At 38.4% G+C, this 144,179-nt stretch overlaps 1 protein-coding gene and 1 non-coding gene across 2 annotated transcripts; one reads left to right on the plus strand and one right to left on the minus strand.

The window, feature by feature from the left end:
- Window positions 1–37,004: 37,004 nt before the first annotated feature.
- MBNL3 (muscleblind like splicing regulator 3) lies at window positions 37,005–102,699 on the minus strand. Its single transcript, XM_068962799.1, has 9 exons — window positions 102,523–102,699; window positions 65,314–65,478; window positions 48,806–49,000; window positions 47,301–47,537; window positions 43,948–44,128; window positions 42,465–42,500; window positions 39,826–39,920; window positions 38,863–38,936; window positions 37,005–37,092 (listed from the first exon to the last, which is right to left on the minus strand). The coding sequence occupies exons 1-8, from the start codon at window positions 102,697–102,699 to the stop codon at window positions 38,880–38,882; spliced, it is 1,143 nt and encodes a 380-aa protein (XP_068818900.1). The 3' UTR covers window positions 37,005–37,092; window positions 38,863–38,879.
- On the plus strand, window positions 92,828–92,930 carry LOC138072130 (U6 spliceosomal RNA). The gene has a single exon (XR_011144277.1). It is a non-coding gene; the product is annotated as a U6 spliceosomal RNA (small nuclear RNA).
- Window positions 102,700–144,179: the final 41,480 nt, after the last annotated feature.

Below are 144,179 nucleotides of genomic sequence, written 5' to 3' on the forward strand. Positions count from 1 at the left end.
AGTTGCAAATTAAAAAAAAATCAGCTTATATGATATTATCCTATGATTACTCCATGAACAAAAGACATGTGTCAATTTAAATATGGGATAAAATGTGGAGAAACAGTTTAGTGGGCTGAGGTTGGAATCAGAAGATGGGAATAGTGATGACTTGAATATTCTATATTACGAATGATTTTAACTAACATGGGCTTATTGTATGCCCATATTTACCATGCTCTGCTGTGTTGTGCTCAGTCACTTCAGTCATGTCCAACTCTTTGCGACCCATGAGCTATAGCCCACCAGGCTCCTCTGTCCATGGGACTCTCCAAGCAAGAGTACTTGAGTATATTGCCATTCTCCTCTCTAAGAGATATTCCTGATCCAGGAATTGAACCCTCATCTCTTATGTGTCCTGCATTGGTAGGTAGGTTCTTTTCCACTAGCACCACCTGGAAAACCCCATATTTACTATATGCCTTCACTCATAGCTCAGTTGGTAAAGAATCCACCTGCAATGCAGGAGATCCCAGTTCGATTCCTGGGTTGGGAAGATCCGCTGGAGAAGGAATAGGCTACCCACTCCAGTATTCTTGGGCTTCCCTGGTGGCTCAGATGGTAAAGAATCTGCCTGCAATGTGGGAGACTTGGGTTTGATCCCTAGGTTAGGAAGAGCCCCTGGAGAAGGGAAAGGGTACCCACTCCAGTATTCTGGCCTGGAGAATTCCATGAACTGTATAGTCCATGGGGTCACAAAGAATCGGACATGACTGAGTGACTTTCACTTCATTTCACTTTATCATAAGAACAGAGGCAATGTTCTTAGCACTTTTGTACATTACCACATTTAATTTTCATAAATAACCCATGAAGTCAGTATTATCATGTTCCCTACTTTGCAGGGGAAGACACCGAAATTCGGAAAAGATCAGTATCTTATCCAGAATTACAAAATTAAAATGTGTTTGAGTAATATTGAAAGCCGAGATCTATCTGATTTCAGAGACATGCTTTGCACCAAAATGATACACTGAATTTCTATGTATTTGTATCTTTAAAACAATGAACAGTTATTATTTTTGTAAGTAGAAAAATAACACATGTAAGGGTCAAGGTCTATAGTGAACATAATACCTCTTAGATTCAGCCCAACAGTACTTTGTTTTAGGAACTATCCCTCCCTAATTACCTTATGTAAGTTGTTTTCACAAATGATACATTTCTCTCATGGACACAGAGATGGGTATGATACTCAGAGTAGGCCGATCTTCACACTGAATTCCCATAGACATAGCAATTTGTACAGAGAACAGCTCATGAGCCAAGTGGAGCCTGGCTTGACATTTTCTATGAGTATTTTGGGGGAGAAAAACCCTCTCTACCTTTTAAATTTTGAGTTATAAAAGTAACTGCCACAAAACATCTTTCATACCAAATGGAGAGAGCCCAGCAAAGAAATAATCAGCATATAGAGAGGCACAGGGCTAGGAAATGAAAGGGGTCCCAGACTTCATTGTTGAGCAACGAGATCTAACTCTGCCAGATCTCCGCTTGGACATGTGAGCCTATACACCTTTTTGTTGCTTAAGCTGTTTTAACATTGATTTCTGTTGCCTGTATCTGAAAGATTCCTGACTAAAGCAATGTTGGAAACAAAACCGATATCTAGAAAGTGACGGACCTATAATATGAAATTTGCTGCATTGACATGGAAAGTTGGACAACAGATCCCTTCATCGCTGACTGGAAAGACGATAATCTTTAGCATGAATTTGCATGCCATCAAGTTAAACTGGTTTTATTGATTCTTGTAGATAAGTTCATGTACCTATTTGTCTGAAGTTTGGAAACGATGAAGATGCTGAGGTAGTTGCTACTTTTTGTAGCTTTTTTAAGTGTCTGCATAGATAGACGTTTTAGTCCATGCTGGCCCATATGTAAGTGGAAAGGAAAGAGCACAAAATTTTCTTTAATGAAGCCATATCTTCCTACTGCCAAAAATGTTAGATGGCTGAGAGTCATTGTGTATGTTTAAGTATTTCCCATGTTAGACAAAAAAAAAGTAGGAAGTCTGGAAATATTGATAAATCAGACTGGGACCAGGTGAGCCTTAAAATTGAGGGTCACTTGATTCATTAGCTCTATCCCCAAAATACTTACATACATTCCCTTCCTGAAACAAGTTAGTAATTATCGTCCTTTGGAATACAGCCTAGGAACAAGGAATAAATTATCCCTGTCTCTACTCCAGCTCATTTATCAGAGATGGAGACTGTTTCAAAGAAATCCTCAAGTGGGAGTTGGTCTGGATTTAAGGACCATGATTTAGTACTATCTCTTGCTTTGGTTACTAGCCAGTTGATTCAAACTGTACATTCTCCAGCAGCTGTCTAAATACATATGTACTATATTATTAGGTATATTCATATTTAGTTATACATATAAGCACTGTTGAGTTGAGCTTTTTACTATTATACAATTTTCTTATCTTGCATAATACTTCCCTCCTTAAACTATAGTTGGCTTGATGCTAATATAGTCACACTTCTTTTGATTAGTGTTTGTATAGTGCATCTTTTTCCTTAGTTTTACTTTCAATCTATTTCTATCTTTACATTTAGTGTGTTTCGTGGGACTTCCTTGGTGGTCCAAGACTCTGTACTTCCACTGCAGGGGGCATGAGTTTGATCCCTGATTGGGAAAGTAAGATCCCACATGCCACATGGTGTAGCCTAAAAGAAAAAAGTGCTTTTTGTAAATAGGTATAGTTGAGGGCTCGATTTTCTAAAATCCAAGTCTGATAATTTAGCTATTTGCATTGGAGTGTTTTGTCTATATTTAGTGTAATTGCTGATAAGCATGCATGTGTGCTAAGTTGCTTTAGTAATGTCTGACTCTTTGCAACCATACAGACTGTAGCCCACAAGACTCTTCTGTCCATGGAATTCTCCAGGCAAGAATACTTGAGTGGGTTACCATGCTGTCCTTCAGGGAATCTTCCTGATCCAGGGATCGAATCTGCATCTCTTATGTCTCCTGTACTGGCAGGTAGATTCAGTTGATCTTAAGTCTACCACCTTGCGATTTGCTTTCTTTATGTCTCATCTATTTTAATTTCTTTATTCTTCCTTTTTCTACCTTCTTTATTTTAAAGAAGTATTTTTTATTATTCTATATTTTATCTCCTTTATTAGCCCTTTTATTATGCTTTTCTGTATCATTCTTTTAGAAGTCACCCTAAAAAATTTTAAAAATCCATCTGTAACTTGTTACAGTCTGTCTTAAATTAGTATTTCTACCACATTCAGAACAATACCATAACCTTATAGCAGCTTAGCTCTATCTACCCCTCCAATCTTTTAAATTAACACACTGTATTTTGCATTTAACCCTACAAAATATTATCGTTGTTGTTTTAAATAGTCTTTTATAATTGCCAAAATATTTACACTTTCCATTCCTGTTCATTCTTTCTTAGACTTCCATGCTTGTATCTGGAAAAATTTCCTTTCAGTTTACAAGAACTTCCTTTAGTATTTTTTTTCTACTTTAAGGTGGCTGTTAAAAAATCTTTCAGCCTTTCTTGGTCTGAGAATGTCTCTTTTTCAATGACCTTTGAAATATATTTTTATTAGGTATAGAATTCTAAGTTGGTCATATTTTTGTCTTTGCTTTATTCTTTCTGGCACTTTAAAGACGTTGTTTCATTGTCCTCTGCTTTCCATAGTTGCTGTTGATAAGGCAACTATTTCCTTGTATTGTTCTCCTAGGGAAACATGTTTCTTTTCCCTCTAGGCACTTCAAAGATTTTCACTTGAACTTTGGTTTGAGTAGCTTGACTGTAATATACTTAAGCGTGGAGTTTTTTTCTCTGACAAATGCTACAAGATGAACCTTGAGAACACTATGCTAAATGAAATGAGCCAGTCACAATAAGACAAATATTTTATGATTTTACTCATATAAAGTATAAAGAGTAGTCAAAGTCATAGAGAAATTTGCATGGTGGTTGTCAGGGGCTGAAGGGAGGTCCAAGTGGAGAATTTAAAAAAAAAATTTATTGAAATATGGTTGATTTACAATGTAGTGTTAATTTCTGCTATACAGCAAAGTGATTTAGTTATATATATATTATTTTAAAATATTCTTTTTCAGTATGGTTTATCTTAGAATACTGAATATATTATAGTTCTCTGTGCTATTCAGTAGGACCTTGTTGTTTGTCTATGCTATATATAATAACTTATATCTGTTAACCTTAACTTTCCATTTCATCACTCCCCCAACCCTCTCCTCCTCAGCAACCACAAGTCTATTTTCTATGTCTGTGATTCTGTTTCTGTTTCATAGATAAGTTCATTTGTGTCATAGATTCCACATGTAAGTGATATCATATGGTATTTTTATTTCTTTTTCTGAATTACTGTACTTAATATGATAATCTTTAGGTTCATCCATGATGCTGCAAATGGCATTATTTTATTCTTTTTATGGCTGAGTAGTATTCCATTGTAGATATGTGCCACTTCTTTTTCCATTCATCTGTTGATGGACATTTAGGTTGTTTCCATGTCTTGGCTATTGTGAATAGTGGTGCTGTGGACATAGGAGTGCATGTATCTTTTTGAATTGGAGTGTTGTCTGAATATATACCCAGGAGTGGGGTTGCTGGATCATATGGTAATTCTATTTTTAGATTTCTGAGGAACCTTCATACTGTTTTCCATAGTGACTATACATTCCCACCAACAATGTAGGAGGATTCCCTTTTCTCCACATCCTTTCCATCATTTGCTATTTGTAGAGTTTTTAATGATGGTCATTCTAACCAGGGTGAGGTGGTACCTCATTGTAGTTTTGATGAATTGTTTTATTAATTGAAGTGTAATTGATTTACAATATTGTGTTAGTTTCAGTTGTACCAATGGGGAACGTGGGAAGGAATGAATTTGGAATTTGAGATAAACAGATACACACTACCATATATAAAATAGACAACAAAGATTTACTACATAGCACAGGGAAGTATAATCAATATCATCTAATAACTTATAATGGGAGAGAATTATTTTTTAAAGCAAATTGTTTTTATTTTTTTTAACTTTTTATTTTGTATTGGAATATAGTTGGTTAACAATATTGTAATACTTTCAGATATACAGCAAAGTGATTCAGTTATATATATACATGCATGCTTCTATTCTTTTTCAAATTCTTTTCCCATTTAGATTGTTCCATAGTATTCAGCAGAGTTCCTTTCCCTGTGTTATACAGTAGGTCCTTGTTGGTTATCCACTTTAAAGATAGTAGTATGTCCATGTCAGTCCCAAACTCCCTAACTAGAGAACTGCTTTTTAATGAGTACAGAGTTTCAGTTTTGTAAGATGAAAAAGTTCTAGAGATTATTTGCACAACAGTGTGAATATACTTAACACTACTGAATTGTACACTTAACAGTGGTTAAGATGGTAAATTTTATTTATGTTATGTGGGGGCAGAAAAGGGGTGTGAGCTCTGCTACAACTCCACTGATTGAGTTAATAGGAGTTGAGATTTCCCAAAGGAAAATCAGGATTTTGTTACTTAAAGAAGCAAAATAAGATGTTGGACACTTATAAATAGAAGTTGTTTATTTATAGTATCTTGGCAAAGCACAGTCCTAGATTTGAGTAACAAGCTCTTTGGGAATAGAAGATTCGTGGAGCAATTTTCTTCTTCATGTCTTCCTTCCCACCCTGGTCTATCGAAGAGGAATTCTGACCCCTTCATAAATATTAAATAGAGATTATGTTCTCTTTTCCTACCTCTCACTCACTGTTTCTGTCCAAGAGAAATGAGTCATGTGTTTCGTGAAACTAGGAAAAAAGATTATGTGTAGCTCAGACCTGCCTTCCCCCACTATGTGGCCATGTGGTAAATGCACTGAGTCTAGGCTTCTTTGTCTTGGTAGCTAGTCAGCCCAGTTTGATTTGGGGAGGGGCAAAGTGACAGGTATTAGAATCCCACTTGTGGCCACAGATCCAGGCCACATTTTCCAATCAAGCCTTAGCAGTAGGAAAGCTGGTATTTTGGTATCTGACTCCATATCTATTTTTCAAATGTTTCTAAATGCACATGGTCAAAGGGATATGACCGCTTGAATTGGTGTGCAGTGATAGGAAGTATACCAAGTTGGAAATTAGGTGACCTAGGTCTCCAAACGAGCAGGTAGATCACATCTCTTCTCTAGGATTTAGCTTTCTCATTTATGAAACAAGTAAGGGAGCTTTGGAGAGCTCTAAGGGTATCTCCAAATCTATCATGCCATGGCTATCATCGGGCTATAAAATGAGTCCTAAAGGGAATATATGATTCACATTTTTAAAGAGAAGGATGTGAAGAGTTGGGGAGAATCTAACAGGGATGAAAGCATCACAAGAAGAGTTAGTGTGGTAAGGATGAAGAATACAAAGAGACAGGGGTGATTATCCAGCCCAGGTGTTTGCAAATTGATTCACCTTGATAGCCATTAAAGTTTATGCACATGAAAGGATATAGATGATTTAGATATAATCACATTTAGGAGGAGTTTCACTGATGCATGTCTTGAAAAATCTTCTACTCATCTGATGAGCTTTATGATCTGATCTTAATAAAGATGCTAAGCAGGAAGTTGAAAAAATCACTACATATACTTTTTTAAAAATATAAATTTATTTATTTTAATTGGAGGCTAATTACTTTACAATATTGTATTGGTTTTGCCATACATTGACATGAATCCGCCACGGGTGTACATGTGTTCCCCATCCTGAACCCCCCTCCCACCTCCCTCCCCATCCCATCCCTCTGGGTCATCCCAGTACACCAGCCCCAAGCATCCTGTATCATGCATCAAACCTGGACTGGCAATTCATTTCACATATGATAATATATATGTTTCAATGCCATTCTCCCAAATCATCCCATCCTTGCCCTCTCCCACAGAGTCCAAAAGACTATTCTATACATCTGTGTTTCTTTTGCTGTCTCTCATACAGGGTTATTGTTACCATCTTTCTAAATTCCATATATATGCATTAGTATATTGTATTGGTGTTTTTCTTTCTGGCTTACTTCACTCTGCATAATAGGCTCCAGTTTCATCTGCCTCATTAGAACTGATTCAAATGTATTATTTTTAATGGCTGAGTAATACTCCATTGTGTATATGTACCATGGTTTTCTTATCCATTCATCTGCTGATGGACATCTAGGTTGCTTCCATGTCCTGGCTATTATAAATAGTGCTGCGATGAACATTGGAGTACACGTGTCTCTTTCAATTCTGGTTTCCTTGGTGTGTATGCCTAGCAGTGGGATTGCTGGGTCATATGACAGTTTTATTTCCAGTTTTTTAAGGAATCTCCACACTGTTCTCCATAGTGGCTGTACTAGTTTGCATTCCCACCAACAGTGTAAGAGGGTTCCCTTCTCTCCACACCCTCTCCAGCATTTATTGCTTGTAGACTTTTGGATAGCAGCCATTCTGACTGGCGTGAAATGGTACCTCATTGTGGTTTTGATTTGCATTTCTCTGATAATGAGTGATGTTGAACATCTTTTCATGTGTTTGTTAGCCATCTGTATGTCTTCTTGGGAGAAATGTCTGTTTAGTGCTTTGGCCCATTTTTTGATTGGGTCGTTTATTTTCCTGAATTTGAGCTTCAGGAGTTGCTTGTATAGTTTTGAGATTAATTCTTTGTCAGTTGCTTCATTTGCTATTATTTTATCCCATTTGGAAGGCTGTCTTTTCACCTTGCTTATAGTTTCCTTTGTCATACAGAAGTTTTTAATTTTAATTCAATCTCATTTGTTTATTTTTGCTTTTATTTCCATTATTCTGGGAGGTGGGTCATAGAGGATCCTGCTGTGATTTATGTTGGAGAGTGTTTTGCCTATGTTCTCCTCTAGGAGTTTTATAGTTTCTGGTCTTATGTTTAGATCTTGAATCCATTTTGAGTTTATTTTTGTGTATGTTGTTAGAAAGTGTTCTAGTTTCATTCTTTTACAGGTGGTTGACCAGTTTTCCCAGCACCACTTGTTAAAGAGATTGTGTTTTCTCCATTGTATATTCTTCCCTCCTTTTTGTCAAAGATAAGGTGTCCATAGGCGCATGGATTTATCTCTGGGCTTTCTATTTTATTCCATTGATCTGTATTTCTGTCTTTGTGCCAGTACCATACTGTCTTGATGACTGTGGCTTTGTAGTAGAGCCTGAAGTCAGGCAGGTTGATTCCTCCAGTTCCATTCTTCTTTCTCAAGATTGCTTTGGCTATTAGAGGTTTTTTGTATTTCCATACAAATTGTGAAATTATTTGTTCTAGCTCTGTGAAAAATACTGTTGGTAGCTTGATAAGGATTGCATTGAATCTATAGATTGCTTTGGGTAGTATACTCATTGTCACTATACTGATTTTTCCAATCCATGAACACGGTATATTTCTCCATCTATTAGTGTCCTCTTTGATTTCTTTCACCAGTGTTTTATAGTTTTCTATATATAGGTCTTTTGTTTCTTTAGGTAGATATATTCCTAAGTATTTTACTCTTTTCATTGCAATAGTAATGGGATTGTTTCCTTAATTTCTCTTTCTATATGAATGCAAGGGATTTCTGTGTGTTGATTTTATATCCTGCAACTTTACTATATTCATTGATTAGCTTTAGTAATTTTCTGGTGGAGTCTTGAGGGTTTTCTATGTAGAGGATCATGCCATCTTCAAACAGTGAGAGTTTTACTTCTTTTCCAATTTGGATTCCTCTTATTTCTTTTTCTACTCTGATTTCTATGGCTAAAACTTCCAAAACTATGTTGAATATTAGTGGTGAGAGTGGGCACCCTTGTCTTGTTCTTGACTTTAGGGGAAATGTTTTCAGTGTTTCACTATTGAGGATAATGTTTGCTGTGGGTTTGTCATATATAACTTTTATTATGTTGAGGTATGTTCCTTCTATTCCTGCTTTCTGGAGGGTTTTTATCATAAATGGATGTTGGATTTTGTTAAAGGTTTTCTCTGCATCTATTGAGATAATTATATGGTTTTTATTTTTTAATTTGTTAATATGGTGTATTACATTGATTGATTTGCAGATATTGAAGAATCCTTGCATCCCTAGGATAAAGCCCACTTGGTCATGATGTATGATCTTTTTAATGTGTTGTTGGATTCTTATTGCTAGAATTTTGTTAAGGATTTTTGCATTTATGTTCATCAGTGATATTGGCCTGTAGTTTTCTTTTTTGTGTGTGGCATCTTTGTCAGTTTTTGGTATTAGGGTGATGGTGGCCTCATAGAATGAGTTTGAAAGTTTACCTTCCTCTGCAATTTTCTGGAAGAGTTTGAGTAGGATAGCTGTTAGCTCTTCGCTTAATTTTTGGTAGAATTCAGCTGTGAAGCCGTCTGGTCCTGGGCTTTTGTTTGCTGGAAGAGTTCTAATTACAGTTTCAATTTCTGTGCTCATGATGGATCTGTTAAGATTTTCTATTTCTTCCTGGTTCAGTTTTTGAAAGTTGTATTTTTCTAAGAGTTTGTCCATTTCTTCCAAGTTGCCCATTTTATTGGCATATAGTTGCTGATAGTAGTCTCTTATGATCCTTTGTATTTCTGTGTTGTCTGTGATCTCTCCATTTTCATTTCTAATTTTGTTGATTTGATTTTTCTCCCTTTATTTCTTGATGAGTCTGGCTAATAGTTTGTTCATTTTATTTATCCTTTCAAAGAACCAGCTTTTGGCTTTGTTGATTTTTGCTATGTTCTCTTTTGTTTCTTTTGCATTTATTTCTGCCCTAATTTTTAAGATTTCTTTCCTTCTACTAACCCTGGGGTTCTTCAGTTCTTCCTTTTCTAGTTGCTTTAGGTGTAGAGTTAGGTTATTTATTTGACTTTTTTCTTGTTTCTTGAGGTATGCCTGTATTGCTATGAATCTTCCCCTTAGCATTGCTTTTACAGTGTCCCACAGGTTTGGGGTTGTGTTTTCATTTTCATTCGTTTCTATGCATATTTTGATTTCTTTTTTGATTTCTTCTGTGATTTGTTGGTTATTCAGTAGTGTATTATTCAGCCTCCATATGTTGGAATTTTTAATAGTTTTTCTCCTGTAATTGAGATCTAATCTTACTGCATTGTGGTCAGAAAAGATGCTTGGAATGATTTCAATTTTTTTGAATTTACCAAGGCTAGATTTATGGCCCAGGATGTGGTCTATTCTGGAGAAGGTTCTGTGTGCGCTTGAGAAAAAGGTTAAATTCATTGTTTTGGGCTGAAATGTCCTATGGATATCAATTAGGTCTAACTGGTCTATTGTATCATTTAAAGTTTGTGTTTCCTTGTTAATTTTCTGTTTAGTTGATCTATCCATAGGTGTGAGTGGGATATTAAAGTCTCCCACTATTATTGTGTTATTGTTAATTTCCCCTTTCATACTTGTTAGCATTTGTCTTACATATTGCAGTGCTCCTATGTTGGGTGCATATATATTTATAATTGTTATATCTTCTTCTTGGACTGATCCTTTGATCTTTATGTAGTGTCCTTCTTTGTCTCTTTTCACAGCCTTTGTTTTAAAGTCTATTTTATCTGATGTGAGTATTGCTGCTCCTGCTTTCTTCTGGTCTCTATTTGCATGGAATATCTTTTTCCAGCCCTTCACTTTCAGCCTGTATGTGTCCCTTGTTTCGAGGTGGATCTTTTGTAGACAACATGTATAAGGGTCTTGTTTTCATATCCATTCAGCCAGTCTTTGTCTTTTGGTTGGGGCTTTCAACCCATTTACATTTAAGGTAATTATTGATAAGTATGATCCCATTGCCATTTACTTTATTGTTTCGGGTTTGAGTTTATACACCCTTTCTGTGTTTCCTATCCTGAGAAGATCCTTTAGCATTTGTTGGACAGCTGGTTTGGTGGTCCTGAATTCTCTTAGCTTTTGCTTGTCTGTAAAGCTTTTGATTTATCCTTCATATTTTAATGAGAATGCTGCATACAGTAATCTGGGCTGTAGGTTATTTTCTTTCATCACTTTAAGTATGTCCTGCCAGTCCCTCCTGGCCTGGAGAGTTTCTATTGAAAGATCAGCTGTTATCGTTATGGGAATCCCCTTGTGTGTTATTTGTTGTTTTTCCCTTGCTGCTGTTAATATTTGTTCTTTGTGTTTGATCTTTATTAATTTGATTAATATGTGTCTTAGGGTGTTTTGCCTTGGGTTTATCCTGTTTAGGACTCTCTGGGTTTCTTGGACTTGGATGACTATTTCCTTCCCCATTTTAGGGAAGTTTTCAACTATTATCTCCTCAAGTATTTTCTCATGGTCTTTCTTTTTGTCTTCTTCTTGTGGGACTCCTATGATTCGAATGTTGAGGTGTTTAACATTGCCCCAGAGGTCTCTGAGGTTGTCCTCATTTCTTTTAATTAGTTTTTCTTTTTTCCTCTCTGTTTCATTTATTTCTACCATTCTATATTCTACCTCACTTATTGTATCTTCTGCCTCTGTTATTCTACCTTTGGTTCCCTCCAGAGTGTTTTTTATCTCATTTATTGCATTATTCATTATATATTGACTCTTTTTTATTTCTTCTAGGTCCTTGTTAAACCTTTCTTGCATCTTCTCAATCCTTGTCTCCAGACTATTATCTGTAACTCCATTTTGTTTTCAAGATTTTGGATCATTTTCACAAGCATTATTCTGAATTCTTTATCAGGTAGATTCCCTATCTCTTCCTCTTTTGTTTGGTTTGGTGGGCATTTATTCTGTTCCTTTACCTGCTGAGTATTTCTCTGCCTTTTCATCTTGTTTATATTGCTGTGTTTGGGGTGGCCTTTCCGTATTCTGGCAGTTTGTGGAGTTCTCTTTATTGTGGAGTTTCCTTGCTGTGGGTGTGGTTGGACGGGTGGCTTTTCAAGGTTTCCTGGTTAGGGAAGTTTGTATCTGTGTTCTGGTGGGTGGAGCTGGATTTCTTGTCTCTGGAGTGCAATGAAGTGTCCAGTAATGAGTTATGAGATGTCAGTGGGTTTAGTGTGACTTTGGGCAGCCTGTATATTGAAGCTCAGGGCTATGTTCCTATGTTGCTGGAGAATTTGCATGGTTTCTTGCTCTGGAGCTTGTTGGCCCTTGAGTGGTGCTTGGTTTCAATGTAGGTATAGAGGCGTTTGATGAGCTCCTATCAATTAATGTTCCCTGGATTCAGGAGTTCTCTGGTATTCTCAGGATTTGGAATTAAGCTTCCTGCCTCTGGTTTTCAGTCTTATTCTTACAGTAGCCTCAAGACTTCTCCATCTATACAGCACTGATGATAAAACTTCTAAGTTAAAGATGAAAAGTTTCTCCACAGTGAGGGACACCCAGAGAGATTCACAGAGGTACATGGAGAAGAGAAGAGGGAGGAAGGAGATAGAGGTGAACAGGAGGAGAAGAGGGGGAATCAAAAGAGGCGAGAGCAAGCTAGCCAGTAATGACTTCCTTATGTGCTCTCCGCAGTCTGGACTGCTGAGAGATGTTCATGGAGTTATACAGAGAAGAGAAGAGGGAGGAAGGAGACAGAGGTAGCCAGGAGGACAAAGGGGGGAATCAAAAGGAGAGAGACAGATCCAGCCAGTAATCAGTTCCCTAAGTGGTTTCCACAGTCCAGAACACATAAAGAGATTCACAGAGTTGGGTAGAGAAGAGAAGGCGGGAGGAGATAGAGGAAACCTGGTGGAGAAATAGGAGAGTCCAAAGGGAGAGAGAGCAGTCAAGCCAGTAATCTCACTCCCAAGTAAAAATGGGTACTGAAGACTGGGTTCTTAAAGATACAAAATTGATAACAAATACCACAAAGTTAGTTAGTTAAGTCACTCAGTCATGTCGACTCTTTGTGACCCCGTGGACTGTAGCACACCAGGCTCCTCCATCCATGGGATTCTCCAGGCAAGAATGCTGGAGTGGGTTGCCATTTCCTTCTCCAGGGGATCTTCCCAACACAGTGATTGAACCCAGGTCTCCTGCATTAGAGGCAGATGCTTTAACCTCTGAGCCACTAGGGAAGCAAATACCAAAAAGCAAAGATTAAAAATCTAGAGTAGAGGTTGGGTTCTCAAAAATACAATATTAAAGAAAAAAACAAAGTCACAAAAATTATAAAATATATATATGTAAAGTTTGCTTTAAAAAATAGGGTCTTTTTTTGCAAAGTAATAGTAGGTTATAAAAATGAAAATTAAGAGCATAATAGGGAGAAATATCAATAACCTCAGATATGCAGATGACACCATCCTTATGGCAGAAAGTGAAGAGGAACTAAAAAGCCTCTTGATGAAAGTGAAAGAGGAGAGTGAAAAAGTTGGCTTAAAGCTTAACATTCAGAAACTAAGATTATGGCATAGGGTCCCATCACTTCATGGGAAATAGATGGGGAAACAGTGGAAACAGTGGCTGACTTAATTTGGGGGGGCTCCAAAATCACTGCAGCCATGAAATTAAAAGATGCTTACTCCTTGGAAGGAAACCTAGATAGCATATTCAAAAGCAGAGACATTACTTTGCCAACAAAGGTCCATCTAGTCAAGGCTATGGTTTTTCCAGTAGTCATGTATGGATGTGAGAGTTGGAATGTGAAGTAGGCTGAATGCCGAAGAATTGATGCTTTTGAATTGTGGTGTTGGAGAAGACTCTTGAGAGTCCCTTGGCCTGCAAGGAGATCAACCAGTCCATTCTAAAGGAGATCAATCCTGGGTTTTCTTTGGAAGGGCTGATGCTAAAGCTGAAACTCCAATACTTTGGCCACCTCATGCGAAGAGTTGACTCATTGGAAAAGACTGTGATGCTGGGAGGGATTGAGGGCAGGAGGAGAAGGGGACGACAGAGGATGAGATGGCTGGATGGCACCACTGACTCGATGGACATGAGTTTGAGTAAACTCTGGGAGTTGGTGATGGACAGGGAGGCCTGGTGTGTGGCAGTTCGTGGGGTTGCAAAGAGTCGGACATGACTGAGCAACTGAAGTGAACTGCGAGGACTTAAAAATGAAAAAATTATCTTTTAAATTAAAAAAAATGATAATAGTAAAAATATCTAGGACTTTCTCTGGTGTTGTTGTGGACAGTGTGGGGTCAGTTCATTTTCAGATAATTCCTTGATCCAGCTTATAGTTCTCAATATCTATAGGCCCCTTCCTATGTAGTCAGTGCTAACTACAGAGTTTTAATCTATTTCACCTGTCACTTCCAAGGCAGTTCCCTCTGTTTGTTTTAGCTTCTTCCATTTGCTGGTCTCTTCAGTGTCTAATTTCCACCCTGACACAAGGGGGCGATGGTGGACACTTTTTTAGGTTCATTGTTCAGTCGTGCTTTGGAGAGGGAGGAACGCTGGAAACAAATAACACTGGCGTGTGCTCACGGTGTCTTGGCCACACTGGGTTTGCCCCCACTCACGGCGTGTGTGCTTTCCCTGTCTACACTGCTTAGGCTCTAGGTTGCCCTGCCGGGAACTGTCCGAGGCCGGCCCTGGGTTGTATGCACTTCTCAGGTCTAAGCCACTCAGGTTCAGGTACTTGGGTACTCCACAAAGGCACAGACTTGGTTGGGCCTGCCTGCATTTTGTGCCCTTCCCAGGTCTGAGCAGTTCAGGTGACCAGGTGCTTGGCGAGCGCAGTCTCTGCGACTTATCACCTCCCCCATCCCTGCTGCTCGGTTTTCTGAGTGTACAACTGGCGCACCCTCTCAGGTGTGCCGTTTGTCTCTTCTGGGGAGCTGATCTCTGGCTGTGACCCTCCCGGTGGATGTCGACCATCCAGAACCCCAAGAAGTCTTGTTTAGCCATGAAGCCTGCTTTCAGTTTGGCAGAGGGTGCCTCTCTGGGGCCACAATTGCCCTCTTCCGGCTCTGGCTGCCCTCGCCTGCCTGTCTCCAGTGGGGGATTGGGCCAGTCCGCAGCCAACTAGCTCTGCTCAGTCCTTTGTTCTGTGAGCGGGCCTGGTGGTGTCTTGCTGCTGCTGCTGAGTCGCTTCAGTCGTGTCCGACTCTGTGCGACCCCAGAGACGGCAGCCCACCAGGCTCCCCTGTCCCCAAGATTCTCCAGGCAAGAACACTGGAGTGGGTTGCCATTTCCTTCTCCAGTGCATGAAAGTGAAAAGTGAAAGTGAAGTCGCTCAGTCGTGTCCGACTTAGCGACCCCATGGACTGCAGCCCACCAGGCTCCTCCGTCCATGGGATTTTCCAGGCAAGAGTACTGGAGTGGGCTGCCATTGTGTCTTAGGTTAGGGCTTTTCCTGGGATAGCTATCCCACAGTCTGGTTTGCTATCTCAAGTTAGTTCCCTCAGATCGCCCTCAGGGCATTCAGGCCTCCCTGCCCAGCCCCCGCTTGCTAGTGGCGGATGTGGGCGTTTGCACTGCTTCTCCACTGGGAGTTACCGTTGGGCACATAATCTGTGGGTTTTAATTATTTATTTGTTTTTCCTCCCAGTTATGTTGCCCTCTGAGGTTTCAAGGCTCACCACAGACTCACCAGTAAGAGTGTTTCCTGGTATTTGGAAACTTCTCTCTTTTTTAAGACTCCCTTCCCAGGACAAATCTCCGTACCTACCTCTTTTGTCTCTCTTTGTCATTTATATTTTTTCCTACCTCCTTTTGAAGACAATGGGCTGCTTTTCTGGGTGTCTGATGACCTCTGCCAGCATTGAAGTTGTTTTGTGTAATTCCTATCTTAAAGAACACAAAGGGATAGAATCATGGGTTAACCACTTGTGATTACTTTTTTTGCCTGGATTCTTTGTCTAATAAACATAGCATGTTTTTTCCTTAGGCTCAGTTTCATGAGGTTAACATCCACTATATCTGGCTTCTCTGATCTTGTCCTGTCTTTGATTCTGATTCTAGATCTAACATGTTATTGTTATCATTGGGAAATGATAAGAAAGAATACTAAAATATAGTATATATAGTTATATATAATATAATATATATCATATATTAATAATATTCAGTTTAGTTGCTCAGTCGTGTCGACTCTGCGACCCCATGGACTGCAGCACGCCAGGCTTCCCTGTCCATCACCAACTCCTGGAGCTTACTCAAACTCATGTCCATTGAGTCAGTGATGCCATCCAACCATCTCATCCACTGTTGATAATAGAAATTTTAAGAATATAAATGTAATATATTAAAATATGTATATAATATGACCACAGCTGCTTTTTCTTGCTTACTCAAGTCCTGCATATAATAGCTCTGAGGAGCCCATTTGGGTAGATTATACTCATGCCCCAGAAAAGCTATGAAATGTGTTGACCATATCTTGTCCTATCTTCTTATCTTCAGGCAAAAGCTCTGGCTTCCTAATCTAGAATTCCTCTGGCTGGTACCAGGATATATTCAGAGACATCTTTTATATTCATCTTTAGTATTTTGGGGGCTTCCCTGATAGCTCAGTTGGTAAAGAATCCACCTGCAATGCAAGAGACCCTGGTTCAATTCCTGGGTTGGGAAAATCCCCTGGAGAAGGGATAGGCTACCCACTCCAGTATTCTTGAGCTTCCCTTGTGGCTCAGCTGGTAAAGAATCCGCCTGCAATGTGGGAGATCTGGGTTCAATCCCTGGGTTGGAAGATATCCTGGAGAAGGGAAAGGCTACCCACTCCAGTATTCTAGCCTGGAGAATTCCATGGACTGTATAGTCCATGGGGTTATAAAGAGTTGGACACAACTGAGTGACTTTCACTTCACGTAGTATTTTCATTATTGATTTATTAGTTATCAAGAACTCTTATATGAGGCCATAGTCATCATTTGACTGAAGAAGTGTGGTAAGGAGTCACTTGTTCACCACCAGAAAATACTATTAAGTTGGGAGTTCAAAGATCTTGGACTTAATGTTGGGTGCACTGATCATTGGGATACATGAATTTGGATTGACTCTCTGTATAGAAGCCATGAGTACATTTTCATTTATATGTGGAATAGTGGCATTATATTAGTTGAAAATGTTTTGTGAATGATGTGGGCTATGAAGTTCATTGGAGAAGGCAATGGCAACCCACTCCAGTACTCTTGCCTGGAAAATCCCATGGACGGAGGAGCCTGGTAGGCTGCAGTCCATGGGGTCGCTAAGACTGGAACACTGAGCGACTTCACTTTCACTTTTCACTTTAATGCATTGGAGAAGAAAATGGCAACCCACTCTAGTATTCTTGCCTGGAGAATCCCAGGGGCAGAGGAACCTAGTGGGCTGCCATCTATGGGGTCTCACAGAGTTAGACATGACTGAAGCGACTTAGCAGCAGCAGCAGCATGAAGTTCATATGTTATTTTTGTCTGTTCAATATGTATTCCCAATTATTCTGGTTTTCCTTTAAAGAAACAGCTCTCTCTCTCTCTCAGTCCATAGATTTGTGCAGAGATGTCCCATTTCCTGGTTCAAAGAGGTGAATCAGGCCAGTGAACCAGCCTTTGGAATTACAGTGGAACTATTGGGAACAACATACTCTCTTCTTCTAGATTGATAATTTAGTGAGGTGCAAATGTGGACCTTCCAGCGATAAACACAGTGCTTGAGTGCCAGCAAATAGCTGTGCCTGAAAGGAAACCATGCATGGACCTTTCAACAATTTGACCTAATAAATGCCCTTCTTCCTTAAACCAGTTTATTTTTAATTCTGTCACTTATAACCAGAAGAATTCTGACAAATAGATACCCATATCCTATAATGCCCCCCACTGCCCACATTATACTTATGCTAAGAATAGTTTATTGACAGTAGCTTTGGTTTTTTTCTCAGATCTATTGATATTTTTCCCTTCTACATTTATTTCTCCTTATCTGATCTGCTTTTAAGCTACATGTGAGAAGCCAATTCCCACCCTGTTTGTTGATGCAGCTTGTTTTTAAGCATTGCCTTGTGCAAAGAACTATTCTGGATAGTCCTAAAGGGAGAAGGAATAGAGGTGAAGGCTTGGAGTTGGAAAACACAGGAGAAGGCTAAATGGGAGAGAAGTCTGGGAAACTCCATGGGAGACCGAAAAGACTAAATAGAAGGAAGGGCATTCAATTAGAAAGCAATTTCTATTTTGTTGCCCACCCTGTACCCTTTCAGTGCTCCAGGGAATATGGCAGAACCCCAGAAGGAAATGACTGGGTGGTACAATGAAGGAGATATAAGACATGTCTCCTGCATTGGCAGGCAGATTCTTTACCACTGAGCCACCCAGGAAGCCATATATAGATACATACTTACAGACAGACATTCATACACACATGGTTTTATACATATATATGTATGTATACGTATATCACCATGTATATATATATTGGAGTGGGTAGCCATTTCCTTCTCCAGGGGAACTTCCCAACCCAGGGATTGAACCCAGGTCTCCTGCATTGCAGGCAGATTCTTTATCGCCGTCTAAGCCACCAGGGAAGTGCATATACACACACATACACACACACACATTCTACTCTCTATTTTTATGATTGCCTAATCTAGGTACCTCATATAAGTAGAATTAGAGTCTTTGACCTTTTGTGACTGCCTTATTTTACAATGGCAACCCATTCCAGTACTCATACCTGGAAAATTCTATGGATGGAGAAGCCTGATGAGCTACAGTCCATGGGGTCACAAAGAGTTGGACACAACTGAGAGACTTCACTTTCACTTATTTTACTTATAATGGCCTCAAAATTCATCCATGTTGTAGCATGTGTCAGTATTTCTTTCCCTCCTAAGGTTGAGTTATATTTTATTGTGTGGATATACCACATTTTGTTTATCCATTCATCCACAGTAACACTATTTTACTTTTTCTCTCTATGTACTTGCCTATTCTAAGGCTGAAGAATTGATGCTTTTGAACTGTGGTGTTGGAGAAGACTCTTGAGAGTCCCTTGGACTGCAAGGAGATCCAACCAGCCTATCCTAAAGGAAATCAGTCCTGAATATTCATTGGAAGGACTGATGTTGAAGCTGAAACTCCAATCCTTTGGCCACCTGATGCAAAGAGCTGACTCATTTGAAAAGACCCTGATGCTGGGAAAGATTGAAGGTGGAAAGAGAAGGGGACAATAGAGGATGAGATGGTTAGATGGCATCACTGACTCAATGGACATGAGTTTGAGTAAACTCGGGAGTTGGTGATGGACAGGGAGGCCTGGTGTGCTGCAGTCCATGGGGTCGCAAAGAGTCGGACACAACTGAGTAAATGAACTGAACTGAAGACCTGATACAAGAGGGATCATCCAATATTTGCCTTTTGTGTCTGGCGTATTTCACTTAGCATAATGTCCTCAAGCTTCATTCATGTTGTAGCATGTGTCAGAATTTTGTTCCTTTTAATGGTGGGGTATATTCCATTGCACATGTGTATCATATCTTATTTATCCATTCATTTGTTGATGAATAATTGGATTGTTTTTGCCTTATAGCTATTGTGAATAATGCTGCTAGGAATACTGGTGTACAAGTATCTGAATCCATGTTTTCAATTCTTTGGGGTATATACCAGGTGTGGAATTGCTGATTCATACAGTAATTCTATGTTTAAATTTTTGAGAAACTGCCAAACTGTTTTCCAAAAAGGCTATACCATTTTACATGGCTACCAGCAATGCAGAAGGGTTCCAATTTCTCTACATCCTTAACAACACTAGTTATTTTCCATTTTTAAAATTATATCCATCTTAGTGAATGTGAAGTGGCATCTCATTGTAGTTTTGATTTGCATTTCCCTAAGATGATGGCATCTGGTCCCATCACTTCATGGCAAATAGATGGGGAAACAGTAGAAACAGTGGCTGACTTTATTTTGGGGGCTCCAAAATCACTGCAGATGGTGACTGCAGCCATGAAATTAAAAGACGCTTACTCCTTGGAAGGAAAGTTATGAGCAACCTAGACAGCATATTAAAAAGCAGAGACATTACTTTGTCAACAAAGGTCCGTCTAGTCAAGGCTATGGTTTTTCCAGTAGTCATGTATGGATGTGAGAGTTGGACTATAAAGAAAGCTGAGTGGGAAGAATTGATGCTTTTGAACTGTGGTGTTGGAGAAGACTCTTGAGAGTCCCTTGGACTGCAAGGAGATCCAACCAGTCCATCCTAAAGGAAATCAGTCCTGGGTGTTCATTGGAAGGATTAATGTTGAAGCTGAAACTCCAATATTTTGGCCACCTGATGCAAAGAGTTGACTCATTGGAAAAGACCCTGATGTTGGGAAAAATTGAGGGCAGGAGGAGAAGGGGATGACAGAGGATGAGATGGCTGGATGGCATCACTGACTCAATGGACATGAGTTTGGGTAAACTCCAGGAGTTGGTGATGGACAGGGAGGCCTGGTGTGCTGCGATTCATGAGGTTGCAAAGAGTCGGACACGATTGAGCAGAACTAAGATGATGTTGAGCATCTGTTCATGTGTTTATTGGCCATTTCTTTAACTTCTTTGGAGAAATACCTGTTCAAGTCCTTCCTTTGTCCATTTTTAAATTATTTGTCTTTTTGTTGTTGAGCTGTTTGATTCTTCTTTTAAAATCACTATGTTAAATGCTGGAAATATAGTAATGGGTAAGACACAGACCCTGTCCTCAAGAAACTCACAAATTAGTGGGAGAAGCAGACAATATTCTAATGCAGTGTGGTGAACCCAGTGATAATTATATGCTCAAGATATTATTAGAGATTCAAAGAGGGGTACACTAGTGGAGGTGGGACACAGACATGGAAGTTTTCCTGAGTGATATGGTACTTAGAATCTCAAAGGATGCTAGATAGACAAAAAAGCGAAAGGGGTTCATATTCCAGGAAGAAAGGAGATGATGAGCAGTGGTTTGCAGACATGGAACAGCAGGGCACGTGTTGGAAACTCCAAGCATTTCCCTGCTGATGGAATGGGAAGTCCACTGAAGGCAGGGACAAGAGATGAAGCTGGAGAGCTAGACAGGGATTGGATCATACCAGATGTTATAAGCTGTTACAAGATGTGTTTATGATTTATCCTGAGAGCTCTGGGGAGTCATTCAAGAATTTTAAGCAGAGGAGTTACATAGTGAAACTTGTGTGTTAGATCAAATCTTCCCAACCTTTTTTCATATTATATCATGGTATACATAGCATGATGAGTTTTGTATAGCATTCTGAGGTAGGTATACTTGCAGCTGCATGCTGCTGGAGATGACAGGCCCAGGCTTTAGCTTCCCCAGGTCCAACACAGCTGTCTCGAGAACTAAGAGACAGCTGGGAAAGTGTTTTAGATAGATCATGGTGACAGTCATGTGAAGAATAGGTAGGAGGAAAACAGCACCAGAGGCGAAGTGTCAACCAGGTATAGCAGGGATAGAGAATATAACTAGGAGATAGAACTGATGGGACTTGATAGATTAAAGATAGAGGATGGGGGGGAGGAGTCAAAAGTGATTCCCAGGTTTCCTGCTTGGACCACTGGATGGAGAAGCAGCATATTTAAGAGAGAAGATTATGATTTAGGGCTGGATATAAAGATTTGATTTACTTTGATTTACCTTGATGGGCTGGATATGCCCAATAGATGGTCATTATGTTCTTACTGGCTCTGTTATGGAGAAATGAACTGCATAGACCAAGAATCCAGTTCAGTGTGGAAATTCTTATGGGAATGACTCTACCAGAGATCCACCTGTTGAAAAGCTTCCCAATCCACAGCCTCAAAAAAGGCAACCTTTTCTATATACCATGTGACTTCAAACTTTGTCCACAGCTGAATGTTATAGGGATAAACATTTGACCCACTATTGAAATGATCTTTCATGAGAATCAGGCACTGGGGCCCCATGACTTTGTTTCATGGGGAACCAAACTTAAAGGTCAGATAGATCCATCATTCTCAAATTACATCCCCAGATTATCGGAATCATTTGAGAACTTGTGAGAAATGTAAAATCTCATACCTCTCCCCCTGGCTACTGAATCAGAGCCTGTTGAATGGGTCTCAGTAATATATGTTTTACATACTTTCTTTCCAGTACAGGCTATAGCGACTCTAAGGATAAGGCTGCCATTCTGGGAGTAACCCTGATCAAGCACCCAAGTGCTGATAAGTAAGCAGAGAAGGCTGGCTTGGAGAGAGAAGCAGGAGGCTGAAGAGAGACAGGCAGTCAGGCAAAGAAACAAAGAGAGGAGAAACAAGCTACCTGATAGCTTCCCAGTTCCATGAGTCCTAGTTGTTATTCCTGCAGTTAGAGTTTGTGAAATCTCCCTGCATCATTGCACAAATCCCTTTTATTTGAATGAGGTTTTATTCTTTACAGTAAAATGCCTGATTTCTTAGTTTTCTATTTTTTCCAAAAATCTATTGTGCATTTACTCTATGGCTACTGTACAAGACATTATAAAGGATAACAAGATCAACTAGACCTACCTAGTTACTGCCCTTGAGAGGCTCCATTTAATGTAGGAGGAATGTTAGAAGCCCTGTAGGGGAACTGGCTCCTGAACTTTGAGATTATCTGATAAAAACTAAATACAGATCTTCCATCATTTACAATGGAATTACATCCCCATAAACCCACTGGAAGTTGAAAATGCATTTGAAACATCAAACCCACAGAACATTGAAACTTAGCCTCAGTTCAGTTCATTCACTCAGTCGTGTCCAACTCTTTGCAACCCCATGGACTGCAGCACGCCAGGCTTCCCTATCACCAACTCCCAGAGCTCACTGAAACTCATGTCCATTGAGTTGGTGATGCCATCTAACCATCTCATCCTTTGTCATCCCCTTCTCTTCCCACCTTCAATATTTTCCAGCATCAGGGTCTTTTCAAAGGAGTCAGTTCTTTGCATCAGGTGGCCAAAGTATTGAAGCTTCAGCTTCAGCATCAGTCCTTCCAATGAACACCCAGGACTGATCTCCTTTAGGATGGACTGGTTGGATCTCCTTGCTGTCCAAGGGACTCACATGAATCTTTTCCAACACCACAGTTCAAAAGCATCAATTCTCTGGCGCTCAGCTTTCTTTATAGTCCAACTCTCACACCCATACATGACTACTGGAAAAACCATAGCTTTGACTAGATGGACCTTTGTTGGCAAACTCATGTCTCTGCTTTTTAATATGCTGTCTAGGTTGGTAAACAAAACAAAACAAAAAACTAGTGGAGGTGATGGAATTCCAGCTGAGCTATTTCAAATCCTAGAATATGATGCTGTGAAAGTGCTGCAATCAATATGCCAGCAAATTTGGAAAACTCAGCAGTGGCCACTGGACTGAAAAAGGTGTTTTCATTCCAATCCCAAAGAAAGGCAATGCCAAAGAATGCTCAAACTACTGCACAGTTGCACGCATCTCACACGCTAGTGGACTTCCCTGGTGGGACACCCAGGTTTGATCCCTGGGTCGGGAAGATCTCCTGGAGAAGGAAATGGCTACCCACTCCAGTATTCTTGCCTTGAAAATCCCATGGACAGAGGAGCCTGCTGGGCTACAGTCCATGGGGTCGCAAAGAGTCAGACACGACTAAACGACTTCACTTTCACTTTCTTTCACATGCTAGTAAAGTAATGCTTAAAATTCTCCAAGCCAGGCTTCGATAGTACGTGAACCATGAACTTCCAGATGTTCAGCTTGATTTAGAAAAGGCAGAGGAACCAAAGATCAAATTGCCAACATCCATTGGATCATCAAAAAAGCAAGAGAGTTCCAGAAAAACATCTACTTCAGCTCTATTGACTATGCTGAAGCTTTTGCCTGTGTGGATCACAACAAACTGTGGAAAATTCTTAAAGAGATGGGAATACCAGACCACCTGACCTACCTCTTGAGAAATCTGTATGTAGGTAAAGAAGCAACCATTAGAACTGGACATGGAACAATGGACTGGTTCCAAATAGGGAAAGGAGTACGTCAAGGCTGTATATTGTCTCCCTGCTTATTTAACTTATATGCAGAGTACATCATGAGAAACACTGGGCTGGATGAAACACAAGCTGGAATCAAGATTGCAAGGAGAAATATCAGTAACCTCAGATACGCAGATGACACCATCCTTATGGCAGAAAGTGAAGAAGAACTAAAGAGCCTCTTGATGAAAGTGAAAGAGGAGAGTGAAAAAGTTGGCTTAAAGCTCAACATTCAGAAAACTAAAAAAAAAAAAAAAAACTAAGATCATGGCATCTGGTCCCATCACTTCATGCAAATAGATGGGGAAACAGTGGAAACAGTTACAGACTTTATTTTTGGGGGCTCCAAAATCACTTCAGATGGTGACTGCAGCCATGTAATTAAAAGGTGCTTGCTCCTTGGAAGAAAAGTTATGACCAACCTAGAGAACATATTAAAAAGCAGAGACATTACTTTGTCAGCAAAGGTCCATCTAGTCAGAGCTATGTTTTTTCCAGTAGTCATGTATGGATGTGAGAGTTGGACTATAAAGAAAGCTGAGCACCGGAGAATTGATGCTTTTGAACTGTGGTGTTGGAGAAGACTCTTGAGAGTCCCTTGGACTGCAAGGAGATCCAACCAGTCCACCCTAAAGGAGATCAGTCCTGGGTGTTCATTGGAAGGACTGATGCTAAAACTGAAGCTTCAATACTTTGGCCACCTCATGTGAAGGACTGACTCATTGGAAAAGACCCTGCTGCTGGGAAAGATTGAAGGTGGGAGGAGAAGGGGACGACAGAGGATGAGATGGTTGGATGGCATCACCAACTCAATGGACATGAGTTTGAGTAAATTCAGGAGTTAGTGATGGACAGGGAGGCCTGGCATGCTGCAGTCTGTAGGGTTGCAAAGAGTCAGACATGACTGAGCGACTGGACTGAACTGAACTGAAAGGAACTGAGATTGGTAAATGTGTTGAGAATGCTTATATTTGCCAGCAGTTGGGCCCATTTATCTAACACAAAACTTATTTTACAATAAAGTGTGAACCGTCTCATGTAATTTCTTGAATCCTGTTCTAAAGCTGAAAAACAGAATGGTTGTGTTTTGGATGTTTACTCTCCTGATCACCCAGCTGACTGGCATTGCAAAATCGAAAAATTGTAGGTCAGGGACCATTTGTAGTAGCCGCATCTCAATATCTAGCAAGGCCAAAGAAGACCTCAAGGAAGAGGTGATAGTTAATATATACCTTGAATAATGAGTGCAAAGAAGGGGAGAAAGAAGAGGGGAAGGTGTTCCAAATAGAAAAATAGCACAAAGACATGGGAACCGATGGGGTGCCTATGTGAAAGTGAGTGGTGTAAGGCAAATGCAGATTAAAAATGAGACCCTTAATTCTCCTGGTTGAGAATAAGGGAAGAGACTTTCTCCCCACTTCTCCCATGTGTTTCCAAATTTCATTCCCTGTCCCTTTCAAATGAATGTAAATCTTTTAAATGGCTAAAGAAGCCTCTCAAAGGTCTCACAGCTCTGGAATATTACTTGGAGGACCTGGGAACTCTCTCTTTGAAATGCAAATATCAAGGAAAGTATAGATCCATCTCTCAGTTGCTGTAGGAGTTTAGGAGTCTAACTTCTCTGAGCACCTTGCTCCAATTTGCAAAACTATCTCCTGTGATAAAGATATGTTGTTTGTTTCTCCAACTGACAGTCAACATAGGTGGTCTCCCCAGTAGATGAGAAAGCTAGGACGGAGTCTGAATGACCACAAGTGCTCTTAATTGAGGACTAGTTATGGTGTATCCTGAAAAGACGTATGGAATGGGTTCTATCTGTTTGACCACAAAGGAGGGGCAAGATTCCTTTCTGTCTCTGCAGTCGCATAGTGGGTTGCCTCTGATGCTCATTCCATTCTCCTTTAATGTTTACTCAATAATAAACATGTTTTCCTTCACGACTATTTTTGTGGAGAGGATTTGGGGGTTGGAAGTTCTCATTTTTTTCGACTTCCCCACCAAGGGTCTGGGGATTCCCTGGTGGCTCAGCCTGTAAGTCTGCCTGCAATCTGGGAGACCTGGGTTTGATCCCTGGGTTGGGAGGATCCCCTGGAGAAGGAAATGGCAACTCACTCCAGTATTCTTGCCTGGAACATCCTACGGATGGAGGAGCCTGGTGGGTTCCATGGGGTCGCAAAGAGTGGACACAACCAAGCGACTTCATTTTCACTTTTCACCAGGGGTTTGGCTTGTTTGGAGTGTACAGGTTACAGAAGGTGGGTGAGACAGGAAGTGAGAGGGTGAGCCTAAGGCCAGAGCACAAGCGGGCTATGTGAGCAGATCAGTGTTATTCTACAGGCAGGAAGGAGCTATGGAAGAATTAATCCGGGAAATGAAGTAATGTTCTACCTCAGAAAAATGACTCTGGCAGTTGTGTCGGTGGTGGGTTGGAGGGAGAAGCATCTAGTGACAGCACCCCATGTGGACACAACCTTAGTGTCCATCACTCAGAGATTATTGTTGGACTGACCTTTCCCTAAGTCCCCTAACAATATCTGCATTCCAGGATATGGAGAGTAGTGGACAATAGTGAATGTAGCTGCATGTCTGATGCTCCTTGGCTGTTTTTCCTCTATGGTTTTGGAGCTCCTCTGGCCCCACAGCCTCCACCCAGTGGCTCTTGAGGTCCCTAGTATCTTCAGATTCTAGACTATCTCTGGTGATTTCCGTCAGGAGAAGGTCTTGCTTATATTGCAGGGATCTTTACCATTGGCTGGTGGTCAGTTTATGATAAACACTTGCTTGATATTCAGGGAGGTCCTGTAAACCAGCCAAACTGAGGTGTGCCGGTTAGCTCAGATGCCTCATTTATTGGCAACCCTACTGGGAAGCCCCTGATGGTGACCATTGATTCCTTGGATTCATGTGAGTTCAGGCCTTCCTATTAAAACCACCCATTAAATGGATTTCTTTCACCTGGGACTTTGTAAACAGAAATTGAGAAGAGTCAAAACACTGTGAATGAACTACATATACATTTATTAAATAGTTAACAAAGGCACAACAATGACCACTTACTATGTATATATAATTAATACACATATGATTCTCCCTTAACTACCAGTTTCCCCAAAGAATTATTCACCTCTTCAGGTCACAAAGGCAAAAGGCACAGTCTCAATCCCCACCCTCTTCTTGATTCTCCATGGGTTGACCATCATTTCCTGTAGCCATAATGTCTCTAGAAGCATGGTGAATGCAGAGATACCTCAGGTTCCTTCTGCATTCTCAGCTCCAGCTCATGAACAGGCTATCTGCTTTAACAGGTGCTGTTACTACTGCTTACTGCTATGCATCCAGTTATCCTATGATTTTTCACCAAATTTTCTCTTTGCACTCAGACATACAGGTTGGGCAGTGTGCTAAATCACTTATAGGGTGAAACCTCCCTCTCTCTCATCAGGAAAATCTTTGCTTTTTCTTGCGTCTGTTTTGCCCAGGTGTCCTGCCTGCCTCTGCACTGCACTGTTAACACGGAAAACAGAAAAATGCTAGGCTGACCAGAACTTCCTTCTTATACAGGTTTCAGCTTGCACTTTGGAATGGTGCATCTATTTGAGAGGACAGAAATCAAGTCTCCTCTCACAAACCTCACCCTTCTGTCAGGGTGAATATCCTTTCTATCAGTGGAGCTGTTGGCTTTTGATCCCCAGACTCCTATTGTCCTCCTGTTGAAGGAGAATCCAGACACTGAGAGAAAAATCTGGGAGGGCTCAGTTAAACAGACACTTCTAGTACAGGAAAGCGTCAAGTAAAAAGGCCAAGTATGGGCATCCATCTGTTGGAGATTAACAAGTACAGGCATGAGGCTACTTCAGAAATGTCATCACTTGTAAGGCCCATCACTCTTATGCTCTTTACTACCAAAGTGGACCATGAGGGTGGATTCAGGTCTGTGGAATTCGGGGATATTCAGTATCAAGTCAGTATTTTAGACTCATGATTATATCAGAACTTTCCTGACCATGAGAAAATTACAGGAGTCTGCCTTTTTTGGCCTTCTTGAGGTAGTGAATGGCTGTACCGCCCATCCATAGGAATCTGGTTGCTGGTTAAACGTTGTGGTTCAAGTGCCCAGAGTTTCGCTCCAGTAAAGCATTTTTCCCTCATCCGTGCATGTGGCCTGATACTTGACCACCAGAGTCATGCCTTTTAAAATATAAACACTCCCAGGAGGGGCCGCACATTAAGCACGGCTGCTAACACCTTAGTTGATTTGTCTCTTAGATCTCAGTGATGAGTGGCTCTCCATAGCCTGAGATAACTAATAGCAAAGTTCTAATTGGAAAAAACCCAGTATCTATCTGGGGAAGCAGGCCTGATAAGTTGCTATCTTGGGGCTTCTGGAAGGCCAGGGGATGAGAAAAGGAGGGACTTAAAAGGATGTTGTGGAAATGGTTGGCAAATGCCAAGGTAAACTCGGTTAACACCTGGTTTTGTCCCTGGGTCAACTTCCCTCTGCCTGGTAGAAACTCCATTTTGATGACTGTCGAGAATGCCTGCCCTGAATTCCTGCTGTTATCATTCAGCAGCTTCAAAGAGAGAGACATTAGCTGAATTACTTAGAGGCCAAAGACCTCTTGTAAATGTCTATATACTGAACCGGTTTTAGTGTGGAATTATCAGAGTCACAGAAACATATCAAACACATCAAAGGGCTCAAAGTCAGCTTATCAAGAAATGCCACAGTGGGAACCACACTGAGAAATAGTCTAGCAGGGCACAAGGGGCCAGGAGCTAGTAGCCCTGTATGACTCAACTGATACTGGGCAAGAATGCAACCTCCTTTCTGGCCCTTTTCATTGCCCTAGATATGTGAATAATACTTTGTTGTTCAGTTGCTTAGTTGTGTCCAACTCTTTGTGACCCCATGGACTACAGCATACCAGGCTTCCCTGTTCTCCACTATCTCCTGGAGTTTGCTAAAATTCATGTCCATTGACTCAGTGATGCTATCTAACCATCTCATCCTCTGCCACCCCCTTCTCCTTTTGCCTTCAATCCTTCCCAGCATCAGGGGCTTTTTCACTCTGTCACAACCTCTTATCCAAAGTCTCTTCACCTCAGTTTTCTATAAGCCAACTACTGGACAGTGGAGAAGTCCCTGATTAGTGTTTTGAGTATTTAGAAATCTGACTAAATAAAGTGTTACCAAGTTACATTTTGCTTTCCTTAAAGAACAAAATTGATTATCCTTTCATTTGTGTGCCATTGGTTGGAGAAAACCAATTTGAAGTGAGAGAAAACATTTAAAAGGAAAGTCATGCATCCTGCTATTGTGAAACCAGTGATGCCCATCTTGAAAAGAATAAAATGAATGACACTGGTTTCATATGTTACACTCAAGATAAGGATAGAAATCAATAACAGGAAAATACAAACTCCTAATAATAATGTATCTTAGACTATGCCTCAGAATTTCTGAAGCACAATAGAAACCAGTGAGCATTATCTCACAATGTTTAGCATTCTTTTGCTAAAATATAAGTGTGTCTTTCTTGTGGTAGTGACCTCAATATTATAAGAATAATATATCTAATACACTGGATGTATTAGCTATATAATTCAAAATACTGAAGGTATATATTTAGAATTAAGTTTATTCTATGTATGAAATATAGCATTAAACCAAATCAAATTTTACATTAGAATTACTAAATATTAAGATTAATATACTAGAAGACAAATAGCTTTTTAAGTGAACTCCTAATGTGCAAATATGGATTCATAAAAAAAGACAAAACCAAGAAATTTACACATTTTATTAAAAGAACAAAAAATAAACAACATGGAAATAGCATACTAAAATGAATTGCATAATGCACACTTCTAAACACAACAAGCAGTATAGCACTATAACTTGGAAAACAAAAACAAAAAAAATCAAAGCTTCTGACCTACTGATAGCAGTTGAGGAAATGAGCTATTGCATTTTGGAGGCAAAATATTATGGGAACAGTTTATGAAATATTATATCATTTAAATCTATAATTGTTGCATAAGGTTAATAATTTTCACATTGTATTTAAATCAGCATTTTTCTGTCCAAAATATGTGCTTCCATTTTCTACATTATACCGGACTGTTGTTATATGAATGCATAGTTAGCATCTTATAAAAGAATATATTTAGGAGCATCTTTAAAAAGTCTTATTTAAATTATTGCAATTTTGGTGCATGTAACGAATGGTTCATTTTCTAATAATGCAACTACAGTAATAAAAGGAAATTGATTTTGACAAGGGCAACCCTCAAATCCAATGATATAATAGTCATAATAATTCTCTCAACTGCTAGACATGAAAGACACAGCAACAAAATAATTTGGTTTCCATCATTAACAAATAGCATCTGTATACAGAAATAAAGCTTTGCAATCATGCAGTTCTATGACAGATAAATGCTTAGGTTGTGTGGGGGAAAAGAGGACTGCTTAAAGTTGGGTTACTTTTATAGAGGTTTTTTCTTAAAAAAAAATTAAGAGTAATACGATGTAGCTTGATTTATTTCACAGTGATACATTTCCTAAGTATGCTATAATTGAGGATGGTTAAAGAGAAAATGCCTCTGGGATAATCCTGCTTTGGGGTATTGACGGTTAGTTCTCTTCCAGGGAAGAAGTGTAGGGGGTGGAAACTGAATTAATGAAACTAAATCCTTTTCTGGGTTTAATAGAGGTCCTTTCATCCTAATTTTACTTACTTAAAAGACAGCACTGTGTTTAAGCTCCAAAAAGTGTGACCCAGTGGCTGTCAGTACGTACAACATGTCGTCAGTGAACTGATTATCTTTTGTGATGCTTCTAGGTTCATTCTTACTATTTTGTAGTTGATTCTGCCTAACTTAAAATCTTACTATATTTCTATTGACCTTATGAAAATATATTCATGTGGCTTATATTTTCACAAGGAAATATTAACACAAGAACATGGGTTAAGCTGGGAAAATACATTGGTGGTAAGGTTAAAACTGGAGTTTCTAACTATAAAATGAATGAATGCTTACATTTTACATCAATGGAAACGCTGATCAGATGGTCAGGCTGTTAGCTGTAAGTGATCATGGATTGAAGGGGGAAAAAAAACAAATTTCTGACCAACTGGCCCTGAGCTATTAGACAACTGTAAGGCTTGGATTGCTTTCTGGCTTTGGCTTATTTTCATGTCTCTGTAAGTGAGAACTATCAAAATCAGTAACAATACTAACACCAACTCCATCAACCCCAAGATGGGCTCCTTTTCCAGGGCAAGGGCAAGAGGTCTCAAGATGGGAAGGACTCAAAGTCCATATGGTGATCTATCCTTAAACCTTTCTAACCTTGACCTTTTTCTAAGCCTCATTGCCTGGAGGCAACAAAAAGATAAATGGTGATTTGTAGGTGACGTGGGAGCTGAAAGAGATGGTCTGACAGACATTCTTTTCTAGCTCCAATGTATTACTATGTAAGATTTTGGCTGGTTCTCTTCTGTTTGGTTAAAAGAGGAGGAGGCTGAAGTGGCACAGTGAAGCACTGTCTAATGTGCTAAAGGTAAGTCAGAAAATAGCTTCCACTGAACAAGTATAAAGTAAATATAAAATTGTGTCAGGAACATTTTTTTCCCTTTGTTGGAGGGGATCAAATGCCCTGTGCTGGCCATACTTAACTGTTAAATTATATCTTTCAATAGTTGCCAATTTGGTTTTGGCTTCTGGATCTTGAAGGGGAAATAGTGGCAAGGGTTAACAATTTGATTGTCACTTAAATATCTATTCATTGATGTAACCGATATATCTCAATTGATCATTTTCTGTGAAAGATGAAATCTAATTGGATCAGAATGGGAATATCCATCTTGCAGCTTACAAGGTATTTCACTGCTTGTAACCACTGAAGAAAGGAGACCTTAGCACCAGAAACCTGCCTGGGGTTGTGTGTGGGGGTTTGAGGATTAATTCACAAAACAATCTTTGCTAGCGATCTTACTAAAAGTTGAAGTACCTGAACTTTTGTTTAGTGCCATTGGCTGAAGCTGACCTGTTACCTGGCACCAGTCTTGTCTTATGGTGAGTCGTAGCAAACTAAAAGCCTCCACAACAGGAAAGCAACATCATGCTTTAGTTAAGTCTTGTAGGAAAAAAAAAAACACCTTCTTCTCAAAGTCTTAGAAATAACTCTCTCTTACTAACTTTTCCACTATTATCACAGACTTCTTATATTTAAAAAACAAAACAAAACAAAACTCCAAGGGTCACTTTCATGAACTATGTACATAAGTGCAAAAAAGGTGTGTCTCACACGTTCGCACCCTAACTGAGACCATTAGTTAACTGCAGCATATGTCTCTTCAACACTGTTATGGGGTCATTCCACAGTATCTGTATGAATGAGTTCACCAATGTGAATGAATGTAATCTGTGCTTTTGTCATTCTTTAACCCTCCTCTGGATAGATTTGAGTAAGAAAATTTTTGTAGCTACAGCTATGCCACTTGAGTAATTTTGAATAAGGTTATAAATAGAGATCAGGACGTATTGTGAATACAATTGTGTCTAAATACTGTGGAATAACCCTATCCACACAACAAATTCTATCAGTTCTAAAGCCTGATTCTAGAATCCACATGTTGTAAACTTTTTGCTCAAAAAAGTCACAGAAGGACGCAAATTCAGTTTTCACAGGGAACTTTGGGATTAAAAAGAAAAATCAACCCTATCTATATCTGCACTTTGAGTTGTATCTGCTACATGCTACACTGTCCAAAAAACCACAGTTTTACAAGTAAAATTTTCACACACGCAAAAATGTCTAAAGGTAGCCATGTTGTAGGTTTGTTGCTGAAGCAACAACTAAATATAATTAGTTAAGAATTATTATTTGTATATAAAGTTAACTTTGTTCTGAAATTGTGAACTGTAAGAAATAGTCATGAACGAGACTCTACACCTTGCTTCAGTGTCAGTTGAAGATCTATCTAGGCGGGTTGAATACACATAGTAAAATCTTAAAATTTTCTCTAACTCTCCTTCAAAATTAAATTTGTGAACTACTTAAAGATATGAAAAAGGAACAAAATAAAAACCTTAAAAACAAGAAAAAGGAAAACATGGCACCAATTAGTGAGTTGGTGCTCAGAACCTTATTTGTAATTATATTTACAGTTGGATTAGGTGCTATCAGTTAAACTTGCAAAAAAAAAAAGTTGTGATACTCTGTTAGCTAGTGTTTATTCTATTGCCTTTGCCAGGCACTGATAAAATAAAAAGTGAGGCCACCATCTTCCTAAATCTATTCAACAGAATTGGGAAATCATATTTCTATTTAAACGTGTGAAATGTAGAACAGATTCAAAGAAAGAAGATTCTAGTTTCTATTCATTCTGTGCATCACAGCCTACCCTACAGACAGAAAGAACCTGAAAACCTGTGGCTGCGTTTCATCTAAGAGCGTCCTCATCAACTCTCTAAAGGAGTAGCGGAAGGCTGAAATAACGTTCCAAGTAGCACACGGGCCTTCCCTATATGTTATTTAATAAAATTGAATGCCAATATTGTCCTTAATCGGACATCACTGTGCTTCTTGGTCGTATCATGAAAAAGAGAGATTCATGCTGTAATGATTCATTTTATTTGGTTCCTGCTGATGGTACGGAGGAGGTACTTGCTTTGCCCAAATTGGAAAGCTGGTGAGCTGAGGCTGCCCATTAGTAAACACAGCCTAGTAGTATAGGACAACACTTACAGCACAATCAAAGTGCTTCAGTGTGTTCAGGAATGGATGGAGAAGATTGATGGAGTAGGCAGAAGATGGCTTGACACATGGCAATTAACTACAAATTAAAGACTCTAGGCAAGTGAAACGAAATGCAACAGCTAGTTGAGGAATCATGCTCCAACTGCAAAAGCAAATACTGTATTTTACATAGCAATTTTATGAATCCATTTATATGTAATTTTAATCCCTCTTTAAAACACACTTATGTTACGGTCACTTAATGCTTTTAGAAATTTGACATTACTAAAACCCTCTTAAACATTTAGATTATTTTCTCTGTATACATGACCTGTTTTTATCCAAGTTGCAGCACACTTAGGTATTTTTGAAAGAGACTGAGAAAAGGGGACAAAAACAATAATTTTGGATAAATAAAAAAGAGGCCCTTGTAAACTACAAAGCTTATAAAATGTTAACTAGGAATCTCAAGTGATTAGAATTTTACATATATACACTTAATCCACTAATTGTCATTTAGAGTCACTGATTAGTTTTGTGACTTCTCTTTTTCACCAGAACTTAACAGTCTATGACTTGTCTTGTCTTGAATAAAGACATTTGAATAAGTCATTGCACAACTAAGCAGTCTTATCTTAATATTGCATTTTTGTCAAAACTCTTTCACATCAGAACCTTAGTGGTCTGAGTTTTCTTTCTCTAAATTCACTCACAAAGCAACTTTTAAAATGCCAACAATATAAAAAAATTGTGGCACCAGAAATACCACTACCCTGAATATCTCTCACCGAACCTCTTACTCAAAAATACATCACTATTCATGTCTTCCAGTGCTTAAGGCAACACGCAAACAGCTGTACTCTAGGTTTATTGTCCATGTACATCTTTGTCAGAAGTTTAAAAAATGAGACAGTATGCTGTATCAAAACGTCAAAGGTCCCAAAAAACTTCATATCACACTGAAGATGTCTCTGTCTCTTTTAAGGAATACATCTAGAGTAGCTCAGGTACATCCTTCCTCGATCAAATCTGCCCTTCTGGAGAGGCCTGAGGACAGGTTTTATAAAACTCAGCTCCAAACACAAGTAACATTGCTAGAGTGCAGAGTTAAGATTTTGGGAAATAGAAATTAAGTGGTTCAAAGGACCAGTAGGTAAAAGTCAACACGCCTCCTGTTCTCTAACTCCAGACAACGCTGTTAGCAGATGACAATGGTACAATACAAGCAAGATCACTTAGAAATCACTGATGATCATGATTCAAATTGGTAATTAAGATCAACAGGATATCAGCCACTGAAGAGCTAATTTTGCTCTTTTGTATTCTGAGCCAAATTGATCTGCTTGGGGCTGGAGTCTCAAATGTTCTGAAGCAGAGACAACATGAAATGGAGGAACAATCAGGGGTCCACAGATATTTCTGGGTCCAGCTTCTACCAAGTAGCTAGGCAGTCCTGGACAAGTCACATGCCCTGGCAGTGAAAAGGTTTTTGCCAGTTCCATTGGTCTGTGCTTCAAATACCACTAGCTGGCTTGAGGCATCCAAAACCTGATTTTCCCTTGGCTTGTCATTTTCATGAAGGAGAATAATAAACTAGGGACATACAACAAATTTGATGACTTTATACTTTCCAGTGAGGGAACATATATTTAGTAGAAAATACTAAATCTATCTAAACTGATGCAAATTATCACATGGTTCTACCGCTGATTAATAATAGTAACTTTAATAACTGAGTAGGGTGGAGGAGGTATGTGATATACCATAGGAATTAATTACTATTTTACTTGGCTATTCAATTATTTCAAAAGTATTAGTAGTGTGAATTCAGGTCAGTTCTGTGGAGTGCAGCCACTCCATTTCACCTAAAGGGTGTTACAAACTCTTACAATTTTCAAACCATAAAAAAAAAAAAAAAGAAATCCAAAGAAACAAAAAAGAGGCTTGGTTGTGATATGAGAGATTCTGTTGCTAATAAAGTTTGGAAAGGCGAAAATGTTTTAATAACATATATCCCAGGTGCTTGCTCCTTCACTGAAATGTTTTAATAAAATGGAAAACTCAGTTGAACTGAAACTAAAGACAACTGTGGCCATCCTTCCTAGAAATTTTAAATGAATTGAAGAGTAGTTTCAAGTGGCTCCCTCCCTCCTTCCCTCCCCAGCCCGCCATTTCTCCAAACCTATACTCAGCCTCCAACTGTGATCAACAGAAAAGACTGTCCATTTGGGGAGGAAAGGCCTCACTTGGAACCAATTTTCCTTCACCCTGACTGGCTTTTCCAGATTGCATCTTCCTTGTTATTCAAAGAGTAGTGTAAAGAGCATGAGCCATTTCCATTTGGAAAATGGCACTTGTATCAAAGGTTACATTGCAGTGGTTTTTACACACTTCCTCCAAAACGTAAAAACTATCTTCGCGCCCCTCCTCTCTCTGTTTAATTTATACCCTGTAATTAGAATACCTTTAAGCTTCCAAGAACCAATTTTTCAGCTGAAGATTACAAATCGCTCAGTTTTAGACACTCAGCCTAGAAGACAGGATTCTTGAGCCACAAAAACTGTAATGGGCACTTTACACAATTTATAGTCTAAATGCTGAGAAAACCATTTAAAGGTAAATCCAGAATTTACCTTAAGTAGCTTTTGCAGGCTACTTAAGGAGCGAAATTCAGGTTCATGTTTTAAGTTCCCTGCTATTTTCAGGTAATTTTCCTCTCTCACAAAAAAATCTAGTAACGTTGACTGTACTATACAAGGTCAGATCTATAGGTACAAATTATATACATGCATGTTAATGAACAGGTTTTAGACATACTCAAAAGAGAGGCCTTTTAAATGTCTGCCTCAAGAAACCTACAGAAAGATTCTAAAGAGAGAGCATATCAATATTAACCTGTCATGTTTTTCAAGCACATGTGTTTCTGTTTCCCATTGATAACATTTTAGTTAAAATCAAACATCACACATTACAGCAAAATACTATATGCTAAGTTAAAACCTAACACAACACACAACAATCCAATATGATACAATAATGAGGAAAATGGTACTGGATATATGTGTTACATTCTGAATCAGCCCAATAGACTACTGTGTAAACAAACTGGTAAGGTTAACACTTCAAAACAGAGGAACATTTATCCACCAAGAATGCACAATAAGCCAACAGTCCACTGCAGAGATTCAGTCAGCATAACAGTTACTGGGAAATCACAGAGAAACATGTGATCAATTATAAACCGTTATGCTGCTTTACATAATAATTCAAATAAGATAGACAGATGGTAGTTATTCATTTTCCATTTGTGTTTTAACATCTCCTTTGTTTAATGCCTTATTTTTTCTTTGAATTTGTTGGTTGGCATGTTTGTTTTAATATATTGACTGCACCACGCTTATTGTTGTGTTGGTAGAAGAGGACATACGTGAATGAATATAGAAAGGCCATGTGGAGGTCCTCACGGAGAGATTCTGGTAATCTGTAACTCTGTTGTTCAGAATTTCAACTGAAATGGAAAAAAAAAAGAGTGAGAAATATTGGATGGTTATGGAGGTAGGAGTCAGGATATTTGGTTTTTGTTCTAGTTCTGTGTGTGAACCATATGGCAAGATATCCCCCATCCTGAATTTCATAGTCTACATCTGTGAAAACTGAACTGTTGGGAATGTTTACTAAGGAGTCACATACCATGACAGTCCGTGGTTCTCGCTGAATGCCAAGGTAGACAGTTGCCCTTAAGTTATCAGAGAAGCACTCAACTGTTTAAGGTATTATCTGCACAATGCCAAAACTTTTTGGTGAACATCCACCCATCCATTCACTTCCTCCAACAAGCATATATTGAGAAAATATATTTGATTCCATTTTGAAATATGCCAAGTATTAAACAAACATTTTTTTTTATCTGAATGTTTTGGACCTACACAGGAATGGCCTAAGTGTGAATTCTGGGTACATAGTATTTTACAAGATTTCATTTTTGCATTCTGGAAGAATGATCAACATCTGTTACATGTTGCAATGATTATGGTGTGCCAAATCTAACTTTTCTCATGCAATCAGGCAAAAAGGAATCACTATTCCCAAACATGTTCTGTTGGAAACTTAACTATATTTGACCACTTTTGTTTACCTTGATGTGAAGCAGTCCATGAAAATCAGGCAAATGTTCATAAAACCTATTATTCTCACGTTTGGTGCTATTCCCAAGTTGCCACTATAACAAACGATACCTCTGAAAATGACTACAATATACAGCTACTTCAGTTATTCTGTATATGCAAAGATGTCTTTTTAGAACATTCTTTATGATTAAGGGGACCTGTTTGTCTAATGTACAGTTGTCTATATGCTCTGTCCAGAACCATTAGTGTTCTGGGCCTGCATGTCCTCAGCAAGAAACAAATGCTAGTTAGCGTCTGGGGAACGAGTCCATCAAGAGAATGACACTGTTGCCTCCTTCAACCAAGTCAGACACTCCCATGTTGAAAACTTCAAGCTTTCACTGACTAATGGATGCAATTCAGAACCAGTGTATTTTTTTTTTTTTAGTAACTCCCTATAATCAATTATGATGCCTCAGAGTCTTAAGTGACTTCCAAAGTCACACGTTCCAAGTGAAGGACTGCTCAGTTTAAGTGTGTTGCTATTACAGGCTCTGGACCAGGCATAGGAAATCAAAGGTGAAGGGGGGAAACTCTGAAAACAGCAACAAAAATCACAAAAAAAGGTGTCATGCTTTGAATGAAAATAATGATTAAATTATTAAATTAAGTCACTGAAAAAGCTGGAGCAAATCTGCTAGACTTACATGGGAAGCAACACAAAGTGGCAGAATGTGAAAGCACTCTTTAATGTTTTAGGAGAAGCATATTGCTTACTACCCTTAAGATAATCATTTTTAATCAAATTGTGACAAAATTACCTAGCTTTATTTCAATTAAAAAAAAACAAAGCTAGAAAAATGTTAAAAGATTAAAATTCAGAAGCAATCTGTGTCTTTGGCTAACCCATCATACCCCTTTAATAATGGGAAAACATTTGGGAATTTATAAGCTCATTGGGAAAATACAATACCAGCTGTCATTTTCATATTAAAAAATCGCATACTTGCTCTCCACAATTCGAGGTGGAAAATTTAGAATGCTTAAATTGAGCTCTAAAATTATAAGCAATGTCTATTAATGAAAATATTTACCAAACTCTTTAGCAAATGCAACTGTGTAGATAAAAGATATAACCTACAAATATTACATTAATACTTAAAGAAACTTACTGTTCTACTGGGAACTTCTACATCTGTGTAACAAACATGCTGTTATTCAGTTCATCTATTGATAATGGGGGTATCTATAGTAGTAAAAAAGATTTTAGATTAAAACAGTTTCTTGAGAGAATTCCATTTATTTTGTTCACTGCTTGGACATGGTAATCAAAAACCATAATCAATTTCATAGAAAAATCTAGACATATTAACCATATCCAGTAATAGTTAATGTTGCAAACCAAAGGTTAGAATGTGGTTTGTTTCCCCAATGAATTAATGCTCTGTGTCCTTAGGGTTATCAAATTTGTACTTAAAACAGCAGTAGACTTAAAGCGTGGTTACCATTTTAATAAGGTGAAATGCCCATCATATTACACAATAATTATTTTAAGTATCTCCTTTCAATTTCAAGACTTCCCCCAAATTCATAATTTGCATTGTGACTCTGCTTGTAAAAACCTCAAGCAAATGAAAATTAAAACATCACAAACACATCTATTGTACAAGAAGGAATTTCTGATGTAATCACTGGGTCATGATAAGCATATCTGTGCCTTGGAAAGAAATGTGTTATCTTTCTTTCCAGTAGACGTGAAGACAAAGGTGATGGTAATACTAAGCAAAAGTTCAAATGCAATAACTAGAAATGGTAGTAAAGTAAATTCTGTTCTCAACCAATGAGGAAACATTAAAAAAAAATTAGTATTTGAGGATTGGTGTAGTAGCAACAACTGTATATATAATCTATTAAGAGTAACACCTGTAACCAATTAAAAGAGCCTATGCTGCTAATTCATCTCAGGATGAGTAGCAAAGCAGGAACATCTGTCCAGAATATACAGAAGAAAAATTCTAAGTCTAAGAATGGCTTAAGAAAGACTAATCTCTCTCACCAACCCCCAAAGCATACACTGTGCCTTATCAACACACTGTAGTTAGCTAGGTCCAAACAGGGGAAATAAATGGCCAAACCTGATTGCCTGGAGCTGTTGCAACGAAGGGAATGCTGGTAGCAGGTGGTGGTGCTGCAGACATAGTGGTAGGTGCAGCACTGTGCATCATGGGCACTTTCAGCAGGAAATCATGGAAGCAACGCACGAGAGGGTGGAGCAACCGTGATACAAACGATGGAATGGGGCGTGGCAGCATTCCAAGCCATGTGACATCATCATGATGGATACACCAGGGTGCAACATGCAATCACAGTCAGTGCAAAGCAACACAGCACGGAAGGGGGAAAATTAAAAAAGAGAAAAGGGGAAAGCCAATTATAGTTACCATTAAGGAAAATGGAATCATTCTCAACATTTACCAATAGTTAGTTTTTGAGCAGAATCACACTGTAGTTGACTTCAAGGGCCCAACTTTCAGAAGGGGTTACAACGGGTGCCTAGGACAAATCTGTTTTTACCAAGGCTATCTCTTGAATAGCTAGTCAAGCAGAAAAGTAACTTGGTTGTGTATTCACAATGGGCGTATGGAACTGTAAATTGGTATATTTGGGTTCATTAACTCATGACAGACATGAGTGCTATCACTAGATTTGTAGGTGCAGAGGGGCAGTTTTATATATACACATACTTACCTGATCTGCATACAAAAAGATTCTAGTTTGGTGGGTATATGGTAGAGAGCATATAAAAAGAATACAGTGGACTATGTGTGCAGGTTTTAAGCACATCTGTGGCAAACCCCTTGGAAACTTGGGCTACTTATGAAACTACTCAGGCTGCTTATTTATTGTTTCACAAATAGCCAAAGTTTCCAAGGGGAACTTCATAGTAAATATCCAATGAAATCTTGCCTTCACTGCAAATGCTACAACGACAGTGACTAGCAGCAGTAACAACTTTTTTCAGGCGGATTTCTCTTTGCCTTTTCTAGTTTCTATGTTATTTTCAAAGCTTCTTGGATGTTCTTCTTTTTTCTAACTCATTTTGGAAAGCCAACCAAGGAATTAATGTGTGAATGGCAAGCAGGCATATGTAATACTTTGCATCTACATCGATTGAATTCAGATTTTCTGAAAGTCGACAGAGAAAGTGAATGGCCTAGAGAGAGGAAAATCAACATATGCAATGTCATAGAAACCACAAATGCACCCCAAGTGGTGATTAACAGAAACTCTGCAATAATTGCTCATGCCCATCTATCTTTAGTTATCCACTACCTATCCACACCCCTTATTGCGAAAAGTGAAGTGAAAGTGTTAGTCGTTCAGTTACGTCTGACTCTTTGTGATCCCATGGACTGGAGCCTGCCAGGCTCCTCTGTCCATGGGAATTCTCTAGGCAAGAATACTGGAGTGGGTAGTCATACCCTCCTCCAGGGGATCTTCCCAACCCAGGGACTGAAGCCGGGTCTCCTGCATTGCAGGGAGATTCTTTACCATCTGAGCCATCAGGGAAGTCCATCCCTTATTGCAACACATGTGAGTTCTAAAAACACTCTTGTTTCCCCTTTAGGAGCACAGCAACCGCACAGGGGCCAGTACCAGCGGAGCGTGCAGTTTGCATTCCTACACAGAGCTCTCAGGTGAAAGGACAAGGGAGCAGAGCCACAAAATGGGTAGATGGAGACACATTTCATGAACTTGCAAGAGTCTGTTCTAATCATATGCATATAATGCTTCTGTTAGTATCAGTGGAGATGTTTTTAATTCTGACAGGGCATCACTAATAACAGTGGCCTCACCTGTCAGTGAGTGCTATTACTATGTGGCTGTCATTGTGAGGTTTTTGGTTTATCTTGATAAACCCCTTAGTCCCTTTTGGACTCTGCATCAACTTTGGCTGACCAATGAGATGGAGGTCAAGCCGTTGCAAACTCTCAAAAAGGATAAAAGGAACCCACTCCAGTATTTTTGCCTGGAGAATTCCCATGGACAGAGGAGCCTGGTGGGCTACAGTCTACGGGGCCACAGAGTCGGACATGACTGAAGTGACTTAGCACACATACACGCACAGAATGGTTTTGAGATGGCTACCATATTGGATGGGTGGCTAATGAAAGGTTCTGTGTGTTACTGGTTATTAAAAATCACATACCCCCAAACAGTCATTTTGAAATGATTCTGTGGTGCCTGGTTTCTGTGCAGATGGCACTTCATCCTAGAACACTACAGAAAGCATTACAAAACACTACAGAAGGCTCTAGTTTTGCTTTTTTTTGCAACATCTAAATATTGAATGATTTTGATCTTTCGGGTAACTTTTTTTGGGAGGAATCGTTTTGTTGTACTTTACAAATTATACATTTGAAGTATTTTAAATATTTCACAATTTCTTAGTAACAGATGTAAACCTAACAATAAAACTGCCCATTCTGGCTAGATAAGGAAATGTTTCAAGATATTTTAGCTACAATTTTTAGTGTGAAAATACAGAAATCGCAAGGTCAGTATTCAACCACAGCAGCAATGAACTGGAACTTGAGAGTGTAGGACTGCTGTGATTTCACAAAAACATGTAACAGACAGCACCATATTAAAACCTAAATACTCAGAAAATGTTCAGCTATATCATCCAGTTGCTTGTTTCTTTCATAGTCACAATAAAAAACATTTTTCTTTTCAGATTAGAAAAAGTTGAGAATTTTTGTACAAAACCTACCAACACTTGAAGCGGGTGCCATGCACAGTATTGGCCCTGGACACCATGCAGAAAAGCGTGAAAAGTAAAGAAAAGAGATATTTCATTATTAAAGCTTTACTGATAGAAATAATTTTTAACTAGAATGATATTCCTAGCAATATTAATGAACCAGCACATGCATATCCAGTAATCTCCCATGCTCACAATTACAGCTTAAGACCCCAAACCCAGAGTAATTCTTGGATTCTTAGGTGTAAAAATGAACGTTGATTTTTTTTTCTTTAAAGGCATTAGCTCAACTTAAATTAGTTATATATTTATTTTGGACTAATACATCCTAAGTGATTTTTATTATGAAAGGGAGAGTTTTAATTTATTGCATATATCATTTTCAAAATATGCACAAAGATCTGGCAGCTGGTGCCAGCAAGTTCTACTTAGGGCACTAATCTACTATCATGCCCTCCCCACCTAGTGATCAAGGACTTTACTGTGAACATATGGCAAACAGGATTTTCATCAAGGGGGGCTCTCTCAACCTGACAAGGTTTTATTTCGCCATAAATTAAGGGGAAAGGGATTCTTCTGACAGTTTTGCTTATAAATCTAGATTTTTAAATTAGCCAAATCCAGCTCAAAAAAGTCTAAAAATTGTGTTTTTAAATGGTACCATGAAGAACTATTATGGTTAGTAACTGGACAGAAGTTAAGATTTTTATGGCTTCTTTCAAAATTAATTAACTGATTAATATATCAGTGAATCAATGGGTTTCTTTAAATCCAGGCATATAATACTATTATATGATGTTTATTTTAAAAGACTATCGCTTAAATTTTTCTTTTCAATTCTGTACAAAACTGTTATACTAGTAAATATAGTTGAATATAGGAGGTAATAAAATACACTGCAAAGTATTAGGAAAATGTGATAAACTTCCATATATTTTATATTAACTGATTTAAGAGCAGAGGCTAAAACTTCCTGTTTTATATTGTATTATATAAATACACTGTATTATACTGTATATATATATTGTGTGTATATATATATATACTGTATTATTCTGTAATCTAAATTTAAAGGTAGTTTTTTTATAACTATCTTTGGCATATCAAAGACATATAGACTACCTATTTTTGCAACGCTGAAGCTCAGAAACTTTTTTTGAGAGCAGACCATTGCCTTTGAGAGTGATACCTAAGAGTCGAAGAATTAGTTTAAGACTGAAACAAGTGAATCAAACATGAAAAGCAAAAATTAAGAAATGCTCAAAAGAAAAATGCTGACAGCGTTTCCTAGTTTAATTTCAAAACCATTAATTTTCAGGAATCACAGGAAAACAGTTTGCTCTGTATACAAACAGACTGAGCATAACTGCGTTGTTTTATTTCTAATCAAAATACCCATTGACCATCCTCACATAAAAGTTCTTTGAAAGCTGGTATAAACTGTATTCATTCACAACACCACTCAACTTACAGGGCCCAGCCCCATTCTCACCTGTAGGAATAAACTGTGGCTGCGGCTGCGGCTGCGGCATCGGCATCGGCATCGGCATCGGCATGTTAGGCAGAGCCTGTTGGCAGTGGAACACATTGGGATTAAAGACTGGGGGGGCACAATTGACCTTTTCAAGTGCCGATCTCTTTGGTATCAGTTGAAGTGTACCAGGCTGTAGGCCCTGTGAGGGAAGGACAGATTAATAAGTAGTACCAAGGAAAGTAAAATATGTACTCAGACCAAGCAAGCAGCAGTTAAATAAAGTCTGGCCTGGGAACCCTTTGCAAGGGTCACCATTGAGCAAGGTAACCAACTAAAGAGATGAAGTCGTTCACTATATGAGTACATACTCAGCCTAAAATAGAAAATGAACATACCAGGGGGGAAAGAAGTTTTTCAGCTTCACTAATTTAAGCAAATGAGTGAAGTTGAAAAGGACTTCATCAGGTGGGCAAGATGTGACAGGATGCTGTTGACAGCAAATAATCATTTAAAATTAACACTGAAGGCTTCTCAGGTGTCTCAGTGGTGGAGAATCTGCCTGCCAATGCAAGAGACACAGTTCTGATCCCTGATCCAACATGCTGTGGAGCAACAAACCCAAGCATCACAACTACAAAGCCTGTGCTTTAGAGCCCAGGAACTGCAATTACTGAAGCCTGGGCACCCTAGAACCTGTGCTCTGCCACGACAGAAGCCACCGCAATAAGTCTGTGCACCACAACTAGAGAAAGCCCGCATGCAGCAACAAAGACCCTGTGCAACCAAAAATAAATAAAAATTAAAAATAAAGAAAACTAACATCTAAGGGATGCTCCTCTATTCACCTATTAAAATGAGATTAGCAGAAGCAATTTATTAACAGGAAAGGGATTTTTGCCAGTTAAAATTCTGATCTAAATCAAGGAGATAAATGGCATACAGGTGAAAAAAAAACAGATGTCAGTAGATCTGAGTCTGATTCTGTAGCTCCAAAATCCCAAATTCAATTTATACAAGGATTTCGGGTCCAAATCCTATAACTGTATATTTCCCAACTAATGTGTAAGGAAAAAGCAAATGCATGAATCGCCTGCACCATCCACCTCACCTAGAAACCATAGTTAGCAAAATGTATGCAATTCTCATTTATTTATAGAGACCCACTGTGCATTTTGGTATGTACCGTTTGCTTTGTTAAGATCTTATAAGGTTGAATTTAAGGTAAGAGTAGTTTTACTCTGTGTTAAAATCTTCCTTTCATGTCTACAATTCTTTACAATCCTACTGTGCTTATAATATTCAGTCAAACTTGTCCCTGGATCAGATTCACTGGAGAAATTGGACCTGACATTTTCCCCTCTACTAACTGCAGAGTACTTTAAAAACATGTCCTGGTGACAACTGGGGATGCTCCAAATTCTTAAGTAGATGGGCACATTTATGCTGAGTACCTAGCCTTCCATATGCCAAAGAGGGCATGCCATGACCTCCTTATTCCTGTGGATAAAGAAGGCCTAACAGTATCTCTATTTTTATTTGGGAAGTTTATAGCGCCTCTTCAAGTCTTTTATATGCATACAAGTTGCTTTTAGTGATTTCAACCTGACCATGAACAAGAACAGGGTAAAAAAAAAATCTCCCTTTCAAAAAGCATTTCAACTGTGAATCCTTACAATACAGAAAGTTTAAACTTCTTCATGCAGCCTCCTTTGTTTAATCTTATCTCACACAAATTCCTATGGGTAAATGCAACTTTAACCTTTAAGACTCTGCTCTGATGACTCAGAAAGGCATTTTATATTGATGTTCAAAAATACCAGTTGAAGGCCTATTATATAGTATATTTAACTCTCTACATGGAAATTTCGGACTGACATATATCTACCAAACCCACCAAAATCATCAGAAATAGGCACATACATATGAAAGCCCCATGACTGAGCATGGGACAGGTTTACCAAAGCACAGCCATTTCTCGCACATCCCATGCATATGAGAGAACCTTTATTTTTAGGGGGTAAACTGTATTTCCTCTCTATGCCACCAACAGAAATAACTAACAATTGGAGGCTTAAATTCTGCATTGATATTCTGGATACCTTCCTATTTTCATAGCTAAAAATTCCCACATTCAAAAGAATTTAAGACAAAAAATGTGATGAAGTATTTTTTTTTTTTAACATTCATTCACAGATTCTGCTGTCCAGATCAAGGGAGAAAATAAGTGTGTTCTATGTTGGTACTCAGCTCTTTCACAAAATAGTTGGTTTAGTTCTGAGAGAGCAGGGTTACTGAGAAAGAGGAACAAGTCCAACATTGGTGCTGTGGCCTCAAAGCTGTCATCTGTGAGAAAAGTTTGGAGAAATTTGGGTATTTGGCTTAGAGAAAAGACATGAGAATCAGGTTCCTATGAAATAGGGATAGACATTTTTTGGTAATAAAATTAAGTGTATGTTCCAGTTAACATGAGATAGATTTTAACTTAGTATGAGGAAAACCTTCTCAATAAATAGGGATGCCTGAAAATAAATGTCTCTCTCTTATGAAAAGGAAAGATCTCTGTCATGGGCTTCAGGGTCATAGAGGGGATTTTTTTCCCACAGCTAGGAAAAATGAGGTTTCCTCAGAATGTTGTGCCTTATTTGGGTTATACCCTATTATAAGAGGAAAGGCTCAGGATGTAAAAGAAATGGCTAGCTTACAGCCTATCAAAATAATTGACAACTATGACAAACCTAAGTAATCATAATTCCTATTTTTCAGCCTATCACACCATAATGTTATGCAAGTATTTTTTCTACCTCCTATCTTACATAGTTAAGTAGAACTAACTTTTCTCCAAAATTTACTTACTATGGCAACTCAACAGTCAGGCCTCTTCTCCCAACCATATAGAAATCTGCCCCCCACCCCCAAGCCTTGCCTGGCTGCTGCCTTGAAATCATCAACCTGTGGGAAATTAGAACTTAATTACCAACTCATCCTCCAAGTCCTCTGTTTTTGAAAGTTACTAAGGATAGTACCAGCCAAGTGCCCATCTAGGTGGCTCACAGGATATTAAGGTTAGTTAGGCTGCAAAAATCACTCAAAAATAATTTCCTGTTTAAGTTGTATACTTTACTCTTTCTTAAAAAATGGGAGAAAAAGCACAGTAAGAATCATTAGGAAAGCTTTTAAATAATTACCATTAGAAACTTTTAGTGAATTAGAATAAATAGGTTCTCCCCTTTCCAGTTTATATCCTGGGAGATTCATTTTAAGGTCTACTCATGGTTATCCAAGATTGTGATTCCAGGGTATTAGACCAATTGAGGCATATATGAATCATTTATCCCCCAACAGAGAGTTGACAAGTCCTGGCCTGTTCTTACCATTGCAGTGGCAGCTGAATGGTTCATCTGGTAATAAGCTGCTTTGAGTTTGGCTTGCAAGTGCGCAGGAGGATGAAAATACTTGCATTTCTCCCGGGAGCATCGACCTTTGATGTAATCCATGCAGATGGTCACAGTATTATCACTTGCCTCAATCATGGACACATCAGTAGGGTGAGCATAGCGGCAATCATTCTCACCACGGGTACAATTACCTCGCTGAAATTCACGGCAAACCTCAAAGAAAAAAAAAAATCACATTGACGCTTGGAAGGTTATTAATTTTTATTTATTTTGCCAGTGCATATAAGAGCAACAGTACACATTCTTTTGTCATCTATTTAGGAAAAGTTTCAAAAGTTGAAGGATAATGTCAAGCCATAGTCACTATGAGACATAAACATAAACAAAATTTCTCTTCCAAGAAAGATAACAATCCATTGTCCCCAAAGGAAGTTTGTCAGCTTTCCTTACATTGAAATGAAAGTATTCTTGAAAACTAGGCTTCCCTGGTGGCTCAGCAATAAAGAATCACCTGCCAATACAGGAGACGCAGGCTTGATCCCTGGGTTGGAAAGATCCCCTGGAGTAGGAAAGGGCAGCCCACTCTAGTATTCTTGCCTGGAAAATCCCATGGACAGAGGAGCCTGGTGGGCTACAGTGTACGGGGTCACAAAAGAGTTAGATATGACTTAGCAACTAACCAACAACAACCAATTATTGAAAACCAGTTTTAATCCTCCACTTGATACACAGCCTAAAGTGTAATTAGCTATATTTGCAGGAGGGGATTTTGTTAAGGGCCAAGATATGTCTTTATCACACAACAATGTGCTTTTTACAAGCAGACTTGTGAACCATGACTAAAGGACATGCACAGATTCCAGTCCGATACATGGCCAAGCATTTGAGGAGTTGCCAATGGAGCTGACTTTGTAAGAAACTGACTAGTTATTTATTTCACCTTATGAAAAAGGACATAGTTTGAAGGATTTCCATCAATCAAAAAGCTGTTTACAATTTTCTTTTAGTTTCCTTTTCTTAGGTATAAGGATATTTCTGATCTAGTACATCATTCTTAATATGGAGAAACAGGTTTAGACTCTATGAGACTCATTTACATTCTGCATTCATAGATAGTTAATGGGTCTTTTATTTTCAGTTTGATTATTCTAGCAAGTAGAGATCCACCAGTGAATACAGACTGTAATTCCAGACTGTAAAGCTGGAGCATGCCCACCGGACTTTCTGTGCCATAGCAGAGCAGACACACAGTCAGCAGCCGTGCAAACTAAGACTTTGTTTGACCTACTGTACAACCGTGCACTTCATAACAGGGTAAAGTTACAGCAGTAAAATGTCTAATACTTCTTTGAGGTTATATTCCAGCAGCTTAAAACCCAGATATACTTATTTAAAGCATTCAAGACACCAGGTTCTGGAAATGTTTATGCATAAGGTTAGTATCTACCCTTATGAGTATTCATAGATTTCTACACAAATACCTCCAGTTTATCGGAACGTATCGGTTTTGGACCAACAGCCCCCGGCAGTGGAAGAGGTGGGTTTCCAGAAATCAGAACAGGTGCGTTTTGTACCAGTTCGGCGGGGACCAGGCCCATCCCAGGATGAGGAGGTAAGTAAGGATTGTAAGCCATGGCAGGATTAGCTGCAATTGCAGGATTCACAGGAAAAGAATTCTGTATGTTTAAAAGAGGAAAAAAGGTGTTAGAGGTCAATAGATTATTCCTATTATTACACTAAGAAGCAGTCTTTCAAAAAGCGTAAGCCATATCAAAATTTACCACTGTATCTTCTGATTTTAGTCTCATATTAATTCCCATATAAGAGTTCCTTTTAAACGCACAAATCTCTTTGAGTAACAAACTTACTGGTAAGCTGATAAACCAAGCCACGTAATTTTAACAGTTAAGAGTTAGGTAAATCAAATCGCACTGATGGAGTCTGTTCCAAACATGTTTTCCCTAGCACTTCCACTTTGACCTAAAAACCTTGTCACCATCGATATCATATATGTGGGCAATCTGAAGGCCCCATTCATTTCACCATCCTCCTTTCTCTTCCTGGCAGTACTGCTTTGCTCCAAAGCTTCTGGTCCTACCGTGGTTCCTACCTGCCCTACCGAACACTTGCTTTTCTGCCTGGCCCACTATCAATTATGAAGACAGGCAAAGAGGGAGGAAGAAAGGAGTAAATTTTAAAAGGTGAGAGCTTTAACAACTTCTTGCTGTCTACCTAAAAGGAGATGTGTATGGTCATTTTTTTTTCAAGAGGCCTTATTTTACAAACGAATCTGACTTGACTAGCCTTGTCTTTATCTAAGGGACCAGTTGATATGCAGTTTAAAAGAGGGTACTAAATATCCTAAATAGCATTCCTATTAGGCAGGGAGAGATAATAGGATTATAAGGTACATACACTAGAGTATAACTGGTAAAAGTCTTGGAAATGCAAAAGGACATTACTGGGTTTTTAAATTTTTTAATAGTCCTGATCTCAAAGAGTGTGATATATATATTGTCTTTATTATCTGTTATGAAATATAAATTTATCACTTTACTGTGCTGTTTTCCAGTTTGTTCCACATGGGAGCATCTTTTCTTCTCAATATGGTCATAATTTCTTTGATAGTTCTCTTGCCTCCCCTACAGCACCCAATATACATAGTGAATGACTGATAAAATCAATGACATAATTTTAAAATATATGTAAACATTTTAATAATGAATAACAAAATCCTGGTTAAATGTAGTATATTTCTAATAGTGACTTTATAAGGTAGGTGCACTGCGGTACAACTGGTGATGTCTCATGTATGACTAATACCATGTATTCTTGCTTTCTTTTTAATTTCTTTCACTAAAAAAAAAAATCTGTTGTACTGTCGAGCTCTGCCCACATCTTGTGCTAGATCACAATAATAGGAACAGTTCTAAATGGAGGTAGAGTAGGACTCTGTAGAGTATGAAGTGAGGGACAATCTATATTCATGCTGCCACCCTCTAGTTGGAGTTGAAATTTTCACCAGCACAGCCTTCTCCATGAAACCCGTGTAATAAACCACATTCACCTTGGAAGGAAGGGTTTCCCCATTAGCACTCTACCTGAAGGTGAGCTTGTTGTTTAGTCACTAAGCTGTGTCCAACTCTTTTGTAATCACATGGACTGTAGCCCTGCCAGGCCCCTCTTGTCTATGGAGTTTTTCCAGGCAAGAATATTGGAGTGGGTTGCCATTTCCTACTCCAGGGGATCTTCCCCACCCAGAGATTGAACCTGCAGTTCCTGTGTCTCCTGCATTGCAGGCGGATTCTTTACCACTGGGCCACTGGGGAAGACTTCGACGAGTTTTGTTTGTTTAGTTGCTAAGCTGTGTCCAACTCTTTGCGACCCCATGGACTGTAGTCCACCAGGCTCCTCTGTCCATGGGATTTTCCAGGCAAAAATACTAGAGTGGGTTGTTATATCCTTCTCCATAGGCGAATTTATCATTAGCTAACTAGCAAATTAGGAACAACAGAAAGAGCATGTCCCACCTGCTTCCAAACTGGTAAGACTCATCACAGTAAGTAGAGAAGGCATGGTGGCCAAGACTTTTAAGAGGAAAGGGGTGACACCAAATGACAGGATACTGAAAGAGGAACTCCCCAGGTTGGTAGGTGCCCAATATGCTACTGGAAATCAGTGGAGAAATAACTCCAGAAAGAATGAAGGGATGAAGCCAAAGCAAAAACAATACCCAATTGTGGATGTGACTGGTGATAGAAGCAAGGTCTGATGCTGTAAAGAGCAATATTACATAGGAACCTGTAATGTCAGGTCCATGAATCAAAGCAAATTGGAAGTGGTCTAACAGGAGATGGCAAGAGTGAATGTCGACATTCTAGGAATCAGCGAACTAAAATGGACTGGAATGGGGGAATTTAACTCAGATAACCATTATATCTACTACTGTGGGCAGGAATCCCTTAGAAGAAATGGCGTAGCTGTCATAGTCAACAAAAGAGTTGAAAATGCAGTACTTGGATGCAATCTCAAAAACGACAGAATAATCTGTCTGTTTCCAAGGCAAACCATTCAATATCACAGTAATCCAAGTCTATACCCCAACCAGTAACACTGAAGAAGCTGATATTGAACAGTTCTATGAAGACCTACAAGACCTTTTAGAACTAACATCCAAAAAAGATGTCCTTTTCATTACAGGGGACTGGAATGCAAAGGTAGGAAGTCAAGAAACACCTGGAGTATCAGGCAAATTTGGCCTTGAAGTACAGAATGAAGCAGGGCAAAGGCTAATCGCGTTTTGCCAAGAAAATGCACTGGTCATAGCAACACAGGAGAAGACACTACACATGGACATCACCAGATGGTCAACACCGAAATCAGATTGATTATATTCTTTGCAGCCAAAGATGGAGAAACTCTATACAGTCAGCAAAAACAAGACCAGGAGCTGACTGTGGCTCAGATCATGAGCTCCTTATTGCCAAATTCAGACTTAAAATGAAGAAAGTAGGGAAAACCCCTAGACAATTCAGGTATGACCTAAATCAAATCCCTTATGATTATACAGTGGAAGTGAGAAATAGATTTAAGGGACTAGATCTGATAGACAGAGTGCCTGATGAACTATGGACAGAGGTTTGTAACACTGTACAGGAGACAGGTATCAAGACCATCCCCATGGAAAAGAAATGCAAAAAAGCAAAATGGCTGTCTGGGGAGGCCTTACAAATAGCTGTGAAAAGAAGAGAAGGGAAAAGCAAAGAAAAAAAGGAAAGATATAAGCATTTGAATGCAGAGTTCCAAAGAATAGCAAGGAGAGATAAGAAAGCCTTCTTCAGCGATCAAGGCAAAGAAATAGAGGAAAAAAACAGAATGGGAAAGACTAGAGATCTCTTCAAGAAAATTAGAGATATCAAGGGAACATTTCATGTAAAAATGGGCTCGATAAAGGACAGAAATCATATGGACCTAACAGAAGCAGAAGATATGAAAAAGAGGTGGCAAGAATACACAGAAGAACTATACAAAAAACATCTTCATGACTCAGATAATCACGAGGGTGTGATCACTCACCTAGAGCCAGACATCCTAGAATGTGAAGTCAAGTGGGCCTTAGAAAGCATCACTACAAACAAAGCTAGTGGAGGTGATGGAATTCCAGTTGAGCTATTTCAAATCCTGAAAGATGATGCTGTGAAAGTGCTGCACTCAATATGCCAGCAAATTTGGAAAACTCAGCAGGGGCCACAGGACTGGAAAAGATCAGTTTTCATTCCAATCCCAAAGAAAGGCAATGCCAAAGAATGCTCAAACTACCGCACAACTGCACTCATCTGACACGCTAGTAAAGTAATGCTCTAAATTCTCCAAGCCAGGCTTCAGCAATAAGTGAACCATGAACTTCCAGATGTTCAAGCTGGTTTTAGAAAAGGCAGAGGAACCAGAGATGAAATTGCCAACATCCGCTGGATCATGGGAAAAGCAAGAGAGTTCCAGAAAAACATCTATTTCTGCTTTATTGACTATCCAAAGCCTTTGACTGTGTGGATCACGATAAACTGTGGAAAATTCTGAAAGAGATGGGCATACCAGACCACCTGACCTGCCTCTTGAGAAACCTGTATGCAGGTCAGGAAGCAAAAGTTAGAACTGGACATGGAACAACAGGCTGGTTCCAAATAGGAAAAGGAGTACGTCAAGGCTGTATATCGTCACCCTGCTTATTTAACTTATATGCAGAGTACATCATGAGAAACACTGGGCTGGAAGAAACACAAGCTGGAATCAAGATTTCTGGGAGAAATATCAATAACCTCAGATATGCAGATGACACCACCCTTATGGCAGACAGTGAAGAGGAACTAAAAAGCTTCTTGATGAAAGTGAAAGAGGAGAGTGAAAAAGTTGGCTTAAAGCTCAACATTCAGAAAACTAAGACCATGGCGTCCGGTCCCATCACTTCATGGGAAATAGATGGAGAAACAGTGGAAACAGTGTCAGACTTTATTTTTTGGGGGCTCCAAAATCACTGCAGATGGTGACTGCAGCCATGAAATTAAAAGACGCTTACTCCTTGGAAGGAAAGTTATGACCAACCTAGATAGCACATTCAAAAGCAGAGACATTACTTTGCCAACAAAGGTCCGTCTAGTCAAGGCTATGGTTTTTCCAGTGGTCATGTATGGATGTGAGAGTTGGACTGTGAAGAAGGCTGAGTGCCGAAGCACTGATGCTTTTGAACTGTGGTGTTGGAGAAGACTCTTGAGAGTCCCTTGGACTGCAAGGAGATCCAACCAGTCCATTCTGAAGGAGATCAGCCCTGGGATTTTGTTGGAGGGAATGATGCTGAAGCTGAAACTCTAGTACTTTGGCCACCTCATGTGAAGAGTTGACTCATTGGAAAAGACTCTGATGGTGGGAGGGATTGGGGGCAGGAGGAGAAGGGGATGACAGAGGATGAGATGGCTGGATGGCATCACCGACTTGATGCACATGGGTTTGGGTGGACTCCAGGAGTTGGTGATGGACAGGGAGGCCTGGCGTGCTGTGATTTATGGGGTCACAATGAGTAGGACTTGACTGAGCGACTGAACTGAAGACAGACTTTATCAATTTGATGATTCAGGGTGTCTCAAAATTAGCAAAAATCTCAAATGGTAAAATCACAGAACCAAGAAGAGCCATTGTTATATTTTATAAAGCTATTGAATTAAAAGGAAAACTGGCAGATGAGTGAATTTTCTAGATTACAGAATTATTAGTCACTAATAAATACTAATCAATTAATAATATTTAGTAATAGTGAACATGTAGCAATGCTTCCTATTATAATAGCTCTGAACTTCTGTATTTTTTTCCTTGCTTTCTGGAGGAAAATTTACCGGTTAACCTGGAATATATTTTAACCTTCTTAGGTTTGTTATATGTTCCAACTCATGAAAACAAGCTGTAAATTAATTGACAGTCTATATAAATAGTGCAAGCGGCTGCTGAAAAAGTTTAGGGTTTGTCAGTTTATACTGTATCATATTTACATTTTAAAGTTAGCGTTGTAGATTTTACAATCATTTCCTCTTTGGTATAAACTTGATTCTATAATGCTGTTTATTGAGAAGAAGTAGGTCTTTTTTTTTTTTTTAAATTCTCAACCCTTGGGCACAGCTGGAACTCCTGAGTTTCTTATTTATTTTCAAATGGACATTTCTGTTTTTCACCACCACCTCTGCCCCAGGGTAAGTATTCCATTTTCATGAATTTGAACATTCAAGGGCTTAGCTTTATTTAACAGCCACCTGTTATCAGGCAGCTGCAAGTTCACACATTCAATTTTAATAAGCAAATTTAATCCTTCCTGTACCTGTCTTGCAGCCCTTGATGTAAGTTGAGCTAAACATGAACCAATCTGCGGGGTAGTCTTAATTTTAAAGAAAAAGGTACCCAACAGGTTGAATCTGATTTCTATATACAGCCCAAATTGACCAGGCACTTAAATATGTTTCAGATATTCACTCAAGCCTACAAATCATTTACTAAATATTTGAAAATATGAGAAAGCTTTTCTCTTAGAACAAAGGGTATGGATTTTCATCTTTCTTGAATCTTATAAAACCAACAAGAATGAATAAAAAGATCACCTAGAAAATTATTTATCCTCAATGTGTCTTGAAGTATTAGCTGCTAGGTTAGGAATTCTCACAAGGTACTGGTTACTTGCATGTGTGTTTGCTAGTCACTTTAATCATGTCTGACTCTTTGTGACCCTACGGACTTAGCCTGCCAGGCTCCTCTGTCCATGGGATTCTCCAGGCAAGAATACTGGAGTGGGTTGCCACGCCCTCCTCTAGGGGATCTTCCCGACCCAAGGATCAAACCGGTGTCTCTTATGTCTCCTGCATTGACAGGTGGGTTCTTTACCACTAGCGCCACCTGGGAAGCCCCAAGTACCTAGGAACTATCAGGGCCTTAGGAAATGCATTCTGAAATTTAGCGAACTGTCTCTAGAACAGTGGCATCTAATCTTTTTCAAGTCCCGAACTTCTCTGAGAGTCTGATGAGAGCTGTGGACCCTGCCCATGGAAAAATTCATATAGGTACAAATTGTGATCTCAAGAAGTTCAAGGACCTCATGAAACTCACCCCTGGGTTATGGAGTACTTACTGTTCAAGAGCTTGTGTTCCAGGGTAATAGCTGGCAAACCATAGCCCCTGAACCAAATCCAGCCTGCCCTGTTTTTGTATGGCCAGAATGGTACAAGTGGTTTCTCTATTTTTATTTGTAGTTGATATACAATATTGCATTAGTTTCTGGTGTACAGCAAAGTGGTTCAGTTTTATATATTACATGCAAATACTTTTAAATATTATTTCCCATTTTGGTTTATCACAGGATATTGACTATAGTACCCTGTGCTATACAGCAGGACCTTATTGTTTATCTACTCTAGTTATAATAATAATAGCTCGCATATGCTAGTCCCAAACTTTCAGTGCAACCCCCTCACCCATCCTCCTGGCAACCACCAGTCTGTTCTGTGTCTGTGAGTCTGTCTCTGTTTCACAGATAAGTTCATTTGCGTCACGTCTTACATTCCACACATAAATGATATCATATGGTATTTGTCTTTCTGACTTCCTTTACTTAGTATGATAATCTTTCGGTCCATCTATTTGCTGTAAATGGCATTGAAAAGTTCATTCCTTTTTATGGCTGATATTACATTATATATATATTCTAATATATATATATAATTAGCTTATATATATATATGGGGTATTATAAAATAGCACTGATATGAACATAGGGTGCATGTATCTTTTCAAAGTTTTATCTGGATCTATGCTTAGGGATGGTATTGATAGATCTATGCTATTGTTGTTGCTTAGTCACTAAGTCATGTCCAAATCTTTTTTGACCCCATGGACTGTAGTCTGCCAGGTTCCTGTGGGCATGGGATTTCCCAGGCAAGAACACTGGAGTGGGTTGCCATTCCTGCTCCAGGAGATCTTCCAGACCCAAGGTTTGAACCCGCATCTCCTGCACTGGCAGGCAGATTCTTTACCATCTGACCCACCTGGGAAGCCTGTGATAGATCATATGGCAACTCTCTATTTTTTAGATTTCTGAGGCACCTCCATACCATTCTCCGTAGTGGCTGCACCAATTTACAACCCCACCAAGAGTACAGGAGGGTTCTCTTGTCTCACATCCTCTCTAGCATTTGTTATTTTCTATATTGTAATATCTCATAACACATGAAAACTATATGCAATTCACGTCTCAGTTTCCATAAATAAATTCCACTCTGCTCACTCGTAGACCGACATAACGAAAAGCATGGATATCTGTTTTTTCTTGTTACAGAAAAACCTATGTAATATCCTCAAATCTTGTCTCTTGTCCCACAAAGGCTGACCTATTTGTTAGTCATTTAGAGAAAATTTTGCTCACCCTCATTCTACAGGATTCAAAAATATAAAGCATTCAATTTCTGAAGTAAAGCGATAATTATATAAAAATCTATGGATGTGAATTTCATACTTGTAGCAAGATTACACAAATTGAAGAAGTTAGACTTTAGAAACAAATACTGGTGGATTCATGTTGATGTATGGCAAAACCAATACAATATTGTAAACTAATTAACCTCCAATTAAAATAAATAAATTTATATTAAAAAAAAGAGAGAGAACAAAGAAACTCCACCAAAATAAAACATTGCTCGGTTGAAAAAAAAATAGTGTTCACTAAAATGTTTTTTTACATAGTTACTAAAATTCACATTCTTAACTATTTATTTATAGAATAATAACTACTTGATGACTAAGAATGGGGAGATAGATGGAATCCTGTAAAGGAAAAATTTTAGGAGCCACCGCATTTTGATCTTAAAGGATTCTGAAGCACCTTTGAATAATAATACAATTCAGTGAAAACCGATGCCTCAAATAAATATCTCTAGTTTACACAGACATCTTAGGAACATTGATTTATTACTTAAAATGAGTTATTCCTCAAGGTAGTATAAAGAAATAAAACCTAATAACAGCCTAGATCTCTTTATAGTAACTTGAATAATATCCAGTGTCAGTCACAATTATTGTTGGATGAATCCAAGATACTTAACTCACTTAGGCTAATCCTGGCCTGAAGTGAACATCATAATTGAGGCCTTCCCTCTAAGCTCCTGTCTAAAGGTGGACAACTAAACATTTTCTTTTATAGGATGGTAAACATTTGGTAACAATTTGTTGACTTGATTTTAATGCCAGAAATATAGCACTCTTAACTTTTAGCGCTCATAATATCTTGTCACTCATTTACAAGCATTTATAGAGTATAAAAAGCAGCCCCTTTCACCATCACCGTGCAGATTTCTATCCTTGGATCCCAAAGCACAATGAAATGTATCATTTTCATTTTCATCAGACTTTACTAGATGTTCACAAGGAGCACAACTGACTCATTTTGTTTTAGTTTTTCCTTGGTCATCTCCACACTCTTTGACTGGTGTTATGGGGACACTAACGGAGGCCCACATAATCTCCAGACTAGTTGATTGCTCCCTCAGTAATTGAGAATGAACTTTATAAACAGATGCAAGCTGATAGTGGTGTTTATGTACTAATCATACTTGTTAATAAATAAGCCACTGTGGCTCAAAAGAGAGTGAAGAAAAATACATTCAAGAATCAAAAGTGAATAGTTATCCTCAACTAAACCTGGCTTTTCTGACCTTATTAATCATGGAAGTCTCCAAATAAGGGGAAGCATTGAAGGGAGGAAGGTAGGTGAAGGATTGATAGATTATTGTGGGTATAATAGGTGTAAAGTCGAGCAAACAAGAGGGAACAAGTTATGGTTTGGATCTCCCTATAAGTGGTAAGAAGCTGTAGAGCAGGCCACGAATCATAACCAACAGCATAATAGCAGGTGATTCCTAGCGAAGGGTCTGGTAAAAGGGTAAATGACTTTTTTCTTAGTTGGGGGGAGGGGAGGGTGGATTTTAACTTTGTTACTGAGACATGAACAAGAACTGCCCTAAAAATTATTTGTTGCTAAATCACTGTATAATAACATTAGCAATTCAATTAACTTCAGTATAGCAGTAGGAAAGAAAAAGTATTTTAAAAATCAATGACTACTTAATTTTAACAACAGGCATGAGAGAAAGGGTTTGGGGGGAGGGGAAAATACCAAGAGCTGAGAAAAGCAAAAAGGCCACAGAAAGCCTGGAGACTAGAGATATCTCAATGCAAATCCATGATAAATGGATGCAAGGGTATATAATTATGAGCGGTTTAACAGAGCACCACTACCACCAAAACAACACAAAATTAAACAAAACCTTTCATGACTCATATAAAAAAAATCACTCTACAGAGGAAAAAAAAAAGCTCAAAGCTATAATAATACAAAGGATCAGGTAGAAGTCAGAAACTAAGGGGATCACAAAAAAATTAATCCATCATCTTACTATTGCTAGATCATATATTCCTAGGGGATAGAGACTATTTCTAATTTACCTTTTTATCTGTTTCTTGCTCTTTTAAATGCCTGGCATGAGTAGACACTCAAGAAATATTTAGTGAATTGAGTCAAAATGGATTCCTAAACCACTGATTACTTTTAGGTTTACCAGTTAGAAAAATCAAAATAAAAAACAGAACAAACACTCAGGGATCAAAAGCAGTGGTAGAGAATTCCATCAGTGGCAGAGAATTCCATCTCTTTTGCTCCCTGGTGGGGAAAACTTTAAGCAGAAGACCACTCCAAACTGTCTTTTGATACAGATGTGAAATGGTACATGAACAATATGAGAACCACGGGGTATTGTGCACATATACATGCATATATCCACACCCACACATATGTATGCATGCAGTTTTTAACTGGAGTGGCTAAGTCATCAGTATCAAAAGGTATCCAATGAAGAGTTTCCAAAAAAAATGGTTTAGTGATAATACAGACTGAAATATACAACTTATTACAAAAAGTGTGGTTCCAGGGTACAAGTGAATTGCTAATGTGATATTCACAGAATGGCTGAAGAGAGGAGACTAGGTGAAGGAGGGTTTCAAATAATATTTAGTTCATCTATAAAGATTGTTATGGCTTCCCAGGTGGCCCTAGGGATAAATAATCTGCCTGCCAATGAAGGAGACATAAGACACACAGGTTCAGTCCCTGGTTTGAGAAGATTCCTGGAGGAGAGAATGGCAACCCACTCCAGTATTTTTGCTAGGAGAATCCCATGGACAGAGGAGCCAGGCAGGCTACGGTCCATAGGGTCACAGAGTCGGACACAACTGAAGTGATTTAGCACGCACATAAAGATTATTATGGCAGATTAGGATTATTGGGGAGAAAGATTACTGGGTGGGGAGGGCAGCTATGTTTTTTTCACACTAGGTCTCCTCATGGCCCTGTCACTGACAAACCACTGAACTTTGTTGATCTAGGCAAGAGGATGGTGATAAGAAAAAAAAAAAAATCATCCTCTCTAGGTGAGGCTACCAAGCATTGGGTTTGTTTCTTGTTGCTGCTGTGATTTTCTTTATCCTCCGCCAGGGAAAATGAGTTTCACAGACCTTCTCAACTTCCTGCCTTCATCTCGATGGCGATGAATGGCAAGCCATGCTGAGGTAGCTGCTGGAGCTTAGACTGTGACCGTGAGCAGGAAAGCTAATAGGCCCACATGGTCTCATTAGCACCCTGCTCTCACCAACTGAGCTAACCGGCCCCAGAGGAGAAAGACACAAAATGGGCTGAGAGACGATTACATTTTAATTTATCCCCTGGGAATATACGAGGGAGGATAAAGGGAGTGTTGAGATTGGTTAGTATCAAAGAAAGTACACACTGTGAAAGATAGCATGTACAAATGCCCTCTGTTTGGTGGCAGAAGTGTAGCATTTTCGTTTCACTTAAAAAAAAAAGATTTCACCTTGTGTATTAAACTGAGTTGGGGCAAGGCAGCAAAGCTCCTGCTGTTGTGATTTCTTTTGCTTTACTGTTAAAGGAGCTTTAAGCTGTGTGACATACACAGCCTCAGGAAGGGACCTGAATAACTACTCTACCTTGGACCAGTAATTGCAATCAGGAATGAATCCAGGATCTGAGGGGCCTGCAGTTTAGGTTGTTGGGTAGAGAAGGGGAGCCTTAAGAACAAAGAGTATACAAATATTTTTGGCAAATTTTATAAACACATTGCTAGGCCTCCTCCCAGGGCTGTGGAAGGAGACCACGCAAATAAGGGGCCCAGAGCCTTCCTATGGTAACCTCAAGGAAAGCCTGGGAACAATCTATAGAACAAATACATAATGTTAGGTCTCAGTTGCTATATCTTAAAGTAAAATCTTTTCTAATTTTTTAGAAAACTTAGTAAAATCTTGATAAAATTTGGGGCTCGTAGCATGATACCACTTCAAACACTCCTGTGATATGATCTGATTAACCTCAAGGCAATGTGGATATTCACATAACAGCCATAAATATATTAAGAGCATATTCATCTTATAACTACATAATGCCTGTCATCTACTGACTTGAACATTTTGCAACAATCACTTTACAAAATACAGAATGTCACTACATTAAGATGAAAGAGATTAAATGTCATCATTTATTATTTCATGAGTAGGTAAACTGAGAAACTCATTGAAGAATCTTCATTAACATTCAGTGTAACTTCTGTACTGACCATGAGACTGGTAATCTAGAAAAAAAATTTTTAACAGAAGAGCCCTGAAAACAGGGAGATAACATAAATACTTCAGCCAATAGTTTACATGAAATAGAAAATCTATAACTGACGTGACTATGCAAAATGTATAATGTATCGTGGTGAGGAAAGGATATTATCCTTTCATCTTTAATTATGAAATGATTTATCATTTTCAAAAATTAAAAAAGTAAATAAATCTTTTGCAGTTTTACTTCTTTTAATTTAAATCTGTCCTAGTCCAAAAGTGCACAGAGTAAGATAATATCTTAGAGCTCCTATTTAATTAAAGAAAAACCCTTGAAACACTGGAGTCTAAAAATACTGATATTATTAATTAGTATATATCCCTTCCTCCTGTCTACTGGAACTTCCTACTTATCCCTATTTGGTCCTGAAGTGTCACCTCACCTTTATTCCTTACTACATTAATGTCAGATAGACATATAAGCTTGTTTCTTTTTTTTTTTTCCACATAAGCTTGTTTCTGAGAAATGTACGTGGTAAATAGAATTGTAAAAATGATGTAAAATGGTGGGGAGGGTCTAGACAACATCAGATGATTCTATCTGCGATAAAGAAAAAGGCTGAAGTCCTGTGTTTATAGATTCTGTGGTTTGGAATACTATGACTTGGCCACAGGAATGCAAGCCATGAAAAGCATACAGCAGACCAGAGGACTTGGCACACTGCTATGGCTGAGACAATAACCTCTACATAAATCATCAGGTGCATACACTCAACTGGGTCAAGTTTACCTTCATGTAAAGAACTGCCTCCATGTGAATCAACCACATTCAAACAGAGAAAGGAAAGGTATTTACTAGATTATACAAAATGTCTGAGTCAAAAATATTTTTATAGCCTATAACATCATATCCACCATACACACATACATACATTACATCTAGCAGTGAGAATCCTTCCTTGGAAATTTCCTTCTGTGATGAATATTCCAAGTTATGAAAAGATCTGAAACTCTGAACATTATCTGTGCTCAGAAGTTGGAACCCAGTGTGTCTGCTTGCCCTAAAATTCTTCTCCAGTGCTGTTTGTCTCTTAATTATGCCAAGGGGAGTTCTTAATTGTATAATTTTTTTTTTTTTGCTGTGAACATCAGCAGCTCTGTCTCTTAAACTGCACTGAAAAATACTAGGGCGTCGCACCCTTTGTATCACTTACTAAACTTCCTCAATAAAGCTACCAAAAGCTTTCTGAGGTGGAATTTTTTATTCACAAATGTCAATTCAGATCTGTTAGATACAATGAACAAACTTGCCTGCTACAGCAAGCATTCCACCCAAATTGACTAGGTGTGGCTTTTTTTTTTTTTTATTGTTCAGTCACACTGAACAGAATCTGTTCTCTGGCTACATCTAGGTTGTCATTCTCTTTATCTGTGGGCTTGTAATAAGCAAACCGTACTCAATTTTCCAAAAGCAGATGTGCTCTTCCGGTATCCTAGAAACAGATCAAAGTGTGGTTTGTGGGAAGACATAAGGTTCAAGGCAGTGACACCAATGGGTCTTAATATGCAGCCAGACAAACAACAGGACTGGAAATTTAAACATTAGCTTGAATATTTTAGGGAAAAGAATCAGATGATCAGAGCAGGAGGGATGTACAGTTAGAAGGGATAGACAGTTATTTAGGGAGAGTAGGTACCAAAGAAACGAAGTAAAATTATACGTTACTTTCATAGTAAAATCAAGATCCATAATAAAGAACATTTCTTTCAAGTCAGACTGGTAAATGTCACTTAAAATTGCTCACGCTAGCTCAATGACAACATGCCCACAAGGCAGCTTTCTAGACCACAAAAGAGGATCATATCAACCATCTCGAGGTTAGCTTTTTGTACACATAATAACTGCAGAAATTAATCTTTCATCAGTTTATCACATCATAACAGCTATTGTTAAATAATCTACAAGGTAGAAAAGCAATTTCCAATTGTTCCCTGGGGTCTTCTAAGTAATGTCTCATGTCTTGTGCTATGCTGCAAAATAAATAGTACTCCTGTGAGTCATAACAGTCATATTCTGCAGCCTGAAATTACCCTCATTGAAGAAAAAAGGGAAATGTATTCTATTATAGAAAGCATGGAGAATCAAATTAGAAAGCATAAGAAGCTGAAAAACTCAATGAATCTCTCACTGGACTCCAAAAAAGTCACTCCCTGATCAATAATGCATGAAGGGTTGAGACCTGGCATGGAGATACTCGACGGGAGGCTCAACAGAAGATGAAGAGTCTGCCTTCTGTCTTTACCCCTATTTTACCCCAGGCCCTTGCTCTCTGATTCTCTGAAACAGGGCAGTTGATTGATGTCCCTTGACCTTTGAAAAAATATAGGCTCCAGCTGCATAGGAAATGCTGGGCTCAGGTGTGTGATAAAATCTGGCTCCTATTCTTTGCTCAGTCTGAAAATGGGACATCCCACAAGAGGCCAAGAGCGGTAGTGGTGGGTAAAAGGCTCTTGCTTTACTCCCCATCTACTCACATTTTCTGGACTCACCAAGCATATTCATTTCTCTGTGGCTTTATTTATACTATTCTCAGTATCTAGAACACTTTCTCTTCCCTATCCCTTCAAAACCAAGAACAAACTAAAATACTTTAGTGTTTGAAAGCTAAGGGCAGAGTGTGGAGGAGTTCAACCATATAAAGTATTACTAAAGGTCAAAGCGGAACTCCAGGGAGCTCACTGGTGACATTCTGGGAACGAATTTATCAATGTAATTAATCAGCACTGAATTCCAAGGCAAGTATTTTTGGCAAATGAGTAAACACATGAAATCTATTTATTTTAGTTAAAATTTTCTAGACATCCTGGAAAAAGTATCATGGAACAAAATTTCAGTGACTTGTTAATGCCCCTAGGACCCATTTTTTGCATTATTCCTAAAGATGTACCAATTAAGGGGTGCCCTATCTACACAGATGTCCTTGAATTCTGAGAAACAACTTTGTAATGAGATAGGTTTTGCTGAGAGCAGACTGACCTACTCCCACACTTTCCGTATATCTAAATATTACATACATCTTTCAGTTTTCAGTGTGTTCATTATATAGTAGTGACCAATGAAATGGGTTACAAATAAAGATAACACAACCCTTTCCAAGTACTAGCCTGGTAATGGTTTAAAGGAAGTAGGCCAGCTGGAATTAGAATGAGACACCATGGAACCAAATATGAGACCTGGAGGAACTCAGTAGACAGGGACAGTTTTCAATTCCATCTCAAACAGTCTAAGGCCAAACTGCAACTGTATATTTTAAGGTATTAGGACAAAATGAATTCTCTGTAGGATACTTAAATCACTTTTTAAGTGATCCATTTAAACTCAATGATCCAAACAAATACTAGACATTGGTCTAGAATGACACCAAAATATTAATTTCACCAAGGGAAACTCTGTGGCTTGGTTAAGTTAAAACCCCCATCAAACACCTGGCCAGTATCCCTTAAGACTGTTAAGGTCATGGGAAACAGAAAGACTGAGAAACAATCACAGAGCAGAAAAGAGAGCACAGATAGGATTCAAATAAATACACTAATACTCCAGATTGGACACTGTAACAGAAAGAGCACACTAGCAAAAAATCTGGTGAAGTCTGAAGGAAGTCTGGAGTTATTAGTTAATAGTAATGTGTAGATGTCAGTTCTTTAGTTTTGACAAATAAACTCCATATAAGATATTAAAAAGCGGGAAAAACAGGTAATGGGTAATATGGTAAGTCTCAGTACTATTTTTGCAACTTTCCTTTAAATTTAAAATTATTTTAAAGTGAAAAATCTATTTAAAAGTAACAAGAGAACTATCAAAGAGCAAGGAAATTTACCTGAATTAATAGCCTAAATTAAAAGGTTTTTATGTAATAATAATCAAACCTTCTCTCTTCTTAAAATGTCCCTGCTCCTTTTATTAGTATTCTTCTATAAATTACATTTTTTGTTTTATTAATTTGCTGCATTGGGTCTTAGTTGTGGCACTCAAGATCTTCAGTTCCCTGAACCAGGGATAGAACCCAGGCCTATAAGCTACATTCTTGGTTCCTGCAACCATTGTTTAAATCTAACACACCTGATTGCTCCCTTCACATGCATAACATCTTTGGAGTGTCAATTAACATATTAGCTCGCATCCTCAATCCTTTGGTGACAACTTCCCAAAGTCCTTGCCAGGTTATTCCAGTGTAGATATGCACCCTTAAAAAAGGACATACATATGCAATTTTGAAAAAGCAGATCTGTGACTTACAACTGATGGCATCTGAGCATTTTGGAACATAAACTGCATCTGCTGGGCGAACATGGCGGCGGCACTCTTTTGTTGAATCAGATTGTTCCGTCCATTAATTTCCAGCTGCGTTTTCAAATGTGGAGGAGGGTGAAGGTACTTGCAGTTTTCTCTGGCACACCGGCCCTAAAAATGAAGGATTTTATGAATTGACATTAATATATTTAAAAATCTGGTGTGGCTAAGAAAATAAGAAAAGTTTATATATCTCTTAGCATGTGGGATGTACTTTATGTGAATTAATGTATTCTGTCTTGATACACACCCCCTAAGACTGACACTCTCATCATTCTTATCTTCCAGATGAGAAGATGAAGAGGAGTTGCACAGCTGCCAAGTGACAGAACCAGAACTAAAGCCTAGTTAGTCTGACTCCAGAACTCATTCTCGTAGCCACCTTGCTCTGCTCCACTTTGGTATGCATCAACTTACATTTAAAATACAAAATATCAGGGATAGTATATAATCATAACATTACAGACGTAAATAAAAATTTCCCAACATGAGACATAAAATCAAATATGATCTAAGACGTGGACCTACATATGTAATCAGCAAAAATAAGGAAAAATGTTAAATACATACACATAAATGTATCTTGTAACTTCTAGATCCATTATTCTGGACAATTTTGGCTCTAAAGTTCTCCTGAATCCATATAATGTGAGAAACTTCTTGAAATCCACTGATATTTTGTTAACTGAAGAATAAATCTCTTCTACCTCACAGTTATGCTGTTCTTTAGGTTCTAGAGGGAATGGCCCCGGATCATTTGGATAACAGACACCCAAGTATATTTGGGAGTGTCAGGTATTTGAATGTTTTAGAGATGGTTTAAGCACTTCCAGACAGGATCATATGGCAGTCCTGTGGAATCAAACATGCCTTTGGTGTTACCTAAATGCTGATACGGCTGCTAATTATGGTGTTTACTGTGTGGCAGCAAAGGATGTCAGTGACCAGGTATTTATCACATTGTCAAATGTGTTATGTTGTGTTTGTTTAACTCAAGTACTGTACAAAGCAGCTAATGATGATCCCATTTGGATTACTAAGTCTGCCATAATCCCTTTAAGATAAGCACAACTGCAAGCCATTCTTTTTCCCACAGTTGCTTAGATGCTTTAGAGCAGGAGCTTACTGGAGGGAAGGGTGGAAAAAAAAAAAGGCAACTTTTTTTGTACCCAAGAGTGCAAGTTGCTAGGCCACCTGAATTCCCAGGAGAAAATCAGTTAGTTCATCAAGTGTTTTCAACACATGCTATGAATTTTCGGTATTTATGATGCTTCAATGGACTATATTAATCACTCCTTCATATTTAGTTATCTTTTTATTAAAGCACTCCTGTAATTTCACTGGGAACAAGGTGTGGCCCTGAAAATTAGTGAGTTACCTATAATGTTGGGGTTCCCTTGTGGCTCAGCTGGTAAAGAATCTGCCTGCAATGCAGGAGACGGGTTTGATCCCTGGGTTCGGAAGATCCCCTGGAGAAGGTAAAGGCTACCCACTCCAGTATTCTGGCCTGGAGAATTCCATGGACTCTATAGTCCACACGGTCACCAAGAGTCGGATACTGACTGAGTGATTTTCACTTTCTATAATGCAAAACCAGAAGCACTGCAAATGCTCTTTTAAATATCAGGTCAATGGGATGAGATGGCTCTTTTACCTCCCCTGGCAGGGAACTGAGTATAACTTAAAACATAGCTTGATAAATCTAGGTAGCCACTATTATTTTCCATTAGGCTTCTCATTCTGTTTCCAATTTGATCAATTTATTTTTAATCAAATTATTTATAAAATCAAACAATATCTGAGTTTCAACGTACCTTAGAAAAGAAAGCATTTATCGGTAGAGTCGAGGGTGGTATGAACCCAGGCCTCCTGAACTCATAAAGGTAGGAACAACCACATAATTTCAGCACATATAAGGACTATAAGTGAAGTGAAAGTTGCTCAGTTGTGTCCGCCTCTTTGTGACCCCATGGACTATACAGTCCAGGGAATTCTCCAGGCCAGAATACTGGAGTGGGTAGCCACGGGATCTTCCCAACCCGGAGACTGAACCCAGGTCTCTCATATTGCAGACGGATTCTTTACCAGCTGAGCCCCAAGGGAAGCCCCAAGGAAATCCTCATATGCACTAAAACTGGCGGTAAAGGAAGTCCCCCTCCCCTCCATTAACATGTCCCCCTAAGAGAAAATGTTAATTCTCTCTACATCTACTGCAAGGCAAAGATAGTCACAATGATCAGTCCCTAGATTCTTTACCCAGCGTAACTGGGATTATCTGGGTCGAAATTAACAGCTCAGGGGAATTGGTGGCACGTAGAGCCTTCCACAGCCAAGCACGGCAGTTTTATACTTCCAGGGTTTCTCTTTCTCCTCCTACTTCCCCAAGGTAGAGTCCTAAATCCTCTGCTCTCCTCTTTAATCTCTTTCCCCTGGAGAAATAAAGTCCAAGTAAAGTTTCATCTCTCACTGCAATTGCTCAGATCTTAAATCTCGATCTCTATCTCTGACCTCTCTTCTGAATTTCAGGCCTTTTTTAAAATCACCAACTGCAGTTGCATTTAGAAATCCTGCCCCCTAACCAGCTCTAAATAACTTACTCCTGACCTTCCTTCTCCTCAGACTACCTTTCGTCTTCCTGCCTACTAGCATTTAGGACTATTGCTCCAGTTCCCAGGCTTTGGGATAGCTGCACAGCAGCACTGAAAAAAGAAACCAGGCTCTTGCTGAGCAGGACCGCCTTAGGATCACAAACCCACCTTGACAGTTTTCCCTGGCCAGTGGCAAACACAACCAGAACCATTTAAATAGGACACCATCTGTAACCCACCCCCAATTAGATGAGGACTGTCTCTTATACTCAGGAATTCAAAACAGTAGATCATTTTTTTAAAAAAGGAAAAGGAACACATTAAGTTTTTGCCATTTGTTAACAGTTTAGAGTTTTTTGAGTTTTTAAAATTTATTTAATTGGAGGCTAATTACTCTACAATACTGTATTGGTTCTGCCACACATCAACATAAATCCGCCACGGGCGGACACGTGTTCCCCATCCTGAACCCCCCTCCCACCTCCCTCCCCGTACCATCATTTACATTGAATGTAATCAGAGGGGAGATGAGGGCGGGAGAGAACATGCTTTATTTGGCCCATTTCCTGCCAATATACAGATAAAGGATTGCTACCTGCCTTTGTGCTTTTACATTACTGTCTTTTACAAATAATAAGTTTTCTTAAGCTTTTTCTTGGGAAACTAATGACATTTTTACAAAGCAAACACAGTACACAGAAATAGAAAAAAAAAGAATTACACTTTAAAAATCACATCAAGCTAAATTATAAAACTAAAGTATGGAATTTGAGGCAGCCTAAGATTTTAAAAAAACTTACTCATCTTAGGTATGAGATTGTACTTGATTTATAAAGTATTCTTTTTTGAATGACAGAATCCATAATTTAATTCTATAACAATGCAAATGTACAACACCACTACCTTACCAGAGATTGCTGCTCATGTTAAAGAACGCTTATAAAAGAGAAAAAACCCTGCATTTCCAATCGAAACAATAGATGAGACCAAATAATTTAATATAAATGTTATCTGTGGAATACAATATTTCAAAAGAAAGCCAAGCCCCTTAAATTTTTTCAAAACAACTTTAGGACTCAGGGTAATATATGTACAACACTCGGTAGCAATAAATCTCTGTATTCATTCTTCAAGGTGCCCAAACTTAATTATAGGGCAAAATACTTTTATTGGAGTTGGGGAGGGGGTGGCAAACTTTGTTTTTGACATTTGCTAACATTTGCTTTTAGTCCCTGTAGGGGATTAAGGATTTCATAAGCACGTATGGATGAGATGGGGTGGAGGCAAAGGATGGATTTGCCCAGCACAGTACGTAATCACTTAGTGTTTTTCTGTCCTTTGGAAAACCAGTGACTATGAAGTTTTCCAGAGGCCAGCTAAGCACCGTGAATGGGCCACAAGACTTTATCACACCAGGTCTGTAACAGCCCAGAAGGTATCTTGGCAGAAAAATATCACCTGTTGGGTTTCCCAAGCCAAGTCAGTGGTGTCCAACCTCCTTCTAGACCCACAGGTTCAAGAGTTGCCATGTGCTCAGTGCAGACTCACAAAATTAAAGAAATCAGAGTGCAAGCTCATTTAGGCTTGCCTCAATTTCACGCCTTTTCCATTTCCTTTGGCCTTAAAAACAAATCATTCTCATCAGATCTTTCACTGTGATACTGAGTCAAGAAAATAGCAAAGTGATTTGATAAGAAAGTGATTCTCTGCTGAAATAAGTGTTACTATATCTATGCATCTCCCTGCTCCCCTATTCCATCTACTCTCTTTGAAAAAAGCACCCAAAAAGCAGCACGGAGAGAAAATGACCAATGAAATTTCTGAAATACATCAAAAAGTTGATGACAGACAAAGGAAAAAGTTGCAGAGCATTCATACAACCTCCAAAACTCAAATCTATTCCTTTTCCTTACCTTCAGGCTTTTCACAGTACAAAGCCTTCGACTGAAAGAGAGAAGTAGCATTGTAGAGATTCAAATCCCACCTAAGTCTTGGGAGTTTTGAGAATGAGTCTGTCAGAGACAAGACTTTCCAGGCACTTGGTGGTAGAAAACTCCTGTGAAATGTACTTTTTTATGTTCATGAGACAAAGCTCTACCATCCATCAGAATAAGAAAAGGACCCCAGGAAGCTGAAAATTACCCTTTGTCAGTCACCAGTATCTTAACAGGAACAGCTGTTTGCAGAATGACTTGCTTCTTCAAATACATTAGGAATTATGGGGGGGGGGAACCTCTCAAATACAATAACAACTGGATTACCTTTTCAAAGACATCTCATTGTTCTGCTGTACTACCAAGAGTTAAATGTTAAATAAAGCCAACAAATAGGTGATTTGATTTCTATAAGAAAATGATTTCATTTTAATGATCATGTATTAAATGAAAAAAACCTCTTGATTATACTGCCCAACTAAAACATACTTACATGCATGGACATGGCTTCTCAGAGGAAGTAACAGTGATTTTAGAATAACACATGATCCGTACTAGGTTGCCTGGTTCCTACAACCATCACGGACCTTTTAAAGGCTAGGAACAATCTGAAACAGCTAAAAGGCAACATCAACATAAACTGAGTATCAGCCAGATATCAACACACTAATGGCAATTTCCCACTTTCTCTTAAGAGCTGTTTTTATAAAAATGTGTATCCTCCAGAATCGTACCATTTATGAATACTAAGATATATTCACAAAAAGCATCCTTAAAATCTTACATATAACTCAATTTAAACTTGGGATACAGACAAAAAAAATCTTTCTTTAAAAAGCCTTTAATAAACCACTTCCTGAGTATACTGAAGGCAAATTAATGAGGCCGACCGTCCCTCCACCATGGAGAGGGCAGGCAAGCACTCCACCGCCCCCCCAACCAAGTCAGCACTGCATCTCTCCTGAACTCTGCTTTTTTTCTTTTATGTTATTGAAGTCTAGTTGATTTACAATGTTGTGTTAATTTCTGCTCTACAGCAAACTGATTTAAGTTATATATATATATGTATATATTCTTTTTCATATTCTTTTCCATGATGGTTTATCATAGGATATTGAATATATTTCTCTGAGCTATATAGTAGGAGCTTGTTGTTTATCCATTCTCTGTATAATATTTTGCATCTGCTCATCCCAAACTCATGAACTCTGCTTTTTTGACATCCCATATACATATACAGAGGGCAACGACTTTGGTGCAAACCAGAGACCAAGTCTGAATAAGTAAGAAGCTGGGAGGAGAGCAGAAGAATTTTCTTGCCTATCTGCCTCAAGAAAGCTTTCGAATGGTGACCTCCAAAAGATGGAGGGAGGAGGAGTTCAACAATCACACTGTTGTTCTCTGTAACAGCCCATGAGATAACCTGATTACCAGAACTGAAACATGTAGGGCTGAACCGGATTTTAAGGAACATCTCCTGCACCTTTATCTTACAGAGAAAGTGAAGGCCAAATTGATGATGTGGCTCGTCCTAATTAACAAGCAGCTCAGTAAGGACAGAAGCCAAGTTTCCAGACTCTCACTACCCAATATGGATTTTCAGTTCAAATGACTCTTTCTCTATAAAGATTTTCCTGAAACCATGTTCCCACCCCCACTCCCCCACTCCCTTTTATCTCTCCCTCATTTGTGCTTCCAGCTGCATCTTGTACTCAGTTTTATCATAGCACTTATCACTGTGTACATTGATAAATTGTTTGCATGCCTATCTCCCCATTCGACTTTGAGTTTGTTTAAAGGCAAGACTGTATCTTCCTCATCTTTGAACCTTCAGGGCTGTTTCTGTGCCTGGTGAATAGTGACTACTCTATAAAAGTTTGTTGAGTGGATAAACTTTGTGGGAATAATTTTATAGGGCATCACACTAAGCCAGCCTTAGAAGCCTAATTGCTTCTCTTGCTATTTCCTTCCCTAAGTTCTTTCTTCTTCCTCCAAGAAGAGAACAATAGCCAACACATGACTGAGGCTGTTCCTGGTTTTCTGATTCAAATGAACCGTTATTTTATTCAGGTATAGTAAACAGTTCATTTGTTACTGCTAATTTTTTTAAATGAATATATACTCTGACATGTATGTGACCATCATGGCTGAAAATTCCTGGTCATTCAGTATACACTGAATCAGAAATGTTGCGAACCCAAGGCACGCAGACACAAACCCTGGTATAATTCCCAGGGGTCTGTGGTCACAAGAACCCCCAGGATATAGAGCCCCTACAAAACTGAATAAAGGAACCTGCAGCAGATTCATATTTAATCAACACCTGGGCTTGCCCAAGGGGAGCACTGCTTTTCGAGGGTCAGTTTAGAATAAAGTGCCTCCTCCAACTGCTCCATCCCCACTCTTCATTTCTCTAACCAGCTGCAAGTCAAACTCCCTGAAGCTACTTAGACAAAGGTGGAATATAAGGCTTTAGCATAATCACAATGGGTGAGGCCTTCCTGTGCATCTCTACTGACCTCTTACAACAAAAATGTTTCTGCTATGCTTAAGACGCATATTCAGCTGTATTCATGTTAAACATTGATTCTCAAATAATCATGAGCTTGAACTTTTTCTGAAGAACAAATAACACCAAAAATCATAGTTGCTGTTACTAGTGAAACCAAGCCTGCCTCCCCAATACCCCAGGTCTGCTCCCTGCCCACTTCCCAATTTTCCCCGCTGTGGTCTAACACCTTCAGTTGGTTGAGAAAAATGTGATATCTGTTCAATGTGTTCCTCACGAATGTATCATCTGTTTACAAAACAGACAACCAGAATCAAATTAAAACCCCCAAACAACTGAAGCACACCGGTACCAAGTTACCAAAAGTCAGAGGCGTTTCTGATGCTAAGTATTCATGGAAGCTGTCTTTAATGTAGTTGATGGCCGCCAACAGAAAATGTCATTAAAACATAGAAAAAGAGGAAAGAATGAAAAGAATGACATTGAATTTGTTACTCCAAGAAATAAAATACACAGAAAACCATGCAACTTCAAGAAGCTACTTACTACATAGGCTTCCTTAGGAAGCAACATAAAGGGATGTCTCCCTCCACCCTTAGGCAGTCAAATCTCTGGCTCTCAGCGTTGCCTCGGCTCCCTTTTCTGGACACCCGTCCAGTCACTACAGCGACTCAGAACCAGGACAGAATGGACACTGCCTGCCTGTACCCTTTCTTCCCGGCTAGGGCTTCCATCTGGGCTCACACCTAGGGTTGCCAGATTTATCAAATGAAAACACAGGACTCCCAATCAAATCTGAATTTCCCATAAACAAGGGCTCATTTTTTTTTAAGGATAAGTATGCCCCATACAAAATATTATCTGACAACCCTCTCCCTATCTATTCGTCCACTCCAGTGAGTTCAGCTAAATAAAGTCAAATCCTCAAAAACCCATTTACCTCCCTTTACCTTAAGGTCATAAGCAGCCCCCTCCATTGGAAACAGCCTAGGCTCTACTAGGCCTTCAGTTCCCCCAGAGCAAAGCAGAAGGCCCTCTCAGTCCCAGCTTACCTGACCAGCTGCAAGGAATTTAAGGAAGTTGACTGTTGGAGAAAGCAATTTTTTACTCCCTGGCTCCTCCCACCAAAAGCTTCACACGGCTCCCTACCCAGTCAGCCACTCCACTTTCCCAACCACTGTGGCGCAACAACTGTGTATTCAAATGACTTTGATGCCTGCCTGCCAGAGCTCCTCCTTTGGACTAGGATGGGGGGAGGGCGTGGTGAGTGACCACTGTGCCGATCTCCTGACTCTTTAAGTCTATATAAATTTTCTTGAACATATGAATTATTACAGGAAGAGGAGGCTTTTATGTTTTAAAGTTGTTTTTTTTTTTTTTTTTTAGCAGGGGGAGGGAGAGGAGAGCAGATTAACTTTCATTTCTTCAGTCCTGTCGGTGGCATACTCAAATTCAAGCAAAAGTCATCCAGTGAAGCTCAGGAAAACATCTGTTTAAGCATCATGTTTCTACAAGCACACATAAGATGGATGCAGATCATATTCACAACGTGCAAAACCCGGCATGAATAGCCATTATTTGCATAGATGTCTTTTACAGTCAAGCCTTGATTACTCATATTAAAACAGAGGCAGATATGGAGGAGCATGGTTAATTCTAATGAACAAAATAATATATTCAGGGAAAATGGCGATTCATAGCAGCCCCGCATGACAGACTAGGTATAATACAGCAGTGGCAGTGGTGAACAGGAATCAGTTACGAGACACAGTCCTGAATTTGTTTTATTAAGATTTCAGGCTCTTTTGTTGGGATTATCAGGGTCAGAATTAGTAAGATCAGAGAGAAGGAAACTGTACTTCACTGGGGAAACTTGTATGTTTATAGACAACATGTCATAAAAACATTAAATGGTAAAGCTGGAAAGGCTCTTAGAAATCAGTCTGTGTAATATTCCTAAGAGAGGAGCCTCAGACAGCTTCCTTGTGAAATACTTGTAAGAAATGGCACACTCTGTTCCCCTCTTGGAGATGAACAGTCCACCAGAGCAGAGTAAATGTTCCCTCTCACATGTCCTAAATAAAGAAATCGGCCGGTTTTTAACTAAGAAACACAGTTCAGTCACAGAAACCATTCCCTCATTTTTTTTTTCATAAGATACCCTGTAACATATCTCATTAGAGAATCCTTATGAAAATACTAATTTAATTCAACTTCCTCCTTTTAAAGCTCCAAGCAAGCCCCATGGCATTCAGTGAACTCCAAGGAACTGGATGGCCCGTTAAAATGACATTGAACATTTCTGTCCACATTTGATCTCACACAGCTAACAAGATGGAGATTTTTCCTACGATGGCTACAAAAGATCCCACAGTCAGCTTCCCAGCACCCCTGGCCAAAGTTGTAAGTTCTGCCAGAGCTTTCCAAATGGCTGCTGCGCTTTCTTCTTTTGTTTGAATGCTTCACTCAGGCAACTTTGGAAATCACAACTTCAAGCCTTCTCTAACTGGCTTTCCTACACTGTGACTTCTAACCCTTGAAACCATGCCAGTTACCTTTAGGTTTTCCATGACTTAAGGGTCTCTAGTGAGTTCTAACGGCACTAAAACTTGGGAAGTAAGAAGGTATTTGGCAATCCCTTCAATTCCTAAGGGTCTTAGTTGTGCACTAAACTTAAACCTTGCGGTTTCCACTTGGCAAAATTAAATTTCCTGTCTCGAAGTAAAAAGAAAGTTTCAAAGAAGAATTAAATGTAGACAAGTATCTTGCAAACTGAAGGGGAGTAAAAGGTGAGAAAGGCGCTGATTATTGTTTAGATTTAAACAATTTATCTTTGCAGAGCTCAGTATGCTGCTAAGAATAAATTAAATAATTACATCTCTAGAGTCAGCCACTACTCCTCCACCCAGAGGTTATATAAAGGACAAATATAGTTATTGATTTACCTATATATTTTTGAAATTAGAGGCACAGAGATGAAAATCAGTCCCTCTCTTGCTTTTTTTCCCCCCTAAACGTAAGTTTTCTTTCAGATAAAGAAATTTAAAAGCATACCAAATGGCTGTTTACAGGGTCTTGCTAAACTCATAAGTAGAAATATTTCAAATAACAAATAGAGCCAAATGTACGCACTTTAAAATAAGCATTTTTCTCACGCTCCTACTCAACTACCTAATTAGTAACAAATATGAAGCTTCCAAGCAGAAAGGTTTACTGGGTGACACGGACTGCCATGAGAATACTCTGAGGCATGGATCAAGTCTACATTTCGTTAATGATAATATATTTTTATCACCAAAGTCCTGCTGAAATATCCCTTTACACTAACTTGTTATTAAAACTGTAGGCATTTAAGAGTATCAGACAATCTCCAAAGAAAGCTCCAAATTCCAAATGCAGTGTGTATTTAAATAAAGTGGCTTTTTTTTTTTTTTGCCAAGTGATTCTTTATTAGGCCAAGTTGCTCTTTTTATTCTGACATAAAAACAAGCAGTTTATTGATATAAATTCTTTCTCTTTAAAAATAAAGATCTATTCTGCCTGGCCTGAATATCTACCAAATATACTGTTTCATCCAAAATGTATTTCAGAGATGTGAACAGAATTAGAAAACTTCTTGATGAAACTACTGAGACATTTTTAAAAGAAATGTTTTAAAATGATCTCTCAGTTTCACTTGGTAAATATGGCAACCTTGTTAAACTCACCTTTTGCTTTCAGTGAGCAGTTAATATTTGATGATGATGAAACTGTTCCTGGTATTTAAAGAACTAAACAAGGCCATCCACAAACAATGTAACTAGAAATGGGCTTGTTTAAATAAGATAAAATGATAAGTGGAAGTTTTATGTTTTAAAATAAATCAATCCCTCAACCATAAAAGTCTCATAGCTTTACAGAGAAGTTGAAATAAGACCTCTGCCAGAGAATGCCTATCTCCACATCTAAAACAAAGTGAAGCAAAGGACAGCTAAAGTTAATTAGTTTTAAAAAAAAATCTATTAATTGTACTCCACAAGTCAGTTTAAGCAGTTAGAACAAGAATTATGGGGAGAACAGAACGCTTTTAAGGATGCAGTTATTTCTTATAAACATAAACCCTCTAGAGCACAACAAGGTTTCTGAGGTCTAGTCCCTGCCTTTTAATTAGCAGAATCCTTATTCTGGTGAGGGAAAAGTTAAATCTACTCTAGCTTCGTTGTGCCTTTCCTGAAAATCAGAATAAAATTAGAAAACTTCAGAAAAAGTGTCTTGCCAAAAGAGTCCAGTGTTATGTGTCTCTTATACAAGGTAAACCAGATTTCATTCTAGAAGAATATTTGATCAAATGATACAATGAAGTAAACTAGGTCATGTAAAAAAAATATATATATATCAGTGTGCTAATATTTCAGACTTATTTTTCTCCTGAAGATAACTGGAGCATTTAACGTTGTTTTATGTTTTACATTGATTTTATATATATTAGACTCTGGCATATAAGGTCAAATGACCCCCTTCAGATGTGAACTAATTCTGACCTTTTATGAGTGGGCCACAGAGTAATGGTATCTACAGGTTTAGCTCATGTTCCTTGGCATGTGACGATTATTGACACACATTTAGAGACCAAGTTGGGGCCCTTGTAAAATTATATTTTCTATTAATTTCATGCAAGTAGTCATAATAGCACAACTCATTTGCAGGCTTTACTGAACGCTGTTTGGGTTTGCATCTTTTCCACATCATGTCCTCTTGAATACCAGCTGACTTTGTAGTATATTTACCATATGTCAGACACTGTTCAAAGTGTTGTCGGTGCATTGCCTCCCGTCATCTTCACAATATAACCCTACAAGTCAGTGCTCTACTGAAGAACTGAGGCACAGAGAGGTGAAGGAACATGCACAAGCTAACAGAAGTAACGCAGCAGAGCTGGAATTTGAACAAGTACATGAGCGCTTCCCATCATCTCAGTGTGCTAAACTGAAGAATGAGCCTGTTCAAATATTTCCAATGTTCGGGTCACTATTTTCCCTCTAAGATTATAATAAAGATTACATACCAACTGGCTGTCAGCTATGTCCGAAAACTATTCAATAGGGAAATGTACGCCAAGTGGCCTGTTTTGTTAAGTACCTGGGCATCTTGGGTGACTTGAGAATGAGTAAGACAAAGTAACTGAATGTCCAGTGTTTTTTTTACACCACATCCACCTGAATAACTTTACTGTGTATTTACCATGTTCTGGGCACTGTTCAAATGGCTCTAAACACATTATTAAGTCTTTTATCCTAACCAAAGCAGAACAATTAGTACAGATATCTCATCTCTTAGCACAGCTTTTTAGTAAATACACAGTAGGAATGTTGCCAGTTGGTCTGGAAGAAGCAGTGTCCTGGAAACAGGAGCTGGGTTATGAAAACTTAAGCACAAATGACCATGGTCTGACAAAAGTGACAGTCCCGAAAACCCCATGGACATAGAGAATGGATAGAAGTGGGGCTTGGTGAAAGGTTTGGTTGTGTGCCTTTTGGGACTATTATTATTGCCACCCTAAAAGAAGAATTAAAAACAAAAACACGGCAGGGCCATTTAGAAGCAGGTTTACTCAGACTACAAAAAGTGCTGAGTGCTGTAGGTTCAACACTATGACAAAGCAGAGAAAATCGCAAACAATGACAGAAGATTCAAGTTATTGCAAAGAAGTACAAAGTGTTCTTCTGAAGCATTTCATTCCACAAAGAACACAGACAAATAAGAATTCACACACACCTCACAAAAGACATGCCACCAAAGGCTCAGTTTTAGTGGGGACCCGATTTTAATGACCAGAGAAAGTATAAACTTCGAGATGGTGCTACATGGGGTGATGATATGTGAACCTGGGAACTAGGATTTGATGTTTTCAGTGCTTCCACTCGGCCTGTTAGCGAGAGTTATGTTTATTTTCTTTTCTATATGGTCAATTTATTTTTGGTTAACTAAACATTATTCACAAAATAAGACTGAAGACTTCAAATGCAAATTAACATGGGGATACATCAGGTAAACATAAATATGATGTGAACGTATCAATTCTATTCAATCTAACTTATCATTTAGGTTTTTCCACAGCTTTTAAAAGTCAAAATGCTCTAGATATTTGCTGATGATATATATAGTAGGGAATCTAGATCTTATAATAAGTGACGACACAATTGAATATGTAGAGTCCAAAAGGGTATTTATACTTTCAAAGACAATTTGATGGGGAAAATAATCATGATAAATAAAATCAATGGTGAAATGAATCTGCTGTTTGGAATCAGGTCACCGGCAGTTCACACTCTGACTTCTAATGCATTTATTCCAAGACAAAGCAGGAATAAACCTAAATTTTTAATATGAATGTAGTATTTTACTAAGTATGAATGTAGTATTTTATTAGCAGAGGGCTAAACTGGGATTTAAGTGTCCTGGATTCTAATTACCTTTAGATCACGACTAAATTATTTTCCAAATCTGTTAATTAGTTTTTCTAGGAATAATTCCTGCTCCTACACACTTCGTAACTACTTTGAAAGGACAAGGGGAAAAAGTGAAGCTTAGTATGCTTTGGATGTCAGATGTATTAAAAAAATTATATTTATTTTCTTCATTAGTTCATTGCAACAGAGCTCAAATTGTTGCTGCGAATTTTTCCAAATTTGATAGATTACAAACTGTTTTACCATTTTATTTCCCCACAAAAAATAATGCATCATTATATGAGGAATCTTTGATTTTGTAATACAACTTATCTTGTGCCTAGGGAGGGAATTTCTATACAGTGTTAAAAAACCAAGGACATTTCTCTTCTTAGAACTGGAGACTGTTATACAGTTGCTGTCCCCCAGCTCACTGGTAATGGTAGGTGAAAGAGCAGAGGGTAAAGCAGCAGATCCAGGCTTTAATCTTATTCTTGGAAATAACTGAAAAGAGAAAGGAATTATTGCTCCCTTTACAACTGGCAATAAGCCAGTGCCTACTCAGAAGACAAGTTTATCTAGTCAAGAGGCACTTTTCTACTATTACAAGCTTCTTACTTTAAGATCTCACATAACACAAATTCACTATAGAATTACAGTGAATAAAACATTCAAAGTAATTTCTATCATATAAAAAAGTTTGGAGTGTCACTTTTTTTGGTTGGTACTTTTTTTTAATTTTTATTTTTACTTTATTTTACAATACTGTTATTTTATTTTTGCCAAGACAGCTGTTATTTTATTTACGCTGTGCTAAGTCGCTTCAGTAGTGTCTGACTCTTTACGACCACATGGACTGTCCTCCACAAGGCTCCTCTGTCCATGGGATTCTCCAGGCAAGAATACTGGAGTGGGTTGCCATTTCCTCCTCCAGGCGATCTTCCCAACCCAGGGATTGAACCCATGTCTTCCGTGGCTCCTGCACTGCAGACAGATTCTTTACCATTGAGCCACTGGGGCCATCTATATCTTATTTATAACATATTAAAATAATAAAAAGAAATGAGGCAAGTCATTTTTTCCTAGAAAGTTAGGAGGATAAAGCAAAACAAATAACAGGCTATAAAAGATATTAATGGTGCTTAAAATACTAACACATAATTAATTATCACAAAGGGAGTTTGAATATGATTCATCTAAGTTGGTAAAATAATAAAAAATGAATCTCATTATAAAACTGTTTCTAAATATTTCAACTAGTTTTTCATTTTTCTTGTTTTTCTTCTCAATAGGCCAACTGCGTAGAAGCCAAGAGCAACTCACATAAATGTGAAACACATTTGAACATATTTATTCATTTATTGAATATTCTCATTATACTGAATACTATATTGAATATATTTCTATTATAAAGAATATTATATATAAATGCATATTATATATGCCATATACATATCTAGACCCTTTTTGTCCCCACACTTGCTGCATATAAAATTTTGAGAGTCCACTTGTGGCAGCTAGTGACACCTACATTAGAGCTTTTGGAGTATAAAAAAGTCACAAATTCTTCCAAAGGGTTACAATAGACAAATGATTAAAAGCATCTTTTTCTTTTCGGTTTCATACATTTACATACCAATGGTATTCTTGCCCAACTACCTGTGATGAGATGTTCCACGGAAAGTTTCCATGTGCTCCACAAAAAGAGGGTTCTATGGTGAAATACTTTTTGGGAAATGCTGAGTATAACAGAGTTGGACACAACTGAGCGACTGACCAGCAACAAAAGTAAACTGCTCTTTCGTGCAGTGCGTCTCATGCAGTATGTCTTCTCTCAGCTAATAAGCATTGTGGTGCTCCCTGGGGAGAATATAACTTTCCCAAAGATATATGTCTTCCAGAACATGCGTCATTTTCTTTCCACCAGATCTGAGTATAAACAATAAGCCAAGGATGAGGCCATTTGAAAAAAAGTGGAAAAAAAGAAAAAGCACTGAAGGAATAATAAGTGCTGAGAATTCTGAAACTGAGAGACATTATTCTCAGTTGATACTCTCCTGGACTGTTAGACAGTGAAAGTGAAAGCTAGTCACACAGTCGTGTCCTACTCTTTGCAATCCCAAGGACTGTAGCCTGCCCAGCTCCTCTGTCCATGGAATTCTCCAGGTAAGAATACTGGAGTGGGTTGTCATTTCCTTCTCCAGGGGATCTTCCCAACCCAGGGATTGAATCCAGGTCTCCAGCATTGCAGGCAGATTCTTTACCAACTGAGCCACTGGTTTCTCTAAACCAGTGGTCCTCAAATTCGAGTGTTCAGGAGGGCCTTTTGAAACAGACTGTCAGATTCACCTTCAAAGTTTGTGATTCAGCAGTTCTGGGTGGGGCCCAAGAATTTACATTTCTACCAAGTTCCCAGGTGAATGTGGTGCTGCCAGTCAGCCAACACTTTCCCAACACTGGGATCGCAGCTGTCTTATCCAACAATAGATTGAGCCATTTACTGAGCATTTTCTTATGTCACTGATAATTCAGTTTCTAAAAGGTCATATCGAAGGGCTTTTGATATCTTAATTCCACATCTCTGACCTCAGTAATGATGTTAGCAGTCGCATAAAAGAAGGCCAGTCCAGGTCATGCAAAAACAAGGATTGGACCTCTCAAAATTCTATTGTACTACTAACACATTCATTTTCTGTTTACAAACGTAGTGCAATTAGCTATGGAGATAAGTACTTAAGAGCTCTGTACTACGTTGCCTACATTTCTCTACAAATCTCCCCAGGGTGTGCTTTTGAAATGTTTGCTAGGTACCCAAATTTAAGCAGACAGAAGATTTTCTAGTAAAATCTCCTTGGCTCTCCAATAAACTAATACCTTTACTACACTGCAGAAACCACACTCATTCGAAAGCACTACTTCTCCTCTTCACTCCCAGAAAAGGTATTTGGGAAAAAAAGATAAGCTCAAAGGAAGGAAATACTTTTCACATCAAACAAGCAAACAACCCAATGTTGACCACAGCATTTCAACATGGATAACCAGAAGGTGAAGTATTGATAGACTCCCAAACCTCAAAGCAAGCACCAAAGTTCATCGGTTGTACCCTGCAGTGATGCAGTAAGGAAACAGGACATCCCATAGGACACGTTCTTCTTTTCATTGTGAAGAAAATAAATACCTTGCTAAGGAGTTCCAAGTATTCGCTATTCTTTCCCGTCTGATTAAGAGTAGTCTCAGCAGCACGCAGTTTACTTCTGAGTATCACTGGCAGCTTATTTAAACTGAAGCCCCCAGTTTGCAATACCGTAATGCTTGTAATACATTGACATGTCAAAAATAAAAAACACTCAAACACCTTAATAAGCTGCAAATAAGAAATTTGGAAATAGAATTAACCTCTTCCCTTGCCCTCTCACTAGTTATACAACTACATTCTCCCAAAAAAGCTTGGAAATAACTTATAAGAAGGACCCATTTCCAAAAACACCATTATCATGGGCCTAAAGAACCAGAGTGATATAATGGGGAAGGTGGTGGCAATTACATCAAAAACTTCAAAAAGCTAGATAAGGTTAATCACTTAAGCTGGGCCTTAAGTGTAGCTCTGAGCTTTCTGATAACTACTGTAAAGAGGAAAATGTATTGAACTGCATTGTTCTTATTGCTCGATAAAAGAAAGTACACTGGTTAATAAGCACCTCTGTAAAAAGACTGCTGGATACTATGGAAGACACAAAGAGTAAGGCAGGGAACCTGCCTACAAGGAGTTTATATATCTTATCTCTCCTGCAATTGCAGGGGCCTGGGGACTGGCGGCTGCACTTTGCTGGAGCAGCTGTGAAGAGATACCCCACGTCCAAGGTAAGAGAAACCCAAGTAAGATGGTAAGTGTTGCAAGAGGGCATCAGAGGGCAGACACACTGAAACCATACTCACAGAAAACTAGTCAATCTAATCACAACAGGACCACAGCCTTGTCTAACTCAATGAAACTTAGCCACGCCCACAGGGCAACCCAAGACAGGCAGGTCATGGTGGAGAGGTCTGGCAGAATGTGGTCCACTGGAGAACGGAATGGCAAACCACTTCAGTATTCTTGCCTTTAGAACCCCATGAACAGTATGAAAAGGCAAAATGACAGGATACTGAAATAGAAACTCCCCAGGTCAGTAGGTGCCCAACACGCTACTGGAGATCAGTGGAGAAATAACTCCAGAAAGAATGAAGGGATGGAGCCAAAGCAAAAACAATACCCAGCTGTGGATGTGACTGGTGATAGAAGCAAGATCCGATGCTGTAAAGAGCAATATTGCATAGGAACCTAGAATGTCAGGTCCATGAATCAAGGCAAATTGGAAGGGGTCAAACAAGAGATGGCAAGGGTGAACGTCGACATTCTAGGAATCAGCGAACTAAAATGGACTGGAATGGGAGAATTTAACTCAGATGACTATTGTATCTACTACTGCGGGCAGGAATCCCTCAAAAGAAATGGAGTAGCCATCATGGTCAACAAAAGAGTCTGAAAGGCAGTACTTGGATGCAATCTCAAAAACGACAGAATGATCTCCGTTCGTTTCCAAGTCACACCATTCAATATCATGGTAATCCAAGTCTATGCCCCAACCAACAACACAGAAGAAGCTGAAGTTGGATGGTTCTATGAAGACCTACAAGATCTTTTAGAACTAACACCCAAAAAAACGTCCTTTTCATTATAGGAGACTGGAATGCAAAAGTAGGAAGTCAAGAAATACCTGCAGTAACAGGCAAATTTGGCCTTGGAATGCAGAATGAAGCAGGGCAAAGACTAATAGAGTTTTGCCAAGAAAATGCACTGGTCATAGCAAACACCCTCTTCCAACAACACAAGAGAGGACACTACACATGGACATCACCAGATGGTCAACACCGAAATCAGATTGATTATATTCTTTGCAGCCAAAGATGGAGATGCTCTATACAGTCAACAAAAACAAGACCAGGAGCTGACTGTGGCTCAGATCATGAACTCCTTATTACCAAATTCAGACTCAAATTGAAGAAAATAGGGAAAACCCCTAGACCATTCAGGTATGACCTAAATCAAATCCCTTATGATTATACAGTGGAAGTGAGAAATAGATTTAAGGGCCTAGATCTGATAGATAGAGTGCCTGATGAACTATGGACGGAGGTTCGTGACATTGTACAGGAGACAAGGATCAAAACCATCCCCATGGAAAAGAAATGCAAAAAAAGCAAAATGGCTGTCTGGGGAGGCCTTACAAATAGCTGTGGAAAGAAGAGAGGCGAAAAGCAAAGGAGAAAAGGAAAGATATAAGCATTTGAATGCAGAGTTCCAAAGAATAGCAAGGAGAGATAAGAAAGCCTTCTTCAGCGATCACTGCAAAGAAATGGAGGAAAAGAATAGAATGGGAAAGACTAGAGATCTCTTCAAGAAAATTAGAGATACCAAGGGAACATTTCATGCAAAGATGGGCTCGATAAAGGACAGAAATGGTCTGGACCTAACAGAAGCAGAAGATATGAAGAAGAAGTGGCAAGAATACACAGAAGAACTGTACAAAAAAGATCTTCATGACCCAGATAATCACGATGGTGTGATCACTCATCTAGAGCCAGACATCTTGGAAAGTGAAGTCAAGTGGGCCTTAGAAAGCATCACTACAAACAAAGCTAGTGGGGGTGATGGAATTACTATTGAGCTAATTCAAATGCTGAAAGATGATGCTGTGAAAGTGCTGCACTCAATATGCCAGCAAATTTGGAAAACTCAGCAGTGGCCACAGGACTGGAAAAGGTCAGTTTTCAACCCAATCCCAAAGAAAGGCAATGCCAAAGAATGCTCAAACTACCGCACAATTGCACTCATCTCACATGCTAGTAAAGTAATGCTCTAAATTCTCCAAGCCAGGCTTCAGCAATATGTGAACCGTGAACTTCCAGATGTTCAAGCTGGTTTTAGAAAAGGCAGAGGAACCAGAGATCAAATTGCCAACATCCGCTGGATCATGGGAAAAGGAAGAGAGTTCCAGAAAAACATCTATTTCTGCTTTATTGACTATGCCAAAGCCTTTGACTGTGTGGATCACAATAAACTGTGGAAAATTCTGAAAGAGATGGGAATATCAGACCACCTGACCTGCCTCTTGAGAAACCTATATGCAGGTCAGGAAGTAACAGTTAGAACTGGACATGGAACAACAGACTGGTTCCAAATAGGAAAAGGAGTATGTCAAGGCTGTATATTGTCACCCTGCTTATTTAACCTCTGTGCAGAGTACATCATGAGAAACGCTGGGCTGGAAGAAGCACAAGCTGGAATCAAGATTGCCAGGAGAAATATCAATAACCACAGATAGGCGGATGACACCACGCTTATGGCAGAAAGTGAAGAAGAACTAAAAAGCCTCTTGATGAAAGTGAAAGAGGAGAGTGAAAAAGTTGGCTTAAAGCTCAACATTCAGAAAACGAAGATCATGGCATCTGGTCCCATCACTCCATGGCAAATAGATGGGGAAACAGTGGAAGCAGTGTCAGACTTTATTTTTTTTGGGCTCCAAAATCACTGCAGATGGTGACTGCAGCCATGAAATTAAAAGACGCTTACTCCTTGGAAGAAAAGTTATGACCAACTTAGATAGCATATTCAAAAGCAGAGACATTACTTTGCCAACAAAGGTCCGTCTAGTCAAGGCTATGGTTTTCCCTGTGGTCATGTATGGATGTGAGTTGGACTGTGAAGGAGGCTGAGCACCGAAGAATTGATGCTTTTGAACTGTGGTGTTGGAGAAGACTCTTGAGAGTCCCTTGGACTGCAAGGAGATCCAACCAGTCCATTCTGAAGATCAACCCTGGGATTTCTTTGGAAGGAATGATGCTAAAGCTGAAACTCCAGTACTTTGGCCACCTCATGCAAAGAGTTGACTCATTGGAAAAGACTCTGATGCTGGGAGGGATTGGGGGCAGGAGGAGAAGGGGATGACAGAGGATGAGATGGCTGGATGGCATCACTGACTCGATGGACGTGAGTCTGAGTGAACTCTGGGAATTGGTGATGGACAGGAAGGCCTGGCGTGCTGTGATTCATGGGGTCACAAAGAGTCAGACACAAGTGAGCGACTGAACTTAACTGTGGACTGTTGCTGAAAGGGGCTCTTGCACTTGACAGTATGGGATAGAAATCAAAGGTGGCTAAAATAGGGGTCTACAGATGGTATTGAGGAGGAGGAGAAATCTGATGGTGAGAACAAGACGTCTAAGCCATAATTAATCACAGTTCTTCATTTTTGCTTCAAGGAAAGCCAAGGAGTTGATAATGGAGTTTATAATCTGTGATAAAATTGGCACAGATAATTCCCTCTCTGGGGGAGTCTCCCTTTCTCTATCACCCCCTCTTTCATTAGCATGTTATTTTATTCATTACACTTTCATTCTGGTTTTATTTCAAATACATTATTATTGGAGCTGAAGTATCTCAGAATGAAAAGCCTCTTTCAATAGATGAAAGAAAAGAAGAAAGTGAAGTCGCTCGGTCATGTCCGACTCTTTGTGACCCCCATGGACTGTAGCCTACCAGGCTCCTCAGTCCATGGAAATTTTCCAGGCAAGAGTACTGGAGTGGGTTGCCATTTCCTTCTCCAGGGGATCTTCCCGACCCAGGGATCAAATCCGGGTCTCGAGCATTGCAAGTAGACGCTTTACTGTCTGAGCCACCAGGGAAGCGATAGATAGATGTCTCCAAATTTCTTTCTCTCTTTTTTCTCTACAGCCTCTGGTTAGGAAGTAATGTTATTATTTTTTTTTCTTATGTGATTCTCTAGTGGTAGAATAGGCGATTTGAGGGAGGAATAGTGAAATGTGATGATTAAATTTTATCATGAATATTTCAGAGATGGAGCAAATGTAATGTGCCACCAGAGTGACACCTTTAGAAGTTGGGAAGAGTGAAAGAGAGTCTTGGCTTCATCTTAGCTGTCAGTTGCTTATTCAAATATGTGAGTTCCAATTATGAACATTATTATAATATAAACTATTAATGACATCAGCTGAATGCTGCTAAATACTTAAAACCATCTTAAGTTTTCTTCTTTCTTGAAACATTTAACTAAAAATGTCCCAGGTACTTTTCTTATTTTTGAACTAGAGTCAGTTGCCTAACCCTGAATCATGTCTTAATTCACCCAAGGCCTCAGGATGTCTGTCCTGAAAAACTGAAATCACTATGTGAAATGAAGATGGAGATGGTATAAGAGATTGAACTGACTGTACAAATATCAAGGTACAGCACATAAGCCTAGAAATCCCTTTTTAAAATTCCATCTTGAAATTACTTTCACATTTCTTATTATTTCCCCATCTCTTTGAAAAAGCAGATTGCTTGGTACATTTATTTTAGAATGTCAATACATGGACTAAGAATTTTTCTTTGCTTTTCCATGTTCAAACTCTTTGGACTTTTAAAAGATCACTGTACATTCAGAACAGTCTTTATTGATTAGACTTTAAATATATAGTTTTATTGGAATAGGCAGTTACCTTTTACACAAAACAATTTCCTGCAGATTTTGACCTTGTACGTGACTCAGAATGACCTTATTAGCGTTAATTGTGCTTCCAAGAATACCTTTATTTGCAAGGTAGCCATTTGCTGTGAAATTAAATTTTAAACATTTAAAGTTTGATAATTAGTGTGATAAGCTAGTAATATTCAAGTATCATTTAAAGGCAAAAAATGATGCTTGAATATTACTAGCTTATCACACTAATTACTTTAAGATATGTTACAGTGCTTAGTTGCTCAACAGTGTCCAACTCTTTGCAACCCCATGGACTGTAGCCCACCAGGCTCCTCTGTCCATGGTGATTCTCCAGGCAAGAATACTGGAGTGGGTTGCCATTTTCTTCTCCAGGGGATCTTCCCAACCCAGGGATTGAACCCAGGTCTCCTGCACTACAGGCAGATTCTTTACCATCTGAGCCACCAAGAAAAGCCAATATGTTACAGTGGCCACTCAGCAATTTTTTAAAAAAAATCCATATAGAGGGTAAAAACACTCAAAATGCAACATTTGGAGAGCATCCAATGTGCTTGGCCAAGGAACATTTCTATAATGCTAAGGGACAGAAATTCACAAAAATCAGCAATCGGTAGGCCATCAAATCTAGGTTAAAATTGGCTGAGTGAGGAATGTTGACACATGGGTGTACACAATTTTCATTCATATTCAGGTAAAAACTGAACTGGGAGTAGAAGTATAGACACACGTGGAGAGATGACTTGGCACCTTGCATGGGAGCCCATATTGGTTCTTCCTCTGTCAAACTGAGGCAACAAAGTAGGGGAATGTTTAATAAATGAACACATTTCAAGCTCCTAATATGTACTATGTGTGCTAGGCACAAAAGCTGTGGTGGTAAATGATATCATCTAATGTGAAACCTCCCAAAAAAGTCTGAGAAATCTTCACTTCAAATGTGATGAAATCGGATATTGAGGTGAACACAACAGCAGTAGGCAGAAGTAACCCCCTCTTACTTAACCATGTTGACTTGAACACCATCTCAGTCCCATCAGTGGCTTTTCCTTCCTGCTAATTCAAGTTCTTATCATTTCATTCCATCAATATGAAGGTTTCTAGCCTTAATAGGAGCTTTCTAAGCAGTTCCCTGGTCGCCAGTCTCTTTGGTTCTATCCACTCATCTTACATAGGCTGGTGATGCCATTTCTCTACTTAAAAATTGTCAGATTCGTCAGAGCTACAAAATCAAGTTCAAACTCTTCACTTTCTTTTAAGGCTACTCCTCTACCAACATAAGATCTACACTTCAGAGGTTGACTTAACACTCAACTGCCCAAATCCATGCTACAGTTTTGCCTCCATCTTTGCTGAGGTTATCCTTTCTGCCTGGAATCTTTTCCTATCCCTCCTTCCAAGAATATCTCATATGGTACCACTTTCATGACTATTTCTTTAACCATCGCAGCTGGGTGTAATTCCAGGCCCCCGCCTTCGCCCTTGGAATCTTTTCATGATTAGTTTGTACCTGGCTTATGGCACATAACACAAGCAGCTTCCTACTAGGAGGTCAGGCAGGGACCCCATCTTCCACAACTTTGTATTCGGTGCAGTCCTTGCCTAACAAGTAATAGGTTTCAATAAATATTTGCTGAATGAATAATTTCTTTGAGGAATTGGGTGTATATAGAACTCTTAATGGATTTAACAGGACTTTCAGCATCAAATGATCCCTAACATTTAAAATCCTTGTAGTAAACCATAATCAATAGTCCTACAAATTGAGTGCTGCTCCATGCTCTTTTATGAAGAGAAACAGAGGTAGTAAGATTCTCATGACTTGTTCAAGGCCAGGAGCCCTTTTTAGAGCTGTTATTACAAGGCAGCATTTTCTATGTTTATTCCATTGTGGATATCGTGATTCACATCAAACATTTCCATGGTTACATCTGTGGTTCACTGAAGAAAGAGGTATTTATGAAGACTACCTCTAAGGCATCTTTGAAAGACAAGACAATATTCCAAACCATATACAATGGAATATTATTCAGCCATGATAAAGAAGGAAATCCTTTTTTGGCAACATGCATGTACCTTGACAACTAGACACAGAAAGACAAATACTGTATCATTTCATTGACATGAGGAATATGAAGAAACCCAAACCCATAGAAATAGAGTAGAATGGAGGTTACCAGGGACAAGGGTGTAGGGAAAATAGGGAGATATGATCTAAGGGTACAAACTTCCAGTTATAAGATGAATATGTTCTGTGGATATAATGTACAGCATCATAGTGAACAGAGAGAGTGTTAGTCACTCACTCATGTTTGATTCTTTTGTGACCCCATGGACTATAGTCCTCCAGGCTCCTCTGACCACAGGATTCTCTAGGCAAAAATACTGGAGTGAGTTGCCATTTCCTCCTGAGGAGATCTTCCCAACCCAGGGATCGAACCCAGGTCTCCCGAATTGCAGGCAGATTCTTTACCATCTAAGCCACCAGGGAAGCCCATAGTGAACAAAACTGTATTATATACTTGATAGTTGCTAAGAGAGTAAGTCTTGAAATGTTCTACAAAAAGAGTAATTATATGAGGTGACAGAGGTGTTAACTAAGCATACTGTGGTAATCATTTCCCAATATATAGTTGTATCAAATCATGTTTTATACCTTAAAGTTAACCAATGTTATAGCTCAATTATATCTCAATAAAGCTGGAAAAATCCTTTCTTTGTTGTAGTGCTAACAGAATAAAAATAAAAAAATTTTTCAGTTGCTTGGAAGTTAAAATTGAATTTGCGTCCATATAGAATGCTTTTCTGGCTAAGAGAAAAAGTGAAATAACCAGGAAACTGCAAAAAAAAAAAAAAAAAAAAAAACACCCTCTAGAGATTATGTTTTTACAAACATTGGTAAAAGATTTAAGTTTGTTTACCAAAGCATGTGATAAGTATAAACATTAACAACAGAAAAACAACTTCTGGGATAGGTATTTAGCAAATGTTTTCAAACCACATAGAGTTTTTAAATAGTCAAACTTCTCAAATGGTTACTTCAGGGTTACTTTTTTTTTTCATAAATAGGATGAACAAAAATTTTAAGACAGTATGTGATCTTCAGACAATATCATCTTAAAAATATAATCTCCAAAATGTATTTGGAATGGAATAAGAGATGATCAATACTACAATGCTGCCTACTCACTGTACCCAGACACATATAAAAGATGGGTGAAGTTTAAAGTCACAGAGAAAAAAAGTTTTCTGTTTGCATTTCTGCATGCTAAAGACAGAAACCAGAACCTTAGTTTTAACTGCTTAGCAGGCAAATCATGCCTAACATACAGGTTACGTCTTAGTTCAGGAAATTCGTTCTATCACTGTGGATTCCATGTTTTCAAGCCACTGGATGGTTTTCAGTGTGGAAACTGCTTTCACTATCTACTTTGTACCCACAAGAACATGGGCAGGAGCAAAAGGCATATCTCTTTTCTACCAATTCCCACTGTGTAAATAAAAATTTGAGTTTCAACTACAATAAAATGTCTACTTACAACAGAAAAAAAATCCAACTGAAAGCATATACTGACATGCTTATGAACCAGTAACAGCTGCAATAATTGATGGATCCTATTGTTATATCTACTTCACTAAACAGATTAGGCATGACACTAAGCCCTCGTGGCTCAGACAGTAAAGAATCTGCCTGCAATGCAGGAGACCCGGGTTCGATCCCTGGGTCAGGAAGATTCCCTGGAGAAGGGAATAGCAATCCACTCCAGTATTCTTGCGTGGAGAATTCCACAGACAGAGGAGCCTGGCGAGCTACAGTCTATGGGGTTGCAAAAGAGGTGGACATGACTTAGCAGCTAAGCAACACTAAGCCATATTATACAAACTCATCATGAATAATATTGGAAAAAATAATTTATTTGAACTCTAAACAACATGGTTAATCTAAATGGTGGAGATTATTTACAAAATAAAAGGTTGTAGAACAAATGGAACTGTTTACTGACTTTTAAGAAAACAGTATCAAGAAAGATAGGAAAAAGCATGAGTTAAACTTCTCATTACATCTAGCAGTAAAACTGGACCCTGTGGTGATAACTGAATGCACAGTAATAAAAACACTGAAAACCTAAGCAGGGCTGCAAATCTGGATTAGACAGTAACAAGAACAAAAAACAGAAATTTAAGAAACCAAAGACTTATTATACAGTGGAAGAATTACAGAAAAAAAATGAAAAGATTATTTAGAAATAATGAGGAAAGAACAGCCAGCTAAAATTCCTCTGGAATATATAACCCTGTAGGTCAACAATCAAGTGGCAGGCGGAGACAGAGGAAAACAAGGCAACCTTGGGGATGTTACAATCAGAAAACTAATCTGTAAGGGCAAAAACAGCAGTGAGTAAATGATGTTATATGAGAAAAGTCATGTTCCTAGAAGAACTAATTGCTATTTCCAGATGCACAAAAGTATCTTGTGTCCACATTTCACAAAAAAGTGAAGTACAGAAAAAGTATTTGTAATGATTATACAGCTATGTGACATGAGAGAATTATTAAATGATAAAGTAAAATCAGACATCTATGTCCCTAACATATAAAGAGCTTCTTCCACACGAGTTGACATACAGTAGACAGTGCTCAAACTTCAGATCTCTCATACTAAATGGGGTTCCTGTGACAAAAGGTCCATCTTAATGGTATCAAATTGTGGTTGAAAAATACCTTCCTGGCTATTCACAACTCCTTTCTTACTATGCAGCCAACTGCAGCCTTGGCTGCAAGGGGTAGTGAGAAATGATCTTGAGCTATGCTTCCATAAAAAAACATTTTAAATTCATTGGATTAGATTCTGTGTTCCTTTACAAAACTGTATTTGACCCATAACAAGGCTGACCTGCTACTGCAATATTTTCAGCTGATCTGTGACAGGTCCCTAGCTGGCCAGGACTTTGTACTAATGAGTATATCTATAATGGCATCAGACATCAAAGAGTTTCTTGCAGTGAAGCTATATATGATCCACAGCCCATTACAATCCCTGATTCTGGCTAGCTAACTCAGTGCTGCAGGGTTGGGAGAGAAGGATGGGCAAGTGAGTCAAGACAGCTCAGTGTTCTGACTCTAAGTGATTAATAAAAGCACAGCATCCCTAAGTTAGATAACTTGCTCTAAAAATAAAACACCCTGGCCCTTCTTCCTTCTTGTTTTCAAAGTTAACAGCCAAAATGATTGTCAAAGAAACAAATAAAAGAACTTTAAAGTCTTCATCTAAATACTATATTGTGAAACAACAAATGAGGGAGATATTAGAAAAGGGAAAGATGACTTTTCCCCCTTTCTAAAGTAACAAAAAGTAAAGGAGAACCACACAATGTCGAAAGCAGGGCATCCCAATGTCACATGAGACAGTCTGACCATAAGCACTGGATGCTTTTGGTTTAGTAAAACAATAGCCCAATGCTTGCTTTGACAGCACATAGTCTAAAATTGGAAAGATACAGAGACGATTAGCATGGCTCTCGCACAAGGATGACATGAAAATTTGTGAAGCGTTCCATATTTTTGAGCAGTATGTTTCTACATTTCCCCTCAGAATTAAAAGAATGCTGCAAAGGTCAAAAACAGAAACAAAATACAATAATCCCAAATGATGTTTTCTCTTATCTCCTTCTTCTCCGTGGGAAAAAAGACTGAAATGACTGGAAGAACACTGCAGTTTTCAGGTTCTTTTGATCACTGCTTATGTGACCCTGGGCAAGGGACTCTCCCCTTTCCTATTTGTAAAGTGTAACAATCTCAACAGAATATTCTACATTCGCACTTTTTGATTTGCTAGGTTTGTGAAGCGCTGTTATGGGTATGAGTACTCTTGTTAACTATTTCAATTATCTGACTCATCTAGCTAGTTGAGGTGAGTTTCAGGATCAGCCATTGCATGGATTTCAGAGCTTTCTCATTACCACACCCAGAGTTTAAAAATAGAAGAAAGAAAAGCGAAAAAACTAATACTCCACTGTATTTCTCAGCACCAAAAAACAGAAGGTGCATGTGCGAGACTAAGAAAGTTCTTTTTAAAATGTTTAACTTTGAAATAATTTTATATTTACAGAAAAATTACAAAAATAGTACAGAGTACCCCTGGAGACCCTTAACTCAGATTCCTATAATGTCAATGACTTATACATCCATCATACATACCATAGTTATCAAAACCAGGAAATTAACTTTACTGTAATTCTATTAAGTAAAGTTCTATTAAGTAAGACCTTATTTGAATTTCACCAATTTTCCCTCTGATGTGCTTTCTCTGCTCCAGGATCCAATCCAGGATCCCACATCGTATTTGTCTGTCATGTTTATTTAATCTCCACTCTCCAACAGTTTCTCAGTCTTTCCTTGTCTTCCATGAGCTTGACACTTTGCTCGCTGGCTGCTTCTTCAGGCTGGCTCTAGGGTCCTACTATCAGGCCCCTTCCCTTTCCAAGCACTTCCTTACTTTGTGGAAGCACAAGATGTCACAGATTCATATTTTTCCTGCCTCAGTCAGCATCAATCATTACTCCGAGGATTCCCTGGTTCCTTTAATGGAGAAAGGAATTTATTTGGTGAAAAGACATGCCTGGAATGCTTGTGGAGTGCCAGGATCTATTCCAAGTGCCTTAGGTGGGTCATCACAGTTGAATGCTTAGGAACTCAGGTGTTAGTCGCACAGCTGTGTCTGACTCTGCAATCCCATGGACTGTGGCCCGCCAGGCTCTTCTGTCTATGGGATTCTCCAGGCAAGAATACTGGAGTGGGTAGCCATTCCCTTCTCCAGGGAATTCTCCCCAATTCAGGGATTGAACTGCATGGCGAATTCTTTCCCGTCTGAGCCACCACCACATCTGAACACTCAGAAACTCAGGAGGTGGGTGCTAATAGGAACTTTGTTTTCACAGGGGAGGAAATTTTGGAACAGGCAGGGTGGGTACTTATCCAAGATCACACAGCTGGTGAAACCTGACCCATTGGTGTAAAAGCCTAAACAGGGTTAAGGAATAGAGTTGGCACGTGAAAAGTTTCTGGAATATAGTAGTCAATAGAAAGTGAAAGTTAAGTCACTCAGTCGTGTCCAACTCTTTGGAACCCCATGGACTACAGCCCACGAGGCTCCTCTGTCCATGGGATTTCCAAGGCAAGAATACTGGAGTGAGTTGCCATTTCCTTCTCCAGGGGATCTTCCCAACCCAGGGATTGAACCCAGGTCTCCCACATTGCGGGCAGATACTTTACCATCTGAGCCACCAGAGAAGCAAGCCCCAGTTAATAGAAGGTAGAGTTTATTACTATTATTATTATTACATGGTTCTCATAAACATAATTTCTGATGGCCTCATAGAATTTGAAAAATAATATTTTAATTTAAATATATTTATAAAATATCATTCCTTCCTAAGTTTTAAAAGCCTTTTGCATTGCATGGAACAAGTGAAACATTTTTTTTTTTTAAAGAAACAGTTTCATTAAATATTCAAAGGACATATACCAACATGGGAAGGGTTTCATTGGGTAATGGAATTACAGGTTAGGTTTCATAAGAATTTTTATCTCTATATTACAGTTTTCTAGAAAGCATATTTTTTTATCAGAAAAAAAATAACCATGATAATTGGTATATTTTTAAAAAGTCTATGATGGGAGAAGATCAGGCAGTATTTAGATATATTTTGATATTCTGGGAAAAATCTGAAGCTGACAGGAAGGATAAAGGGAGAGAGAGGTTGACTTTGCAGGATCAGCAAGTGGGAGTGAGAGAGGGAGAGAGGTCTACAAGAAGGCAAAAGGTAAGGCAAGGTTTATGCAGCAGACATACAATTCTATAAAGAGTGAAAGGAAATGCATAATGTTGGTAGTGGTACTTGGGATGACATTTTACTACAGTTTATTACACTTTATTTTTATCTTCTTGTGTATGATTTTTAAATTTCTTTTGTATTTTTCCTTCCCTTCATAAAGATGAATAACTTTCAAAATTGGGGGAAACTGTTATTTATCATGAAAACAAAAGGCAGAAAGTCTGTTTCCTGATGCAGAAGTTAGAGGTGCTGGGGGAGGGTGGCGCTGACTCCAGCACAGGGGCCACCCCATAGGAGCAGGTGACAAGGTCAAGCACATCACAAAATGTCTTGGGCTTCCCATTCTCCAGGGTTCTGTCTTTCTGGTGGCCAGTTGCTGCTATTTCTCTCTTATGGTCCATTTTCTCCTCCCTATCTTTCTTGACTGACTGTAAGTAGAGACTTCTAAGATGGATACTTTTCCACATTTTGACAGCTTGGATACTGGTGACCCTTCAGTCAATGGTATGTTGAGAAGATGGTGAATAAATGAAGATATTTATTGATTTCCACAAAAGGAGAACTGATCACTTTATAGCAGAAAAGCCAGCAAACACTATCTTTAGCAGGTGATAAAGGTTACCATGAGAGAAGAGATACATCAAGTACCCTCAAATATGATATGCACATCATTTCTATGGTTTTCTTGCCAAAAAATAAACGACCTCAATCAAAATCATGACATTGCATTCGACAAACCCAAATTGAGAGGCATTCTATGAGATGAGTGACCAGTATTCAGCCAAAGTGCCAAGGTCATGTGGAAAGACTGAGGAACTGTCACAAATTGGAGAAGACTAAGGAGACATGATCACCAAACAGAATGTGGGGTCCTGGACTGAATTCTGGAGCCCAGAAAGGTCATTAGGAGGGAAATTTGTGAAATTCAAATAATGTCTCTAATTTACTTAATAGTATCGAACTAGAGTTATTTCCTGGTTTTGATAACTGTGCTATGTATGGTATGTAAGTTGTTGACATTACAGGAAGCTGGGTGAAGGGTATGCAGGAACTCCTTATACTATTTTTGAAACTTTTCTGTAAGCCTAAAATTACTTCAAAATAAAAACTTTAAAGTGAGGCTGAGCCATCGATATGTATTTACTTGGATGCTGATTCTAATTCCATTTTTCTTTCAAGAGAGATTTTTGAAATGTCCAAAATAGCATTGACTCTTACTGGTCAAAGATACTTCCTTTTTAACGTCAGTAATGTAAGAAGATCCTTAAGTAAAATGTTACTTTCCTTGAGTCTCAGGATGACAGGTGGTGTCTATGTGTTCTTTCCAGTGCAAGCAGACCTCTCTGATCCGGCTCATAAATGGTTCTAAAACTTGCATAATTCAGAAACCCTTGGAATTATGTTGCTAGGAGTCTTCTGTTCCTGCTAAGTTCTCCCTGAGCAAACAGGGATGAGGTAAATATTCAGTCAAAAATAATCAAATTTTAAATTGATGGAAACTGCTGTGACTACTGATAGTCGCACAGAATATACTGGTAACTCAGGACAAAGTTAACTCAGGACCTACAAGGATATATTCACATCCATATACCTATACAACTGGTTTCACTTGCCAAAATATTATTATTATTATGCTTGTGATCATATGCAATATTTGAAGACAGTGTGGCGCTGTTTTCTGTTTTTCCTTGCTCAGTTCCCATCTTCTAGGAATGTATATAGGTTGACATGGCTGTCCTGTGACTATGCAGGCTGCTAAGGCCCCTGCCAGGAAATTTTTGTTAAAAAACTACACGAGGTGGTAAGTGGGGTGGGCAGATGTGATGGATGTTGACCTTTCATAATTAGATAATGACAGCATTTATATCCTTCCTGGATAACAAGTGGCAGATATCACACTGCTTCAAGTATAGAGGATGGAGAAGGCAATGGCACCCCACTCCAGTACTCTTGCCTGGAAAATCCCATGGACGGAGGAGCCTGGTAGGCTGCAGTCCATGGGGTCGCACAGAGTCGGACACAACTGAACTGCCTTAGCAGAAGCAGCAGCAAGTATGGAGGAAGATAATATTGGCTATGAAAACAATCATAGATTTGGGGTTGGTATTTTCAGTGACGATCTTTTGTTAAAGTCAAGGGACAGTCACTAAAAATTCTAACCTAGATTAAATGTGAACTGTAATATCAAGAATTTGGCACAGAATGGGTTAAGCAATACTTTCTGAAATCAATTGTGCCAAGTGGACTAGACAACTGAGTTATAAGAAAAACAGCTACATATCAACATGAAATGAGATTCTTATGTAGCTGAAAATTAATCTATCTCTAACTGAAGATGGTACAAGCTTCATCACTGAATACTCAACATTTATAGAGTGATAGGCCCAGCACTTCAGCACAATGCACAATTAGCCATCAAGCTTAACCTCCTTATTTTGCTAATATTCCCTCATTATGAGATGAGTATAGGATATTGTTAACTACTATGCCTATTATGAAGGCAAAGAACCATCATCATCTGGTAGAGTACTTAGTGCTACTGGAATCCTTATAAAAACCAAAAACCAAAAGCAGTCACCCAAAACTCATCAAGTGATTGCTTCAGTTATTTAACCACTCATGGAAGAATAAGCAGTACACACATACATTTCAAAAGTGTTTCAATCACAGAAACTCAAAGTGGGTAGTGAATGCTGCAGTAACGATCGAGGTATGTTATTTGTATACTGTAGATAGGGTAGTAGTACAACCCACTTAGGTCAACTGTTTTCATGCATATCATGGTATGGTTTTTGTGTATATCACAGATAAGGAATAATACAACAGGACTACAGAGCTTTTGTGCAGATATGGAACTGTAATGCATGTGCTATCTAAATGGCAAATTAATTTTTTTAAAGGCATTGTATATTTGAAATTCTAAGATTTTCATTACAATTTGAGAATGTACAGATTATGCAAATCGTCTTTATCCTGTGTGTCTGGTCATCAAGATTTTAACATACGAAAAATTATTTTAAAAACACTGGATACAGTGAGTAAACAGTGTATTTAAATAATTAAGTGGCTTATTAGTATTCATTGGCCAGTATCTATGTAGGTTTTTTTTTTTTTTTTGCCATGTGATGCTTTATTATTTCAAGAAAGGTAAAAACGTAACTGAAGCACAAAAAGGATTTGTGTAGTGTTTGGAGAAGGTGCTATAATGGATCAAACATGTGAAAAGTGGTTTGCAAAGTTTCATGTTGGAGATTTCTTGCTGGATGATAATTCCTGACCAGGTAGATCGACTGAAGTTGATAGTGATCAATTATTGAGAACAATCCAGGTGGAAGATAGCCAACATACTCAAAATCTATGTAGTTTTTGAGCTAAACATTTTCCAAGCTTTAAGTGATAGTGCAGTATTGCATTTTGTTAACAATCATGCTCCGTATTACTTTTCTTCAAAATGTTTCCATTATGTCATTCTTTTGCCTTTAAATGGGGAAATCGATGTGAACTATATCAATGATTAGTAAGATCACACATCTCTTCCTGACAGATGCCTGAAAAGATAGAATTTACAAAGCCTGCAAGGAACCCTATTTGTAAGAGCAAGCCATAAAGACAGTGATATTTTGCTTGAGGATACGAGTATGGCCCTTTAAAACATGAATGTGTAGTTTTAAATAATAGAGCCTTAACTAAATAACTGTTTTGAAGAACTCCGAAAACAACAGTTTAGTTAATAGTAAGACGGTAACTTTTCACTTAATTCACTTTTTGGGGGAGGAAGGAGGGATGCCACTTGGCTAGTGGGATCTTCCCTGAGGAGGGACTGAATCTGGGTCCATGACATGAAAGCACCAGGTCCTAACCACTGGACTGCCAGGGAAGTCCTTAATTCATTTTTATAGTGATACATGGTTTTTCATTTATGTCATCTTCTTGGAATCTCAGCAATACTCATGGAAGTTAGGGAGAGAAGAATTATCCATGCATTAGAAATGAAGCAACTCAAGCTTTGTCGGAAACAGTACTGGGGCTGGAACTTCTGAAACAAGATACGTAAAGCGCCTAGTGCAGTGGTGGACCCTCTATATGGACTGGCTAAAAGACATGTCCTACCCCCCTACCCCCGAACTAGTCCAGTGCTCTTTTCTATTCAAGGCACTGCCCAGACCTTGATTTAAGTAATACATAAATGATTTAAATAATAAGTAAAATAATTATAGATGAAACTTGAATGAAAATGAAATGAAGAAAACAGAATAAGCCCTTTAGTCAGAATATCTGCTACAAAAAAGAGCAATTCAGACATTTTCAATGTTAGGAGTTGCCATTATCTTTATAACTAGTGCCTATTATTGAACGGGAATGGTTTGAAACAAAAACTAGCCATCAAAACATAGGCAAAAGTAACTACCTAAATAGGATATCATGAAAAAATGTTTTCTGAATAAGTGATCATACAAAAGAATACATCTCTATTAGCCAATGCAGCCATAAATAAAAATGTTAATGAGATAAAATTGGTCTTGATGAAGTAAAACAGTATTAAGAAATTGAAAAGGTTCTTATTCATATTAATTCATTTTAACATATTTTGAAAAAAATCTCAAATGTATCATAGCAAATCTTATTAGTTAAACGAGGAATCTACCACCATTTTTAACTCCTATGCTTTATTTATTTTTATTTTTTTTATTTTTATTTTTACTTTATTTTAGTTTACAATACTGTATTGGTTTTGCCATATATTGACATGAATCCGCCATGGGTGTACCTGAGTTCCCAATCCTGAACCCCCCTCCCACCTCCCACCCCATATCATCTCTCTGGATCATCCCTGTGCACCAGCCCCAAGCATCCTGTATCCTGTATCGAACATAGACTGGCGATTCGTTTTGTACATGCAAAGATGGGCTGGATAAAGGACAGAAATGGTATGGACCTAACAGAAGCAGAACATATTAAGAAGAGGTGGCAAAAATACAAGGAAGAACTGTACAAAAAAGATCTTCAAGACCCAGATAATCATGATGATGTGATCACTCATCTAGAGCCAGACATCTTGGAAAGTGAAGTCAAGTGGGCCTTAGAAAGCATCACTATGAACAAAGCTAGTGGAGGTGATGGAATTCCAGTGGAGCTATTTCAAATCCTGAAAGATAATGCTGTGAAAGTGCTGCACTCAATATGCCAGCAAATTTGGAAAACTCAGCAATGGCCACAGGACTGGAAAAGGTCAATTTTCATCCCAATCCCAAAGAAAGGCAATGCCAAAGAATTCTCAAACTATCGCACAATTGCACTCATCTCACATGCTAGTAAAGTAATGCTCAAAATTCTCCAAGCCTGGCTTCAGCAATACGTGAACCGTGAACTCCCTGATGTTCAAGCTGGTTTTAGAAAAGGCAGAAGAATCAGAGATCAAATTGCCAACATCTGCTGGATCATGGAAAAAGCAAGAGAGTTCCAGAAAAACATCTATTTCTGCTTTATTGACTATGCCAAAGCCTTTGACTGTGTGGATCACAATAAACTGTGGAAAATTCTGAAAGAGATGGGAATACCAGACCACCTGACCTGCCTCTTGAGAAATCTGTATGCAAGTCAGGAAGCAACAGTTAGAACTGGACATGGAACAACAGACTGGTTCCAAATAGCAAAAGGAGTACATCAAGGCTGTATATTGTCACCCTGCTTATTTAACTTCTGTGCAGAGTACATCATGAGAAATGCTGGACTGGAAGAAACACAAGCTGGAATCAAGATTTCTTGGAGAAATATCAATAACCTCAGATATGCAGATGACACCACTCTTATGGCAGAAAGTGAAGAGGAACTAAAAAGCCTCTTGATGAAAGTGAAAGAGGAGAGTGAAAAAGTTGGCTTAAAGCTCAACATTCAGAAAACGAAGATCATGGCATCCGGTCCCATCACTCCATGGGAAATAGATGGGGAAACAGTGGAAACAGTGTCAGACTTTATTTTTTTAGGCTCCAAAATCATTGCAGATGGTGATTGCAGCCATGAAATTAAAAGACGCTTACTCCTTGGAAGGAAAGTTATGACCAACCTAGATAGCATATTGAAAAGCAGAGACATTACTTTGCCAACAAAGGTCCGTCTAGTCAAGGCTATGGTTTTTCCAGTGGTCGTGTATGGATGTGAGAGTTGGACTGTGAAGAAGGCTGAGCACCGAAGAATTGATGCTTTTGAACTGTGGTGTTAGAGAAGACTCTTGAGAGTCCCTTGGACTGCAAGGAGATCCAACCAGTCCATTCTGAAGGATATCAGCCCTGGGTGTTCTTTGGAAGGAATGATGCTGAAGCTGAAACTCCAGTACTTTGGCCACCTCATGCGAAGAGTTGACTCATTGGAAAAGACTCTGATGCTGGGAGGGATTGGGGGCAGGAGGGGAAGGGGACGACAGAGGATGAGATGGCTAGATGGCATCACTGACTCAATGGACGTGAGTCTGAGTGAACTCCAGGAGTTGGTGATGGACAGGGAGGCCTGGCGTGCTGCGATTCATGGGGTCGCAAAGAGTCGGACACGACTGAGCAACTGAACTGACTGACTGACTGACCCTTAATTTAAGGATAACCATGAATAAAACATGGAAATCGGTATATTTTTTGTTCTGTAAGCATATATGTTCTATTCTATATAATATCTCATCCTCCCTTATATTTTGTTTGTACTCTACTACATAATATTCAGGTTTGATAACCTTGGCAATAAAACTTTCCTTATAAAATGTGCTCACAAATCTGAAATTGGTCAATCAGCTGTTTAGGAAGAAAATGATATGAACCTAGTATTGTAGCAGTAAGTTCAAGTTAAAGTTTCAAAATAGACTTTGACTAAGAAAATTCAAAATGCCATCATTTTCCTCCTGGATGACAAGATTTTCACATTTTACTCTCTCCATCTGACTCTATTTACCCTCTGATTGGTCCCTGCCAAGTATCTTTTGGTAACATAGATAATAAGCTATTTCAGTAAGGACTTCTTTAAGTTAATATGAGGATTATAATCACTGCATTAAAAATCTAAATAATAAATACAGAAGTAAAGTAAAGCAAGGCTATAGTTTCTCCTGCAAAAATTCTTGAACTTTTTTCTCTGCTTATCTTGGTCAGTGAGTTTGATGGGTGTGCTTTAGTCTGACCTAGTTCTACAAATACAAAGTCTCCATCCTGCCTTAAAAACAAACTTATCACTTTCATACTATTATTAACTTGACTAATTTCAAAGTACAACATATTTCAAAATGCCCAGAAATCAACAAGTGTCGATTTTAAATGATGTGCATTTAGATGAGACTCACCTTTAGAGAATCAAAACAAGCCACCACGCGACCATTTTCCACATGGCAAATTCTTGGCGGATGGGCAAACTTGCAATCTGCATCAGCTCGAGAGCAGGTTCCTCTCTGAAATTCTCTACACACTTCCAAAGTCAGCCACTTGGCATCACGAACCAGGGCAATACTGACAGCCGTCATATTGAAAGCAAACTTAAAATCAAGCACACCCTCTCTAGAGCACTATTAGTGCTGTTGTTGAAAGGTTAAAAATAAATTCAAGCGAAATGTGAAGAGCTAACAGGTTGCTTTGGTGAAATGCTTCTTTGTTAGCACTTAGGGTTGAATTTAAGTCAAATTCGGTCTGAGTGGTCAAACAAAAAGCCCTCCGTAAAATAAAAATTGTATCGGAATAACAAAATCAAATTAGAGACCAACTCCTAAGAAGGCAACTGTCAACGTTAAGATATTGAGTGTTTTGTTTTTCCTCTGCCAAAGTTACTTCAAATAACTGGCAGAATTTCAAAAGGATTCTGTGCTCTCCAGTTGATGTTTTCAATTATTCTTACAAAAGAGCATATGCTGCTGGCTGCCCGTCAATTTGTGGAATGGTCTCAGATCAAGGGGAGAAAAGGTTTTCTCCCTATATCTTGGATTTAAAGATTACGATTGGTAGGATGTTACAACTGCAAGATTTTTCTTTTGGTCGCAAAATCAGGAGGAGAGAAAATGACTATGAAAATTGAGAAAATTTGGCAGGGTGCAGGGTGGGGAGAGGTGGCAGTGCTGATGGTAGGGAGAGGTGTTTAGAAAGAGACAGCTCTGAGGTGGAATCCAAGCTGCAGCGTTTTCAGAAAAGGCACTTTCCAGAAACCTGCAAAAATAAAATAAATTAAAATTAGCTAATATAACACAATGCTTTTGTTTTAAACTCTAGATTTGGAAAAGCAGTAACATAACCTCTTTAAAACAGGAAGCATCTAGATACTGGGGCTTCCCCAGTCACTCAGCAGTAAAGAAACTGCCTGCAATGCAGGAGCCACAGGAGACGCAGGTTCAATCCCTGGGTCAGGAAGATCCCCTGGAGGAGGAAATGGTAACCCACTCCAGTATTACTGTCTGGAGAATCCCATGGACAGAGGAGCCTGGTGGGCTATAGTCCATAGGGTCGCAAAGAGTCGGACATGACTGCACAACTAAGCACACACGCATTCATCTACATACTGACGGTGCAGCGCAGCACAGTCAGCGGTTGTCAGTAAGAAGGCCATTTCCCAGTGTAGAATTCTACATAGCAAAAGAAAGCCACCTCTTTGACTTACTGTTGAAATATAAGACTTGGCAACAGCCCAATTAAAAAGAAAAAAAGACTGTTGCATTTTGATCTGTTTGGGGGCAAAAATTCATTTGGGGTTCCACTGCACAGAAAATGCCACACCCTGACATGACATCCCTTTATGCGCCTATGTCTACCTGTGTGTCTCCAGCTTTTAGAGGCTACCAGAGGCCTACCATTAAACTGGCTTTACTATGGTCTGGTTGAAGGCTTGTTCTGCCCTCAGAATCCAGAAATCAGAAAGAGGACACTGTGTACTTGAAATATAATTGTTGATGATCACATAAAACAGTCATGACATAACTAGCTGGAGGCCCACTGCAAATGAGGCAGGGGAAAGACTGTGAAATGTAAAATGTGCTTCAAGAAAGAAACCCTCGAAATGATGCTGGATTTATTTTTTTCTGTGTACGCTCTATTAGTTCTCAGTCTTTATGAAGGGATATTGAGAAACTCAGAAGTAAGTTTCAGCGTGGACAAATAAGTGAGACAGAATGCACTGTTCCATACACTGGTCATACATTAAATACTGTGCAGTTTTAGGGTTTGCACTTCAACCCACTGTCAACCAGCAACGATTTCCAGAAACTCAGCTGAGAAGATAACTGTTAATTTATCAGCATGAACACGTACCAAAATTAACTGGGATCTTCTAAAGCCAAAGTAAGCTCTGAGTATCAGACAAATCAACTAATTGTTAACCCATCAAAAAAGGAGTATGAAAGTTCTTGAAAACATTTCATTTACTTTTTTTAATATAAATTTATTTATTTTAATTGGAGGTTAATTACGTTACAATATTGTATTGGTTTTGCCATACATCAACATGAATCTGCCATAGGTGTACACGTGTTCCCCATCCTGAACCCCTCTCCCTCCTCCCTCCCCGTACCAGCCCTCTGAGTCATCCCAGTGCACCAGCCCCAAGCATCCAGTATCATGCATCGAACCTGGACTGGCGATTCGCTTCATATATGATATTATACATGTTTCAATGTGATAACCCTGTATGTGAAACAGCAAAAGAGACACAGATGTATAGAACAGTCTTTTGTACTCGTTTACTTTTTTAAACAGTTTCTTCAGTAATTTTACAGAATCTGAATTTTACAGAATCTGGTTTATCTTTACATTCACCTGATTTTTCAGATACCATTAGGAAATTAAATATACGGAAAATCCAAGCTTACCCATTTAACAGCAAAACGCGTTTCTCTAAGTCATTCTTAAACATATTATATGTAGTGTTGCCTTCTTAAAAAGCACTGAGCATAATTGGACCTCTGGTTGAAGACCTGGGGTTATAAATGTCCTGGGAAGTATTATAGTTCTCTTTCAGTAGCAGAGTGTTATTTGTCACTTCTACTGTAACTTCCCTTCTTGCCACAGTATCTGCCATGGTGGACTGTCCAGCTCCTTTCTGGACTACATAATCATGAATGTTAAATAAGAGTTAGTTATTCGCTATATGAGAAATCTGGGGACAAAGTACCAGGCTTTCGTGCAGAGGGTGTGTAGTGTGTGACTACTCTTACAGATCTGGAAACCCTTTTGCAATATGTTCCATGCAGTATGTTCTGGCCCGTTAAGGTTGTCAGGTGAATGACCTCTAGAAAAACATTTAAAGTATATTCTTTAATTTAAACAGCCAGATTGGGAAATACAAATGAAAACCACAAAGTGATACCACTTCATATCCATTCAGTTCAGTTCAGTTCAGTCGCTCAGTCGTGTCTGACTCTTTGCGACCCCATGAATCGCAGCACGCCAGGCCTCCCTGCTCATCACCATCTCCCGGAGTTCACTCAGACTCACGTCCATCGAGTCCGTGATGCCATCCAGCCATCTCATCCTCTGTCGTCCCCTTCTCCTCCTGCCCCCAATCCCTCCCAGCACCAGGGTCTTTTCTAATGAGTCAACTCTTCGCATGAGGTAGCCAAAATATTGGAGTTTCAGCTTTAGCATCATTCCTTCCAAAGAACACCCAGGGCTGATCTCCTTCAGAATGGACTGGTTGGATCTCCTTGCAGTCCAAGGGACTCTCAAGAGTCTTCTCCAACACCACAGTTCAAAAGCATCAATTCTTCGGCGCTCTGCCTTCCTCACAGTCCAACTCTCACATCCATACATGACCACTGGAAAAGCCATAGCCTTGACTAGACGGACCTCAGTCGGCAAAGTAGTGTCTCTGCTTTTGAATATGCTATCTAAGTTGGTCATGACTTTTCTTCCAAGGAGTAAGCGTCTTTTAATTTCATGGCTGCAGTCATCATCTGCAGTGATTTTGGAGCCCAAGAAAATAAAGTCAGACACTGTTTCCACTGTTTCCCCATCTATTTCCCATGGAGTGATGGGACCGGATGCCATGATCTTTGTTTTCTGAATGTTGAGCTTTAAGCCAACTTTTTCACTCTCCTCTTTCACTTTCATCAAGAGGCTTTTTAGCTCCTCTTCACTTTCTGCCATAAGGGTGGTGTCATCTGCATATCTGAGTTTATTGATATTTCTCCCAGAAATCTTGATTCCAGCTTGTGTTTCTTCCAGTCCAGCATTTCTCATGATGTACTCTGCACAGAAGTTAAATAAGCAGGGTGACAATATACAGCCTTAGGATGGCTACAATAAAAAAGAGAGAAAAACTGGAGAAACTGGAGCTGTTGAACATTGGTGGTAGGAATGTAAAACAGTGCAGCTGCTGTGGCAAGCAGTCTGACGGTTCCTCAAAATGTTAAACAGTTACCATATGACCGAGCAGTTCTATGCCTAGGTATAGACACAGAAGAACTGAAAGCAGGGTCTTGAAGACATATTTGTACACTCATGTTCAAAGCAGCACTATTCACAGTAGCCAAGAGGTTGATCCATCCATCAGCAGATGGGTGGATATACAAAATGTGATATATCCACACAATGAAATATTATTCTATCCTAAAAAGGAATAAAGTATTGACACATGCCACAACATGAATGAACCTTGAAAAAATGATGCTAAGTGGAAGAAGCCAGTCATGATGGCCACATGCTGTATGATTCCATTTATATTAAATCCTGAGTCAGAAAGCAAGTTAATGGTTGTAAGAGCCTGGAGAAGAGAAGAAAGTGGAGTGACTACTGAATGTGTATAGGGTCTCCTTTGAGGGCGATGAAAATATTCTGGAATTAGATAGTGGTGATGGCTGTACAATTTTCAAATATACTAAAAGCCCATTCACTAAACTGTATACTTTAAATGAGTGAACTGGACAGTATGTGAATTATATATTGAAAAAGCTATTTATTAAGTCTAAAGACACACGACAACAAAAAAATCTCACAGGTGATAGAATTGGCTACCCTAGTCTTTTCTTAGATTCTTCTTAGGCACAAATTCTTCTAAGTAGTATTCCTAAGTTGAACTTCAAGAGTAAATTCATTTCTACATTTGTATTATAGAAAGTACTTCTAAAGGAGCATGTCCTGTGAGTTTGTAAGTTTATATTTAAAGAAGTAGTCAAATTTAGTCCTATAACTAAATCATATAGGTTGCCTAAATACATTTGAAAGAAAAAATAACAAAAAAGTATATCTATATAATATTTTTTTTCTCAGTGCGTAAGACAGTGAGTGAAGTTCTGAAGGAAGATTTTTTTCCTATCGGTCTATCAACTACAGAAACAATAATAAATAATAAATTTGAACTTTAAACTTTGACAAAGGAAAAATACAAACAGGAATTGAACTCTGGCCATGCATTTTATATACGACAGAGGGAATGGGAGAAGGAATTTTCTTCATTTTTAAAATTGGCCTGTAACCTCTGATGGGCCCCTGGCCAGTTCCTCAAAACATTTCCAGCCAGAACTTGTCTGCATGTCTTCCTTCAGACTGAAACTATTTTTGGAGCTGGCACAGAACCAGCTAGGTGCAACAACTAAAAACAGCTGGTGTGACAGTGCAGAGACGTTCCATCATGCAGCTTTGCTCATCTGTGTATAAAAGCCGGGCGTGATGGAGTCCATTGTAAAAATCAACTTTGGGAGACAACACAACTTTATCTTCACTACTTTAGACTTGAGTAATAGGAATGCAATTTTGCTTTTCATGATTCTAAGGAAGAACTTAAAAAGTTACCATTTCTTAGTACATTTGTACTTGTATAGTATTTGCAGCTCACAAGTGTTTTTATCTCATTGATCTTTGGAGCCCTAAAAAATACTCTACAGCATAGGAGATAACCCAAAAAAGACCAGTGAAAGAAATGAAGTTCAAGGAGGTTAAATTATTTATCTGAAGTTACAAAGCCTTTAGTGGTAGAAGCACAGCTCCTGGCAAGATTCTCTGACTCTAAATCTCATGCTTAGATCCTGGTAGAGAAATGTAGCCGTTTCCTATCTCTTATCTCTCTTAGGAATCTTTAACAAGGAAAATCAAGCATTTCTCTGTAGTACTTATGATTCCTTCTCAAAGTTATATTCACACATATTGTAGTGCCATCTTCATAATATCTCCAAGTTGTGCTATACCAACATTTATCCATGTCTACCATATGCCAAGCACTGTTCTAGATGTGGAACAAGACAGATAAGGTCTCTGCTGTCATGGAACTTCCTATGATCATTTAAATAGAGAAGAAACAAAAGGCCTAGTGAAGTAGAATGATTATGAGAGTTTATAAAGGGCTGGAAGCAGACTCTAGGTATTCTAACATGGGGCTCCAATCTACCCATGAATGGTACACCAAGCACTGTAACTTAATGACATTCTTAAACACACACTCAAACGTTATTGAATAGAAACAAGTCACTAAAAGCAGTATCCCAGGAATTACCAAGTTTTACTGCCTTTAGGATTCTTCTTGAAGAGAGTACTACTGTTCCCATTTTACAGATGGAGAAACAGAGGTTGGGAAGGGTTGAATCTTGCACAACTTCATGTAGCTACCATCAAAACATGGTTCAAACCCACCAGTCTTGAGACCAGAGCCCACTTTCTTAATCATGTCACAATACTGTATCTCTCTTATGGTACGGATCATACTTTTATTATAGGCTCTTAACTTTTCTCCCTTATTAGATTGTAAATTCCATAAAAATAGAGACCATGTCTTACTTAGTTTTTCTCATTTCAAATTAGAGCATTTAAGCATTTCTTGGGATTCTTACTGTGAAAGATCAAAGATTAAATGGTAACTAACCCTTTCAAGCAAGGAGTTTTGTCAGTTGAGCACCTTCTAGGCTGACTGAGCTCTGGCCACCTCTGTCAGTTTCATATCTATCAGACACATAAAATCAAGTATTTTCTCATAATTCTAGCTTTCAAGTTGAAGTATTAATATTTGAAATTCTTGATATATACGGCACTCAGTTTCCATAAGAAATGGTCTATTACTGCTCTTTTGATAGCAACAATATCTTATCTTGGATTTTTTTTAATGTCATGATTATTTTGATAGGGACTGCATTAAATCTGTAGATTTCTTTGGGTAGCATGGCCAATTTTTCCAATACAAGAGCATGGGATATCTTTCTATGTCTTTAAATCATCTTTAATTCCCTTTATCAATGTTTTATAGTTTTCAGAATAAAGTCTTTTATTTCCTTGGTCAGGTTTATTCCTAAGTATTTTTTCATGTGATTTTTAAAGGAGATTTTTTTTCTTACAGAATTGGAACAAATAATCCTACAATTAATATAGAGCCATAAAAGACCCCAAATTGCCACAGTAATCTTGAAGAAAAAGAAAAAAGCTGGAGGTATCATGCTCCCTGACTTTAGGCTATACTATAAAGCTACAGTAATCAAAACAGTATGGTACTGACATAGAAACAGACACAGGTACCAATGGAACAGAATAGAGAGCAAGAAAATAAACTGACACACCTATAGTCAATTAATTTTCAACAAAGGAGGCAAGAAGATACAATGGAAAAGACAGTTTCACTGCAGCACTATTTACAATAGCCAAGATAAAGAAAAAGTCCAAGTGCCCATCAACAGGTGACTGGATAAAGAAAATGTGGTGTGTATATATGTGTATATATATGTGTGTGCTTAGTCACTTAGCCACGTCAGACTCTTTGCAACCCCATGGGCTGTAGGATGCCAGGCTGCTCTGTCCAAGGAGATTCTCCAGGCAAGAATACTAGAATGGGTTGCCATTTTCTCCTCCAGGGGATCTTCCCAACCCAGGGATCGAACCCAGGTCTCCTGCATTGTATATACATATATACACACACATAATGTCATACTACTGAACCATAAAAAATGAAATATTGCCATTTGCAGCAACATGGATGGACCTAGAGAGTAGCATATTAAGTGAAAAAAGACAGAGAAAGACAAATATCATATATCACTTATATATGGAATTTAATATATGATATAAATGAACTTATTGAAACAGACTCACAGACATAGAAAACTAACTTACGGTTACCAAAGGGGAAAGGGATGGGAAGAGATAAATTAGAAGTTTAGGATTAGCAGATACAAACTACTATACATAAACAGATAAACAACAAGGTCCTACTGTATAGCATAGGGAATCATATTCAATATCTTATAATAAGCTATAGTGGAAAAGAATATGAAAAAAATATATATATATTACATATATTGAAAGGTTCACATATTTTCTCATGGAATTTTTCTTGATGGTAAAACAAAATAAATAAATATTTTCAACTGATACACTAGAAATAGCACCTTGCTCCAGAGTGGCTTGCAAGGTCACTGACAGCAGCTACTTTTACCCTCACTTTTTGCTATATTTTCCTCATCTCCTCCTTTCTTTTGCCTTCCCTTCACAAGTCAGCACATAACACAGAAACATTGCCAATGCCTGGTCCAGAAGATCACAAAGATGTTCTCTGGCAGCTAAAGCAATATCTCAAGAGGCATTTCTTTAAATGCATTTATCAACCTCCTGAATAAACAACGAAAACAATGTTTTCTTTCTTTCCATTTTAAGCTTTCCTTACATCTGTATTACCTAGGAATTCCTTGTGGCCATTTATTTTGGCTCTATGAATATATGACATGCCTGCCACACACTGCTTGAATTGGCAGGCTGACAAAGTTTAAAAGCTTTCAAGTTTTCGAATTTGCTTCAAGTTCTATTTCCCTCACATGTTTCGCTTAGTGGTCCACCAACCTGTGTTCTTTAAGCATATGAGAGGTCCTCAGATCTACAGATGAAAACCATGATTTCACAAGCATCTGATGGAAAACTGAGTTTTCTATCTGAACAAAAAAATAAGTCTCTGAAAATAAGGATATTTCACCTATGTGCAGAACTTTTTCATTAAGCTTTTATTTAAAAAAAAAAAAAGCCTCACTGAATTTTTTTCACAATATTCCCAGGATAATAACTTTATCTTTTAAAAAAGTCAGGTAAGTCAAATTATTCTATTTCATAAAGCAATTAAAAGACCCACCTCAGTTCATACACTGGTCATAAAAGGGAAAAAAAAAAAAAACAGGTGCTACAGTGTCTCTTTCAAACATACCTCTGGCAAAATATGTGATTGGTTTTGTTGGTCAGAGGAGTTCATTTTTTTTTTTTTTTAAAGATACATCTCTTTAAAAATAATATATTAAATTATGAGAATTTGCTAATAAATGCCACATAAATATTTAAAACTAATCCAGTTTAACATAAAAACAACCTAAAACTGGATTCTAAACACAGTTGTTATTTAAAAGCACTGGTTAATTGCTTATGTCTGTGGGACAGAAATCCCAGAGCCACTAAAAGATAACAAAAAAACTGAATTTAAAATTGAAGACAACAGAAACTTAATATATTTGGAAATTTAAACCCTATAATGTTCAAGCATTTGAGATGAAAGAAATACAAAATGTCACAAGACTGATTGCATTTAATATGTACAGGGTGATTTTGCTGAAGATTCATTCAACAAATATTTATTGGGCATCCAATTGACCTAGGCCGTGATCCAGGTGCTGGGGATGCAAAGGTGAACAAGATTAAATCCTGGTCCTGAGAATTGTACATTCAATTGGTTGGCAATGAACGGAGATGGGAGGGTGGCAAAAATAAAAAATCATACCATCATTCATTTTATCTATTTAAAAAATACCTATTATGATTCCCTAAAGTTCAAACAAATGAGGTCTTTAAAAACATTCACGTGGAATAATAAATGTTGGTGAAGATGTGGAAAAAAGAGAACCCTTGTACATTGTCAGTGGAAATGTAAATTGGTGCAGCCACTGTGGAGAACAGTATGGAGGTTCCTCAAACTAAAAATAGAACTGCCATATGATCCAGAAAATCCTGGGTATATATCCCAAGAAACTGAAAACACTAGTTTGAAAATGTACATGCACCCCCAATGCTCAAAGGAGCATTATTTACAACAGTCAAGTTATGGAAACAACCTAAGTGTCCATCGACAGATGAATGGATAAAGAAAACGTGGAACACATATACAGTGGAATACAACTCAGCCAGAAAAAGGAATGAAATGTTAGTCCAACGTGGATGGACTTAGAGGGTATTAAGCTTAGTGAAATGAGTTAGAGAAATACTGTATGTTATCACTTGTATATGGAATAAAAACATTAAATCAGTGTATGCATCAAAAAAGCAGACTCACATAACACAAACGAGTGTTTGCCACTGGGGAGAGGGAAGTGAGTGAGAGAAGTAGCTCAGTCGTGTCTGACTCTTTGCGACCCCGTGAACTGTAGCCCAGCAGGCTCCTCTGTCCATGGGATTCTCTAGGCAAGAATATCAGAGTAGGTTGCCATTCTCTTCTCCAGGGGAACTTCCCGACCCAGGGATCGAACCCAGGTCTCCCGCATTGCAGGCAGACGCTTTAACCTCTGAGCCACCAGGGAAGCCCGGGGAGAGGGAAGGGGAGGGGGCAATTTAGGGGTAGGGGGTTAAGAGCTACAGACTATTATGCATAAAATGAGCTATAAGAAGATATTGTAGAGCACAGGGAATATAGGCAATATTTTATAATAGCTATAAACAGAGTACAATCTTTCAAAAATTGTGAATCACTATGTTGTATACCTGAAATTTTTATATTAATAATATCATAAATCAACTATATCTCAATAAATAAATTTAAAAAATAATTCATGTGGGAAAATATCGGTTAATCAACAAACATTCATCATGTCCACCAACTATAGGCACAGACTTAAGTCACGTGCATCGGGGGAAGCAGATGAGTTTAAAATACTGCCTGTACTCAACAAACCTCTATTGAGTTTGGGAGATACGAACAACACGATATGAAATAAAAGCAAACAATGTAGACAACTGGGGCTTTCCACGTGTCTCAGTGGTAGAGAATCCACCTGCCAAGCAGGAGACACAGGAAACACTGGGTCAGTCTCTGGGTGGGAATGATCCCCTGGAGAAGGGAATGGCAAACCACTAAAGTATTCTTGCCTGGGCAATCCCATGGACAAAGGAGCCTGGTGGGCTATATGGTTCTTGGAGTCACAAAGAGTCCGGACACAACTTAGCGACTAAACATCAGCAGCAGTAATGTAGACAATTAACGGCAAAATTCAATGACGTTAACAACAAATGGGATGAGAGTTCTGAGAAGAGGATATCACTCAGGCCTGAAGTTGTCAAGGGAGTTTTATAAGAAGAGAAAGTGGAGCTGGACCTTAAAGAATGAGAAAGACCTAGGTGAGGGCAGAGCCTAGGTGAGGGTAGAGGGTCAGAGAGACTTCCTGGAAAGAAGAACAGCACAGATGAGGATGAGAAGATTTTGTAGGATGTTGAGCAGACGTGGGCTAGCTAGGATAGCAGGTTCATACTGTGGTAGAGAAATTATGTGTAGGTAGTTTCTGAACATTCTTAAAAATGGCTCCAGGAGTGTGTGCTCACTATAGAAATAGGAGCCTTTCTCAAAGATTTTAAGCAGAGTAGAAACTTAGTGGCCATAAACACAGTATGGTTAACAATGATCCGCCCTTGAAAAATTCTTTTATTTAAGGAACCCACAACACTATCAGAGCAAAGTTTACACACCTGACACACTCTGGAAGAAGAAAAGATGAGAGAGAAGTGGGTGGAAGCCAGAGTATTCCTCTCTAGTTCACAGGCTTTGGGAGGATAGGACAGGCAATAATTCAAGTCAGGCTGGCATGAAAAGTAGATAAAAAAAACAAATGGAAAGTGCAGCTTCCTGCTTTCATTTTAATTACACATTTATCAATGACCCCCATCATTAAGGTCACATAACTATTCCAATTTTACAAAGTAGCTCAAATGCTTTTCAATCTCAATCTTTTAAATTCCTTTTAAAAACATAGTTGAAATTTCAACAAGGACTTTTTTTTTCAGATTTTGTCACAGAACAAGCTCATGCCAGGAATTACATTTAGATAGCAATTTTTTGGCTGTAATGGCATCCTGTAAATTCTTGCTACAGGACTTTAACCAGCACCTCAGTGACTGGAAAATGTTCACACTCCTCCCAAAGTACATACTGAATTGAACTCAATTGAATTTTCATGGCCAATTTACTCACTGATAAGATTTGGTTGAACACTGACTATTTACCAACACACACACGTGCACAAATTGCAAAACAATCATCAGAAGCTATCACAAAATGTTTAATTATCCTTTAAATACTTACAAACAGCTCAAGGAACTCTTTAGTCAAATTTGTGAGTCACATAAGAATGACTATTGTCAGAGAGGTAAACTAACGTAGCATATAAGTGATTTGATCATGTAAAGGGATTCATCACGATCTAGGTAGGCATCCTTACCTGACTTCATCACTGGTATTGTGTCCAATAAATTCAGACTCTCAATCTCAGTACAAAACCTCCAATTCTTTTTAGGAGCACTTATAAGACTAGCGAAAGGATAGAGGAAAAAAGCTTTATGGATAAAAAAGCTGGATGAGGACCAAACACACCCTGATTTCAAGGTTCAAGTAATTTAATACATCAATGCCCAAAGTTCTAGTCGACTTGAAGGGAGTTTTCTGGGAAAGTAAATTTCCTGAGCAAGAATACACAAGAGTTCTATCCTCTATCTCTGAAGTTACTATTGCTAGAGGCATGATTTCACATTCACATTATACACATGACTGTAATGTATATCTGTAAGCTAATTGCCTAGAGTTAATTGGAAAGCTGGCTACTTTAATAAAGAGTTATTCACCAAGGAAAAAAAGAGAGAGGACTCAAAATTAGAAATAAAAGAGTAGATATTACAACTGATATCACAGAAATACAAAGGATTATAAAAGACTACTATGAGGAATTAAACACTAGCAAATTGGACAACCTAGAAATACTGGATAAATTCCTAGAAACATACTACTAACTAAGTCCAAATCATTATGAAACAGAAAACCAGAACAGACCAATAACAAATAAGGTGATTGAATCAGTAATCAAAAACCTCCCAACAAACAAAAGTCCAGGACCAGATGACTTCACTGGTGAATTCTACCAAACATTCAAAGAAAAATTACTATCAATCCATCTCAAACTCTTCCAAAAAATAGAAGAGAATGGTTCTTTTCCAAACTCATTTTACAAGGCCAGCATTACCCTGATGTCAAAACCAGCCAAAACTGCCACAAGAAAAGAAATTTACAGGTCAATATCCCTGATGCACATAGATATAAAATCCTCAATAAAATATTAGCAAACTGAATTCAATAATACATTACAAAGATCATACACCTTCAAATAATATACAAATACCAAATCGGTATGCAATATATCTGAAAGTAATATAATGTATGTCAATTATACCTCAATGAAATTTATTTTATTTTTTAAATTTTTTATTTATTTATTTTAAAAATCCTGGTCAAGTGGGATTTATTCCAGGGATAGAAGGCTGGTTTAACATCTACACATTAACAAAATGAAGGATAAAAATTATATGATAATCTCAAGAAAAATCATTTGACAAAATTCAGGACCCATTTATGATAAAAACTCTCAACAAAAGGGTATAGAGGAACATAATGAAAGCCATACACAACAAGCCCACAGCTAATATCATACTCAATGATTAAAAGCTTAAAGCTTTTCTGCTAATATGAGGAACAAGACAAGTGACATTTTCAGACACTTTTTATTCAATGTCATACTGAAAATCCTATCCAGAGAAATTAGGCAAGAAAAAGAAACAAAAAGAAATCCAGGTTGAATGGGAAAAAGTATTTGCAGATGATGTGATATTATATATAGAAAACTCTAAAAACTCCATTAGAAAACTTTTAAAACTAGTAAGTGAACTCAAACAAGTTGTAGGATACAAAATCAATACAAAAAAAGCTTGCTGTGTTTCTATACACTAATAACGAAGTACTGGAAAGAGAAAGTGAGGAAACAATCCTATTTACAATTGTATCAAAAAGAAGAAAATACATAGGAATAAATTTAACCAAGGAGGTAAAAGACCTATATATTGAAAACTATAAGACATTATGAAAGAAATTTAAAAGACAGAAATAAATGAAAAGATATTCTGTGCACATGGATTGAAATAATTAATATTGTTAAAGCGTTGATACCACCCAAAGCAATATCCAGGTTCAATACAAGCCCCATCAAAATTCCAATGAGACTGTTTACAAAAATAGAGGATCAGTCCTAAAATTTGTATGGGACTATAAAAGACCCCAAAGTGCCAAAGCAATCTTGAGAAAGAATAAAACTGGAGGCATCACTTCATGGTATTGATTTCAAACTATATTACAAAGCTATAGTAATTACAGTATTCCATAAAAACAGACACACATTTCATTGGAAAAGAATAGAGAGCCCATCAACAAACCCACTCATACATGCTCAATTAATTTCTAACAAAAGAAGCCAAGAATGCACAATGAGGAAAGGATAGTGTCTTCAATAAACAGTGTTGGGAGAACTGGATAACCACATGCAAAAGAATGAAACTAAACCATTATCTTATACCACACACAAAGATTCCCTCAAAATGGATTAAAGATTTAAATGTAAGACCTGAAACCACTAAACTGCTGTAAGAAAACATAGGTGGTAACCTCCTTGACAAAGCTCTTGGCAATGATTTTTTGAACCTGACACCAAAAATAAAAGCAACAAAATAAAAAATAAGTGGGACCACACTGAAATATAAAGCTTCTGCACCACAAAGGAAACCAACAACAGAATAAAAAGGCAACCTACCAAACAGGAGAAAATATTTTCAAATCATATATCTGATAAAGGGCTAATATCCAAAATACATAAAGAACTCCTATAACTCAACAGCAAAAAAAGCCAAGGAATCTGATTTTAGAATGTGTGGAAGATCTAAATAGACATTTTTCCAAATAGGATATCCAGGTGGCCAACTGATACATGAAAAGATGCTCTACATTGCTAATCATCAGAGAAACCACATGAGCTATCACCTCACACCTGTTAGAAAGGCTATTATCAAAAAGACTGGAAATAACAAATGTTTGTTTGGATGTGAAGAAAAAGGAACATTAGTGCACTCAAACCAGTATGGAGGTTCCTCAAAAAATTAAAAATAGAACTACCATATGATACAGCAATCCCACTTCTGGGTATTTATTTGAAGAAAACAAAAACACTAAATTGAAGATATATATGCACCTCCATGTTCAATGCACCATTATTTACATTAGCCAAAGTACAGAAAGAACCCAAGTATACATAAATAGATAAAGAAACTGTGAAATACATGTATATATGGTGGAATATTATTCAGCCATAAAAACGAATGAAATCCTGCCATTTGTGACAACATGAATGGACTTTGAAGGTCTTATGCTAAGTGAAATAAGTCAGAGGAAGACAAATACCATATGATCTCTTACATATGGAAAAAAAATACATACATACACATATATAAAACCAAAGTGTTCATACAGAAAACAGATTGGTGGCTGCCAGGGGTGAGGGTGGCAGAAATGGATGAATATTTTTATTTGTTTGCTTAAATAAATTGAAATTTTTAAAAAGAATTAAAAGTTAAGAGTTTGGAGAATAGACAGGACAGAATCTGAAGTTCTCTATTTCCCAAACTTTATACTGTCCTGAGAATATCCTTAATGGCCTCTAAAATAAGAATTCCATTTCTCGCTTGATATTTCAGTGATTTATACTAGATTGGAAATTATGAGTGTTTCTTTATAAAAAAATTTACAGAAAATATAAAATAGGTTGTTCTTTTAACATCTTTTAACCGAATTTTGGACAAGTAGTAAATGGCTTTGCTAACGCTAAAGAAAGATGTGTAACTATAATACTATCATTATACAGTTGTCTTCCTGGCCAGGTAGAATAGTTCTCTTCTATCTTTCAAGGTCAGTGTCAACAAGTCTCAAAGGAAAGATTACAAAAAGTTGAAAGAAATTGGAAAAAAAATATCTTTAATTGTACCCTGAGAATGGAAAGCAACACCTAAACCCTGAAATATAATTCTTATCTTCTATAAGAACAATTCTGAAATCTATCAACTTCAATTCTAGCTTGCCTCAATAAATGAGAAAATAACTTATGTTTCTACTTCTGTAAGGTGTGTAGTTTAAATCCAGATTTCAGAGTTTAAAAAGGAAGGCATATAAAAATCAAGCCCATATCAAATATGAAAACAACCCCAAATAACTGTAAATTACAGCAGAATTATCAAAGCCAGTAAGGAGCAAAGTAAACTATTGATTACTTCAGCCTTGAACAGAGGCCCAGAAAGGTTCATCTACTTGGCTAAAATGCCTGAAATTGTTAGTTTGCACATGAAGAGTGCATAGTCTGATTTCATCATATCTGATATCTTGTGAGATGGGTGGGCAGATTCCAAACATTTAATCCAATTGTCCTCATTCATTTAGTTCTGAACTTTCACTGACATCATGTTTCCATGCTTAAACTTAACTCCTGGCTATGGGAGAATTTCACAAACACCCTCTTCCAACAACACAAGAGAAGACTCTACACATGGACATCACCAGATGGTCAACACTGAAAGCAGACTGATTATATTCTATGCAGCCAAAGATGGAGAAGCTCTATACAGTCAACAAAAACAAGACCAGGAGCTGACTGTGGCTCAGATCCTGAACTCCTTATTACCAAATTCAGACTTAAATTGAAGAAAGTAGGGAAAACCGCTAGACCATTCAGGTATGACCTAAATCAAATCCCTTATGATTATACAGTGGAAGTGAGAAATAGATTTAAGGGCCTAGATATGATAGAGTGCCTGATGAACTATGGAAATGAGGTTCGTGACATTGTACAGAAGACAGGGATCAAGACCATCCCCACGGAAAAGAAATGCAAAAAAGCAAAATGGCTGTCTGGGGAGGCCTTACAAATAGCTGTGAAAAGAAGAGAGGCGAAAAGCAAAGGAGAAAAGGAAAGATATAAGCATCTGAATGCAGAGTTCCAAAGAATAGCAAGGAGAGATAAGAAAGCCTTCTTTAGTGATCAATGCAAAGAAATAGAGGAAAACAACAGAATGGTAAAGACTAGAGATCTCTTTAAGAAAATTAGAGATACCAAGGGAACATTTCATGCAAAGATGGGCTCGATAAAGGACAGAAATGGTCTGGATCTAACAGAAGTGGAAGATATTAAGAAGAGGTGGCAAGAATACACAGAAGAACTGCACAAAAAAGATCTTCACGACCCAGATAATCATGATGGTGTGATCACTAATCTAGAGGCAGACATCTTGGAAAGTGAAGTCAAGTGGGCCTTAGAAAGCATCACTACGAACAAAGCTAGTGGAGGTGATGGAATTCCAGTTGAGCTATTTCAAATCCTGAAAGATGATGCTGTGAAAGTGCTGCACTCAATATGCCAGCAAATTCGGAAAACTCAGCAGTGGCCACAGGACTGGAAAAGGTCAGTTTGCATTCCAATCCCAAAGAAAGACAATGCCAAAGAATGCTCAAACTACCGCACAATTGCATTCATCTCACATGCTAGTAAAGTAATGCTCAAAATTCTCCAAGCCAGGCTTTAGCAATACGTGAACCGTGAACTCCCTGATGTTCAAGCTGGTTTTAGAAAAGGCAGAGGAACCAGAGATCAAATTGCCAACATCCGCTGGATCATGGAAAAAGCAAGAGAGTTCCAGAAAAACATCTATTTCTGCTTTATTAACTATGCCAAAGCCTTTGACTGTGTGGATCACAATAAACTGTGGAAAATTCTGAAAGAGATGGGAATACCAGACCACCTGACCTGCCTCTTGAGAAATCTGTATGCAGGTCAGGAAGCAACAGTTAGAACAGGACATGGAACAACAGACTGGTTCCAAATAGGAAAAGGAGTACATCTAGGCTGTATATTGTCACCCTGCTTATTTAACTTATATGCAGAGTACATCATGAGAAACGCTGGACTGGAAGAAACGCTGGACTGGAAGAAACACAAGCTGGAATCAAGATTGCCGGGAGAAATATCAATAACCTCAGATATGCAGATGACACCACCCTTATGGCAGAAAGTGAAGAGGAGCTAAAAAGCCTCCTGATGAAAGTGAAAGAGGAGAGTGAAAAAGTTGGCTTAAAGCTCAACATTCAGAAAACAAAGATCATGGCATCTGGTCCCATCACTTCATGGGAAGTAGATGGGGAAACAGTGGAAACAGTGACAGACTTTATTTTGGGGGGCTCCAAAATCACTGCAGATGGTGACTGCAGCCATGAAATTAAAAGACACTTACTCCTTGGAAAAAAAGTTATGACCAACCTAGATAGCACATTCAAAAGCAGAGACATTACTTTGCCGACTAAGGTCCGTCTAGTCAAGGCTGTTTTTCCAGTGGTCATGTATGGATGTGACAGTTGGACTGTGAAGAAGGCTGAGCGCTGAAGAATTGATGATTTTGAACTGTGGTGTTGGAGAAGACTCTTGAGAGTCCCTTGGACTGCAAGGAGATCCAACCAGTCCACTCTGAAGGAGATCAGCCCTGGGTGTTCTTTGGAAGGAATGATGGTAAAGCTGAAACTCCAGTACTTTGGCCATCTCATGTGAAGAGTTGACTCACTGGAAAAGACTCTGATGCTGCGAGGGATTGGGGGCAGGAGGAGAAGGGGACAACCCAGGATGAGATGGCTGGATGGCATCACGGACTTGATGGACGTGAGTCTGAGTGAACTCCGGGAGATGGTGATGAACAGGGAGGCCTGGCGTGCTGCAATTCCTGGGGTCGCAAAGAGTCGGACACGACTGAGCGACTGAACTGAACTGAACTGAAAACCAGAAGGGTGCTCTCTGAAGCTCTGAATCCCTGGGAAAAGGTAGTCCCTTGGCACTAATATAAGGACTTATTGACCCCAGTAGGCCTGTGTCTTCCATTAATTTCAATGCAACTGCCTCAACACCCTCTTTCAGTTTCAGAGAAAACCACTTTGCACACATGATTTTGTCTAAACTGCCTCTCTACTGTAGACAAACTTTAGACTCTACTTTTCTACTATGGTCTACCTTGTCTTCTTTAATTTTTATAACCTTTTTAGAATCAGACTGAGCTCACATGCTTATAACCATCTGACCCTCCTGGCCACAGCCTATTGCTAGCCAAAACATACAATCTGGCAGATTCCTCCTGCTAACCCAGTGTTTGGTTTTGGTTTCTCTTTTCCTAGTTCTGTCTATGAATCCATTTCTCTTTCTGTCCTCTGTGGTCAGAATAAATATACCAATTACTCCATTAAAAATATTCTCTATATCAATTTCAAATCAATTGAGATACTGGAAATTTTATTGAGTAAAAAATTCCAAGAGTGTGTTTAGGGTTCACAAAATAACCACTAAAACACAATGAGAAGGATAAGTGTTTCGCTGAGCAGACTTTAAGATGTATTCTAAAGTGGTATCTTAGTTATTAAACAACTGGTATTTCTAGATGTTAACACTTATGGAGCTCTATTTTGCGCCAAACACTGTGTTAAGAGTTTTATATTTATTATTTCATTGAATCATCCCAATATTCTATGAAGTAGATAATATTAAGGAGCAATATTAAAGTCTAGTTTCAAAACAAAATCTGTCACAAATCTCAGTTCCAGACTTGTCACCAAATAGCGGTGTTGAGTTTTTCAATATTTAAAGTTCTCAGATGTCACAGTAATAGAGTCATTGATTCTAATCTAAAAAACACCAGTTTTTCAATTTTCTTCCCAGCTTCCTGTAATTACAATATGAAAGCTCATTAATGCCTATCCATGGAAGCTAGAGGATCCTGAATTGCTTAAAATTTTTTTAATATATCTTTTCATGCATGTCCGGCAAATAAGTTAGAAAATGCTTGACACATTGGGTTTAAAATCACCTATTCAAATGAACATGTGGTCCAGAAATCTGGCATCCAGCTGGCAGAAGGGAAGCATAAAAGCCTTTGGGCATACTAAATCCCTCCCCCAATAATAAAATTTTCTATTAAAAAAATGGCTTTTCGAATCAAAGTGAAAACTCTGAACCAAGATGGACAAATTATGAAAAAACTGTGACGCTATAATACTACAGCAAAGTAGCCAGCACCTTTTAAATCTCCTCTCTCTGTGATAATTTGTAAACTTGCTATATCAAAACCTGGAGTATATAAATCAAAAGAAGGCAAAATAAAAATGGTTTTTCTACATGAAGATTTCAGGACGTGATCTGAGTAAGAGCCTGAAAAGAAAGCAGGATTTGAAAATAAAACTTAAGGAAATGGTGAAATCAGACCAACAAGGAACTCTGTTCACTAAGGTAAGCACCAACATATATGGAAAATAAGAAACTATTAATGACTATAGATAAGAATCATTCAAAAATCAACTCAGTTTAAATGGCCAAGCAAAAATGGAGGAGGAGGAAGAGAGGGAGTAATGGCTTAAACATTGAATTAAATAGAGTATTTACATTTATACTCAGGTGAATGGAATCTCATTAAAATGAATAAAATTCTATACTGCAGTTACCACGTTGTGTTCATCAATTTAAAATCATGTGAGCATATCTTATATGAATGATAAGGAAATTAGGTTAACATGATATCATCTATGTCACCAAGTACTGAATGACTAAAATGACTAAATTGAACTGCCATATAATTCAAGATATCAATGAAGGAAATCAAAATGCCTCGATTCTATTTTAATTAACAGTACTTGCCTGCAATGCAGGAGACTGGGGTTTTATCCCTGGGTCAGAAAGATCCCCTGGAAAAGGAAATGGCAACCCACTCCAATGTTCTTGCCTGAATAACTCCACAGACAGAGGAGCCTGGCAGGCTACAGTCCATGGGGGTTGCAAAGGGTCAGACACGACTGAGCGACTAACACACATATGTCACAAAAGAGCATAAAGGTTCTCAGCAGAATAGAAACTTCTTCAATTTACATCAATTTACACTGACATAAAACTGAGCTTAAATTCCCAGTGTCTAAATATGGATGATATCACCACTTGTACTTGTTCCACTAAAATCATTCAAGCCTCAAGGAAGAAAACAATTTTCCAATAAGTAATCACCAAAACAATACAACTTGCGTTATTAGTTTTGTCAAAAGTCAAAAAAGATTCTTTCACCAAGGGATAAAGACTTTAAGAATGCTGGAGTTGCAAATAATCCTGAAAGATCAAGTCTAGCTTCAGGCAAGTAAATGAAGGACTCTAAGCCATTGAGGGTAGATGGCTCATGTCCAATTACTGAATACATATTGATCGTAGTTCACCATAATCGCTCTCATAAATACATTCTCACACATTATTATTTGTATTTCTTTTTGGCTGTGCTGGGTCTTCGTTGCTGGACATGGACTTTCTCTAGTTGTGGTGAGGTGGACCTCTCGTTGCATGATTTCTCTTGTTGCAGAGCATGGGCTCTAGGCACACGGGCTTCAGTAGTTACAGCATGTGGGCTTCTGTAGTTGAGGCTCAAGGGCTCTAGAACACAGACTCAGTAGTTGTGGAGCATGGGCTAAGTTGTTCCTTGGCATGTGTGATCTTCCCAGACCAAGGATTGAACCTGTGTCCCCTACAGTGGTAGGGGGCTTCCCATCCATTGTGCCACCAGGGAAATTTCAAACATTTATTAAGGATTAACTTTGGTTATATATAACTAGATGTCAAGGGTATAAACATGGGTAAGTCACAGCTCCTCATGTTTGCATTTTATTTTCAAATTTAAACAAATTTGGAAATGATAATCTTAATGGATAGATGACATGATTTTAGGAATTCAGATGTTACATACCTTTCATTTAAAAATAACTTATGACTTATGTTAAGGCCCACAAGGTTACTAACAGGCCAAACTATAATATCCTTAGGAATTCACTCACTCCATGTGTGACCATGTTCCTCAGGCATCTTCCTACAAATATCCATGTGACTTTTCTACAGTTCAGCTCTGTGTCTGTCTCAAGGAAGACTTCCTAAGCCTTCATTGCTAGAAGGCTGATACTTCCTCTTCCTCACTCCCAGTCATTCTTGCACTCACTACAAGATGACTTCCATTTCCACCATTCTATTAAAACATTCTAGATTCTATAACTGCACTCAAGAATAAAAGAATAATGCTAACACTGCCAGAAATGTAAGTATGTTTAATGTTACCTCTCCTGGCACAGTACTTGGAGCAACTAGATTCTCAATAAATGCTAAGCTGAAAACTATACAAATAATAAAGGTGGCAGTATACAAAACATAGTGCTCATTAAAAAAAAAATCTTTGAATTGTCCATTGTGTGCAAGAATGCATATATTTACAAAAATTATTTTTTCCCTTTATTTATCCTCGAAATATCTTTTAGGTACTATTTACAAGGCACTGGATAGGGTTCCTCTTCTTATAGACTTTTTTTATGTTTCATTTAAAATTTTTTACTGGAGTATAATCACTTCACAATATTGTGTTAGTTTCTACTGTACAACAAAATGAATTTGCCATATGAATACAAATACCCCCTCCCTCTTAACCCTCCATCCCCCCAATCCCACCCATCTAGGTTATCACAGAGGGAGCTGAGCTCGCTCTCATGGACTTTAATACTCTAGCAAACTACAATTGTGATGCCACACACTTAATAAGCCTGTTTATAGAAAGAAGGGTACAACATGATTTTATTAATGTATATATTTTAAGGCAGAATAGAATTGTAGAATGTGCTTCCATAGAAATGGAGAAATCTCACTTGTTTCTCAGGGGGCAGCTTCTCACCTACACCAAGCAGAAGGCATCAAACAGTTCTCAAACAGAACTCTTTGTCATGAGCCTGTTATATGATAGTTGTGCAACTATTTCTGTGAACCACTTTTGCACAGGACCTAGCCTGGTACCTGAAACTTAATAGGCTCTCAATCCATTTGTTTTCATTGCACAGATGAGAAAACTAAGTCCCAGGAAAATGAAAAGGTCAGTTCTGTAGCATATAGAATGAGCTTTAGAATCACAAAGACTTGGATTTGATCCTTGGTCAAGATATTCAACCTCATCATCTCAGTTTCCTAGTAGAATTCAATCATATGACAGACGTGAAAATCCCTGGTGTGAGGGAGACACTCCATAAATCCAAGATCCAGGATGATGACATAGAACTTGTTTCAGACATGGTAGGCTGGTTGTTAGGCATTTAAAGAAAGTGAAAAAATGTATAAATGAGCAAATTATGGTATTAATTTGATGTTTAGGTTTGACTTGAGTCAAAGCAAACATTTAAATAAATTCAGTGTGGGAGAGAACAAAAGACTTACATGGAAAAAAATAAAATAAAGAGCTCCCCTAGGGGCAGAAAACAGAGCTGATGTAACAGTATCCCTAGAGACTGAAGGAGAACTTAACTAGATATTAGCACATCAGTTAATTAAAAAGGAAAAAGTTTTATATGATCAAAATAAAGGTATAGTGCTTCAAGGTGGCAAAAACGAACAGAATAAATGGAAGCAGAATTTTTCCAGATCTTTAAGCAGAACCTTTTCAGACCTTATAAAGGAAACTTGAATAAAGTCTCATGAAAAATCGGAAAACTTTAAACAACTAGGTACTTATGAGAACAAAAAAGAGAAAAAAATGAAATGACTCAACTTAAAAAATTAAAAAATAAAACCTACCACAGCATAGTGGTTGACATAGAATTTTGAAACAAGAAGTCCTTGTTCACAATCTCACCTCTTGCCTCCCAGTTGAAAGACCTTGGACGACTTATCTAAGTCATCTGTACTTCAGGTTCCCCAACCATAAAATGGTGCTAATGACTATCAATCTCACAGGGTTGGTTTGCAGATTAAAATGTGTTAATATTAATATTTACAAAGTACTCTGGACAGTGCTTGGCACTAAAAAGTGCTTCTGAAATAAATCATCAGACTTGTCTTGTTCAATATGGAAATAGGAATCTGACAAACCTCATCCCATGACTACAATGACTCAACATTTTTTTTTTAGTGTTTTGCTGTGAATTTACTCTGAAGCCATCAACTTCCTTATACAAACACTTAAGAAATGAGGAACTCTGCAGATAAACAAGCAAATATAAAGGCAAGAAGCTGACTTGTTTTCTTTTTTCCAGATGGATCTAGGGGTGAAAATAGAGAGTGTGGAGATGCACATGTTAGCTCAGCACAGTGAAGAGGCAGCTCAGAGACTGGGCTGTTCAACAGTGCATTGACCTGCTTCACTAGGTGATGCGCTTGCTCCTCCGCACTGGGTTTCTATCACATTGCATTGGAAGCTGCATTAGAAACATCAAAATCGCTGTACTAAGCTAAGACACCATTAAGCCAGTAACTTTTTATCAGATAGGAAGTACATTGCTAACTTGTGGGTTATATGCATAGCACTATATTTGGTCTTTGAGTAGCAAAAAATATATTTAAGATAGATTCCCTTCCCTCAAGTAGTTTATAATCTATTTGGGGAGATAACCTTACCTCTCTAAATTATTAGAGGTAGCATACGATTAAGTTCTGAATGTCCTTTGTTTTATAACCACAAACTCTAGAAATACAGAGACAAGCTGTGTCCTCTTAGAATACTCTCTCTTATCCAAAGGTAATATTTCTTCTAAATCAGAATGACTGTGTCTATGTGAATGAAAGAAATACGCACTCCAGGGTTCCTGTTTTCCTTTAGTGTGAATATGAAAGTGTTATATCTACCAATGTCTCCCAAATGCAAAGCACTGCCTTGATAGCAGCAGGTCCAGGAAATAAAGGAAAGGAAAGGAGAATGAGTGAACCTATACATCTTCATTATAAAAATGAAGGCACATAAAATAAGACACACAAAAATCTGTGCCTTATATTGGTAGTTGAGTTGTTTAGTCATGAACTCAAGCAGATCTGAAGCTAAGATACATTCCCCACATTCTTGCTTTAATATGAGCACAAGTCACAGACTCACAGCGTGGGCAATGATGATCTACAGGCCAATTCCCTCATTTTCCTGACAAGATAACAGGACTATAAATGATAAATCACTTGGTGACAGTTATAAGAAAGTTAGTGACACAGCCAGCACAAGAGCTCAGTTCTAAGGATCAGAATTGAATACTTTGTTCTACATCTTGGAGGAGTTTTAATCTCTCTCTTTCTTTCCTTCTCAGTCTGTGTGTGTGTATGTGTGTCTCAGTCTCCCCTCCCTTCTCTTCCTCTATCAGTGTCATTCTCTCTGTCTTTTCTCTTCATATTTAAACTCTTGATTTTCACACATGAGAATACATGTGATCATAAGAACTGAAGCCACTGTGTCTCTACTTAATACCATTCTTTTTATTGCAAGGGAAGTTGAAACAAATGCTTTCAAAAGTTCAAATGAAATAGAGTACTGGCCTCTTTCTACAAAGCAGACTATAAAACTGCCAGGAACTTGCTAGGGAAGTTAATAGATAATCTTTACTATTTGATGCAAATTAGCTTTCAAAACAATACAAGCATCAAAGTCCAAAGGAAAGGAGGAGTTAGAATTCATGACAGCGGCTGGCAGTTAGCTGGGGGAAATGAGACCACCACAGGATTTTCTGAGACCAAAAGAAGATACAGGCACTTATCTACATGTGTATATTATATTGCTGGAAACCAGTGCATGAAGAGAGGGAAAGGTGCACGCACTTGGGCTGTGTGTATGTGTGTGTGTTATTGAGGTAAGGCATAGAATGTTGTAACTGCTGGCTATAAAGGAGCTAAACCTAGTGAGTAATTGTACTGAATGCATGACATGCTTCTTTTCTATATAAAAAATACCAAGAAATAATACTTCACCCGACCTAAAGAAACCAGACTTAGTCATTTAGAGTGATTAGAACTAGCAGCAAAAGCAATTAACTAGGTCAGCAGAAGAGACAGCTATAGCAGAAAGCCTACAAGAAGCTGTATAAAGGTGTATAGCCTAAAGCTTCTTAAAATACAAAGTTAAAAGGAAGAGAAAAATTCTCCCTGAAGGAAAAAAAAGAAAGCATGTGAGGTTATTAATAATAAAGTCTGATGGGATAAAGGTACTCATAATTATGTACTTTCATTTCTTTAAATATTATTTAAAGTGGTGTATCGACCTGTCTATAATTAGTGCCTGACTAAATATTTATATTGAACAATTTAATAACTAATTAATTTTCACTGAAAAAATCTGATCCACACGTTTACTATAAACTCATGGTCATTGTTATTCATGCACTGGAAGCCCAGAAGGTTAAATTTACAAACCGGCACCACCTAATGGCAGCAAATAGAATTGCAAGCATAGTGGCTTGCCTTCATAATGCTAGCAGTACAAGCGTTCAGTTCAGTGCAGTCGCTCAGTTGTGTCCGACTCTTTGCGACCCCATGAATTGCAGCACGCCAGGCCTCCCTGTCCATCACCAACTCGCAGAATGCCACCAAACAACTAAGGCCATGCCTTTACAATAACTGCTTTTCTCACTTTAATAGTATTTAAAATATATTCATATTATTACAGCTGAATTAACTGTACATCAGCTTCTATCAATGGATAAGATTTAGAAAATGAGTGGATTTTTCATTCATAAACAAATATACTCTGTATAGATAGTAGATTAAACAAAGGCTCAGCTATCACTGTACCTAAAAAGAGGTTGTGTAAAATTTTTTTTAATGGATAAAAGGAGAATAATGTGGCAGTAGAGTATGTAAGGCTGGACCCCAGGGCCATGATGGGTCGCCCCTTCTCCCCGCCCCCCCGCCAGAGGGGTAAGTCCCTAAAGGAAGGAGCCTCCCAGATCCCGGGGACCAATGACAGCACACTTCGCCAGCTAAAGCCGCCCCTCCCCAGCCACGCACGTAGAAGGACCTATTAGCCTGCAACAGCTCGGCCTGGTGACCTATCCAAACCCCTGTCCATTAACCTGACCATCCCTTGCAAGGAACGTATATAAGCTGCCTCTAACATGGTCCCGGTGCGGACTTCCTCGACCTGCCTCGTTTGGGTCCAGGAACCCCGCCCGGTAGCGCTTCGCCATTAAAAAGCCTGTTAGACACTTTTTTGGTGTCCTGGTCGTCTTTTTACCTAACAGATTATTAACATATAAAATGAATGAATGAGAAGAAATAGCTTTTCCTCATAAGTTTTATGAAGAGATTAAAGCATGTTATTGTACAAAATCTATAGTTCACATAAAATAGATTCAATTAATAAAAACACTGGGTGACCCTTTTTAAAATTTGTCATTACTAGAAACCACTTTGGTAAAAATCTTTTCAATATATGTTTTTTCCCTTTTTGGTCTTAATAAACAACATACAGTTCACTTCAGTCACTCAGTCGTGTCTGACTCTTTGTGACCCCATGAACTGCAACACGCCAGGCCTCCCTGTCCATCACCAACTCCCAGAGTCCACCCAAACCCATGTCCATTGAGTCGGTGATGCCATCCAACCATCTCATCCTCTGCCGTCCCCTTCTCCTCCTGCCCTCAATCTTTCCCAGCATCAGGATCTTTTCAAATGAGTCAGCTCTTCGCATCAGGTGGCCAAAGTATTGCAGTTTCAGTTTCAACATCAGTCCTTCCAATGAACACCCAGCAAAGTAAACCTAATTAAATCTTTCTCTTATTACTAGACATCCTTTAATGACTTAAGGGCAGCATTCCTATGCATCATTTTTTATTAAGGTTAATAGAAGCTGTGGGGTTTGGCTTCAATATGAATTGACCTTAGGCTACAACATGGATAATTTTCCTTATAATCTCTGGTAAATTCATGTTTTATCTCTCCTAATAACCAAATGCAGATAAAATTCTTATTGATTGTGGGTTTCAGACCATTGAGTTCCATTTAGCAAGCTCACTGTATTTGAAAAAAATGTATAAACAACCCTCAGTAAGAGGAAAAATATGATCTTACAATATAAATTCAAAATTAAATATATCTTATGTGTGTGTGTGTATTAAGACTCTTCAGTTGCGTCTGACTCTTTGCAACCCTATGGACTGTAGCCTGCTGATTGGGGATCCTCTGTCCATGAGATTCTCCAGGCAAGAATACTGGAGTGTGTTTCCATGCCCTTTTCCAAGGGATCTTCCTGACCCAGGGATCAAACCTCCATCTTTTACATCTCCTCCACTGGCAGGCGGGTTCTTTACCACTAGTGCCACCTCAGAATCAGTGAGACAAATAATGCTAGCTAAAAATCAAGAAACTTTGCTCTTCACAAATGCAAAGGTTGATTACTACTACTACTAAGTCGCTTCAGTCGTGTCCAACTCTGTGCGACCCCACAGACGGGAGCCCACCAGGCTCCCCCGTCCCTGGGATTCTCCAGGCAAGAACACTGGAGTGGGCTGTATGATAACGTAAATAATGGAAGAACATTCAATTTTCACATCTAGTGGAATCAGAAAATTGATTCCACTCATTCCATATTCCATCCCTTTACCAAGTTATTCATACCAACAGAAATGATTAGTAATTAAGTGGAATAGTGCTATACCTGCTAAAGATGGTACTGTGTTTGCTATCCAAATACACCGGTTATGCTAAGCAGAGGTAAGAAGAGCCTGCTTTTAAAACTATCTGATGCAACAGAAATGCCATTTTCTAAAACCAGATGTAAGCTGAAATGATAAAACAGAATTTAAAAGGAAAAGGAAAGGGAGTGATGCAGAAGAAAGGGAGTTATAACAGACTTTTCAGTGCTGAGTGCAGTGTGTGTGTGTGTGTGTGTGTGTGTGTGTGTTTTCAGTAGTGTCCCACTCTGTGTGTGTGTGTGTTTTCAGTCATGTCCCACTCTTTGGGACCCCATAGATTGTAGCCCAGCAGGCTCCTCTGCTCATGGGATTTCCCAGGCAAGAAAACTGAAATGGGTTGCCATCTCCTTCTCCAGGGAATCTTCCCGACCCAGGGATCGTACCTGCGTCTCTTGTGCCTCTGACATTGGCAGGCGATTCTTTACCATTGCACCACCTGGGAAGCCCAGGAGTGAATAGTAGGTTTTCACAAATACATGTTAGCACAAATATCAATTCTAACATTGAGCCGATCAAAAAGCCTCCCTCAAATAAATTGAGTATATATATTCGCACCTAGAAAACTCTATGGTACATCTTGTAAGCTAGTATGTATTTATTTTGTTATGATACCAGGAACTTAGTAAAAATAAATTAGAATAGTTGTTGTTCATTACAGTGTGAATGAAACAAAGCTGAACTTAACTTTCAAAGTTCTGCTTCTGAAGAAAATGAATGTGGTTTTTCGTTAAGCACACACAAGCAACATTTCCATCTGTACGGTACTCTCTTCAGATTATGATCTGTAACACAGGATAGCATGAAAATTCCATCCACACAGCATTTGCAGGATAAGCAAAGTGTTACTGTCATTTGAAAAAACTTCCACTGGCAAACTGAAACTCAAAAAAACATTTTAAAATATTTATTCTATTTTAGCCCACACTATTTCTTAATTAATAAAGAAATATTTTGGAGTATGTCATGATAGTAATGAAAGAAAGTATTTTTTTCCTCCAGATACAAATGCACATTTACAAGCAAAAAAGGTGCACATGCAAAAATTCAATAATGACACCAGTTTTAGCCTTTTTCATCAGGCTCCCTTAAACTATTATTAGTAAGAAAACAATTCTTCAATTATATTTCATTGAAAAAGAGGACACAGAAGATTAATATTCTGTATTCTTTCCCCCCAACAAACCCTATGAATTTGGAAGTGCTTTTAATGAAAGTAGTTACCTCTTTATACTAATGATTCTGGTCCCATATAATTTCTATGACAAATCATTTTTATTAATATTGCTGGCCCATCAGATACTACAAAAGTGCATAAGTTCACATTAAGGTCTTATTATAGTAACACCTCATTTACTGGAACACTATCAGGCAAGGAGGTGTTCAACAAAAATTGATATTTCAAAAACCAAAATTCTAAAACATGAATATTTGTCTCATCATTGATCTGGAAACAAATCTTTCTGAAATGCTTTTTAAAATTTTGTTGCTTCCTTAGACACAGGAGATTTAAAAAAAAGTTAGGCTTTTTCTGATAATTCTAGATTATCATCACAAAGAAACATTGGTCATGCCTTGAAGGAAATGTTCAACACTTTTTAAATGTCTCAAACGCCTATATGCTTGGAATTCTTGTGTTTACTTTTGTAGTCTGTACGTCTTTGTCCTCACTGGCAAGTGCTTATTAGCTGTGACTTCAAGAGTACAACTGCCCCTGTCACCTCCCCTACAAACACACTGATTAAATCTTCCGCTTTACAAAACCAGAACCAAACAAAGAAAACATCGAACAACTGCTCTGTGTAAGGTGTTAACTTAGACACAAATGACGTGGTTTCTGGAATGCTCTTAGGGAGGGCTTGGGGACTTCTCTATGAGGACAGTTCAAATGCTTTAGGATCTGGCTTTCATAAGATCTCAAGTGTCTGTTTAGAAGCTGAGGTCTGGGAGTAGCGCCCCATGTTTTTATGGGACATGACTCTTCTCACAGAATGCTAGCTAGCATTTAAGATACAACCAGGGAGAAACAGTCCATGAAAAGACTGTGGAGGGCTCAGAGCTCCAATTGCATGGGTGGTGGGAAGGGGACAGATCTCACAGTTGGCTATGAGCCAGGAATGAAATCCAAAATATTAAACATGCATCCAAGCCAAGCAGGACTGATCATGGGGGTGAACAGCGGAAAGGGTGCTCTGGTCAGTGTCTATCTATCAACCAATAAGGAATTAGTCTAATAAATATTTCAGAAAAATATGGCTATACAGACATTTACTGCTGGACTATCACAGATAGTTTGCACTAGGTGCTTGCTAATGCAGGCCATATACTCAGGTCCCTTGACATTATGTGCACAATATAAAGGGATGTAAAAGAGCTTGCTTGAACTTAAGTTGTTGAGCAAGAGGGAGGCTTAGATGTTCCAGGAAGCCAACTAAGAGAAAGCATAGTTTGGATTCCTAGGGAGAGACAGAGCCCGCCTTAAATCTAAAATATGACTAAAAGGCATGCCAATGATTAGGAAATACAAGGGAACTGGTTATTGCTGCTTCTGTTTACTTACCTTAGTGCAAGCTCTAGATTATTAGTCACTGAACACGTGATGAATTCTAGAGATAATTACAGTACATTATAAAGACTGTGGGTGTGTGCTCACTCAGTTGTGTCCAACTTTTTTCGACCCCATGGACTGTAGCCCACCAGGCTCCTCTGTCCATGGGGATCTCTAGGCAAGAATACTGGAGTGGGTTGCCATTTCCTTCTTCAGGGGATCTTCCCGACCCAGGGATCGAACCCACTTCTCTTGCACTGGCAGGTAGATTCTATTTGTTAGTAAATATTTAAGCCCAACTTAACTGTTTACATATTTTATTTAAGGGAACTTCAGAATAAAAATTGGTAATGACCATATATGTGAAAGCTATAATTAAGCCATTTGCTTACTGCTGAGAAAGCTTTCTCAGTGGGCACGATATAAATATGTTAGCATTTAATGACAAAGATAAAATTGTAGTCTAAGTATAATGATGAGGACATTGCAACAACTTGGTCCATAAAGGTTAAAAGAACAAAGTGGATTTCCCCGGGACCCTGGACTGAGCTGCACTCACTCTAGCATCTAGTTCCTCTAGTCTTCTGTTTTCTGTGCCAGACTGGCTCCCTCACTCCTTCCTGTCGTTCTCACTATTTTTTCATGCGCTTAAACCGGAAAATGACTATATCATCATTGTACTGGAAATAATGTGACACAACATAGAAAGAAGAAAGGCTAACGATACTGTAAATTAAGGCAAAAACAGTCATCTCAATGTTAACTTATTATTATTCTAAATGACTGTATCTGTCAACTGTTTTAGCCAAATAAAAACCTTTATCAGCAGTAGGAGACTGAAAGTCATCACTAAATCCTGCTCCTAGATAGCGTACTGGCCAATGATGCTAGTGGCTGACTAAAAAAAATGCCCATGTAAACCCTGCCAACAGAATGGCATCAATGCAGTCAAGAAAAGTAAATCCAACTCTGTGATATGCTCTATTTCTTGTGGATTATAAACTACACATCAAACATTCTAAAAGCACTGATCCCTCAGCACGAGTAGTGTGTGAGCTATGGAAATTTTATCAAGATAATTGATAGATAGCCATGTAATTTACTATAAAATTCTGCGGCCTTGTAAAAGGAGCAGAAAGGAATGTCAAAGTTGACCTCTCATTTCCAAGTACAGATAATGGAGAATCTACTTGGCTTTGGGGTGAAAAGACTCAAAGGACTATAGGGAAAACTTCACATCAACCTCCAATGATTTAAATTTCATTTAAAGGTGAGTATGTATGATTTATGAAAAACAGAACAATAAAGCATGAAATTTCAGATGAATTGAAAATATAACAACAGGAAATATGCACACTGTGTTTACTAATCTTAGCATTTTCATGTACATTCATTCATTTACTGCTCATAACAATCCTATGAGGTAGATACCAGCATTTTCCCAATTTTACAAATAGGGGAACTGAGATACTGAAAAACTAAGTAACTTGCTCCAAGGTCACACAGTGGATTAGTGGAAAAGCCCCGGTCAATTTTGGGCATGCTCTAGAATGCTTGCTGCAATCACTAGTCTGTACTGCCTCCCACGGGCACAAAAGTACACAAACATAACCTAAAATTTATAGGCTCATTCCTAGGTATTTGGGCACAGAACGAATCCCAGGACTTTTAAGTTCTATTAGGATATGATTTCTGGAGGTGCCAAGCAATACTAACAACAGTTCTACTTAAGTTTTATTTACAAATGAAGTATGTAACTGCACTGTATTCATAGATTTAATGTCAAAATACATGGCATTTGGTAGATGAGAGAAATGCAGTTAAACTTCACCGTGTCGGTAAAAGGTGAAAGCCTTCTTATTATGTGCATGTGTGCTTAGCCGCTCAGTCATGTCTAACTCTTTGTGACCCCAAGGACTGCAGCCTGCCAGGCTCCTCTGTCCATGGGGATTCTCTAGGCAAGAACACTGCAGTGGGTTGCTGTGCCCTCCTCCAGGGGATCTTCCTGACCCAGGAATTGAACTGGGGTCTCCTGCATTGCAGGCGGATTCTTTACCAGCTGAGCTACGAGGGAAGCCTTCTTATTGGATGTGTTGAAATGTAGAGGAGAATGCCTCAGCTGTGATACACATATCAGATGAGTGGATGAATGAGATCCAGATACAGAACTATACTCAGGATTTCAGCATCCCCATCAAACATGTCTGCCCATCTCTATCTCAACAGTTGTCATACTATAGTGGAATCCTTGCTTATCTGTCTGCTTAACTGTGAGCTCCTCAAGGACATGTGTTATTCATCTTCAGTGTTTGCTTCAATACCTCATATACACTAAGTTACTGACAAAACACTTCCTAAACCAACGTAAGCATTGAGTATCTGCTATATGGAAGACACTCTGCTGGTGGGGGAAAAAAAGATCTGTTCCATATGGAGGGTAGCATGGCAAAGTGGGACCAATACTGGCAGCACCCCAAATAACAGAAAAGGTGAGCAGGAATCTTTCTGTAAGAAATCAACTTTCCCTATAAAGGTTATAGAATGAGTGGGAATCCCAACATGTCCCAATCCACTGGTTCTCTTTAAAAGACGATCAACAACCCCCTCCCTTTAGCTGTTGCTTAACTTTTGTAATTCTTAAAATGGGAATAATATAACTGTCATCATACGTAAGTCAATATAATTTTTAATAACAGCTTTATTGAGATATAATTCACATACCATGACACTCAACCTTTAAAATGTACAATTCAGTGGTTTTAGTATATCCATAGATATGAGCAAAATCATCACAATTTTAGAATATTTTGGTCCCCTAGCCAAAGAATTTCTGTACCCCTTCGCTATGCCCCTACCCTTCCATTTCTGAGCAACCACTAATTTACATTCTGTCTCTATGGGTTTGCCTATTCTGGACATCTTATATAAAAGGAATCATACAGTATGTAGCCTTTTGTGTCTGGCTTCTTTCCCTAAGAATAAAATTTTAAAGGTTTGTCCATGTTGTTGAATATACATATTGGTACTCTTCCTTTTTATTCCTGAATAGTATTCCATTGTGTGAATACAGCACATATGTTTACCTATTCATCAGCTGATGTACATTTGGATTGTTTCCTATTTGGGGCTATTATGAATAAGTCAGTACAATTGTAAAACAACATGATTAGGCTAAAGAAGGAGATTCAAGGCATTATGGATAATGATGCTTTGTGATGTTCAAGTTATTTTTTTTTTAAACTAGGTTCTTTATCTTAATACTACAACTTATTTGAATACTTTCTCAGAGTTAAAACCTCAGCACCAAGAAATATGGCTGATTCATGGGATGTGCTCAATAAAGATATGCTAAATGAATAACCAATGCAAAAAAAAAAAAAGGGGGGGAAGAAAGAGAGCTGAAAGTGGGATAGAAAGCAGAGTGAAACAGAAAAAGTCCTGGGAAGTCAAGTATCAGGGGAAAATCAACCTGAGATTTAAATTGTGTGTGATAACTACATGCATTCAACACAACTGACATGAAAATCTCCTAAACAAACAATTCCTATAAAAATACCAGGCACTACCACTATTAAATAATAGTATATGTTATTTACTAAATAGAAACACACTCACAGACTTAGTCAACAAACTTATGGTTACCAAAGGGAAAAGGTGGGGAGATAGGTAAATTAGAAGGTTGGGATTAACATATATACTCTATATAAAATCATGAACAAAGTCCTACTGTATAGGACAGGGAACTAAACTCAACACTCTGTAATAACTGCCTCTTGAGAAATCTGTATGCAGGTCAGGAAGCAACAGTTAGAACTGGACATGGAACAACAGACTGGTTCCAAATAGGAAAAGGAGTGCGTCAAGGCTGTATACTGTCACCCTGCTTATTTTACTTACATGCAGAGTACATCATGAGAAACGCTGGACTGGAAGAAACACAAGCTGGAATCAAGATTGCCGGGAGAAATATCAATAACCTCAGATATGCAGATGACACTACCCTTATGGCAGAAAGTGAAGAGGAACTAAAAAGCCTCTTGATGAAAGTGAAAGAGGAGAGTGAAAAAGCTGGCTTAAAGCTCCACATTCAGAAAACGAAGATCATGGCATCTGGTCCCATCACTTCATGGGAAATAGATGGCAAGACAGTAGAAACAGTGTCAGACTTTATTTTTTTGGGCTCCAAAATCACTGCAGATGGTGACTGCAGCCATGAAATTAAAAGACACTTACTCCTTGGAAGAAAAGTTATGACCAACCTAGACAGTATATTCAAAAGCAGAGACATTACTTTGCCGACTAAGGTCCGTCTAGTCAAGGCTATGGTTTTTCCTGTGGTCATGTATGGATGTGAGAGTTGGACTGTGAAGAAGGCTGAACGCCGAAGAATTGATGCTTTTGAACTGTGGTGTTGGAGAAGACTCTTGAGAGTCCCTTGGACTGCAAGGAGATCCAACCAGTCCATTCTGAAGGAGATCAGTCCTGGGTGTTCTTTGGAAGGAATGATGCTAAAGCTGAAACTCCAGTATTCTGGCCACCTCATGTAAAGAGTTGACTCACTGGAAAAGACTCTGATGCTGGGAGGGATTGGGGGTAGGAGAAGGGGACGACCCAGGATGAGATGGCTGGATGGCATCACGGACTCGATGGACATGAATCTCAGTGAACTCCGGGAGATGGTGATGGACAGCGAGGCCTGTCCTGCTGCGATTCATGGGGTCGCAAAGAGTCGGACATGACAGAGCGACTGAACTGAAATGAACTGAATCAGGAATTAATCCAGAAAAGAATAAATGTATACATATGTATAACCAAATCACTTCCCTGTACACCTGAAACTAACAGAACATTGTAAATCAACTATACTCCAATATAAAATAAAAATAAATAAATAATATTATATCCCACCATAATATGACTTTTAAAAAGTCTGACTGCTGTTACTGACAATATTGTGCCAAGCAGACTTATTCTGCACAAAGGTATTGTTAACTGAGTGCTGCTTTCTCCCTCCCACTTCTAGCAGTTTATAGGTCTATAACTTAGAAGTGTATTGCAAAGTCTACGGCATCTGGTCGTTGCAGATCCTTACTTCCTTCAAGCAGCACTGCTTTATCCAGTGCTCAGTCCCAGATCACATAGTGAAAGCGACAGGGAGCAAACTCAGGTTCTCAATGAAACCTTTTCTATATTTCTACAATATAAACACAGAGTATGGAGTCACAGTTAAGTTTGGACGCTGCTGTTTACTAGCAGAATGTCTTTTTGAGCCTAATCTCTTTGAGCCTCAGGTTCGCCATCTGTAAAAAGAAGATATAACACCGACCTCACAAGGCTGCAATGAGGGTTAGATGAGTTAATACGTGTATAGTGCTTATCACAGTGCCTGGCACAAAGTCAGGAGCTGTTTCCATTAGCAAACAAAACTGCATCACCTCTTCCTATCACTTCTTAATATAGTCTTAATATTAGTAACATTTTCCTCTTTTCCTCCTAGTAAATTGTTCTAGGGTTAGGCCTTCTCTGACACTAAAAAACTGGTTATCAGTTAATGTTATGTTTAAAAAAAAAAGTATGATTGTTTTATTTTAGGTCAGATGTTACATAGGAAGATATACTTGAAAAAGATCCACAGATACTTACATACCTATAACATAAGTTAAAACTGTTCCTGTGTATGTTTGTGTGCATGTTCCTGAATATGTGTTGTGGAGGGGGGTACGGGAGTGAGTGGTGCTAGGGTTGATATGCTGTAGAAAATCAACAGCACAAATCACACATAGCTGGTATACCTAATTCTTCTCCATGTATGTTTTGCAGATTTGCTTTTTTCCCCATATTGTTTAGCTTGTTGACTACAGTCAGATAAATTGCCCCTTCCCCCTTCTCTTTGTCAACTGCTCTGCACGTATAAGACTATGGTTTTCGATTTGAATGTTGGAAGAATCAAATTCCTGCCAAGAAAAGAAACTACAGACCATTGGATGTCAACATGGATATTGAGGAACATTAGTGTTGTTCCAGGAACTGAGGCTAAAGGGCCAAATGCAAGCTTACCTTTTGAGATAAAAGGGAGCTCCAATGATGAACAGACACAAGAGAAATCGAATAGAAGTAGAATCTAAGAAATGAGTAACTACCTCTCAAAGAAAGAGGGCTAGTGCTTTCAAAAAAAAAAAAAAAAAAGACAGCAAGTTTGACAAAACCAGACTTCCTTAGCTTTGAAAAAGACAAGTTACTAGGCATTCTAAAGTAAATTAAATGTTTCTCGCAACTTAATGCAGCTGGGCAGAAGTGGACACAAAGGCTCTTACCGAAAAGCCATTTTAAGAGAGGTTTGTTTGGAAATACTTTCTCATCACTTACTTTTGTCTTCCTTGCTGGAATTTCTCCACTCAAAGCTCAACAAACAAGTTGTCCTTTCTTCGGCATTTATTACAGTATTAATCATACATGCAAACACACATACAAAAAATAATGCATTAAAGACTTTGGGAAAAATACATTTTCTATATATATTTTAAATTATTTTAATCACTAATTGTGAAAAATTCAAATGAGTATCAATAATATTGATTATTTAATTTCAATGTGTAAACATCATCGTTAAAATACATACTTTCACCAAGGTTGTTGTTATTGATACTATAACTCCCAAAGGGTTCATTTGCAAATTCAGTGTCTTTACTGAATCCTATAAATAACTGTAATAATAACAGACCAGAGAGCAGACTCTGGATGAGGGGCTCAGATGCCTGTGAGGTGTTGTTAACTGGTAACACGGAACATGGCCTTTGAAGAGATATCAGATTAAATTAACTTGTTAAGAGATGCACAGAGTTCACAACCTGATTATCAAGCTGTCTCTGATTCCCTCAGAACAATAGCCTTAATTTAAACCAACCATATAAACTTGTCTTCATTTGCAGTTCTTCCAATTATCAAGCAAAGAGTTTTAAATTGTTGATCACAGATTTAATCAGCCCATTCAGGCTATTATTTCAAGTTTGGATCTGCTGCCTGTTTTTACCAGAACAAAGTAAAAAGATACTCTCAGTAACTTAAATGTGAAACCATTCCATTTGCTTCTTTATTTAGGATAGTATAGAAATACTATTTTCTCCAGTATAAAATGGTAAGGAAGAAACTGAAACTAGAAATCATAAATAAGAAATTAAAGGCAAATTCTTCATAGTCATTTTAGAATTATACTTAACAAACATTTCCCTTGCAGTGGGGGGGCATCTTTTAATCTTCTAAGTTACTGCTGACTTTGTAGAGTGTGTCCTCTTGGCAGGAATATATTATTAAACCATTTTGATTTCTGTTGATGGAATATTCTTAAATTCTTCTCAACAAGTCATGTTTGCACAGCAGTTTATAATGTAGCATTAAAAAAAGCTGAAAAAATTATTTACACATACATACCCACTCATGTATGTGTGTGTATATATATATCTATTACATATATGTGTGTACATACATATGTATGTGCATATACATATACGGGGCTTCTTCCTCAGTGGCTCAGATGGTAAAAAAGTGACTGCAATGTGGCAGACCCGGGTTCAATCCCTGGGTTGGGAAGATCCCCTGGAGGAGGGCATGGCAACCAAGAGGGATGGTAACTTTAGTATAATTTAATCCTCAGAATATGGTATTTAACTATCAATTCCCCAGCATTCCACTTAAGAAAATATGGCAAAATAAACACAGTTTGGCAAATGCTGATTTAGCTAATCAGTACCTTTACAGTAACTTCAAAGATTTAAGTTTTTCAACATGTCACAAAATTTGCATCATTTTGTATTCTCTCCGGAATAAAAAGCATTTTCAGAATCTCAAAGCAGCAACCATTTCTTTTTGTCTAGAATCAAACATCACCCTAGACATTAAATACAAGGCTTACATTAGAGATATTTGTACCAATTATCATCAGCTTCTAAGAAAAGAAGAACAAAACACATCCTAGAAGAGAGAATTGGGAGAGTGATTAAAATGAGGGGAATTGAATCTGGACCCAAAGTTTATTTTTTTTTTAATTACATGTTAAAAAAAATATAAAATCCACAAAAAACTAAAGTGGCCAGATACAACTTAGGGAAGCTGCTTACCATGTTAAAATTTCTAACTTGATGAAGGACTGATATTGAATCTGAGTCTAAGGGAAATCACAGAGTAAAAGTCCATCCTTGGCAGTTATATTGGAATCATTATTTTTTTATAGCTTTTACCACCTTCTCTTTCATTTTCATTGAGCCTGACCTATACAAAGATGTCAGTCACATTTTCACTAATTCAGTAGCACTGACTTGTCTCTAAAGCTACTTAAAAACAATCCTATCTATTATTTTGGCTGAGTTCCACTGTCTTTTTTTTGTCCAAACCTATCCCAGTTCTTTTATGATGGGCTTAATCCTATAAACACCAGAGCCCTTCACAGATTACTCAATCAGATTGCACAAATAATACTGTGCATATTAACTGAGACTCAGGGCAAGTAGGGTAGGCACTCGATATATATTTGGTGATTTACAGACATTTCTTGTATTCTACATTTGATGAGTAAAAGTAGGATGAAAGCTCTTCACCTCTGCTTCCCTATCAGCCAGTAAGCACATTTAAGCCACTCCTACCCTAAAACAACAACAAACTCTTCCTTCCCTTGATGCTATTTCCTTGTTAAGTTCCAACATTTTTCAGTCTTAATCATCAAGTGTCTCAAAAAAGCAATCATTACCACTTTCATTTCCCAATTTTTCATTTATTCCTCAACCCTCTGCGAACTGGTTTCTGGTCTTTAAAAAGTCACCCACAACATTTAAAATACCAAAACCAGCGGCCTCAACTTACATAATACCTTTGATATTGGTTGATATCCCACTCTCCTTCTAAAAACTTTCTACTTTGCTTCTGTGGCACAAAGTGATTCCTCCTCTGATGCTCTCTTTGGGCTGTGCTGGACCATTCCTAGGGGTAAGAGACTGACTGCAAGGCTTTACTCTGCTATTGTCTTTGCACTTTAAAAAAGTTAAATCCAACTTTGTTCTAGGCTTTTCTATGTAGCTGTTTCAGCAGCACTTTCACTCAACATCATTTCACACTCCTGACTTCTTCTGCTTCATCCTCTGTTATTTCCCACCCTACTGTAGAACTTGAAACCCAATATTAAAAAATCTAAGATCATGGCATCCAGTCTCATTCACTTCATGTCAAACAGAAGCGTAAAAAGTGGAAAGTAACAGATTTAATTTTCTTGGGCTCTGAAATCACTGTGAACGATGACTGCATCCATGAAATTAAGGGACGTTTGCTCCTTGGAAGGAAAACTATGACAAACCTAGACAGTGTATTAAAAAGCAGAGACATCACTTTGCCGACAAAGGTCCATCTAGTCAAAGCTATGGTTTTTCCAGTAGTCATGTATGGATAGGAGAATTGACCATAAAGAAGGCTGAGTGCCAAAGAACTGATGCTTTTGAATTGTGGTGCTGGAGAAGACTCTTGAAAATCCCTTGGACAGCAAGAAGAGCAAACCAGTCAGTCATAAAGGATATCAACCCTCAATGGTCATTGAAAGGACTGATGCTGAAGCTGAAGCTCCAATACTTTGGCTACCTGATGTGAAGAGCTGACTCACTGGAAAAGACCCTGATCCTGGGAAAGATTGAAGGCAAAGGAGAAGGGGGCAGCAGAGGATGAGATGGTTAGATAGCATCACTGACTCAATTGACATGAGTTTGAGCAAACTCTGGGAGCTAGTGAAGGGCAGGGGAGCCTAGTGTGCTACAGTCCATGGAGTCATAAAGAGATGGACACAACTTAGCAACTCAACAACAACAACTGTAGCACCATCCACCAGTCATTTGTTCTATCAAGATGATTGAGAGATTAATGTTGGCCTGACTGAAAAGGAAATAAATTTCTTCACTGATGGAAGAGGCAGGCCATAGGTCATGAGATGGTCCCCAAATAATGAAGAGAATATGACTGGACAATGAAGAAATTAGTTTGTGTTTGTGAGGGGGGTGTGGGGTTGTATTAAAAAGTGAGCAATTAAAAAGTGAAGGTACAATCTTTAGCCCAATATCTACTGGTGTGGAAGAGCATACTTGCCTAGCTAGAACCAACTGCATTTCGTAGCTAGAGGAAATGTCATAACAATAATGAAGGCACCTACCAGGGCACAGAGCATCTGGCTCCAGTAACTGTTCGATAAATGTCAGTTGACTCTAAATAAACACCTATTATAGGACCTTTTTATTGGCTGTGAAAATGGGGGTTCAAATTTTATTCCTATATATAAACTCCTGCCTACAGATATTAAGATTGATTTAAAAGTATAATCCATTACTAGAGGCGAAGGTGGTAGCAAGCATTGCCACCCAAGAACTCCAAGAGCCAAAGTCACCCTGTCTGGGCCTGCCAGCATAAGAAGGTGTCAAGGGAAGTTGCAGGCCTCTGACATCTCACATGCTTAAGTTTTATACCTAGCAAATCAGAAAGGGACCCTTCAGGACACAAAAGCAATGGGTGTTGATTTTACTTTCCAACTTCTTATTGCCTCAGTTCTGTTCTGCTCTAGGAAGCTAAAAGTTTAATGACTCCGAAGTCTGGATGTGTGTCCTCCACAACACTCCCTCTACAGGGATTCAAGAAAACCAGCTTATTTCCACTTAAGAACAAACCAAGCGATCAACCTCTCATTTCAAGAGGGGTTTGCTTTGTTTTGTTTGAATTATTACCCGACATGAGGAACAACAGGAACCAGAGCTCCTCTCCTGAAACTGAGAGGACCAAGCTTTTGTTTTTCCTATGTCCAATTGTTGCAGGCTTCCTGAAATAAAATGATGGCAATTCTTAGAACCAAGGAGCTTTCC

This window comes from Capricornis sumatraensis, chromosome X (genome assembly GCF_032405125.1).
Source record: "Capricornis sumatraensis isolate serow.1 chromosome X, serow.2, whole genome shotgun sequence".
In the NCBI taxonomy this organism is placed as follows: domain Eukaryota; kingdom Metazoa; phylum Chordata; class Mammalia; order Artiodactyla; family Bovidae; genus Capricornis; species Capricornis sumatraensis.

Excerpts from the sequence above, each read along its gene's own strand:
- MBNL3 (XM_068962799.1), bottom strand. The coding sequence starts at position 102,699 with ATGACGGCTGTCAGTATTGCCCTGGTTCGTGATGCCAAGTGGCTGACT. Across the intron at positions 49,001-65,313 it reads ATGCTCAGATGCCATCAGTT|AATTCTTTTCCTGTGAATCC; the intron begins GTAAGTCACAGA and ends TTAAACATACAG. Across the intron at positions 39,921-42,464 it reads GGCACCCGCTTCAAGTGTTG|TGCCCATGATGCACAGTGCT; the intron begins GTAGGTTTTGTA and ends TCCTGCTGAAAG.